Source organism: Onychomys torridus, chromosome 5 (genome assembly GCF_903995425.1).
Source record: "Onychomys torridus chromosome 5, mOncTor1.1, whole genome shotgun sequence".
NCBI lineage: Eukaryota > Metazoa > Chordata > Mammalia > Rodentia > Cricetidae > Onychomys > Onychomys torridus.
In genome coordinates, this window is record NC_050447.1 from 50565579 (window position 1) to 50684734 (window position 119156).

The window sequence follows — 119156 nt, forward strand, 5'->3', positions numbered from 1 at the left end:
ACACAAATGTCCCAGGGAGGTTGTTTCTAGACAGGCCAGAGAGGAGCTGTAACAGACGACCTCTGTCCAGCCTTCTATGGCCCTGAACTATTGCACTATCTCTAAAGAGCAACAGTAGCTGAGTGTCTCTCCCAGAGAGGGTGCAGGCCTTCCAATAGAGGTCAACACTGGAACAAAGTGAGCAAGAGACAGCGCTGCTGTTAGCTCTACCACATGCTCTCTAGGCTGGTGAGTGTTCTTGGCCTCTCCATGCCCCCACCGCACCCCGTCTCCTCAAGGTCTGGCTCCCCCATCCTGGCCCGTGGGGGCAGGGAACCACAGCATGGCCTCTTCGGGGCCTGATCAGAGCCAGGAGGGAAGGGACAGGCCTGTGTGCAGACTTGGTTACCCCAGCCACTCAGCCTTTTCCTGCCCACAGCTGGGTGTGGAGGCGGGGCCCCGTGCAGGGGTGGAACTGCTCACCAACTCAACCCCTTCCTCCTTTTCCGGAAGCTCCAGGAGGGGTTACAAAGAAAGGCCCGTCCCCACTCTGGAAGCCTCTCCTATCTCTTCATGACCTGGCTTTCTTCAGTCTGAGGGTGCCCAGGTGTCTCCCGGCCCCTGGGGAAGAAAAGTTACCTGCTTCTCAGGGAGGGGCAGAAAGTACACCCATGCTGGCCACAGTGAGGATAGCCTTCTTCTTGTGCCCCAGGGGCCCAGGTCAGGAGCAGAGATGAGAGATAAGAGCTTGGACATCCAGGCCCTAACTGCTGAATTGTGTCACTCCTGTCCTTACAGGTGACAATGACCAGTACTGACAGACCTCTCAGTGACCAATCTTTACGCTTACCTACTGTGCATCTGCACAGTAGCACCTCCGAGAGCACCCAGAGTGTTTCCCTCTGTCATACAGTCACCCGGATACCGTTTCTGAGCCCCTTAGCTGCCCCGATCACCACCATGTCTGGACATCTAAGGTGGATGAACCGTGTGTCAGCCCTGCCTCCTGGGTGTAACCATGATGACCATGGGTCTGAGAGCTCCTGGGCTATCTCAGTGACTTGGCATGCCCAGGGCCAACACAGAGAGTCACAAGTTCCGGGCCTTTGACACCACTGCCAATGCTAACTACCAACCGCAACCAGCAAGCTGCACACCTTGTATCCATAGGCAACAATGAGTTCTCACCAACCCCAACCTTAATCGTGCTCCTCCTAACCTGCTTTCTGCTGTAGTTCTTTGTTGGCAGGGAGTATAAGATGGTTGGAGCAGCCGGGCGGTGGTGGCTCACGCCTGTAATCCCAGCACTCGGGAGGCAGAGGCAGGCGGATCTCTGTGAGTTCGAGGCCAGCCTGGGCTACCAAGTGAGTTCCAGGAAAGGCACAAAGCTACACAGAGAAACCCTGTCAGGGGGGTGGGTGGTGGGTGGTGGTGGTGGTGGCTAGGACACACCTGTACCTACGTGCCCATTTAAATGGGGCATAGCTGCCCTTTGATAGCTATAGGTAAATACCCAAGTCCAGAATGGTGGCCAGCTCTTTAGAGCACCCTTAAGTGTGACTGAGTGAGTGCCCAGCTTCATGGAGATCGCCCAGCCAAGACCAGCCTCTAGGGCCCTGTCTGTCCTGCCTGGTCCTCCTCGCCTCTCGCACTGTTCCCTGAAGGAAGGACTGGCCTCAGAAGAATCCTTGCCAAAGCCTTTAGCTCCAGCTCTGCTTCCCTTGTGTTCCAGGTGAAGAGTCCCCAACCCTTGGCGTGGGTGTGGCTCAGTGGTAGAGTGTTTGCCTGCATGTGTGTAACCCTGGCTTCCATTGCTGTGTGTACACACTGCCCTGTCCCCTGACACAGTCCCTACTGTTAGGTGGCAAAGGAACCCAGAACAAGTCTCACTCTACCCGTGGCTTCTCTCAGCACTTCTCACCCCACCCCTACCCTAATCTCCCTCCTAGGGGCTGGCTCCCCCACTCCCCCAGGCTTCTGGTCCTATGTAACCTCAGCTATTTTGGTTACATGCTCTCTTGGTCTTCTTCTCTACCCTTTTCAGTCTGTGACACACACACACACACACACACACACACACACACACACACACACACACACCGCCATGGCCCAATTCCGCCTGCTATCCTGGTTCAGTCTGGACCCTTCCACATGCCTTTGGCTGTACTCTCCTCTTAGCTACAGTAAACCTCAACCATACCTAGGAGCAGGCCTGGCCTCATATTTTTTCATTCACCTCCTACAGCAGTTGTTGAGGAAGGTAAAAATAGACCTCAAAGCCAGGGTCCCTGCAGGTTCAACACCTCACTCCTGAACATAGCATTCCCCACGACAGCTATCTGTGGCTTCTCATTCTCCCTGAGGACCTCTCTCTCACCTCTGGATTCTTTGAGCCCTCCACTGAGCTGGTTTTTAATTATGGTGGGTTTGTTGCCCTCAGGGGAAAAGCAGGGCCATCAGTCAACAGGCCCAGCGCCTCTGGTAGCACCTGGCATGCTTCACTCCTGCTGGCTGTGAAGGTTTTCCTACTGAAGAAAGACAGGTTCAGTGAACACCCGTTACCGCAGCCCTGAGCTGGCCTTTAGACAGGTCACTGAGAGATAATGTTCCCTGCGGGCCTCCTTCATCACCTCCTTGTGCAGGGGCACATCTGAAGGCTGAACCAAGTCAAGGTGAAATGTAGATACCCTCTTGGAAACCTCTCAGGCACAGCTTGGTGCAGGAATGCTGAGAATCCCCTCCTAGATTCCAGGTCGGGGATGGATGGCCTGGAAGACCAGAATGTGCTCTCAGGGGTGGGGCCCACGACTGGCTCCTTCTGCCATCTGTCAGTTTATGTCCCTCCAGGGCCTGGGACCTTCCTCTTTCCCTCAAGTGTGTCTTTCTCTTCCTCCTTACCACAGACAAGACTTCATCAAAGGCCGCTAAAGGTCACAGGTCCAGCCCCATGACTTCAAAGCTCAAGTGCCCCAGCCTAGAAATTGTGCTGCTTTCCTAAATGCCTCACCTGTCACTGTGGCACATCACATTTGCCACCATAACTAACTGTGGGTGGGTTCTGTTCTTCAGCACGGCCCAAGAGGCAGGCCTACACAGGCTTATAGATCACCTACTGAGGCAAGTGGGTCAGCACTTTTTCTAAGAGGGGTTGAGTTTCTCGTGCAGGTCCTGTACATGCTGCGTCTGACCTCAGGTTTGTTTGGGGGTTTTTGTTTTGTTTTTTTGAGACAGGGTTCTTCTGTGTAGTCTTGGCTGTCTTGGAGTTTGCTCTGTAAACCAGGCTGGCCTCAAACTCAGAGATCCACCTGCCTCTGCCTTCAGAGTGCTGGGATTAAAGGCACGCATCACCAATGCCTGGCTTTTCCCCCCTTTGTTTTCGAGATAAGAGTTTCACACTGTAGCTCAAACTTGAGGCAATCTTCCTGTCTTAGCCTCCTGAGTGACTTTGTCTTAAATGCTATCCACCCGTGAAATAAATGCTGTGGGCTTTCCCAGATAATTATATTAGCTGCTCTCTAGCTCCCAGATCCATGCAGATTCCCCGCCAGAAACAGGAAATCAAGCATTTCCTATGGACTGGAATGTTCTAGGACCCAGGGGATCATGGGAGCTTTTTATAATGTAATAGACCTTAGACAGCCAGCCTCCCAGAGGCTGCAGATGCATGGGAGTTGGCTATTTAGGCTTGCTGGCACACTTAAAGCGGTACTCTAGAGAGGTGCTCTGTGAGCTCTTCTGGGCCTCCAGGAGCTTCTGCTCTTCCTCCAGGGACTAGGAAGGCCTGGGCAGAGGAGCAGCAGAGCAACAGCAGCCCCTGTTCCTGTTCCTGTTCCTGTTGGAAAGGGTGCAGGGGAAGGGACGTGGGGATGAGCCTGCTTGTCTCACTGTGCTCAGGCCCTGGCTTTCTCCTAGAAGCTCTGTCGTTTTGGGGGATATTGGAGGTAATGCCAGGGCTTTATTGAATTATTCAGACAGTTTCATGATTTTTAAATTTTTTTTTTATTTAAATTTTTTTTTCTTTCCTTTTACATACCAATCCCCGTTCCCTCTTCCTCCTCTTCTCCCGCTAACCCCCACCTCTCCCCATTCCATCCCCATCCCCTCCTCATAGAGGGTAAGACCTCCCTTGGGTAGTTAATACAGGCTGGCATACCAAGTTGGGGCCAGACCTAGCCCCTCCCCGCTGCATCAACGTTGAGTAAGGCATTGCACCATAGGGAATGGGCTCTAAAAAGCCAGTTCCCATACCCGGGATAATGCCTGGTCCCATTGCCAGGGGACCTACAAACACATCAAGCCATGCAACTGTCACCACATTCAGAGGTCCTAGTGCGGTCCCATGCTGAGACTGGTCCCCAGCTGTCAGTCCAGAGTCCATGAGCTCCCACTAGCTTGGGTCAGCTATCTCCGTGTTTTTTCCCATCATGATCCTGACCCCACCTTGCTCCCATAATCTTTTCTCCCTCTCTTCAGTCTGAACTCCAGGATCTTGGCCAAGTGCTTGGCTGTGGGTCTCTGCATCTGCTTCCATCAGTCACTGGATGTAGGTTCTATGATGACAATTAGGGTAGACACCAATCTCAGTATAGGGAAAGGCTAGTTCAAGCGCCCTCTCCACCATTGCTATGAGTCTTAGCTGGGGAGTTTCTGGGGTTCTTATAATTCAAAGATCCTTTGCCAAGAAGGAGAGGCTAAGGATGTGGTCATTGGTGGGCAGTGGTGGGGAGCAGGTGGATAGAAACAGTGGGGGACCTTAGCCCAGCTGACCAGTGATCCTAAAGCAGGGCACCTGCGCCCAGAGCCCTGAGGTCCAATTGCTGCACCAAGTATGTGACCTTCCACCAAACTTACCAGGCTCTGCAACCAGGGCCCTGTGGCATAGTTGGCCCTGTTAGCTGACTGTGCAGCTTGTTAGTGAGGATTCTGTGCCCATGAAACTTGTACAGCTCCATCTGTGGTCAGGGTGGCTTGCTGTCTAGGCTGCCACCGTAAGTCATTTCCTGCTGACAGAGTCTAGGCTAGGCTTATCACCATGCCCTACGTCCACCAAGCTTTACAGCGCCATCTGAAATAGGAGGTACAAGAGAGGAACTGAGTTCCAAGAGGTTCAGCACCCTGTCTAAAGCTATTCAACCAACAGAGATGGAGCTATGAACACAACCAGGATGATAATGGCAGGTGATGATGGTGGTCTGATGATGAGGATAGTAATGGCAGTGATGCTGGTGATGATAATCAAGATGATTTTGGTGGTCAATAATAAAGAAAAATGTCAAATGTCTCATTAAAAAATTCTATTATCCAGGTGTAATAGTGCATGACTTTAATCTTAGCACTTGGATGGCAGAGGCAGGCAGATCTCTTGTGAGTTCGAGGCCAGCCTGGACTACATAGTGAGTTCCAGGACAGCAAAGCCTACATAGTGAGACCCTCTCTCAAATATAAAATAAAATAAAGGTGTACACCTTTAATCCCAGCATTCTGGAGGCAGAGGCAGAAGCAGGTCGATCTGTGTGAGTTCAAGGCCAACCTGGTCTACACAGTGAGTTCCAGGACAGCCAGGGCTATGAAGAGACCATGTCTCAAACAAACAAAATAATAAATTATTTATTTATTTTGAGAGACATTTGAGGCATAACTGATACAACTTAATTACTATAAGTGTTGGGTTTTTGGTTTTTTTGTTTGTTTTGGAGCTGAAGATCGAACCCAGGGCCTTGCACTTGCTAGGCAAGCTCTCTACTACTGAGCTAAATCCCCAAGCCCCCTTGTTTTGTTTTTTAAGACAGGGTTTCTCTGTGTAGCTCTGGCTGTCCTAGAACTCACTCTGTACTTCAGGCTGGCCTCAAAACTCCGAGAGCCATGTGCCTCTGCTGGAACGAAAGGTATGCACTACCACCACCACCAGGCTATTACAGGTATTGCAACCTGGTGCTAGAGAGATGCCTTGGTTATGAATACTGATTACTCTTTCAGGGGACCCAGTTTAGATTTCCAGCACCCAAACGGCAGCTCCCAGCCACCATCTGTAATTAGAGTCCCAGGGGATCCAACATCTTCTGGCCTCCGCTGGCAATGCATGAATGTGGTACACAGACATACAAGCAGTGAAAGACCCATACAAAAGCAAAACCAAAACTGACAAAATGATTGCCACCTGATTCTTACTACTTTTTTGTAATGTACTAGGAAAACTTGAAACCACACAGCTCACACTGCATTTCTATTGGAGAGGGCCATGTTAGATGCCCACAAAAGGAATGCAATGGTTACTTGTCACCTTGACAGAATGCAGAGCCACCTGAGAGGCAGGCCACTAGGCATGCCTATGAAGAACAATCTTGATTACATTAATTGGAGTTAATTGGAAGACCCACCCACTATGGGTAGCGTCATTCCCTCGGCAGGGGATCCTAGGCTGCATAAGCAGGAGAAGCAAGCTGAGCAGTAGCATCCGTAATTCTTTGTTCTCTGTGCTTGACCCTGGATGTAATGGGATCAGCTCCCTCTCAAGCTCCCTACCGTTGTGACTTCCTCGTCGTGACAGGCTGAGATCTGAAGTCTTAAGCCGAATAAACCCTCTCTCTTCAGTTGCTTTGTGAGGGTATTTGGTCACAGCAATAGCAAGGGAACTAGAAGGGCAGAGTTAGCCCTCTCCCCATCTGATACGTCCTGAACCAAGTGTGAGAAGAGGGCTTTGTCAACAGCTCCTCCTCCCCCGGGTCCTGCAGGAACCTTGCCGTGAAGCAGCTTCCATCAGACCAGACGCCCTGGTGCTGCCTAGGAGACTGAATCTTGGAGGGAGAAGCAACTGCTGGTGTCGCTCAACCTGTGGCCAGCGGCAGCATCTTCTCCGTGGATCCTGCTCTAGCTCATCCAAAATGGATTCCAAGGTGGTCTGGCAGACAGGGAGCCAAGCACAGATCAATCCTGGCTAAGACCCAAGTGCCTTCATTGAAGGTGAAAGCTGCCTGCCTCTACGTGGCCTCAAACCTTGAGTTAAAAGCCAAGACCACAAAAAGCTCCTCCGTGGCTGCAGGTGACTCACAGATCCTCAGCAGGTCCCCGAGGGGTTCCACGTTGGACCAGCCATCTGTTACAGTTTCCTGTCTGGGAGTGTGAAGGAGAGCAGCAGATCAAGAGCTGGAAGAGGGAGGAGAGAAGGTCCGGTGCCCTGGCTCACCAGCCGTATGCCTGGAGCCTCGGCTTCTTCATCTGCACATCGGTATGACCTAGGGAAGCACTTTGAGTGAGTCAGAGAAGGCACGCCAACAACAGGAAGCAGGGCTGTCTTCAGCAAACCTGGACAGAAGCCATTCTCTTTCATGAAACAAAGTTGAAGCCAGTGCAATGGTGCGGCACGGTCACACTTTCTTGTCCCTGTTCCTCGTGGATGGCACTGGGATGTAACCCAAGAGCAGAGCTGCAGCTGTTTATTCTGTGCCTGTATTGAGGTTGGAGCTTGGCAAGGCTCAGGGAACCACAGTGGGTTCTAGGGAAGTTAGGCAAGGCCAGTGTTAGGATCTTGCCCTCACTCGCCCACACACGCAGCTTGGGGTCTTACATCTTACATCAGCAGCAGGTGCTGGCAACTCTGTACCTGCCTGAAAAAGCCGGACGTGGACCCCCACCCTCTCTGTGTGGTCTCTCTCTGTTCCCGCCATCTTTCCTTTCTCTCCAGGCCTGGCTCTCCTCCCTCCTATCCCCTACTTCTTCCTAATAAAGCTCTTTGTAACTCTGGTAGCTGTGGCCATGGCCCGTGACTTTTCCTCTGGTAACCAGCGCCACAACCAGCGCCATGTATCATAACCATCAGCCAGAACATGGCTATCATCAATACCGAGGACCTATGGCAACTCTAACCATCCTCAGGTGGTGAGAAAAAACAATGATGGTCTTGATGATGATGATGATGATGGTGAAAGTGGTGATGACTTACTTTCTCCGTTGTTGTAACAAAATACCCATCAAAAGCAACTTAACAGGATTGAGAATCACCATGGACACACACCTTTGGGTGTGTCTCTGAGCGTGTTTCCAAAAGGGTTTCACTGAGGAGGAAGGACCCAGCCTGAGTGTGGGGGGTCACCACTGTATGGACTAAATGAAAAGAAAACCGAGCATCAGTGTTCACTGCCCCTGACTCTGGCGCCCCGCACCCAGCCGCTTCTTGTTCCTGCCGTCATGCTTTCTCTGCCTTGACGAACTGTATCGTCACACCACAGGCTAGAAAACAAACTCTCCCCTCATCAAGTGGCTTTAATCAAGCCTCATGTGGATTGTTTTTGGTTTTTTTGTTTTAAAAAAAAAAGGGGGTGAGGGGGTCTCTCTATGCAGCTCTGGCTGACATGGAACCTGGTCTATGGAGCGAGTTCCAGGACAGCCATGGCTGTTGCACTCACTCCGTAGACCAGCTTCCATGTCAGCCAGAGCTGCATAGAGAGACCCCCTCCCCCGCTTTTAGAAAACAAGGGGGGGGGGTTTGGGGATTTAGCTCAGTGGTAGAGCCCTGGGTTCGATCCTCAGCTAAAATAAATAAATAAATAAATAAAAACAAGAGAGGAAGGAAGGTAGAAAGGAGGGAAGATCAATCCCTCATGGACATGCCCAGAGGCATGGTGACTCTAAATCCAGCCAAGCTGATGATGAAGAGTAACCCTCACAGTTCAGATGGTCGAGTGCTATTGCCTTGTATGTATAATGCCTTGGGTCCCATTCCTTATCACTGCAAAACCAAAACCAAGGGAACCTATTCCAAAACACCCGAGTTGCTGTGCCTGGAGTTACACCTGTTTGCTTGCTGTCTTACCTTGAGAGAGGCCACTAGCACACAGGGTGGTAGGTAGTTCCTATCCGCAGATCATTCTCTAATCCTAGGAGAACATTTGATTGGCTCAACCACGCATCACTTATCTAATCAGCTGTGGCCAGGAGGCAGCTGGCTTTGTCCTGTCACTGAGGCAAATCAAGACTTTCTGAGGGGCTCCAATGCTGAGTCATCCCAAAGACCTACTTTCCAGGGGTGGCCATACAAATGTAGAATGGTTACTATGGCTGTTCCTAAGCATCCAGAACGTTGGCTGTAAGGCTCCAGGGCATACCACATTCATACTGAACTCATGAGTTGAGAGCACCAAGTCTCGAAACTCTCGCTACTTCTAACTAAGTCCCGGCCCTTCATCCCACAGCAGCAGATGCATTTTAGACTGATGCTCTGGACTATACAAGCCCCCACCTCCTGGGAACTATCTTTCGGTCCTTACAGCTAACCAGGTCTCCCAGGTCCTGTTTCAGCGCTGTCCCCTCCCTTCATGCCCTCCCTCCTCCCTGGGAGCCACCTTTGCCTAAGACGGGCATGGCTATTCCCTCCAGGAGTGTTGGGAGCATTGGGTGGCGGTGACTTGAGGAAAACAGGTGATGAGGAAATCAGTCCTTCGGCGTAGCCTTCCTGATTTCCCATGCCTCCAGTCTGCTTCCTGCTCTGGAGCCCCTCCCAGAGCCGGCCTCTGCACTCCATAGCCCGGATGTAGCAAGAGACACGAGATACTTTTGGAGCCTGTTCGGCTGCATGAGCCGTCCAGGATAAATTCATCGCGCGCCTGGGACCAAATATTCAGCAGTTGCTTGTGACTCAGATCCAGCTACTTTACTGGTTTGCGAGACCAGGCTGTTATTCTGCAAACAGCAGCAGGAGTGTCTTCTTTCATCCGATCGCCTCTTTGCCTGGCTAGGAGCCACTGGCTCGTAGCCGCCCCATTTCGTGTTGCGAGAGACGTGGAGTTGAGACCCGTACGCGCCAGAGCCTAGCTAGCGTGCGTAAATGACGGATAGCGCATGTGCTAGGCCGCACGTCTGTGCGCCAGTGGTCAGGAGTCCAAGCTATTCCTGTCCACCCCCACCCCGGGCCGCTCCCTTTCGCGTTTGCTCAATCCAAAGGTGCGGCAGAGGTCCCGCGTGACGCGTGAGCGTCTTGGTGCAGACTAGTGCGCATGCTCTGGAGTATGCACATTTTCCCCCCTCCGAGAACTGCGCTTGATGGTACGACCTGGGCGGGGCGGGGCAGAAGCCGCGAAAACCGCGCGAAATCCGCGGGAACTCGCTTTTTGGCGCCATGGCGCAAAGTCGTGTTACGGATTTCTACGTGCGCCGTCGCCCGAGCCTTACTGCTCCGAGGGCCAAGTCGGCCTGTCTCACCCCGAGCCCCAGTGGGCTTGTGACCCCAGAGTTCACCCGGAGCAGCAGCCGCAAGCGTGCCCGTCCCTCCACCGAACCCAGGAGCGATCAGCCCGCGCCGCCCGCGCGCCGGAGGCTGCGGCTTCCTGGACTGGTGAGGCGCGCGTGGGCCCCCAGAGGACCCCTGGTTAGGAGAGGAAACCCTGGCTATCGGGCACTGAGGCAGGGGACTGGACGCCAGGACTGAAAGGAAGACCATCAGGCTGGCCACTCCTTTCTTTCCTCAGGGGAACCAGCAGCTGCTACAAGAGGGGTCCTGGGCTTGCTGGGAGGCTGCAGCAGGCAGGGGGTGGGGGTGGGTGTTCAGCAAAGAATTGGGCTGGAGTTTCTGAAATAGAAAGAAAACACGAGAGAGTCAGGCCTGGAAGCTGCTTCAAGGAGGAAGAGGCCCAACCAACCAGGTGGATCTTTCCTGTGTCATTAGACGCCTCAATTGACAGGCAATCCCCTAGAGCCTGGCTCCAGCCCTCGGGGTCCAGTGAACTGACAACCTGGTTCTGGCTGTGCAGGCCAGTGCTCTTCCTGCAGAGCAGGTACCCCACCACCATCACCTCACCCCCAGTGTATTATTGATCTGTGGCTTCTTAATTACCAGGACTCCTGCCCCGCTACCCCAGCTGATCCCAGCTCTCCAGATGACACTGGCTCCCCAGTAAGCCCATCTCCTGTCAAGAGAATAAAGATCACCACTGTTTCTGAAGGTCCAGGCCCCGCCACAGCTCAGAAGCAGGACAAGGTAAGGCTGGACTGAAGGTGGGCTGTGGGCAGGGTGATGGGTAACGAGTAGACCTGAGGGCACCTCTATCCCTAGGTCTCCTCGGAGGACTCTGTCTCTGAACTCCAGTCCTGTCTGAGGCGGGCACGAAAGTTGGGAGCCAGGGCTCGGGCCCTGAGGGCCAAAGTCCAGGAGAATGCTGTGGAGACTTGTACACCAGATGCCAAGGTGCCCACAGAGCAACCATGGTGAGTCCTAGTGGGCCACAAGACAAGATCCAGGGGAGGACAGGCTGTTAGGCACTGTAGGGCCTGAGTGGGTGGGTGGTCTGGGTGCTGTGACTTCAGGGGAGACAATTAGCGTGGCCACGAAGCTGGGAGCCAGATTGCCTAGACATATATACACCACATATCTACTCACCAGCACTGTGCCCTTCTCCCCCACCTGAAAAGGACATGGTCACTCCTGCCTTTGGCTCATTCTAAATACTATGGGCAGCTGTGGATGCTGTGCCTGTCCGTGTCTTTATCTGCTTCTCCAAGCTGAGGGTGCTGGGCAGGCGGGTGAGGCAGAGATGGTGTGTGGATACTGTCCTCACGGGCGGCAGCAGATCTACAAGGACTTTGCAAATGGGTAGTTAGTGTTGAGGCTTTGGTTGTAAAGGGCTCTGTTACCTTGTTGTCTGGTGGTGGTGGGGTCACATGGTGTGGTTTGGTGGTCTGATGAGATTGCTTCCCATTGACAGTGTCGAGAAAGTCCCTGCCTACCAGCGCTTCCATGCCCTGGCCCAGCCTGGTCCCCCTGGCCTTATCCTGCCCTACAAGTATCAAGTGCTGGCCGAGATGTTCCGTAGCATGGACACCATCGTGAGCATGCTTCACAATCGATCTGAGACTGTGACCTTTGCTAAAGTCAAGCAAGGCGTCCAGGACATGATGCGCAAGTGAGTGGCGAGGGAGTGTGGGTTTGGTTGCCCTGGGAGTCGGATGCCAGTCTGCATGGTCCTTCTGACCCAGCCCTGTCTTTCTTCTGTAGGCGCTTTGAAGAGCGCAATGTGGGCCAGATCAAAACCGTGTACCCCACATCATATTGCTTCCGCCAGGAAAGCAATGTCCCCACTTTCAAGGACAGCATCAAGAGATCTGATTACCAACTCACCATAGAGCCCTTGCTGGACCGGGGTGAGTCTTTGTCGAGGCCCTGGGTGTGCTCACTAACCTTGGTCTTGGGGGTGAGCATGAGGTGTTGGTATCAGGCCTAGTTTTTGGATTTCAGTTGCAGGTGGGCGGACCTGGGCTCACCATGTTTCCTTCTTACAGAGGCTGGTGGTGGTGCCACACAGCTCACAGCCACGAGCCTCTTACGGCGCAGGCACATCTTCCGACAGAACCTGGTGGAGCGAGTCAAGGAGCATCACAAAGTGAGTGCTGGGGTTTGTGGAGGCCATTGAGCAGGTTCAAGCCCTTCTGTAAGTGGACGGTGGCCTTCTAAGTGCCCTGCTCCCCTTCAGGCTGTCCTGACTTGGCTGCAAATACAAAGGTTTTTCTCTTACTCCCTTGCTGTGGATATCTTAAAATGTGAGGAGGGTTGATTCTGTTGCTGACACCTTCTGTGCTATAGGCTGGAGCTGGGGCAGAGCTGCCTGGAACCCAAAAGCTGGGGGGGGGTCAGGATTTCCTTGAGACCCTGAGAGGGTTCTCGTGTCACTGTCAACCATACCTATATGCTAGGAACACGCCTCTCTATACCTGGCTGTGTACCTAGACAGAGAAAGGCTAAGTTGTTCGTTCACCTGGGTTTTCTTTTTAGCTGGAATTGAGTAGCCCAACGCTCTCCCTTCCCCCCAGGCTTTCCTTGCTTCGTTGAATCCCCCCATGGCCGTGCCTGAAGACCAGCTGACACGCTGGCACCCACGCTTCAATGTGGATGAAGTGCCTGATATTGAACCAGCCGAATTGCCCCAGCCTCCTGTCACGGAGAAGCTCACCACTGCCCAGGAGGTGTTGTCCCGAGCCCGCAGCTTGATGTCACCCAAGGTGAGGCGCTCTAGCCTCTAGAGTTCATCCCTTTCTTCTCAGGGAGTATGGCAGCCTGACCCCAGTGGGTGGAGGTAACGGCTGAGTGCCTCTGGGTTTGTTACCTGATAACTTTCTCAGCTAAGGGCACAGAAATAAGATGTGCCCTGTGTCCTCTCACACTCATGCATACACACATACACACCCTCACCGCAACAGCTCAGCTGGCTGTGTGTATCTGCTGGGACTCCAAGACTAGGGAACTTGGCCTGGAGAGAAAGGGTCCCCTCACAAGGCTGGGGCAGTTAGTTACCATTTGTGACATCTGTCCTGTGCCTACTCTGCAGATGGAGAAGGCCTTGAGTAACCTGGTCCTGCGCTCAGCCGAGCCTAGTAGCCCTGGGTGCTCTAGTCCAGCACTCCCAGCCACCCCACCAGCCACCCCACCAGCAGCCTCTCCCAGTGCCTTGAAGGGTGTGTCCCAAGCCTTGCTGGAGCGCGTAAGTCCCGGGTAATGGGTAGGGGGCCTTGGTGACGAGGGAACCTTGGTAACCATTTGCTGCTGACCCACTTCATGCAGATAAGGGCCAAGGAGGTCCAGAAGCAGCTGGCACAGATGACGCGGTGCCCGGAGCAGGAGCTTCGGCTACGACGGTTAGAGCGCTTGCCAGAGCTGGCCCGTGTGTTGCGTGGTGTCTTTGTGTCTGAGCGCAAGCCAGCGCTCACTATGGAGGTGGTCTGTGCAAGGATGGTGGACAGTTGCAGAGCTGCCCTGAGCCCAGGTTTGTACAGAGCAAGAGAGAGGTGAGGGTGGGCATGGGCATGGTCAAGCAAGCTCACTGTGTCCTTGGCAAGAAGCTGGGGTCCATTTCTGACCAGGGGTAGTTTGCTTGCCCTGGACTTGTAATCCCAGTTCTGCCGCTTAAGGCCTAATCTCTGCTTTCAGGCCTGCTGACCAGGCTCGCAGTATGTGTGTCTTGCCCTTGCTGTTCATTCCCCTGGTGCTTGAGAGCAGTGCCCAGGGACCCCCAGGCCTCTGCTTGGCTCCACTGCACACAGCAGTGGTTAAGCCTTGAGAAAGGCCTGTTGGGGGCAGGGGTGGGAATGTAAGGCACCAGGCTGGCTAAGTGAGCTGAGCAAGTCATCCAGGCCCTGTGCTTAAACCCACAATGCACTTCTGCAGGGGAGATGGAGAAGCATGTGTTGCTCCTATCGGAGTTGCTGCCAGACTGGCTCAGCCTGCATCGCATTCGTACTGACACCTACATCAAGCTGGACAAAGCTGCTGACCTAGCTGGCCTCACCGCCAGGCTGACCCACCAGGTCCACACTGAGGGGCTGTGACCAAGATCTTCACCTGCTGGTCCGTTTCCTTTATCCGTACAACACATCTGAGCTTCCCTCTCTCCATGTCACAGGCCCCAAGGGCCTACTGCCAGTATGGGCAGCAATTGTGCCCATGGGCCTCATAAAGTGTGGGTGTTGGCTTTGGTACCCCAGGCCCAGCACTTGTGTGAGTGTTGGGGAAGTAGACTGGGAGAGCAGAGTATGTTGGACGTCCATCCCACAAACTACTCATCTAGTCAAGGCCCAGATGGAAGCCCTAGGCTAACCTAGCCTGCTCCTCCATATTCGTGATAGCTGTCTTACTTAGAGAGCTTGGACTTCTGGCTAGATTTCACAAGGACAGTGAGTTCTGAATGGCAGAGTGAAATTGGGCCTTCTGTATATAATAAAATCATGTAAATAAAAGTACTACTAAGATTAAACTGACAGGTCACCATAAAATCCCTTTAAATAATGCCCTGCTGTTGTGCCATGTTTTTTTTTATTTGTTTGTTTGTTTGTTTGTTTTTCAAGGAAGGGTTTCTGTAGCTTTGGAGCCTGTCCTGGAGTAGCTCTGTAGACCAGGCTGGCCTCGAACTCAGAGATTCCACTGCCTCTGCCAGGATTATAGGTGTGCGCCACTACCGCCCTGCCTGTGTTTTCTTTTATGACTAGCAAGACCAGGCCAGTAAAAATCCGGGTGAAAGCAATCTTGCTGGGGGTATGGATGAATGGCCGAGCGCTTGTCTGGCATGTGCAAGGCTAGTTCTGTCCTCACAACCTGCTATTGCTGCTCAACAAAACAGGATTTTAAGGTGGTGACTACAATGCCCTCAGGCCACCAAGGAATGGTCCAGAAAACTCACATCAAAGGGAGACTGCTTCCTAGGGGGCTGTGGCTTCTATGCAGAGTTGAGCACCATCTTCCCCCCAACCCCATCATGTCAGCTGTGGAATGGGATCCATGCAAGACAGTGAGCACCATGTGTAACAAAGCTGTTTATTGATCTTGCTGTGTCATAACCTACAATAGTACAGCTCTGCGTCAGGACTCAGCACATACAGAAAGTGCAAGGGCCCAGGTGGTCCATAGGCGTGGTGCCCACGGAAAGGGCAGCTGGTGGCTCACAAAGGTCACTTGGGTGCCAGGGCCGAGCCGCTGTCCAGTCATAGATGCTGGGGGCTGGGGTATAGCAGCTATTCCAGCCCCTGGTCATTCATACTGCAGAAGAGAGAAGAATGGCACAGTCCCTAGCTTCTCTCTGCCCTTCAGCGAGGTCAGCTCCACCAGGCTCACACACTCCACCACCTCGGCCCGCAGCTGGCCCAGCAGCTCGCAGGCCGCACGCATTGTTCCTGGGGGTGAAGGGACAAGGAAAAGAGAAGGTAGGATGGCTCTTGGCTGAGTCAGCACTCCAGATAAGGCTTGTCCCTTTGGAACCTTTTATGCCTTGGAGTGGCTCTTACCTCCAGTGGCCAGGAGATCATCTACAACAACCACTTTCTGCCCAGGTTCTAAGGCGTCTTTCTGGATTTCCAGTTCAGCCTGCAGACAGGAAGCGTTAAATCTAGGAGCTAACATGTAACCACCACCCCTAGCCTTTCCAGGTTTCCTGGTGGTATAAACCTAGCCCTGAGCTCCCACATTTACTATAGACAGCTACCCACTGCCCAACTGATTACCTTGCCATACTCCAGAGCATAGGAGACCGACACTGTAGGGCCCGGCAGCTTTCCGCGCTTCCGGATGAGCACACAGCCCAGCCCCAGCTCCTGAGCTAGGGAAGGGCCAAACAGGAAGCCCCTGGAGTCTAAGCCTGTTAAGGTGAGAGAATAGTATTGGCTGGGAATACTAGGCCTTACTAGCTACAGCTAGAAAGCTGAGGGCTATTGGGCAGCATCCTAGCATTGGGGGTATTATTTGTCTCCTGTACAGCTCAGGGGCACTTATGGTGGCTTTTGCCACCTCTCAAAAAAACATGTGCCCAGGAGCACTCTACAGTACTGGGGTACATGACTCCAGTCCTCTGGGGAGGCCGGAGCTGTAGTGGGGAGAAAGCATGCCCTAATTCCTGGAGCATGGTCAGAGGGTACCAATAAGAAGTGAAATGGGCATCAGTACTGTGGCCCCTGAGCTCTTGCCTGGGCTACCCTTTCTCTGGGGTTCTCACCCTCTGGGACACGTCCAACTTCCCTGGTGGACATTCAGCTACCCTAGGGTGTTTCTGAAGTCCAAGCATGGAGCCTGGTATACGACAGGTGTTGAGCACAAGATTGTGTTGGGGAAGGAGAGAGACTCTGGCAAAGGCCAGAAAGAAACAGCCCCTGAGGCTACCAGGCTCTAGGCCTGCCCAGGCACGCCCCTGTCTGTCCTGAGGCTACCGCATTTTTTAGCATCTAGCTCATTCTAGAAGCTGCCCCTAGCGAGGATGCCCATTTCCAGGTTCCAGGGCCTTCCTCAAAGTTCTCCTGAAACACACACATGCTCCTTACAGTCCTGCTGCCAGGCTGCTAGCCAGACTCATTTCCTAAGGGAGGAAAGGCTGGCCCTGAACAAGGACAGAGCAGAGTTTATCTTTAGTAGGAACAGGCACTGAGGGCGGAAGTCAGAGGACCTAGCAGGGGTAGGAGACGTAGTAGTCATCCAGGGTCAACACCGGACTGACAAGGAGGAAGAGGGTGCTAAAGGAGGGTCAGGGTGGGTGTGGGGTTGGCTGTGGGTGACACGAAGGGAAAAAGGGAGGGCCTAGATAGTGGGGGACCAGCAAGGCCTAGCATGGCCACTTGCCTGCGATGTAGTCGATCTTGCCGCCATGCGTGGACTTAAGGTGATTGGCCAGGAGGCGGATGGAAGCTCGGAAGGAGTCGGGGTCCTTCAGGAGGGGCGAGATATCCCTGGGAACAAGGACAGACTGGTGACCGGGGAAGGCGGGGAGGAGGCCCGGCAATATCCCCGAGACTGCCCAGGCGCCTGCGCCAAGAGCTGAGCGCTGGGCGCCAACGCCTCGCGGGCTCGTGACCGCACCTGAACAGCACGCCGGGGATGGGGAAGTCCGGGAAACTGCGGATGCGCTGCGCCACTAGCTGCAACTCAGGCTCCGCCATATCCGCGTGCACTCAAGAGAAAGGGCGGAGGGGTGTCAGCAGGCTAGGGTTAAACTAGTCCCTGGAACAAGGGCGGGGCATCCTTGGTGGGCGGGGTGTCCTTAGGGAGAGGTCCAGCAGGAGGGGCGGGACTAGGAGGGGGCGGGCCTCTGGGGGAGTAGGTTAGGGGGCTGGTGGCCTCTTGCAGGAAGTAGCAATTTTGCTCGAACCCTAGGTGACGTCAAACTGGAAATCTAGGGTTATTTCTGGTGGAAAAAGGATACGCGCCTTGGTACCCTTTTTGGGTTCTGGCTCCCGCACTTTTTCAGTCCCGCTTCTCCCAGGGCCAGCCTTCTGGACCTGGAGGGGCCGGTGCGGATGTTGCCACAGTCCCTTTGCTCTGACACACAGTGCGCAGAGCGAAGGGATTGAAATTCAGCCCCTGCTTTCCGGGAATTAGCCAGGAAGGGAGCTGGTGGATAGTTTCGAGTACAGAGGTGCGCGTGCATTGAGTATGGCCTGAAGTGGAGAGGGAAAGCAGGGTAGCACGTCGGGGTGGGGGTTCTTACCTCGAGGCCACAGACCCTCCTGGGCATCTGCAAGAAGATGTACCCTCTTCTTTTGGGGGAGAGGAACCGAAGATCTGGATAGCCAAGGACAGAGCGGGATCTACCTGCCCAGATACAAGACTGTCCTCCGAGTATAATAGCCATTATCATCTTCAGTGTGGTATAGTGAATAAATACCCCCCCAATAAAACTTATCTGGGGATCAGAGGACAGAGCTAGCCACTAGAGTACACACAGAGGCCAGACAGTGGTGGCACACACCCTTAATCCTAGCATTCCGGAGGCAAAGATCTGTCTGGATCTCTGTGAGTTCAAGGCCACACTGGGAACAGAGCCAGGCAGTGGTGGCACACACCTTTAATCCCAGCACTTGAGATCTCATGCCTTTGCTTGGGAAGCACATATGCCTTTAACCCAGGAAGTAATATGGCAGGACCCAGAAAGGTATATAAGGCATGAGGAAACAGGAACTTGCTCTCTTTCAGTGGAGGATTTTGTAGGGGTAAGAACTAGTGGCTTGCTCTCTGCCTCTCTGATCTTTCAGCTTTTACCCCAATATCTAGCTCTGGGTTTTTTATTAATAAGACCTTTTAAGATTCATGTTACAGTGTGGTTGTAATTACTCAAAAGAAATCCTACAGATTGGGCCTATGTCCTGTCAAAGGAGAGGGTGTAAGAAAGGTCTAATAGATTCCAACCATTCCTTTCCTCACCCCCCACCTCCCTGCCTGGGGCAATTCTTCTATCTGTGGTAGTCTCTGGAGATGCTAGAGTATCCGGGTGGAAGGTTAACTGAAGGGAGGCTCCACTATGCATCTATAGGGAAGTTGTCATCCATGCTGGGTTGAGACTTTTCAGTTAGGATGATGGAGCTGCTTTGGGGTCATCTGTGCTCCTGCAAGCAGTGAACTCATTAGATGCAACTGTTACTTTGGTCTGTCGTTGGTATTCTCTCTGAGACATATAGATGTTTATGTCTCTCCAGGGGAGGTTCATGCAACAGGTACATGGGACATCTAACATACAATGTCTCCCATCATCTCTATTTTAAAAACCAGGATAGGTGGGCATGGTGGCACAAGCTTTTAATCTCAGCACTCAGGAGGCAGAGGCAGACAGATTTCTGAGTTCAAGGCCAGCCTGGTCTACTGAGCGAGTTCCAGGACAGCCAAATCTACACCACAAAGAAACCCTTGGCTCAAAAAACCAAGAGAGAGAAAGAAAGAAAGAACAAAAGAAAGAAAGAAAGAAAGAAAGAGAGAAAGAAAGAGAATAATAGAGCTAACACACCTCCTATTTCCTTTATTGGTCTCTCAATCTCTCTTCGTTATCATTTTCCAACCTTTACAATTCAGCTTTGGCACTACAATCATTGCAGAGATGTGAAAACTTGTTCATGATGGACAGACAGCTCCCATGAGCTTTCTGGGAAGGGGTTTTGGAGATTATATCTTGTAGCCTGCATGTGACTGATGGCAGGTACTGCAGAAATGGACCCATAGTGTGCTGAGCCAGAGCCAGAAACTTAGGCTGTCGCCTTCCTGTCTTGATGGAGCAGTAACAACACCTTGGGCTTGGTGATGTGACATCTTTGTCTCTTGTTTGCAGCCAGTGGGAAAAGAGGGAGAGTAACCCAAGGGAGTTGACATGGGGGTAAGGACTGATGGCCAGGCACATGGTGGCTCCATGGCATAGCACTGAAATCTCCACCTCTGTCTAAAGCACCAGCATTGAAATATATGCAGAAACAGTGAGAAGGCAAAGTGACAGCCCTGCAGACCCTGGGCTGGAGCTCTGGGTCATGGTCAAGGGCAGCAGGGCAGTAAGAACTGCTTCTTTTTCAATAGCCAGTTGGGAAGATGGGCTGCAGTGCCAGAGTGGACTCCAGGGCCAGGTCTCCAGTATACAGTCTTGGAACCTTGCTACTGGTTGCAGAGGCCATCCAACCAGTGGTGGGTGAGCAGAGGGCAGCTGGTCTCTTTCGTCCATCAGTCCCAAGGCCAAAGCCTTCCGGACACTTGCAGGGCTGACTGGAGATTCTAGTCTTGGCTAATGGGGCCAGGAGCACTTCTCAGGGACAGATTCAGGAGGTGTCAGACACTTCCCTAACTTTTGACAGCCTGGGGGTGCCCAATTCTAGAAAATGAAATTTAAGGAAATAAACTGTAGTTATTCAGACTTGTCTGGGCACAATCAACAAGATGTGGACCTCCCGCCTCACCCACCCACTTGGCTGTAGTGCAGAGACACCGCTATCTGCATGCCTTCCAGAAGCTGGGAATGTGGAGCCCCAGGACCTTCTTCAAGCAGCAGCTCTGGCTCTGCAGAAAAGGAGGTTGGTGGGGCTGGCTGGAAAGCACGTAGTAAGGAAAGCGAGGCCCAGTAAGGGAAACCTCAGGGCAGAGCCACCCAACTGCTATATCTCAGGCAGCTTCCAAGTGCGGGAAGCCAGGAAAAGAGGCTGCTTTTCTACCGACTCCCTGGTAGACAGACAGGGAGAGGGGCCATGTCTGGGTGATATAGATGGTGAATTTCCACGATGGCCAGCTTCTTCCTCCCCCTCCTGCCTTGTCACAAAAGCCTGGCAGCTTAAGAATGAGCTTTGTAGACTTCTGTCCCCCACCAGCAGGCTCCCCACTTAGGGACTGGCTCAACCAGTTCAAGGCCTGCTCATGACACTCCACACATCAGTTCTGGGCCTATCACTCACCCACCCTAGTTTTCTTCAAACTGACCAACCCTAAACTAGGGGAGGAGAACCTTGCAGAGACTTTAAAACCCCAGCCCTCAGGAAGAGACTGGATTTTTTGCTTCACAGAGGGTTTGTTGTTCTCCATGTCTGCTACATGTGTGTGTTTCCTCACCCCCAATAAATGCCTTCCTTCAACCACTGATTCCGTGTGCTGCTTGATCTTCCTCGGATGCTACCTGCTGCATTCCAGACTTTTAATTATTTGATTGGCAGAGAAAATGAACTTGATCCAAACCCTAGACTGTGTCACAGCAGCTTGTTAGGAAAAGACCCAAATTCTCCCCTAAGGCCACTCACTGGACTAAGCCTATGCTACAGAGCAGCTGCAGACAGAATGGGAACAGCAATGCCCCACCATGAGGACACTCAAGCTCTTGAGGCCCCAGAAACCTGGTAGTCCTAAGGAACTCCTGAACTAGCACTATCATTTAGAGGTCAGAACACTAGCATGGTAGGGACTGTCTCCTGAGCCAGACTGCTGCCGTCCTCAGGAGTTTAGCTGGGCTTGCTTGCAAAACATCATGACAGCTTGGTTTGTTGACTACCGACTTTCCTTAAGGACCACCAGGAGAATCATGGGACTCTCACCTGAGTATCCAGCCACCCCTCCTAGTCAGTTGCATGCAATTCTGCCCTAATTGCAAGCAGCCTTAGGGGATTGGGGAGGGGCTAGAGTATACAGGGGAGCTCTAGCTACACAGCAATGGGGGAGTCATCTTTGCTGGGTATAGACCTTCCAGTATGGCTGCTTTAAGTAACCCACCTCCCCTTCCATGTTCCTGCCGGACCCAGCCCAGTCCTGAACAAGGATACTCACCCTCCAACAATCCTAAACATTAGTGGGATGTTGTGCCTTTCCCTCCTATACTGCCCAGAACAGTGATTTCTACTTTGGTGCCTGAGTACACCTTGCCAGGCTGAGCTGCATGTGTACAGGGAGCCAAGATGTCCCAACATTGGATGAGACCAGTGTCTGGCATGGGTAGCAGTAGCCAAGCACAAGCAAGCCCCAGCATGCACACACAGACCACTCACCATGACAGCCTGGTTACACACATTGAGCTGGGGCTGTCCAGGGACCAAGGACTTCTGGTGCTGCTGGACAACCTGGGTAATCCTGCTAAGGACATCCTGGTATTCATCACTGGCAAAGCTGGAGAGAAGGCGGCTCTGGTTACAATTGTGTCCAAGGACAATCATCTCCTGGCAGGCAGCTTAGGAGGTTCACAGACATTCTAGGACATGAAGTGGTCTAGCCTGGAAAGCCTGAGACCTTGAGCTGTCTCTAGAGGTGGGAAGAGCAAGGATGGCAGTCTGAAGTCAAAGTGGGCTGTGGGCTCCCATGTGGTGACCCTTGAGCCTCCCTAGAGGCTGTGTGTCTGTGAACTGCTCTCCTGTTGTCAGACTCTGCCAGAGGAAGGAAATGAGGGCCTAGGAAGCTGAGCCATGGCAGGGAGTCCTCCTCTGTCACTGCCAGCATGACCTGTGTGTGATGAGAACCCAGGGCTCTGGGTTGGAGACTGGGTCCTGAGGACTGGGGCCTCCCCCTGGGAACCGCCACAGCAGTTGCTACTGTTTTGAAACACATACACATATGATACGTGCTATTTCCTTAGAAAGTCCTGTCTTATGTTGAGAAGGGGTCAGGTACAGATGGAAAGAATGCAGCACACACAGCCCTGAAGTTCCAGCATAGACACCTTCAGAATTTGATTCATTTTTCACTAAGAAGACAGGTTAAAGGAAGCACCATGCAGATAGCACATAACCAACCTCTGGACCATCACCAGCTGGTACTAAAATGAAGCTGCAGGACGTCAATGGGGACCAAGTCTTTCTGCCATCTTACATCATGTTTGCTGTTGCCCACACCACGTGTCCTCAGGGAACTACAAACGAAAACCCATGAGCTGCTACATCCCACGGAACAAGTCTGTCCCTGGGCAGCATGGGGAGGCCATGAGGAGGCAAGGCCCCAGCCCTGGGAAGTGGCTGGTGGTTCCTTAAAGGTTAATGCTAAGAGGAGCATGGTGGCTCACACCTTTAAAGTCAACACTCAGGAGGCAGAGGCAGGCTGATCTCAGTGAGTTTAAGGCCAGCCTGGTCTACATAGTGAGTTCCAAGCCAGGGCTACATAGTAAGACCCTGCCTCAAATAAATAAAAATTGAATGCTAAATTCCCCTCCCAGACAAGACCAATGAAATATATTTTTCTTTTCTGGAGGTGCTAGGGATGGACACACTAGACAAGCACTCTCCATTGAGCTATATATCCAGTCTGTGTCCTGTCCTGTCCCATTCTGTACACTCCCCCTTCACCTGACCATTCCAACAAGGTCCAGCCATACCCCTGTACCACAGCATCTGCTGGACTGTCAGGGAGCCCTTAGCTGGGTGTGAAGCAAACCACAGCACACTGTGGGGTGCGTGGCTCAGCACAACACACACCACTGCTACGTCCCGGCAATGGAGTCAAGTGGGCAGACCCTGGGGCTGTGTACATGCAGGGGGCCAAGCTCAGGCTGCAGATGAATCTCAGATATCTGCAACTCAGGATCTAACAAGACATGGGCAGAGAGAATTCTGCACGTGAACTAAGTCCTCAGATTTCTTCATGTCTCAGGATGACTGGTAAGAAGATGACCACCTGGTCTGTACCCTGCAAGACCCCAACCATCACTGTGACCCCAAGGGAACTGAAGGCCTTCCGAGACTGTACTCCAACCTTGTGCTGGGTCTGGCTGGCCCAATGACAGTAGGGCCACTTCCAGCACAGCAGCCTCCTAGGAAGAGGATGAGGCTCCTGGGACTCAGGTATGGCCTAGTCCAGCTCCTGAAGACTTCAAGGTGGCTGCCAGCACCAGCGCTTTCTGTCCACATAGATGGAGTATCTTGAGACACACATGATGGGGCTGAACTCGTGTTGGTCTGTATCTTCAGAGGCTTGCCTATCCCCACACCCTCCAGCCCTCCCTATGCTATGCCCTCTGTACGCCCTTCTCCTTGTGTGCTGCTGTGTTCATGGCTTGTTAATTCCAAGGCAAGTCCTAGGCATCCCAAAATCCCTGCAGGTTCTGTGGCCAAATATAGCTGTTGTCCCATGGCCAGCTAGTGCTAAGGACTATGTCCCAAGGCTCCTAGTCTGTAACAGTCACCTTGCCATTCAAGAGGCTCAGTGCAGGAAAGCAGCAAGACAGGTGAAGCCCACAGAGTGCCTGCCATGGGGACATTGTCTCCAGAAATTCACCTCTGGCTTTCTTTATGCCCTATCTTGAGAGAGTCATGTCCTTGGGCTAGAAGGTGGCTTTGGGGCAGGGGCTGGGTAGCTGCTGCAGCAGTGGAATTGTGCAGTCTTTACTGAGTCTGGCAGGTGGAGCTCACCTTTAGGAATTGAACAGGCCTAAGGAAGAGGCATCTCAGGATAAGAAATTCCCCAAGGACCCAAACTGCTAGATGTGGATTGTAAATGAAGCAGGGACATCACTGTGACCTTTGAGTTGATCCTGAGGGCATGAGGTGGTGGCCAATCACCAATCACATAGGCATATATATATATATATCTATATATATCTATATATCTATATCTATATCTATCTATATCTATATATCTATATATATCTATATATCTATATCTATATATATATATATATATATATATATCTTGTAGGATAGCAAATCAATCCTGCAGCCCCACCGTCCCTCATTACCAGAGCTCCTATGGTTTGTGACATTTATGTCCTATGGGCCTTGAGGAAATGCCAGTCTCTGCCTGAGGGAAGGGAAAAGGGGGCTCCATACAGCCACAGTTTGGAGGCCAGAGGGTTGAAGTTGGGCACTGCAGGGCCACACTCCCTCTAGAGGACCTTAGAGGCACCTTTCTGCCTGGTCCAACCCCTTGGCTCAGCTTTGCCTTGTCCTTAAGCAGTCTTTCCTCCTTGATGTCTCTGGCCCCTCTTCTCTCAGAATAATGCCCCACCACTATCTAGGATGACCTTATTGTCATCTTGACCGTAACAATATCTACAAGACTGTGTTTCCAAAGTGTTGCCTGAAGACACACAGCTATTTACACGGGATGTGGGAGCAGCCTTAGGGACCTTTTCTGGTGTCTCAAAGTCCTGTTTTATAATCTATTAGCAAGTCAAGGCCTGTCACTCAGCCAGAGGCTATGCTTTTCAATCTGCAGAAATGCTGTAGGACACAGGACTTGTATTCCGGGACCCCAGGCACCAACCATCCTGCTAAGGGAGCAGTGTTAGCCTCCTGGGGAGAGCCGGAGTGAGTTGGGCCAAAGTCGGCTGAGGAGCTCTAGTAGATTTAGACTTTGGTGGATGTGATGCCAGTCACTGTGTGTGCAGTGACTTTCAAGTCTTACTGAGAAAGGGGAAGGCAGGAGGGGTGTCCTTGAACCCTGCAGTGGTCATTTAACTCACCAGGATTAGTCACTGTGGGTAGCCAGGAATAACGACTCTGGAGTTCAAGGACTCCTGCCTAGTGGGGACCACTAGGCAGCCCTCGGCTCCAGGATCCTGGCCGTCACCTGAAGCACTTTACTCCAGAGTCTAGGATCATATCCCTGGACAGCCTCTCTCTCAGTCTTTTCCTCCAGTCAGTCCCTGGGCTAGGCAGTGGGGATAGATGTATCCTAAGCCTGGATCCCTCACTCGTGCCCTTGGCCATCCCTGAAGGTAGCTCAGAGTATAGGACCCATTGCTGGGGGGTGTTAGTGGATGGAACCTAGAAGGGGCAGAGATGGGAAGCAACCAGGAAAGGGAAGCAGGAAGAGGGCTCCCAGAGAGCAAGACAGCCATGGTCCAAGGTGGAGACGTAGGTTTCTGGGAATTGATGGGTTCAACGTCGGCCTTGGATGAGTGCCAGGGGTTCTGGTTCCATCCCTCTGTGTGGTTCACATCCTCACAAAGGCATACATTCCCTCTGAGACCAGAGGAGTAACTCCATGGAAGACAGAGCACCCAGACATGGTTCTCACCTTTGGCCTGTCTGGCCATTGTCTCCTCTGGAGCATGGAGACCCTGCCCCTGCCTCACCTGAGTGGGAATCTCTCCCCTGGGTCACGTCCCAGGTGGAAGATCAGGGGTAGCTCCGTGTGTTCTTCCTGGGTATGGGTTGTGACTCCTGAGACATTCTGACCGGGACAGAAGTCAATGCCCTGCAACGACAGGTATAGAGCCCAACTGAAGACCCCAGGGCCGGAGCCCATGCTGAAAGAGATGCCCTACTGTCCTGTTCCTCACATCCACCATACCCTGTACCTTCTAGCACCAGAGCTTTCCACCCACATAGATGGAGTGCTGCAGTGTTCACTGATGAACAAACATGAGTCAGGTAGAGTATGGCCATCCAGCTGAAGGGAAAAGCTTCAGGAGGTAGAAGTAGGGCTATCATGAGTTTGTAGTCAGCCTGGGCTCATGAGACCCTACCTCAAAACAAAACGAAACAGTCTGGGCAGTCCCACATCTTGACTATGACCAGTGGCTCAGAAGAGAGCTCCTGAGCTCCATAAAGCCCTCTCTCAGTGTGTGGCCAGGGAGAACAGTGGACTTCTTAGAAGGGGATGGATGAGTCACTAGATCAGGAGAAAAAAAGAACCTTTTGCCTGAAAGCCAAGAGAACATGTAGATAGACAGACCCAGAGCTGAACGTGGAAGCTGAAGGAAAGGGACAAAACAGCCGTGACCGACAGACTCAAGAGAAGGCACAGACTGTAAATAACCACCATTTCTGCGTTCAGAAGCAGAGGGAAGGCTGACTGTGTACTCAGGTAGCATGGAGCATTTCTGTATTCAGAAGCAGAGGGAAGGCTGACTGTGTACTCAGGTAGCATGGAGCCAGCCTCTGAAGCTTCTTCTCAGGTAGCGTGGCTGCTGAAGCTCTCTCTCCTAGGTACGGCCTGATTCCACTATGAAGGTTCATGTGTGCAAGCTTGTCCTTTGTCTTTGACCCCCTCCCCTCCCAGATCGCTCTGGTTACTACTGATGGGGAATGTCCCCAATCAAGCCTCCAACAGTCCCAGACAGAACTGTGAGGCAGGAGCTCACACTAAGTACCATGATTCAGGTGCCCTTGTATCAGCCATGTTGCCAGTGGGAGACTACACTGTAGGGTTTGTTTACATTAGAAATGGTGGCTGGGCTGGAAAGTGCAATGCAGTGCATGCAGTTCACTAAGCAAATGTCTCTAAGACCCTGTGATGGTGCAGCAGTTTAGTCTTTAAAGCGGGGAGGCTGTAGACTATGAAGTTCCGTTTGCACTGAGCTGTAGAGACAAGGTGGGGGATGGAAGGACAGGCTACCTTCCAATTAACGTGGGTTCCAGAATCTGGACCTCCTGGAGCACCCTGCCAGGGGACAAACAAACAGTGCATGGCAGGGAACCACCACAGTTAGCGGGAAAATGTTAAGCAGTGGAGAAGTATCCAAGTCTAGATGGAACACATAAATTATAATTTGGATGCAAATCAAATAAGCTATTTAATTAAGAGCCCACTAATTGGTCTAGGATTTCTCTTACAGCTGGGGTTGTCTGAGCACCTCACCCTCAGGGCACTGGCAGGGAAGCCAGCCTGCTGTACATTATACTTTATCTTCCCCAAAGAGCTAGACTCTGGCCTGGCTCTGGATGCACAGGGGACAGGCAGACTGCTAGAAATCAAACACTGATTTTGGAGAGATGGTGAAGGGCACAAACCCTCTGGTTGACTCACTCTCCTGGGACAGTGAAAGTTCAGGTGTTGTAGCAGCCAAGGACTCCATTTTAGGTCTGAAGCTAGTTCAGTAAGCAACCTGAGGCTGTTAAGACACTGCCAGGAATTCCAGGAACAACAGACCTGGGATGTTCTCACACCTGCAGCTCACATCAGCAGGGACAGATGGTGACTTTTTGCCTTTAAAAACATCCCTCCCCTTTTAGCTGGGCTTCAGTTCTAAATCAGACCATGGGAACTCAGGACAGCTGCAGTTTAATTAAGTAAAAAAAAAAAAAAAGTCACCTGATTTAAAAAAAAAAAAAAAAAAAGGTCTGATGATGTGGTGGTAACACACACCTTTAATCCTAGCACTTGGGAGGGAAGCAGAGGCAGGCAGATCTCTGAGTTTGACCTGATCTCTGAGTTTGAGGTCACTGTGGTCACAGAGTGAGTTCTAGGACTGCTAGGGCTACACAGAGAAACCCTGTCTCAGAAAAACAAAAACAACAACACACACACACCCAAAAAACCCAAAAAACAAAAAAAAAACCCCGGCTCCTAATGAGTCTGGCATCCTTGTCCATTTCTGTATTTTCTCCTCACCTCCCACCAGGCCTGGCTGGTTTCTAGCACTGGGAAGGGATGTTAAGGCCTCCACCAAAGGGCAGGGCCTACTTGGTACTGCACTGAGGACCTGCCTATCAGTCTATATGGATAGTCATACTAAGAAATCCTGGGTTCCACTGGTCCTAGGCCCAGATAGGGAGTGGAACGGGCTAGCCTCTTAAGTGACCTGGAGTAGAGTATGCAGGCTATAATACCCTCAGGCCTGGCCTTTAGAATAAATGTGGGTCTAAGGTACAGAGTGACCGTAGTGAGACAGCTATGTAGCCTCTAGATAAATGTTCTCCCAATGTGTTTGCCATCAGGAGGGAACAGTGAGCAGATCCATGATTCCCAACCCTGGGACTTGTGATCTGTGCCCATGGGCAGCTCAGATGACATGAATTTGTCATCTTACGTGGGATTCCTCCTCAGCTTCAAAACAGCCTTGTGGAGACCCTAGCATTTGAAATAAGAGCAGCGTGTCCTCATACAAAGGGTATAGAGGAGCTTGTGAAGGCATGATGCCTCCACAGGCTGACCTGCAAAACCATGCAGGTGACGTAAGGCCAAGAAACCAGGACCCATGTCAGTGACACAGGGCCATGAGTGCTTGGGTCTATCAGGTAAACCCAAGGTGGATCTAGCTCTTCTGGGCCTGGCTGTGACTTTTAGCAGGTGACCCACTGTATAGACCTTGGGCCTTTAGGTAACATGGGCCTCTCAGGTTAAGATTAAGAGGGTGGGACTGATGGACATTGGAGTAGCCATGGTCTAGGCTGTCCCATCCAGGCTCCAGGATGACTTTCTTTTTAGACCAGATTCCAGTAAGAGACCAACTTTCAACTATCTAACCTTGAACCATGAGAAATGAGACCCTGAGACCTGAGCTCTTTGGAATCATTGTCTCACAATGGGGAGAGATTCTGTTAATAGCAAGGGCTATGCACATTTCAAATGTCACATGTTCTCAGAAGCTAAAAGATATGAAAACCTATGCCAACACAGGCTCCCTCACAGGAGACTCAGAACATGGAAGATGCGTGTTCCTTTCTGTTCTGGTGGAAGCGCCACCTCAACTCCCCTCCCCCATCTCTTTCCCCAAACCCGCCCCCTTAAAGCACCAAGCTCTCCATTGAACTCAGGCTATCTTGGCCCTCCCTTCTCCTTCTCCTTTTCCTCATTGCCCTTACCCACCTTCAGGCCACCCCACACTCTCCTACAGGTCTGAGCCCTTTAAGGCTCCTTTATGGAAGGCCCTTCCTCCTTAATCACCACCTCCCGGCCCATGCTCCACCACTGGCTGGGTACCTCCCCTACCTCTCCCTTCTGAGGTCCTGTCTTCCTTCACATGCTCACAGCTATCTCCCTACCTCCATGCCAAAAGACCCAACTGTCCCTGAGCCTGTCCCACTCTCTCCAGGGGACAGAGTACTCCTCAAACAGCTAGCTCCTAAGTCTCTTGAGCCCCAGTGGACAGGACTGTAATCTTCACCACCCCCTCAGCTGCCAAGCTCCTGGGATATCCATGCTGGTACCATCTCTCCAGGCTCAAGTGGGCACCTATTCAGGATAGATGGTCTGTCCAGCAGCTGGGACCCTCCACCCTCTGGTTTTCCAAGACGTCCCAGTGAAGGGCCATCTGCTCCTCTGCCCTGTGCACTCATCTTTGCAGTACAGCTAGGGCAGATGTTAATATATTTTTTCCTAGCAATTTGCCTTCTCTTGCTTCCTCAAGAAACAGATGCCTGAGGTATCCAGGATGACAATTAACTGGACGTTCCTTCACTCACACTTCCTGCTGAATGTGAGCCCATCAACTCCCGACTTCCCCTTCCCCACATTGCCCCATGCCCACAGAAAGTAGCCAGACTTGAACCTGCATCCCCATACCCAAAGAGCCTGGAATGTTCTGGTGGAAGATCCACCTCAACTCCCTTCCCCATCTCTTTCCCCAAACCCGCCCCTTCAAAGCCCACCAAACGTGGCTCCTCCCCCAGAGATGCTCAAGACCACTCCCATAGGGTATTTAAACTGCATCCCAGAAAAACAGACACGTGGTTCTCTCATCTTAGTCTCCTCTCTGGGAGGCCAGAGAATCACCTGGAACACTTTAAACCTGGGCTTTTCCTAATTTGGTCTGATTTGGTTGGATCTGGATTGCTGCATAGCCAGAGAGGTTTATCCGGGTGCAAAAACCTTCCACTTTCTCAGCCAAGGAGTTGGAGTGTGGGTCTCACTCCTCCTGCTAGAACACAGAGTAAGGCATTACTAGTGGCCCTGCAGGCTTTCCCTGATATCTTCTAGCCCCTTGTGAAAACATGTTCAAGTCAGGACCAACTCATATCCACCATGCCATGTAGATATGAATTCTGCCTGGAGAACCTTCCAGACATTCAAAGGTGCTGACAGGATTTGGTGTATGCCTTTTTGGATGGGGCTAGTCTGGTAGAAGCAAAGATGGGTTTCTCTGGACCCTGCCTTAAGGAGACCAAAGGGGCAGAGTAGCTACCTTATCCCCTGTGGCCCTGCAGGGGTCCACAGAGAGATCCACACAGGCATGAGAGGGAATTTCTTCCTTCTGACTTTTAAACTACCCAGACTCTCAAGGAGCCAACAATGGGTATCTCAGAAAAAACCCTGAGGAGAGTACAAGAGCATGTGTGATAACCCTACGCTCTATTCACTGTAGCCTCAGATCCCTTGAGGGAATTCCAAAGGCACTCCTGGGTTACAGGGACTAGAAATATCCATGAGCACCTGGGAGACAGGTCTCTAGGATACTGGCTGCTTGTGCTGGACAGTTTTGTCAGCTTGTTGGCACAAGCTAGTCATCTGAGAGGAGGGAATCTTAACTGAGAAGATGCTTCCATAAGATGTGATTAATGGAGGAGGGCTCAGACCACTGTGGGAGGTGCCATCCCTGGGCTGGTGGTCCTGGTTCTATAAGAAAGCAGGATGAGCAAGCCATGGGGAGCAAGCCAGTAAGCAATACCCCTCCATGGATTATGCATCAGCTCCTACCTCCAGGTTTCTGCCCTGTTTGAGTTCCTGCCCTGACTTCCTTCAATAATGGACTACAACGAGGAAGTGTAGGCCAAACAAACCTTTTCCTCCTCAGCTTGCTTTCTTGTTACATCACAGCAATAGAAACCCTATCTAGAAGAGTCTTTTTTTTTTGAGCTGAGGATTGAACCCAGGGCCTTGCACTTGCTAGGCAAGCGCTCTACCACTGAGCTAAATCCCCAACTAGAAGAGTCTTTGATGGCATGGCAGGCCAATGTTTAGGATGGCCCTCAGGCAGTGTGGGTCAGAAAGGGGATGGGTGAAACATGGGTTTTGGACACTGTCCTAGGCTGTCCCAAACTTCCAAACAAGGCACTGGGGAATTGTGCCTTTGAGTTATGTCCACCTGGGTATATGCTGTTCACCTGCCCACACATACCCAGCCCAGCCTGGCATGCTGCCCAGCTCCAAGTCCTGCCTAGCTGGAGCCTCCTGAGATGAGACATTGATAGTTTGCTTCCTAGTTGGTTCAGAATGTTCTAGTATTTGGGTTTTTCATTAAGTAATTTTCTTCCTTATTAAGGCACATTAGTAGGTTTTCATGTGTTTAAGAACCCTGTAGAGCCTGAGGGGATGTAAGAGGTAGGACCAGTACCTTGCAGGACACAAGACCTATGGCAGCCCCATGTGGGATGAAGGGCCAGCAGGAGCCTAGGTTATATGTGGTGTGGCACTTCACCTTCAGACCTTGAGCAGGCACCAGGATGTAGATACTGATGCCTCCATTTGTGGGCATTAGCATCTGGGCCTGGGCAGGCCACCATTGATGCTGCCTGCCTTGGAAGGAGCAAGAGAAGGGGTGTTAAGGAGAGGCTTGGTTAGGGGCATAGTAGATAGTGAGTCCTTCTGCCTGAACCTGGACCTTGTGCTCTCTGAAGACCTCCTGTGAAGGCAGGACACCCCAGGAGAGAGTATTTGTCCCCTACCTTCTTTCTCTGTTGGACACCACTCATGCCCCTAGCATTTTCCAGGAGCCCATATCACACAGGGGAGAGAGAAGTGTGCCCAGCCTTTACCTCTGGCCATCTGTACATGAAAACTGAGAATGGGCAGGGCCCACAGGGCCACATGAGGGAGGGAGGGAGGCTGCAGGGCCATGGTACCTCCCCTGATGGTAGCTTAGAAGTAGACACATCAGTTCTCCAGGGATCTTCCAGTGGTACCCCTTCCAGGGCTTGTACTCAAGGGCCTGTACCTGTCTGAATTCCTCCCAGGAGTTGGTCCAAGTCCAGAAGTGGGCCTTGTACTGGCCAAGAGTGACTGCCATCAGTGTGTTGCCACGGTAATAGAATATGGGCCTGTTGTGTTGAGGAGAGAAAGAATCATGATCAAGTCCATGTATTCACTTGTGGGGCTCCTGGAGTGGTGAGCTGCCCATGCCTCCAGGCAGATGTTGGCTAACACTTTAAAGATGTACTAAGGTCACATAGTACAAAAACTGGAGGGGATAGGGGTGTGTGGCTCAGTAGAATGCTTTCCTAGCATGCATGAGGTCTGGGGTCCCACTTGGCCCTGTGTGTATGGTAGCCAATAAGGCTATAGGGATTGGCCCAAGTCATTCCCTGCTTGTTCCTGGCCTTTGATGAGGCAAATCCAGGCCCTAGGAGGTTGGGCTGGCAAAGGAGTTGAGCTGGTGATAATGAGATCCCTCTTCTTGGAAATCAAATGGGACTGGGAGAAGCCTACACATGCTGGAAGGACACCTCCTACCCCTAAAGCCTTAAGTTTTCCTAAGAGTCAGGGCTTCCCAGTGACCCAGTGGGCCCAGGCTGGTCTCCTTCCCAGGTGCATACCCCAGGTCTAGCTACAAGTCCCCATACCACCTTGCCTCCCTCTGTTCCCGAATCTATACTCCTGCTTCCTTCCATATGGGTCACAGCTAGCCAATGAGGAAGTTATAGCCTGTGAGTAGCTCTGGGCCCCATCATGAGGAGCAGGGGCAAGGGAGGTAGGACTGGGGCTGAAACAGATATTGTCTAGCACCAACCTGTCCATGGTGTGGCCCTGAAGCATGTTGGGGAGTAGGTCAAGTCCATCGATTACCCTGTCACTGGGTGGCTTCAGGCCTGCAAGGGACAGGCTGGTGGTAAAGAGGTCCATGATGCTTCCCAGCTGGTGGCTCACCTGAAATGGATATAGTACTCCTTTGAGACATCCTGAGCAGATGGTGTTTGGGGGTTGGAGCCTGGGGTGATGAGCACCCAATTCTCTTCTGGGTCTGCAAATGTGCACATGTGCTCCAACATGTACATATCTGCCACATGCCATGGGTGGGAGGGTCACAGGCAAGGTTGAGTGGAGTCATAGGGATGGTAGGTGGCAGATGGGACTTAGACTGTATATCTGACCCCAGAGTCAGGCCACATTCATGCCCCACTTCTGCTACACATGGATCAGCTGTCATAGCTAGACCTAGAATGCTAGCATCTCTTCCTGGCTCTTTTCAGAGAGACACAAGGGTCCCTCCTTTCAAGGCTCAGCTGTCCCAAGAGAGTAGGCAATGTTCATTTTAACACTTGACACCTGAAAGCTACTATGAGCTTTGTACAGAGAAAAGGTCAGGAAAGTCCCAGAAGTAACAAGGAAGCCAGGGGAGAGGAGCCAAGGCAAATGGTGCTGCCTCCTGCCCCACCCAGTGAGAAGTTCCAAGAGAGGCAGGAGCACTTGCTGGGTCCACTACTGTTCATTTGTGGATGTTAGCCTTATGGGAAGCGTGCATGACTGTTTTCTGCTCATGTTCAAGGGCAGCCCCAGTCAGTAAGTGGCTGGGGGTCTTCTGTGGCTCTGCCTCTTTGGTAACATTGATCTCCTTCATGGGCTCACCCACCCCCAATACCCTCTAAGTGCTGCTGTGCTGGAGACAGGCAGTGTGCATGTCTTTTTCTTGACCTCTGTGGCTTGGGAAGGAAAGTGTACGATGAGCACAGTCTCTGGAAAAGGGAGTCTGTGGTCCTCTAGGAAGACATGACTCCACAGCAGCCAGTCAGACCTCAGCCAGAGTTCAGTTTAGCCAGCACTGCCCTTATCACTTCCTATGTGGCCCTCATTCAATTGCCAGCTGGAGACATTGTTTGAATAAACCTCGAACAAACTTGGCCAGACCCTGACCATGGAACCTCCTGTTCCCCTACGGCTTGCTGAAATCCTCTACCTCTATGTTGAAACTCCAGCCCCTTCCTGTATTGCCTGACTCGGTCACCTATCACCCACATCCTGATAGCTTGGGGGTGGGGGCAGTCTCTAAAGATAAAATGGCCTTGCCTGGACAAACAACCCAGGAGAGACCCTTGCAAGTGCATGCATTCTCTGCTGTAGCACCTAGTTCCTCATTCCCAAACCCCACAACCAGTGCCCCCGCCCCATGCAGACCCCTCCTTTCCCATAGGAACACGGCTGTCCTTCACTGCTTGAAATAAAAGTCCCATCTGTTGCGGTCACTCAGACCCTTGTCTCTTTCAGAAATCTGACAGACACGACTGTTACCATGCGACAGGGTCCCTGTCTGACATGGACACACTTCTATAGAGCCTGCTTGGGAACACTCTGACAGGTGCCAGGGTCTCCCTACCTATGGCGGCAGGGGAACAACAGAGGCCTTCTGAAGCCTTTGGAGGGAACAGAGCCTTCCGAGTGGCTCATGGTCCCTGCTAAGTATTTTCCTCCAAAAAAGAGGGAAGCAGGGGCTGGGGAGGGGGAATCCAGAAACTCATCATTAGGAAAAAAAATAAGGGAAGGGAGCATGTTCCACGGCTGAGGTGACTGAAAGGAGGAGCTCTGCCAGCTCTGCCAGCTCTGCCCGTGCCTACAGCTGAGCACACATGGGCTGCTTGTGATACTGGACTGGACAGCAGGAGGGCGCTGGCAGCTTCTTCAAGATGAAACTGGATCAAAGGTTGCAATTATACCACGGCTGCCAGGTGCAGCAACAGGAAGGCTGTGTCTGCTGCAGGGTAGATGAATGTCAGGGTGTTTTAAGTTATTGCAGAGCACAGCCTGAATCCCATGGGACTCCACTCCAGTTGGCTGTCTTGTGGGAAGCACAGTGAAAGAAAGCCTCAGCTCTGGAGCACTGCTATTTCTTTCCTCAGAAGGCAAGGCTGTGTGTCTTTGGCTCCAGTGTCGTGCCTCCAGAGGGCATCTGTCAGGAACAGATGTGGAAGCAGATGCTCTGAGCCCAGTGGCCATACCCACAGAGGTTAGGCATCCTGGGCCGCCGGCAGCTCCGACTCTCTCTCTAGTTATCCCTCTGAGCTGTGCCAGTGCCAGGTGGGGGCGGGGTTTCACCTAGGATTGGAAATGGCTCCTCATGGGGGAACAAAGGCCATGCCAACTGTCCCTTCCTAGGAAAACCTCATGTGTCTCCCATTTCCCATCCGATGACAACTGGCTCAGTCCTTCTACAACGACCCGAGAGCTGGGAGTGATGGCTTTAGGAAAGGAAGGGTTGGTGCAGCTGTGGGCTAGGTCCCTCTCCTGAGGGTCAGATGGTCACGGCCAGTCTGAGTGTCCATTAGTATCCCAGTAGCCATGTTTCTTCTACATATGATGTGTTTACTGCCGTGGGCACTCTGTCCTACAGAGGGAGCTGGCCAGATGACAGGCAGGCCTGTTCAACAAACTCTGAGATCCACCAACCTGTGAGGCTCTGGGATTAGTGTGACCTGGAAGTCCCTGTCAAGAGGCCCCGGGCAGAGGGTAGTGAGGGGCAGAGGGTAGTGAGGGGCAGAGGGTAGTGAGGGGCAGAGGGTAGTGAGGGGCAGAGGGTAGTGAGGGGCAGAGGGTAGTGAGGGCAGAGGCTCAGGCAGGTCTAGGTTTAGACGCTAGACATTGAGGGTAAGTCCCATGGCTGAATCCCTGGGGTTGTCACCAGGTCTGCCGAAGTAGCTGGCAGACTGGACAGGTGACCTCTCTGGGCCTCACTTTCCTAACATGTGCAAAGGAGAGAAGTGTAAAGACTGTGGCTGGCAGGATGGTAGCCACGAGGGACATCTGCATAGCAATCCCTGAACTCTGTGCTATATAGGACATCACACAGCAACAGGCAAATAAGACAATGGGTAGGATTAAGGATGTGCATCGTCTGGTCTCTAGCAGGAGACTGGCCTCTACTGTCCATGCAAGCCAGTATTTGCTAGAGTCAGCTATCCCGTCCACCCCTAAGAATATGGAGGCTCCCACTCCAGGGTGAACTGAGGAACCCAAAGGGAGGCACTGTCTCCAAGATCACTGGAGGAAGAGGTCAGCTGAGGAACAGTGACAAGAATGTTAATCTCAGCAGCAAGCACTTAGCATGGTGACTACAAGTTCCTCAGTGGATTCTTAGACAAGGGGTGGCGGGCGGTGGTGGTGCACGCCTTTAGTCCCAGCACTAGGGAGGCAGAGGCAGGTGGATCTCTGTGAGTTCGAGGCCAGCCTGGTCTACAGAGTGAGTTCCAGGACAGCCTCCAAAGCTACACAGAGAAACCAAAAAAAAAAAAAAAAAAAAAAAAAGAATTCCTTTGGGGTTGGGAATTTAGCTCAGTGGTAGAGTGCTTGCCTAGCAAGCACAAGGCCCTGGGTTCGATCCTCAGGTCCACCAAAAAAAAAAAAAAAAAAGGTGGCCTACCTGGGGCCAGAGCTGGAGGACGAGGGTGCTGACTGACAAGAAGGTGGCCAGACTGGGGCAATATACACACTCATCCACTTGAAGCCCCACCTCTGGTCTTTGCCACAAAGGCATCCGGGTCCCATGGAAGGCTGCAGCTGTCCCTTGTGGTAAGTCCACAGAACATGGGCAGTCAATTGACTACAGAAGCCTCTATATCATCTGGCACCAATGCCCCCAGAAACCTTGCAGGAGATAAAGCTTCAGTGTGGAATGCTGACTCACCTGGCCTGCAGCAATGTGCCCTGGCCACCAAGCGATTGCAGGTTCCCTCATCCCACCTTCAAATGTAGTCTGCTTCCCACACAGGAAGGGACCATTGCTGCCACCTGGGGATGAAAGTCACCACCTATCAGCCTCAAGATCTCAGGGCTCAGATCCTCTGGGGAATGAGGGACACACAGCACCCCTGCTGGCAAGTGGCTTATACTGACTTCTGAACTCCTGTTTAGGCACGTTTGAGTCCTGAGGTCATCACAGGGACAAAAGACCAGGAGGAGGTCAGGTTGCAGATACAAATCAGAAAACCTGGGTGGTTCTGACCCAGACAGCTAAGATGCTCCGTCTATAGCTTTCCAGAGAGAACAGAAAATTCTTGCCTCACTAGGAGCCCACTAGGAGTCACTGCTCAGAAATAGAAAGCAGTCACAGAAGCCCGTTCCTATCACAGCCATAGACACTGATGTTTTTCAGTTAGTGTTCTTAGATGCTAATATTCACAGGCATCATGTAATGGGTGGGTCTCTAGTAATATTAGAATCACCGGGTCAGAGATGGCCAGAGTTTTCATCAGTCTGTCCTGGAGTGTCTCTAGTAATATTAGAATCACAGGGTCAGTGATGGCCAGCATGCATACTCTGCAGTATTTTCTGCATACTGTGTCCAATTCAATATTATTGCCACTATAGTGGTGGACACCAGTTTTGGTCAACAGTGCATAGTATTCTATTTCCGATTTCCTCAAAGCTGGCCAGTTGTTGGCGAGGATAGCCAATTTCACTTTGCCTTGTCTGGTAATGTTCAGAGTCCACTTGTATCCCAGCATGCATTTTCCCACTTTTTATAACAAGTTGGAGCCTAGACTTGACAGACTCCAGGGACTTTCTTCACCTCCTTTATGGCCACCATCTTCTACCTTAGGTGCAAGAAGGTTCTTGCTCTCCAACCTTAAGCTGCCAAGATCTTAAGATACCATTTCCCTCTGCCTAGCACCTTCTATCCCTGAGAGTTGGCCAAATAGGTAGCAGCTGAGCTCTGGGTATCTGCTGGGAGGTGAGGCAGTCCTGCTCTTTTCTCTGAGATGTATGTGGAGAGCTTCGTGAGAACTAAGGTCATTGTGGACCACAGAGCAGGGCATCAAGAGCCTCCAGGTCAGCCAGGCTAGACTTGGTGGTCTTTTCTATTGCCAAACCAGCTTTTCTTTGGTTTATGATGGTTGTACTGGGCTTCTTCACCTGAAGCCAGGAAGCCCCCAGGACACTTGGTAGTAGGACTGCCTGAGCCACTTGAGGTATCAGAGCCCAAATTGCCTTGGGCAGTACAGGCTGAGGAGATTATTGGGCCCTCAGCCTTGACAGGTAGCCTCATATTAACAGGTGAGCCCCTGTGCACCAAGGGTAACTGCCCCAGGCTCACTCACTGGATGGCTCCCAAGACTGAGAATGTTTTCCTGCCACCTCTGTAGCAGCCAAAAAAGCTCTATCCCAGCACCACTAGGTATTCTGCCAAAGCCCTGGCTGCCAAAATCTCCTGTCGCCTGGGTCTGCTGGAAACTGGCTTCTTTCAGGTAAGGACTGTCCTGAGAGAGCATCTCCTCCTCCTGACACTTGCCTGTTCCTCTCTCTCAGAGGATTCAAATTCATGTGAACCCAGGCCAGGCCTGAGTCAGCAGGGTCAAGACTTTGCTGCTAGGTTCTCTATTTTGGGAGGCTTCTGTCTGTAAGCCACCTTCTAGTCATGACCTGGGGCCAGAGGACAGGAAGTAGAACTTGCCTTCTTTGGGAGCAGAAACGAGGGCTGCTCCATTATCAGATGTGAAGAAGACAAATGTGTTCTTACTGATGCCCAAGTTCTGTAGAAGGCTCAGGATTTTCCCAACACTGTCATCTATTTCCCGAACAGCATCACCATACCTGCAGGGGAAGATGACATTCTATCAGGCAGCCAAGGGCATTAGTGTGACCCAAACACTAATCCTATCACTTCAGAGATGACCAGTGGGGCAGCTGGCTGCTTCTCAGAGGGAAGTTCCAGCTCAGGTTCAAATGGTTCATTGCAAACAAAGCTGGATATAATCACCATGACTTTCTTTTTATCACTGATCCTGGACTGGAGGAGGTTAAAGATGGATGTTTTGTATCTTTCTTCCTTTTATGGTGCTGGGGATTGAACCCCCTGGGGTTCAATGGCCTCATGTATGCTAAGCAATTTTTACCACTGAAAAACATCCCAGCTGCTTTGGACTTCCCATAATGGCTCAGAGCACCCACCCAATGATACTGAGCATAAGTGAAGGCCCCAGTGGAGCTCATGACTCACCTCCCTCGAAGGCTGGTACCCAAGAAAGGTCTTGAGGCATAAACTGGTGCATGAGTGGCATCGATGGCCCAGTAGAGGAAGAAGGGGCTCTGCCTTGCATGCTGTGTCCTGATGAAGTCCAGAGCTTCCTGGGGGAAAGGCCTCCATTCTCTTCTGCTTCAGGTCAATTCATCCCCCTGCCTCCCCAGCTTCCTCCTGCCTTCTTGCCTTAACTGGCCCACTCAGCCTTACCTGTAAGTAGAGTTGGGTGAGGTTAGCTTCCCCGGTCTTCAGGTTAATTGGGAATTCTTCATAAAATCTGAAAACAAAAAACAAAAATCAGAATTTAGTCAAGAAAGCCCCTTCCTCAATTTCACTGCAAAGTCAGGAATGTTCCGTGTGAAGCTTGCCCAGATCTCAGGTGAAGATCCGGTCTGAGGCGACAAGGCTCTGAAGGCCCCAGATTGTAAAAGGAGTATAGAAAAGATGGGTGTGTGTGTTCTGTAGAGATCAGACAAGGCCCAAAGGTGTAGCTGAGGACATAGGCTTTAAAAATAAATGCATGTGTGTATAGGTACACATGTAAATGCAGGTGTGCACGCAGTGGGTACACACATATGTAGAGGAGGACAATCTCCTTTGAGATGGGTGTCTGTCTGTCTGTCTGTCTGTCTGTCTCTCTCTCTCTCTGTATCTTATTGCTGAATTTTTTTTTTTTTTTTTTTTTTTTTTTGAGACAGGGTCTTACTGTGTAGCTCTGGCTACACTATGTAGACCAGGCCACATTGGCCTTAAACTCATAGAGATCTGCCTGCTTTTGTGTCCCAAGTGCTAGGATTAAAGGGGTGCGCCACCATGCTGGACCAGAGTCTCTTATTGGTTTGAACTCACCAATTAGACTGGTGGGCTAGTGAGCCCCAGGGAGCCTCCTGTCTCAGCCTCCCCAGCACTGGGATTACAAAGGCATGCCATCCTGCCCAGCTTCCTACACTAGCACCAAGGACTGGACTAAGGTTCTCATGTTTGTGAGGCCAACACTTTATTGGCTGAGCCATCCTCCCAGTTCCAGAGGCTTCTTTTTGAGAGGTGAAGATGTTCTATAGCCTGTTGCAGGGATGACTGTCACTGAGTACACCAAGGGCCATGCAGATATAAAGCACTCATTTTTAAAAGGGAAATGTTTGGCTCAACCTTTGCTGATATAAGAACTTCCACCCAAGGAAAAAATGAGGAAGGAAAGAAAAATTAAGCAATCAAAATTCAAGAAAGATGAGTCAGGTCCTTGACACCGAGCTAGGCCTGATCCAGGTGGCCTCCCCTCCAGAGCAGACCTCTTCTGTGGTGACAATGGGCAGTCCCTGGAGTGACTCTCACACCAATTTAGCCCCACAGTCTCCTCTCCTGTGTGCAGTTAATAGGCCAACTAAGTGCCTGAAGATGACAGTTACCCCACCAAGAAGGTACATGGGTCCTACACACCCCCTCCCAAATATAAGCTATGAGCACACCTTGGAGGTAGGAGGACCTTTGAGTCATATGTCTGAAAGGAATCTATGACTCTGGAAAGGTTAGAGATGGCCTCAGGTGAGACTCATGAGGTCCTGGGCAAAACTCCCTAAGAAGCAGAGTTCTCACTCCCAGCACACAGGGTACCGGATGCCAGCTGGTAGTTCAAGAGCATCAGCCCTGTTCCTGGGCAAGCACTAGAGACAAAGAGCAGGGGTGAAGGGAGGCCACAGGGATGGGGCAGGAGGGAAGGGAAGGGGCTCTGTCTGTTACCTGCCGACCATCTCCCAGTCCCTGTACACAGGGATGTTGGGCTTGACCTTGTTGTCGTAAGGTCCAAAGTGACAGTTGGGGGATCCAAACCACTCATCAAATCCATGTTTCAGGGGGTGGAACTGGGGTCTGTGACCTAGATGCCTAGGAACAGGAACCAAGACACTCAGAGACTCCCTCACTGGGGACACTCCATGCTTTGATCAACAACAATCCATCACCATCACAATTGCTAACTTGCCAGGGTCTAGAGACACCAAAATACAAAAGGTCAAGACCTCACTTCAAGAGGGAGCACAGGAACCCATCTGTCCTCCCCAGATAATGCTAGCATCCAGAGCTCTAGGCATATCCAAGGGCATAACTGAGGACATTTTAGTGAGCAGAGAGTGTCCTGACAAAGCCAAGGGGTTCCAGGCACAGCTAAAAGTGTCCCAGCACAGCCAATGGCATCTGGGTACAATGAGACACAAAAGAGGGTTTAGGGGTCCTTCAGGATCTGGAAAGAAACCCTGAAGGATAGTGCATGGAGAGAAATCTCCCAAATGCCTTGAAAGCAGTTGGATACAAATGCCCATTTCAACTATCTCTAGACTCAGCAGCTTCCTCCTGCCTTTCTTTACCCTCAGGGACACTCCAAGGACTGTGTTTCTCCCTTGGGTTTTCAGTCAGGCAGGTCACTGCTCCATCTGTTAAGAAAACGTCAGAGTATTATCCCAGCCAAGGAAAAACACCAGGAAGGTGGCTGAGTGGGAAGATGATACAGTGCTTAGGACTGTCCCCTCATCCTCAGAGCCTAGGGCAGGAACTGATATTGGAGTGAACAAAAAAGAATATGGCAGTATGCCTGCTCTGGTGACAGTGCAAGCTATGTGGAGACCTAGAGATGAGAGGGGTCCACAGAGTAGAGCCTCACAGGGTAGGGGCCTTAGGCAAAGCTGCAGGATTCCTTTGTGAGCCGTGCTCCCTCAGTGCCAGGTGTGACCCCATGTTCTCTCATCTGGCCTCCTTTTCTTTCAGGGACACTTAATCACATTCCCTCCATCCACTAGTAACCACAGGAAGGCTGCTGAAAGGTACCACGATCCCAACTCCAACGCCAAGCATCAGTGGGTCAGCAGTCCTGAGGTATCCTGGAAGCAGAGCCTGTCCTTCCTATGGACTCCAGCTCCTACCTGCTCTTCAGAGCACATGTTAGACTACCACTAACTCCAAACCAAGCTATATGTGATGTTATCATCCAGCCTGGGACACAGACCTGTTTATCTGTGTTGTACACGCACACCTGCAGAAAGCCTTTTTCAGGTACAGCTTTAACACAGCATCCCTGAAGAGGAGTGTCCTTCTCCCAGCTGTACTGGGGATAGGCTATCTTCAGGGAGGCTCTGCCTTGACCTTTCACCCAGGTACAGAGTGTGCAGATCCAAGGTTACCATTCCATGGGTAGGGTTAAAGGGCACCAGAGAAGTCTTGGGGATAACTGGCTGGTCAACAACTATTCTACCTGCTCTTCAGAGAAGAGCATCTATCTAGAACCAGTTTCCTCACTTGCAGGGGAGATTGGCACAGCATGGTTGGCTCTGCAGTGCTTGGTGTGCCATTTAGAGCTTTTAGAGCTATCCTCAGACCTTTACACACTCAGTCCATAATTACCCCTTTAGGGACTAGTGCACCACTATGGTACAGTGACATCTCAGATCCTTAAGCCAGCCTGCACTACATCATCCATGTTGAACATGCTCTCAGGCCCACTACAAGATACTGGTCCTTTCTGAATATTGCAGGATAGATGGGAGGACCCTTGTATCCATGTCCAGCATTTTATAGTCTCTGTGTAGGAGAAGCATGACCAGTGCCCTGCCTGAACACAGCACTTGGTCCTAACAGTAGTTGGTACTAACCAGCAGGTGAACAGGACTAGAGAGTGGGCTGGCGGTCTCCTGAGATTTGTGTTCTAGCCTCATTCACCCACATTTGGCTGCTGGCAGATTATGCAGGAGTCTAGGCTCATGCAGGACTTGGTCAGGGAGATGAAATTTAGACCCTCAGTGCTGAGGTCTGCATAAAGGACACAGGTCAGTACTGGCTGTAGCTGATAGCACTGGACTAAACCCTGCTCATAAAGAGCAACTGAAGATCTGCCTCCAGCCTCTGAGAGCCTGGTCCCTCCAAGGTGCCTCTTTCAGAGTCTATCAGACCTGTTCCTCTTGGTCTTCTCTTTCCTATCAGAAGTCATCCAGAAAGATCAGTGGCAACTTGATTCCTGTTCAGCTCTGGCCCCTTCAGGCCTGACAGCAGGAAGCTGTGGACCTGGCAGAACTGTCAGGTAAGATGCAGGCATCTCTGGTTACTGTGGGGCCTCCAGCTCTTCCTTGCCTGCCTCTGCCATGGTTCCCTGGACTTCCCTGCTACCCACTTGGGGATTGTGCAGATGCAGGAGGGACCTGATGCTTGTCAGCTCTTCTCTGCCACCACCCCCTGGTTATGGCTAGGTTGCATTTTTGTGCTTGCAAAGTGACAAATGTTTCTTAGGCAGCTCTAGGTTGCCTAGATTTCCTAGTATCAGGTTTTCCACCCCTGTGACTAGTAACAGACTCAGAGAAACCATCCCCAAGGGGAGCCATGAGCGGGGCCATGAGCAGTGAAGATCTGAGAACAGAAAACTGGGGAAGGCTTTCTGAGGGAAGGGACCTGCTTGGCTTCAGGCTGGGGAGAGCTCTCTCGGGGGATCATGGGATGCTGCAGGAGTAAAAGAGATGGATGTCAGTGCTAGAAGCCAGCAACAGTGAAGCGACACAAGCAGCTATGGACGGATTGTTCCGACTCACACTAAGCCACCTGCTGCTCCCTGGCTCCTACCTAGCTCTTCTTTGTGACTTAGGATAACGTTTGTCACTAGACAGAAGCCCTCTGGTGACTAGCAAACTGCTTCATCTGTATGCGAGAATGTGGTTGGCTCACTTAGTGACATTTTACTGTGGCCACAGGCATGGGTGGGTCAGAGAAGGCAGAAAGTATGGTGGGAAGGGGGGAGGATGGGGAGGACTGAGTGCCTGCTCAGTATCATGCTGTGACAGCTTTGCTGGACGCTGGTGTCTTGACCTCCTGCTGGACTTAAGATTCCAATTTTTGTTTGTTTGTTTGTGTGTGTGTGTGTGTGTGTGTGTGTGTGTGTTTTTCCGAGACAGGGTTTTTCTGTAGCTTTGGAGCCTGTCCTGGACTAGCTCGGTAGACCAGGCTGACCTCTAACTCACAGAGATCCACCTGCCTCTGCCTCTTGAGTGCTGGGATTACAGGCTTGCACCACCACCACCTGGCAAGATTCCGACTTTTTAATTTAATTTTGAGACAGGGTCTCACTTTGACTATCCTGGAGCTTGCTCTGTAGACTAGGCTGACCTAAACTCACAGAGATTTGACTGTCTCTGCCTTCACCACTACACTCAAGTTCCTGACTTTAAACACCAAGTTCTTTTTTTTTATATTTAAAAAAGATGTATTTATTTTTATTTTATGTTCATGGGTGTTTTCTCTGCATGTGTGTCTGTGTACTATGTGTGTGCCTGAAACACCAAGTTCTTAAAAGCTCCCTGCAGATGCAGGGTGGTGGTGGAGCATGCCTTTAATCCCAGCACTCAGGAAGGCAGAGGCAGGTGCGGGGAAAAAAGCCCCCTGCAAAGATTATAGATGGCACACAGCTGAGGCAATGGATCATGAAACCTCACTGTTGGCATTCTGGCCCTCCCCTTGGGGACCCACCCTGCAGTCCCCCACTTCTCTCTGTTCCCATGAGTTGTGTACCCCTCCCCCCCATCTCTTTCTTTTCCACTCTTTCCCTCCCCCCTTCTTCCCCCCACCAAATAAAACTCTTCGCTGAGCACTGCTTCCAATGGAGTCTCTGTCTCTCACCCACTGTGGAGCACCTTGGCCCAGCCCCCCCCCCCCAGGCTGTGTCATTATATTGATGCTGTGTGACTTGGCTGGTTTCCCCTGGCGTTTGCTCTTATACACAGGCAATTGGAGAAACACTGGGACCCTGTACCGTCTAACACCATCACTTTTCCAACTTCCAACTGGAGGACCCCTGGGACTCTTCACCCTATTGGTAAGACTCCCCCTTTCCTTCTGGCCATTTTCCACGAGTGAGGATTCACTGTCTTCTCAACCATGGGTTCTCGCCTCTTGGCCCTGTTCAAGACCTGGTACCAGGCACCACGCTTCTCAGGCTTTCAGCCCTCCAGCCCGTTTCTATGCGACAGCATAAGGCGACAGCTTATGCCCACTCACTCCACGGCCCACAGCCTTTGGATGACAGTCCACCGGCTATTTTGAGCCACCACTGGTCCTTGCTGACCCTCAGGGACACTGGAGGGCAGTCTGTTGGACCTTGTACCTCACTCTGGAAAATGTGCCTACTCTCTCCTGTCCCAGCTCCTTCCTTCTCGCCCGCTCCCTCATGCTCCTCCATGCTCCTCCATGAGTTACATCACCTGTCACCAGGTCCCTCTCCATGGCATATGCACCCTTTAAAACTGCCCCTCATCCCTCTCCTCTGTAATTTCACCCCCAGCCTCTTTGCTCTCTCTTGCTTAACTCTGTTGCCGGGGTCTCACCCACCTGACCCCGCAGACCCTGGCACCACCATTTCCTGCAGCTGCCTGGTCCCTCACCCTCATGCTTCTGCTCTCAAACTGTCTCCTGCTGTCTGTCTCTGTCCCTGTTTCCCACTCTTCTCCCTCCTCCTGCCACCACCACCAGGGACAAGCCCCTCCCCCTCCTCCCCTACTACCAAGGCTCGGGAGGTGGCCACATAAATATGTTTCTGGCTGACTTTTTGTTGTTGTTGTTGTTTTCGAGACAGGGTTTCTCTGGGTAGTTTTGGTGTCTGTCCTGGATCTCACTATGTAGACCAGGCTAGCCTCACAGAGATCCACCTGCCTCTGCCTCCCAAGTGCTGGGATTAAAGGCGTGTGCCACCACTGCCCAGCTCTAACTGACTTTTAAATGCTTCAATTTATCTGTTCCTTATCTGTTCAGTCTTGGGGAAAAACAAAAGAAAGAAAACCCATGTGAACACGTGGTCAGGTGTCAGAGGGTGGTCACATGGGCAGGCAGACACACTTGACTAAGGTCAAAGACAGACATGCTCTGTCGCCATATTTGATAAGGGCAATCACATGGTCATATAGGCACTATCTTGGCTAAGGTCATATGACCTCACCACCATCTTTACTAAGGGCAGCAAAAAGTCATTTTCTGTCAGTGGCTCAAGCATTGGCAGGGTGCCCAGCACTCGAGCCATTTGTAGGGGGGTGGTAAAAACAAAAACAAAAACAAACAAACAAAAATCCCTCCACCTCTAGTACGCCCCACAGGTCCAGTCCCAGCCTGGCTTTCCTTCTTCTATGGACACCCTATGGGGCTCTTGGGCATCAGTGGAGTTGCATGCTGGCGATATGGCCAACTTGTCAACTCATTTTATAGATTAAAAAAAAAATCAAGCCTTACTTTCCCTAAAGCTACTAGGTCTCTCAACATAAATAAATGATTTGAATGCTTCAGATTATTTTCCCCTTCTATATATTAAGATTTTAAAATTTCAGATTTTAACATTAATAGAGTTCTGATGCAGTTTGGGTCACAAACTCAGGATTTGGGATATTCTTGGTTGTCTTCCAAATATAAACTCATAGGTATGAGTCTACTGCTGTTTTTCAGATTCCTGCTCCAGATAAAGGAGTTTCCCTCATCTGTCTATTCCCGAGGATGGTATTTTTCTTTCTCCTGGTCTCCCTTTCATAATTACTAAGATCATGGGCCTAAAGGCTCCAATTCAGTTCATAAATTTTAACTTTTGTCTCTAGTCTATCTGCTTCAGCAGGTTTCCACTTGGCTGGCAGACACATCCAAGCGTCAATGGCTGACTGCAATCTGCCCCAAAGGACCGTGAGCTCTGACTTGCTGAAGGCTGATATGATGTGGACCAGTCCAGCCAAACATAATTGTTTCATCTCTACAGCCAGGTCAGATGACCACATACTTCCGATAAAGAGCCCATTGCCTGGGCTCCCTCCTTATCTTTGACTGGCCTTTCAGCCTCCCTGGGCTCTGACCATCTACGCCCTGTTTCAGCTTGAAGCAGCTATAGAAGAGCATCATCCCTGTCCCCACCCCCAAGCCCCCCCAAAAAAACAGGTTAAAGGGCTAAGTCAAAGAAAAACCCCTGGCATAGGGGAAAAATTGGCTACCTAATGCCCATCGATATACCAGGAAACTAGACCAAATATTGTCAATTGATAGATTTATTAACTAAAATAATTCTGCACTGGGATAAAACACTTGACCCTCTTTATGCAGAACCAAAATGGTATTATATGACCTTAAGAAATAATTATTTCTATATAAATCATTCAGGAATATAATCTGGCTGTACTCAAAGATCAGAACTACAGGGCCTTAAAAATGGTAATAGAAGGCTGGAGAGATGGCTCAGAGGTTAAGAGCACTGGCTGTTCTTCCTGAGGTCCTGAGTTCAATTCCCAGCAACCACATGGTGGCTCACAACTATCTGTAATGAGATCTGGTGCCCTCTTCTGGCCTGCAAGCATGCATGTAGGCAGAACACTGTATACATAATAAATAAATAAATCTTGAAAAAAAAATGGTAATAGATGCAGACATCGCTGCCAATGGCTTAAAAAATGTCTCTCCTTACTCAAGGTCTATTCAGGCTTAGAAATGTAAGCCTCCTTGTCCTTACTAAATTTATCTGTTTAGATTAACAAAAGCTAACTTAGAGATTTATACCTCTAGAGAATTTAAATAAATGATGGCATATGTTTGATAAATAAGATATTTGATAGGCAAGATGTATATCCTGTGATGGAGATTCTGGTCCCCGAGAGAGTCCCTTTCTTGGTGTTGGGCCACACCCTGACTCACAAACCCCTTTTGTCCTGTTACCATTTGGCTCTGGGATCTTTCTCCTGTCTCTCTTCTTTGCCTTGTCAGGAGAAAGCAAGTCCTAGCCTTGTGGAAGCTGCTAAGATATTGGAGCCTTGGGGAATACTAGCTGATAGTCAGACATTCATACCTAATAGTTAGGCAGTCCTCAAATGCTCAGAGATCTGCAGAATATGGCATTTAAAATGTTGATCAAAAAGCTTATTATATTAGACAGAGACTCCCAAATCCTAACAGTGACCCAAGGTCTCCAAAGAAGATTATGAGACACCATGATGTCTCCACATGGATTATGGCAACGCTGACCTCTGGGCAAGATGCCCTAATGTGACACCTGCCACTAGGACCCAGCCCAGACTGTGGACAAGCAGCAGGACATCAGAGAATTGATGGCACCCCTTTTGCCTAGACAAAGTTAGATCAGTCTTCCCTATGTCCCTCTTCCACAGGAAAAACTTCCACCTTATGGGCCTGGTGGCCAAAGATTGATGCTGTTCTGATACTTCCGCCTCCAATGGTGGAGACCTGGATATGGCTGACTGGGTAAGGACTGGTCCCTGTCATTTTTTAAATAGATTCAAAAGCTGCTTGGTCTGCACTCAGATATGATTTATCCTTCTCAGATCTCTGATTCCATTTGATGACCAGGCTTCGCTTCAGCTGCCTTCTCAGTTCTCTATGTAAAATGCACAGGTCTCCTAGGGCTACTACTAGGTCCAGACACAATTTACCTTGTTACCAGATCAGAAAAACTCACAGAACAAATTTCAATATAACCTTTTTTTTTTTTTTTTTGAGCTGAGAATCGAACCCAGGGCCTTGCATTTGCTAGGCAAACGCTCTACCACTGAGCTAAATCCCCAACCCTCAATGTAACTTTTTAACTATTGACTGCTCTCAGTATATCCTGGTTTGTTTATATGAAGATAGGAAAGCTGTCTGATGATGTTTAGGGAAGCCTCCCTCCTCCTTCACTCACTCAAACACTTCCATCCAGTAAATTTCCTCTGGTTACAGATGTAAGAATGTGTTTCATTGGACTGAAACCAGGCCTTAAAAATGTTCATAGCTTTTAGCCCAAAGCCATAGCCTTTTGCTATGACATCAAGGTGTAAATCTGTTCCAGTTGTTTTACACACTTACAGGTTCCTGCATGGGTCCACCCTCCTACCAGATTTATGCCAAGACCAACCTTCAGGGGCTCTCCAGATACACCGGCCTTGGCACCAGTTCTGAGGATGCCAACCACCAACTGAGGACAGCAACGGGGATGGATACACCCCCACCTCAAGAGAACAACAGACGTGATGGCTCCTGTACTCCTAAAGAACACGCCATCCCTCAGTTCACTGCTGGTACCACCTCTCCAGGCTCAAGCAAGCACCTACCCGACAATGACAACAATCTATTTTTTTCTCTTAGCAACCTGCCTTCTCAGCTCCCTCAAGGAACAGATGCCTGAGATCTCCACAATGACAGCCAACTAAATGCTTCTTCACTCACACCTCTTGCCTTGTGTGACCCTGACTCCCACTTCACTCTAAAATCAGCAGGAAGCAGTTTCAAGAATTCAGCACCTTCACTCCCCGACTTGCTATCCACAACTTGCCTTTTTAGATTAATCAGAACAGAAGAATGTTGGCATTCTGGCCCACCCCTTGGGGATTCACTCCGATTGTCTTGATGTAAAGCCTACTTTAAGAGAAAACTCCTCCTTCCCCACCTCTATTCCCACGAGGGGTGCACCCCTCCCCCTCTCTCTCCCTCTCCCTCTCTCTTTCCCCCCACCAAGTAAAACTCTTCACTGAGCGCTGCCTGCATGGCATCTCTGTCTCTCACCCGCTGTGGGGCATCTTGGCCCAAAGGCCCCTGTGCACTGTATCATTACACTTACCACTTGCCCACAATCTTGTTGGTATAACCTGCCTTCTTCAAGAGCTCAGGCAGGAGGTGCTCCGAGTTAGGGATGCCACCCATGATCTCCTGCGGTGTGTAAGCTGGAAGAACAATACTGCATTAGAAATATCACATCTCTGGAATGGATACACACACTACCCCATCAAGGTGGACAGGCAGAACTGTGGTCAGGCTAGAGACACTCCCCACGTTATTCCCAGGTACTCTCCAAGTTAGTATCAACATGGTGGGGATGGTGTAATGCTGCCCCTCATCCCCACCTGTCTGGTTTGGCATTTGATATCATGTTGTTCCCTGTAGGCTATGATCCTGGCTCTTCCCATACTCCTTTTCTTCAAAGCCACTTGAAATTCTATCTCATTTGGGACCCTATCCTTAGAGAAACCATCCAAGCTCTTGAGCTTGTTTCTAGAACATTCCCTGCTCTGACCTGAAACCTCAAGGCTTTCCCAGTGGAATGGGAGCCATGCCAGGCAGTGCCCCAGGAGCAGGCCAAGGGTGGTGGGCAAATGCTGTGTGGTGTACCTGAGGTGCCTCAGTCCCAGCTTGGTTCTCACTGGGCCAATTCAAGGAGGAAGCTTGTGACATGGGGCTGCACTGTGGTAGTCAGCTCTGCCTTAGGTTGCCTTTATTTACTGTTCCAGACCCTAAACCTCTCATACTAAGGCCTAGGACACCAGCTTTCTCTAGTCTAGATTGAGGTACCTGCAGGGTTATGGGGGTGGGGGTTTGGGGGGCATACCATTCCTTGCATGTGCGTTGGATGTGTAGAAGCCATTGCGAATGGGCAGCCGTCCTGTGAGCAGGGCTGCCCTGGCTACATAGAAGGATAAAAACAGACACCATGACACAAATCCAGGTAGGACCTTCAGCCAGCTCTGCAGTGCCTCCCATGTTCACAGTTCCTGGGAGGTGTCTGTCATGAATGCATCAGGCTGACACTGAACTGTCGTGTTTCAATCCCCTCCAGCCTCTGTGTTGCAGAAGTTAGGCACTGAGAGATGGCTCACCAGCCTGTTGACGGATGGAGGTTTATATAGCAGGCTCTGCTACTCAGCTCTGTTATTGTGCTCAGTCTCCAGACTCTGGGACAGCCACCAGACTGTAGGTCCATATGGCCTGCCTCCTACTGACCCCTTGCCCCATCTACTGTTCTTACTTAAGGTCAGCACTTCTGTAAACACCAATGTAGTAGGAGTGACATTCTTTGGGATGAGGACATGGCCTCACTGCCTCTCCACTACACCCATGTCTTGTGACCAGGAAGTACAGACAGTACTCTGAGGGCAGTGTGGCAGTTCTGGGAGATAGACATGGTCTCACTGCCTTTCCACTACATCCATGTCTTGTGACCAGGAAGTACAGACAGTACTCTGAGGGCAATGTGGCAGTTCTGGGAGACAGACAGCAGCCCTCCCCTGGTGCAGAGTGACCCCTGCCTGCTGGGAGGCAGATAGCAATATCGAGGGCACGCTATTGCCCTTGAAGGGTTCTAATAAGCTCCAAACTTATGGTGACTCAGGGCTCGGATTCAGGGGCCAGCACGATAGCAATAAAGTACTCATTCCACCTGCAGCCTTCCTGACACCTGAGAAAAGGCTGTTTACCTAGATTAGGGTGGGAGGGGCAGATGTGGCGGACTCTGCTGGCTAGCTGGGTCCAGGGCTGAGGGCAGCAGCAACTTACATGGTGAGCACAAAGGGTTGGCAGAATAGAAGTTTGGGAAAAGCATCCCTTCTACAGCCATCCGGTCCAAATTTGGGGTCTCTCTGGAAGGCTCTCCATATACACCCAGGTCACCCCAGCCCATCTGCAGGGAAGATCAAAGAGATGAGGAATGAACCCTTTCAACAAGTGGTTCTTTTGTTACAAGGAAGAGCCACAGAGTTTACCCAAACCCTGGAAGCTTCTGTGAGTTGCTCCAGGACTTACAAGAAATTTGCTGGCTTTCACCTCTATATCAGTTTGACCACCACCAGGAAGATATCTGTGTTTGCCTTCCTCCTCAGCTGAGATCAACCCCTGTATACTCCTAGAGTCTTGGTGTCTAAGAATACACATCTATTTTCAGCATAAAGCTGTTATGCAAATTTAGATTTCAAAAGCAAGTGGTGAGGTTCCTCAGAAAGCCAAGCCTAGAGTCACCACATGGCCTGGCGGCCTGGCTCAGTGTACCTCACAGAACTGAAAACCCACGCTCCAAGACTACATGAGTGTCCATGGCAGTCTGATCCCAACCATCAAGGGCTATACCCAGTCCAAGTGGCCACCAGATGATAGATGAACGAGTTGTAGGCTATACTGTCTGGGTAGAATTGTATTTCTCCAAATTCATGACCATCTGAAGCTCATGAGTATGACCTTAATTCACTTCCACATTGGAATGTTATTCAAGGAAACCTGAACCCATGTTTCTAGGCCGTGATCACTCAGATTTGGTTCAGAATAAACTCTCACTCCCTTTGAGATGTAAACTGTGCTTTGGGTCAACTATGGCAAACTCTCATTGGAGGGAGGACATGCAGTCAACTCCCAGCTATGGTTCATCACAGTGAAGGGATGGCAAGCAGTAAAACAAGCAAGGGTGGGGATGCACAGGGTGGTGTTGGGAGGTCTAGACCAGGCAGCTTCCGGTGTCCTGCCTCCATGGCTGTATGCTACAAGCCTGCTTCCCCCAAGGTCAACTTGTGATAGCACAGGTGAGTGGAATCAACTTGAGAACTTGTGAGAGGTTTAGATCTAGAGTTCTCTCTTTGGGCTGGTCATGAAGGCACCCTGTACTTTACACACACCAAGATGACAGATGCACAGGGGTATTAGATAACTAATTAGATATTAGCAGGCTTGGAAGTTATCGGGATGGATCCTTAACAATCAGCTCGCAAAACCAAGACCTGAAATTGTGGGACTGATACTGGTTCATAGGATGTGACTAGAGTTGTATTTATAACCCTGGGTGGAGTTATGACATTAATGATGGGCATGTACAATTTTTGTCTTTGTGATATATTGTTATCTTCTACAAAGTTCATGTTTGAGAACTGCAATCAGTCACAAAAAAAAAATCACAAAAATATGTTTTAAGTAAGTTTATGATTCTTGTGTTGGGCCAAATTTATGGCTATCCTTGCTGTATGTGGCTGCAGGTTGGACATACCTAGAAGAGTTGGAGGTCTATCTTTCCTTCTTCCTTCCTTCCTTTTTTCTTTCTTTCTTTCTTTCCTTCTTTCCTTCTTTTTTTGAGACAGGGTTTCTCTGTGTAGTCCTGGGTATCTTGACACTCACTCTGTAGACTAGGCTGGCCTTGAACTCAGAGATCCACCTGCTTCTCCCTCTCGAGTGCTGGGACTAACATGTGTCACCTCTGCCTGGCTTGGACCAAAGCTTATTTTAACTTGGGTTGTGCATGTCCTTCTCTGTTCAACTCAGCTCCCCATGTTAGGAAGGGTTATGTGGAAAGCCACCCCAGAACTAGGCTCATGAAGCTGCCCCTACTTCCAGCCCACACCTACCTCCAATGACCTTGAGTATTTTGCTCTGCAATGGTCCTTTTTTGGTCCTTGTCCACTCTCATTCTTTGACTGTGCTCTGCTCTACAATGGTCCTTGTGACCATTATCTGCTCTCACACACACTCTACTTATGCTGTCCTTTACACAAACCAGCCTCTTATGCTGGCTGTAACCCTTAGGACAGGAGTGGGTATGGAGTCTTTTGCAAGTCAATGTGACTGGCAGGTGAGTAGGTCTTTTGTATGGTTCACTATGCTAGTTCTGGAAAGCCATCCTCTGTTCTATAATGGCAGCCTCACAGGGAAAGGGGCTTATCTAGAACATGCCCTCTGGACACTCGTAATATGACCAGGGCAGGACAGGACCATGATAAACCAGTCCAAAGTCAGTGGCAATCCTTAAAGAATTTAAACTAGACAGTTAGACAGTCAGACAGTGCCAAGCCTGGAGCTGGGAGCCATGTTATCCTAGGAAAGCCAGACACACATAAGCACATGGTGCAGATTCAGACATGATCAGCCTGGCAAAGGCAGCTCTAGAGAGCAAAGGGAGGGGTTTGCGGAAGAGGAGACTAGCATGGAGGCTCCTGTGCTGCTGAGCCTGTCTTTATCTGCCATGCAGGGGCCACCTCAGGACTTTTCTCCCCTTCTGGCATTCTTGCCTCTTCCGGCACAGGCACCCTGCCCTGGAATAGGTCAAGTATGAACCAAGGAGGCCTCCCCACCCAGGGTGTCCTTTCCAGAGGTGGGCTCAGCTTTCCTGGAGCACAGTCCAGCATATTCTTCTCACCTTATGCTTGGGTCAGGAGTCGATTTGAGTCAGCAAAAGCCATTGTCCCACTGGGACTGCTGACAGTAGGGTAGGTGAGCTGGGAGTTGCCTAGGGCTGTCATGAGGCTGTCACGGGGCCACCAGGGGCCAGCTTACAGACAGCTGCCTTATGAAAGGGGAAGCCTGAAGCCTACTTGCTTTAAGCCAGAGTGATCTTTGGTAAAGCCAGGGATTCCCAGTTTTAATGACATTAACTGAGTTCATTTTCAGTTATATATGTATCAAAACTGTCTACATGACAAGACCCAAGTTTTGCAGAATGTTCTTGGACAGCCCCAGGGTATTCAGAAGGTAGGTGGTGGAGGTTCCTAATCAACCACCTTCAGGTAGACTGATCTGGTGCTAGCCACATGCCATTAGCCAAAACCCCTGTACTCATCTGCAGCTGCCCAATGGAGATGCACTCTGAACTTTACAAGTAACTTTATATTTTTTAGTCACCACATTAGAAAAGCAATTAGGTTACTAGATGTTGTGGTTCATGCTTGTAATCTTAGCACTGGGGAGACTAAGGCAGGATGATTGCCTTCAGTGTGAGGCCAGCTCGGGCTACAGAGTGAGTTTCAGGCCAGGCAAAACAACATAGCAAGACCATGTCTAAAAAAACAAACAAAAAACAAAACAAAACAAAACAAAAACCAACTAACTAAGCAAATAAACAAAACTAAAAATAAAAGTAAGTAGTCACGATGAAGGCTAACAGTACATTCACTTAACTCAATTATCCATAGTCTATCATTTCAACACTCTTTAGTAGTCTAATAGAGTGTTAGAGAGGACCTTTCACTTCTCACAGGCTGTCATTTGGAAAGGAGAGAACAGAAAACTGACAGACAAGCACCTGTATAGTCAGTACTTCTGATCAAACAAACCAACAAAACAACAAACCAAGCCAGTGTGACTTAGCTCTAAAAGGACCTAGCCCGGAAAGGCGCTATATATGTATGTCATATATATCTTCAATACTGCTTAGTACTGTGCAAAGCCTGCTACCGGTCACCAGGACAGGCGCTGGAGGAGCCGGGCACCCAGAGTAGAATTAGTCATCATCCACATAGAATGGGAAGCTGGAAAGAAGCATTCAAGGTTTCCTGCAGTGGATTCTGGGTAGTGGAATTATATACAGGATTTTTCAGGTATATATTTTTCTTCATAATAAAGAACCACTAACCTAATGATGATCAAGTGGGATGTTTACTTTTTCTCCTACTGAGTCTCTAAAATCCAACTAATTTTACATACATGGCACCTCTCTATTATGATGGGCACCACTTTGAGGAGGTAAGTATGGGTCAGCACAGGTCTGAAGGCTCTGTGGGGAGGGCTGGGTTGGCTATCAGCTTCTGGGGTGCTCAGGACTGTTCCGAATCAACCTGAACTGGATGTGACTCTGGTTCAAATAACAGCTGACAGGTGCCACTCTGTAGTGTGTGTCTGGGGTGGGGGCTGGTGGGCTAAGGCTCAGAGGAAGAGAGGGTCCAGCCCAGTTTGGATAGGTCACTCTGACCCAGTGCTGATTTCTAAGCTTTCATGTCACTTCAGGGAGACGGCAGATTAGCCCCGGGGCTCAGTTCATAGATGGCTGTCTGCGGCACACCTGCCCCCTCAGGTGACCTTCTTACCTTTCAGCTCTTCCATGCCCGACTAGGGTCAGAATTCCCCAGAGGCCCAGGCTAGAGGTGGGCACCGAGGGCAGGACCACCTTATGAGGGGAGGGGACGCTAGGGAGGAAGGGAGAGAAGAGCCTCCCTGAATACCGACCCCCGCTGCGGAAACAGTAAGAGAGAGAGGTGACGTCGGCGTCTGAGCCTCCCTCGGGTCACCCCTCCACCGCAGTGTGGCAACCCTGTACCTTCCGTGTCCCCCCGCCGCGCGGCCCCACTCACATCATCCATGAGCATCAGCACGATGTTGGGGGGCTGTGGAGCACCTGAGGCCAAGAGTCCTAAGGCGCACAGAACCGGCAGCAGCTGCGGGCCTCTGGTCCTTGCGGCAGATGCCGCCATGGCAACCGAGCACCAGCCGCGGAGCTAAGACCCCCGTCCCGATTTCGCGGCGTTTCCTTTTGGACCGCAGGGCGGGCCCTCGAGGCTGAGTGACAGGAGAGGCGGGGCCTAGGTCGCCTGACTGACAAGGAGAGTGGGCTCGGCCCGACCGGGAAGGGCGTTGGGTTTGCGACGCCGCAGGACAGGATAGGCTAGCAGAGAAGCCGGGACCCCCACCAAGCTGAAGCGTGAGAGCCGGGCCTGCCAGGCTGAGTGACACGGTAGGTGGGGCCTGCCAGGAAAAGTGGGACGGAGCGACAGAAGCAGGGGCACTGCCAGCGTCCGAACAGGAGAGGTGGACCTCGTGCCTGACAGGAGAGGGGTCGGAATCAAGGTCTGACCTGAAAAGCAGGGAAAGAGCCACGGTAGAGAAGGGCGGGGTCTGAGCCATAGCGGGGTGGGGTTGGGCGGAGGGATGGGCGGGGCCTGACTCCCGTCGGGTCACATGACGCGGCGCACGGCCTGCCAATATGGCGGTGTGCATCGCGGTGATCGCCAAGGAGGTGCGTGTGGAGCTGCGGGCGGCGGGCGGCGGGCGGCGGGCCTCCTTCCAGCCATGCCCTCGATCTTCTCAGCTCTAGGCTCCCAAGCCTCCTCCAAGCCCTGTGATCAGGATCCCTTCTGCCCTCTCTCGCTGTCAGCCGCCCGCCTGCCGCCACCTTGCAGGCTGCGGCCTCCCGGTTTTGAGACCCACCGGGAAGCTTGGCTGCCTCTGCAGCTCTCCACCCTTCGCGCTACGCGTTCTTCTTTTCACGGCCTCAGCCTCCTTCCGCGTCCGGTCTTTCTGTCCCGCCTTCCCGACCGTCCCCTGGCTGCCCCGTCCCCGGTGCTATTTAAATACAAACCAGGCGCGTCGCGAGTCAACCTAGAATTCAAATTCTTTTCTTTGCTTTAGGATAGTCCCCTTCATGCCATTTGCATCCTTCTACTCCAGTCGCTGTGAAGGCCTGCAAACCTCTTGACGGTTTCCCTCACCCCTTTATCTTCTCCCAACTCTCATCTTGCTGGCCACCATATATATTCATTTCCTCTGGAAAGCTGTTTATGAATGCTAAGACAGCATCAGAGGTCCACAAGATCCTGTTGCATGGAGCCTGTATCCTACCAGGTCTTCCCTGAGACCTGCCATTAGGGATTGGGCTGCTGTGAAGCTGTCAGTATGAATGAGAGAGTTACGCCCCCATAAGCCCACCAAAATCAAAACTCAATTTAAAATGCAGCTGCTGTTTTGATAAACTCATGATGAAGTCCATTATCAATGCTGAGGTGTCCTGATTTGGAGACTCATAACTACGGTAGACCAGATGATTTCTGCATGAAATAGTTGAACAATGGATGTGGGAGGCCAGGAGTGAAGCTTTTGACTGTGAGCTTAGGATGGTCAGATGTGTCGAGGTGGAGATTTGAACTGAGTTTTGAAGGGCTGAGCAACAGACCACTGCCCTTGTGTGGCACATTAAGAAACAGCCAGTGTGCCTGGTGGGTATGTTGTTAGACTGTGCTCGTTGGCATTCCTGGGCCATCTCATTTCTGCTCACCTTCCTGCCCCTGTGCAGTCCTCTTCTGCTGCCATCTTCTCGTCCTGCTCCTCCTCCTTTCTGGTTGAACTAGGGCCTAATGCTGCTACTCAAGTGCTCTACCATTGAGCTACATACCTAGTCCAATATTTTTTTTTTTCCTTTTTAGTACTGGGAATTGAAGTTAGGGCCCTGTGCATATTAGGCAAGTGCTGTATCACTGAGTTATTATCTGTAGTCCCTCTCTGCATATGGCATACAGTCCTCCTTAGGTCAGGTTATGCCCCTGAAGGCAATGTCTGCCACAGTGAATTTTAGAGCATGTGAATGGTTGACAGGCTGAGAGCCCACCTTAGGACTGCTTTGACATTCTCTTTGGAGCTGGGACTCACTAGGTGGATCACCATCCCTTCTTGCAGAATTACCCTCTGTACATCCGAAGCACTCCCACTGAGAATGAGCTCAAGTTCCACTACATGGTGCACACGTCCCTGGATGTGGTGGATGAAAAGATCTCTGCCATGGGAAAAGCACTGGTGGACCAGAGGGAGCTGTACCTGGGCCTGCTCTACCCAACTGAGGACTACAAGGTGTATCCGTCAGTGCTCAGCACTGTTCCTGCTCTTGCAGAGTGGGGTATGGGAGGAAACATAAGAAAGGAAAAATTGTAAGGGGTTCCAGCTGGTCAGCTTGGTGGCCCAAAGCTAACCAAGGCCTCCTAACATTTTTTCTCCTTTTAATGGGAGGAGTCACTGGAAAAGCAAGGCTGAACTTCCAGGGATCTGGGCTTCTCTGTGCTTGTTGGAGGCCACCAACTTTGAATCAAGGGTGATTGTTCCATGAAACTATTGTTAGCCTCAGCCTCATGTGGCACTGTAAACTCTTGGCCATTCCTTTGGATAAATCTTTAAAACCACAGAATCCAAGAACATTCCCATGGGGACTAACTGTAGCCTATCCACAAGGACATTGGCGTTACTGTGTTAACACGGTGATGGCAAAAGTTTGATTTTGCAGCTGCCATCCCAGACCTTGCATCAGTTCAAAAGGAGGCTGAGCTGTTCCCAATTCAGGTGCACAGCTGCATAGTTGCTGCGTAGCCTCCCCAGCCTGGGCACTTCGTGTGATTCAAGGTTGTCGGGCTTCTCTCAAGTGAGGGTTCACAAAGTTCTCCGGGCTTGCATGCTCTTGACTGCCATATGAAGTCATACAGCCCCTGTGCCAAAGCGTGTTCCTTAACAGCCGTGCAGATATGGCTACGTGACCAATTCCAAGGTGAAATTTGTCATGGTGGTGGATTCCTCCAATACAGCCCTTCGAGACAATGAGATCCGCAGTGTAAGTGCAGGGGGTTGAGGTGGGTGTCTGCTGCTTCCCTTTCCTCACTGAGAATGTAAAAGTCTGCAACAGCCCTGTGCATGCACTCTTTTAAACTACTTTCTGCTTTTTTCAGATGTTCCGGAAGCTGCATAACTCCTATACGGATGTGATGTGCAACCCCTTCTACAACCCCGGAGACCGCATCCAGTCAAGGTGGGGCCTTGCGTGTGTGTGTCTCAATGTGAGATTTGCTTTGTGATAGCATGGTCACTGGGAAAATTAGGGAGCCATGAGTACTGTCCTAAGGCCACTATTTCAAAGCAGCCAGCCCTGTTTTTCTATATTAGTGCCGATACAGACCTTTAGTGTGCATAGGCAGATTGAGCCAAGGTTCACCCATGTGGTCTCCTAGGTGTGTTTGTGGGTAACTGAGGACCTCCAGAGGGCTCAGCAAGCTCACAGCTCATGCTGTGACCGTAGCTTTTATGGAGGCCATGCCTTCCTGTTGTAGCCTGGTGTGCCTTTTGTGTTGGGCTTAGTTGTCTCCTCTCCAGCTGGATGGACCTCATGCAGGTGCTTCATCAGGAGGCATGGCCTTCCTATGCTGGCATTGCTCCCAGATTCTTTTTCTGGGACTATTCCCAAGGGACTCCTTGCAATTGACAGGTGGCCCAAGCTAGGCGGCACCTTCCTTTGGCTGAGATATCAAGAGTACTGCATCCACCTAGATCCTAGGAGAGAGCACACTGGTGTCCCTAAGCTGTGCAGGGCAAAGGTAGCACTGCCTGTTCATGGGGCTCAGTGCTTACTCCTGCCTGCACCCTGTGTGCCTTACCCTGGGAGGGATGCTGAGGAAGTCTATGATGTAGTAGGCCTGTGGGGGCTGTGCAGGGATTGTTGAGTCAGATGCCCAGTCTGTCACTGCCCAGTATGGTGGGTATGCTCCTGAGGACCCGGCGCAGCAGTGCCAGTCTCTACCAGCAGAGGGCAGGGACCTAGCCTGCCCTCCTCTAAATCTGGGTTCTTTTCCCAGGGCCTTTGATAACATGGTAACTTCGATGATGATCCAGGTCTGCTGAGCTGGACCTCTGCCCCAGTCACCTGGAAGAGAAGCCTGTATTCACCCCTGTTTGATGATTATTTATTCCCTTTCCTCTCCCTGAATGTAACCTGTGGGCAGGGCTGTGTGCTCTGTACCTTTCTACTAAAGGCCTCACACGACAAGATCTGCTTTGTCCTGTGTCAGCAGAGAGGGTCAGCTGAGGACCTGCTAACTGGTCTCAGAGACTGTGGAGCCATGTAGGAGCTGTGACCATAACCAGGTGGAGTGAGGGAGAACACTGAGTACAGAAGGCTGTGGGCCTCCATTATCTGAGTAGGTGGGTGGTCCAGAAGGGTGCAGGGGATGGGGAGCCCAGAGCCAGCTCCAGAGGATGGAGGCAATGTAAGGCAAAGAGCCACATACATTTCTTCTTGGGCAAGGGCTCTCAATGTTCTGGACCCACCATTCATTTAGCCCAGCCCTTGTGCTCAACCCCAGCCTAGGAGGTGGTGAAATCTGAAAAGCTTCATGGAACATAGCATTAAAGCAGCTGCTGCTTCCCATGTGCCAACTGAGCGACTCCAGGAGCCTTTCCTGGCTGTCAGTGAGCGTGGAGGTCAACAGGGTCCCCAACGATGCTCCTAGGCCACACGTCCCCAAGGACAAACCAGGCTCTCCCCAGATAAAAATTCTGTGGCTGTGTGGAGGTGGTGACTGGAGCTGGCTCCTCTGTGCCACTGGACAGTGTGGTGTCCTGGGAGATGGCAAGGCCTGGAGGACCTACCCCAGGTTTGAGTCCCTTTCAGATGTTGCCACTCCATGCTGCCTTCAGAGTCTCTCTCTGGCTTCCCCAAGTCCTCAGCCAAGGACCTCCCCCTTCTCTGTAGAGTTTCTCATGCCTGGGCCCAGCAGGCTGTGACTTGTCCACATGAGCTGGTTGGAGTCGCAGAGGAGACAGCCCATCTCCATTGTATCAGGGCTTTGCTCCAGTGAGCACAGGGTTATTAAAAAGTGGAGGAGAAGCCCGACCTTCCCGTCGACGTAAGTAGCCGTGGACTGAGAACTCCAACAAGCAGCTGACTGACAAAGACAGAGCCCGGAGGTGCTTGGGTTAAAGGCTGTAGCAGGAGGTTGGGCTTGGCAAGAGAAGGCAGGCACATCAGTGAGGTGGGATCTTGAGTATTTAAGGAGGTCACCCTACCTGAGTATTGGCTACGCTGGGAATTGCATCTTGTTCCCCTTCCCTCCTTACAGACAGAACCTCTAATTTACTGGAGGCACTTGGCTAAATGCCATTTGTTTCCCTCCCCTTCATGCCAGGGCAGGTGGTTAAGGCATGTAGAGGGTGGTATTGGGAGCGACCTACAGGACACATTCTTGAAAAATAGTTTCAGCTGATGTTTAGACTTTCTGCTTTTCTCTTGCCTGGAACTTGAGTGTCATAGTGGGAGCTTAGGCAGCCCTCTTAAGAGCATGAACATAGGAGGATATGCAGACGTGAGGACGGAGCAGAAAGGAGCCCGGTCTGGGCTAATGGGCTTGCCCTGGACTGTTCGCATGTGAGACAATAAACTGTAGGTTCTCTCCTGTCTAAGCCGCTGCTGTTTGGGTTTTCTGACCGGTATAGTCAGATTGTGTGTAAGTGTACTGTGTGTGTGTGTGCACTATGTGTGTGCACTAGGGAGTCTTCTCACTATCAAGCTCTAGCAAACAAAGCTTATAATGTCATCTGCTTGCCTTGATGTGGCCGTCAGACTTGCAGGTGAGTTTGATCCTGAGGCTGGCCTTGGAGACCACGGTTGCTGCCTGTCTATTACGAGGCAGGCTTTCCACCCTGGGGCCAAGATGGCAGCTCTGGTTAGCTTGTGACTTGCTGCAGGTACTCTGTGAGGCCATCGGCTGCTTACCTTCCTTTCTGGTACTGTCATGCAGACCTGGGGCCAGGGCAGCCTGGCCACCCCACCCTACACTAGGAGAGAAAGCCGTGGACTGATACTGGCCATGCACACGGCAGGGGGCTGTGGTGCTGGTGGGGTCCTCACTACTATGCAGATGCCATGCTGAGGGGTGTTTGTACCTCAGTCTTCTGTCCTTGGTTCAGACAGACCTGAGTCTATCAGAAAGGAAGGTCTCCTGGGCCCTCCCAAGAAGAGAACTTACTGTATCTATAAGAAGAGGACCAGGAACCACTGAGCTGAGGTGACAGCAACATGTCAAGACCAAAGCCATCCCCTTGGTGGGAGATGCCCAAGGTTCAGGGAAAGCAGGGCAAATACCCTGCCAGGAGACCAGGGCCAGGGCCTTGACAGTTCTGAAGCTGGAATGTGATGAGGCGCAGGCTTCACCCTTGGCGAAGCCCTGCCAGGCCACTTTGATACTGGGGAGTCCCCCCCCTCCCCCCTGCAAGGCTGCCGTAAGGCAGATTTTCTGCTCACCATTTGCCCACTGGGTGGCATTCACCCCTGGCTGGTCAGGACAGAACCAGTCACTTCCAGAGGTGAATAAGGCTGCTCGGGCTCCTGGGGCTACCCTAGAGGTGCCACAACAGACTTGGCTATTAACACAGTGGCTGGAGGCAGGGCTGCTTCCGGCAGGCCCCAAGAGTGGCTACTTCAGGCCTTAGCCAGCTCCTGGAGCTGCAGCAACTCATTGCAGGCCTCATCTCAGGCTTTGCCTTTCTTCTTTGCTGTGGCCTCTTTGTCTCATGCCTCACCCACAGTTGGGTTTGTGGTCCACTGGCAGTCTGGGATTTTTTTTTTAATTTTACTTATTTATTTATTTTAATTAATTAATTAATTTATTTATTTTTGAGATGAGGTCTTACTGTGTAGCTCTGGTTGTCTTGGAATTCACTATGTAGACCAGGCTGGCCTTGAACTCACAGAGATCTGCCTGCCTCTGCCTCCCAAATGCTGGGATTAAAGGCATGCCCCAGTATGCCTGGCTTTGAAGTTAATTCTTATGTCTTCAGAGACCCTTTTTCAAATAAGGTCACAGGCTGCCTTCAGACTTCGGAGAGGAAGATGAGCTTGCATTTTCGGGGGCCCTGTCCACTCCACTAAGGACAAGGGATGTGTGACAGTAGCTTGGAGAGGTCAAGCATTGATGGAGTCTAGAAAAGGGCAGCAACCTGTCCCCAGACCAGTCTCCTGGTGCTGGGGGTCGTTTACTTGGCAGCTCTGCTGGAGCTTAAGGAATGAAGGAAGTGAGCATAAGGCAAGGAATGGTGGTGGGTACACACAGTGTCTGAACTGGACAAACCTGGGCCTGACCAGCTCTCTTCCTGCTGAGTACAGTGGTGGTGCAGGGTAGCGCCTCTCTCTCTCTCTCTCTCTCTCTCTCTCTCTCTCACACACACACACACACACACACACACACACACACACACACACACACACACACACAGAGTTTAGAACAGAGGCTCCACCTCTGCTTCCTGAATTGACCAGTTCAGACACCTTCCAGGGCAGGATGGAGGTGAAATCCAGGTATGTCTAGAGAGCCAACTTGGGGCATAGAGGCAAAGTTATGGGGTGGAATTCTGCTCACCATCTATTGAATCATAAGCAGAGCCAGAGCCCCATTTTCTGGACTCAAGGTCATATCCCATTACTACCCTCTCTGTGGAGCTCCATGGAGAAAGTTGCAATGTAAAACTGTGTCTGAGGGAGGATCAAGCAATGAGACTTGTTACATGCTCTTAAAATATTCAAGTTTAATAATTTATGCTTTACTATTAACACACATGCCTATTTTTCTTTAAAAGAACTTGAGTATGCCGATCCCAGCTTCCCTGGGCTTTCCCTTCCTCTCCTGCCCTCTGCATCTCCCTGCCCTGTGCCTTCCCACTGTGACCTAGGGGTCTAGGCCACCTTCAAGGGCCCTTGTGGGCTGCCAGGCTTGAAGACCAGTTTGGAGTAAGTGAGAAGACCGCTGTTTACTCCTGACCCAGCTTCTGGCCCCACGTTCAAAACTGGGCCATCTTTTCAATATGGTGAGAACCATGGTGAGACGCATCCACGGCCCCTGCAGAGAGGGAGGGAGACAAGGGTAGCTGAGTTGCCTTCAGAGGGATAGGCCTGGAGGACACCTGGGCAGGGAGCCTGCGAAGCTGCTTAGGGACTATGGGAGGCACCTTCTCAGGCTCCCTGCTCTCTTGAGGGAGTGGTTCCAGCGGAGGAGGGAGGTCTGGGGCTAGAATTTGCCACACGTGGCCAATGGGCTCAGCTACAGCCTTACTTGTACTTCAGGCCAGAGGAGCCTGCTGTGAATCCTACCCTCTATGGCCTATCACCTACAGAGTCCTAGTGACCAGGAAGGAGTATCCCTACTAGGTCGGGAGGTTGCACAGAGGCTGTCCAGGCTTGTAGAAACCATGAGCTCTGACTCAGCCCCTTCCCAAGTGCCCTAGCCAGTTAAGGTTCATATGAGGGGACAACAGTCCTCTCTTAGCATGATGCTGTGCAGACTGACTATAGTCAGTATCTGGGTCAGGCTCCAGGAATCCTGTTGCTCAGATCTCCAGATTCAGACTCACACTTGGGCCCACTTACCGGCTTTGTCCATGGGGTCTGGACCGAGATCTTCGATGGAGGCTACTGTGCAGGAAGGGCTGAGCCCTGCTGCCCAAGTGTGTCCGCAGCCCACCACGATCTGTGGAGCTGATTCCTGGGAAGTTCGTCCTTTTGGGAAGTACCTGGATGGAACCCATGCCATTGTCCAAGACATTGTTCTGTACCCTTCTTGCCAGGGTGGCCTGAAGCCAGAGTCCAGACTAAGACCAAGGCTTTGGGTTCCTGACCTAGAGGTACCATTTAGGCTGAAACTATCCATCCACCTTCACTTGGATGCAGCTGTGATCACATGGCATGCCTGGTCATGGCCAGCATCCTCTGGCAGAGGAGTCTGGCTCATCTCTCCAAGCCATACCCACACCATGCTCTACCTTGGGTCTGAGGGTTTCCATCATGCCCTAACTTGAGCAATGCCCACCCAGCTAAGATACCCAAAGGGTCAGGCTGGGTAGTTATGTGTTCTGGGGCAGGTACTCTAACCTCTCTGAGCCTGAAGAATGTGAGTTAATGTGCAAGCAAGGCGCAGTGGTGACTCACAGGTGCATGGAGACACCTGGGGAAACATACCTTGATGATCCGACCTCGGAAGGTGCTCTCATCCAGATCCACAGCAGCTTGGACAGAGCTCTGGGCAGCAAACTCTATATAGGCATAGCTGGGGGACGACAAGGGTGGAGAACAATGGGGAAGGAGTGAGAGGCCAGCCCCACCCTCCCTGCCCCTGCTATAGCCCCACACTCACCCCTTTGGGTGTCCAGAGAACTTGTCGCACAGGATGGTGACCCGGTGAATCTCCCCACAGGGGCTGAAGTAGGCCTCCAGCTCAGCAGCCGAGCCTCCATAATCCACCTGCTCTCAGAAAGGGCACCTGCTGTAAGTGCTGGGCTCTCTCTGTCTACCTCCTTCTGAGGCAGTTGTGGCAGAAAGGGGTAGAGGGACCCCCAAGGTTGGTTGGCCCCTGGCTGGAAATGGGCTGAGGCTTTACCCACTCTTGCCCAAGGCTGAGAGCCAGTCAAGGGCTTCCTATGTGGGCAGCTGGTCGTATCCCAGGTATTGGCTCATGCCAGGTATGTGGACCAATAAATCTCAAGGAACTTCACATTTCAGAGTGTGTTGAGAAACCAGAATTCTTGACCTTAGCTTCAGCTGAATGGTCAAGGACTGGCCATTATGTGCCTCCATGGGTTTTGCCCAAGAGCTACAACCCACCCTTTCCTCTGCTGCAACTAGCATCAGATCTGCCCCTTCAGTCTAGCCTTGGAGACACTTGAGTTTACAACCCTATAGCCTCCTACTTCAACCTCCTAGCCAGCCCCATCCAGGGCAGACATTGACGTGTCTACCCAGCTGAATGCCCTAATTGGAGCCAGATGCCACGAGAGGGCTATGACCTCCCCTATCTGCTACTCACGTTGCCCACATAGACAGATCTGTGGTCAGCCTCCACCTTTTCCTTGGGGGTCCCAGGGAAGAAGTAGCCTGTAGAGAGAGAACCTCAGGACCATCAGGAGGACCTCATTGAGGAGCCCATTTCTCATGCCCCCAGGGAAGGTCACCCAGGCTTCCAAGATCACAGTGTGGTTTTGCAAGGCCTGAAACTGTGGGGTGATACAGAATGCTCCCTCAATAGTCCTCATGTAGAGTCCATGCTGAGCACTTCTCCATTGAGAGCAGTGGGGTTTAGAGCCTTAGCTGAGTGGTCAAGGACCTGGGACAGTTGTCCATCTGCCGTATGGGGACAGGGTCAACAAGGGTCCCAGGTTCCTACCTATGGTCTCAGGGCTCAGCAGCTGTCTGACCTCAGCCCCCTCTTCCTCTGTGACCTTTCTCTGTACAGAGGATGGCTCCAGCCAGGTCTCAGCATGCTCCATGGCCCACAGCTTCAGCTTGATGGCCTCCAACTCCTGCCGGCCCATCCCACAGTAAGCTTGGGGTAAGTGGCCTGCAGGCCCCTCTAGAATGGAGGGCAGGTGTGACCAGCCCGCCCTGGAAGAGTCATGGCTACTAAGGAATGAACTAGGTCATCCTGTTCTTCCTGTAGCCATAGTCCAGACTAGGGGCTCGGCCCAGAAGCCCGACACCCCCACCCCAGGACACCTCCCCCCTAGTCAGAAAGGCCCCTGTAGACCACAGCATTGGGTCTTCCACCTCCTAGTCGTGCCCCTCACCCTCATGCCCATGCCAGGCCTTGCCTCCATGGGTCATGACGCGGTGCTACCTGGTTGTAAACTGGAGACTTGGCCAGGTTTTCTTGCTTCAGCATGGACAGCAGGAAGCCTGCATCTCCATTTTCCTCAGCTTCCTCATCACTCTCTACTCTCCTCCCAGCTCTTGGCCCCAAAGAAGTCTTTTCAGCCCTGCCCCAGGCCCCCCAACCTTGGGCCTCAGGATCTGAGGAGACCTTCTGGAGCCAGGCTTCAGTAGGGGGCGGGAATAGATCATTGCTCAGGAAGGGCCACATGATATGCAGAAACAGCGGGCTGGGCGAACCTTGGCTCTTCGGGTCTGCTCACCTCCCTTCATCTGCCTTCAGCTGCATCTGCCTTCTGGTCTCCCTTTTAAGTCTTCATCCTGACCAGCTGCTTCCACTAAAGCACATAGGAAGGCCTCCCAGCTTGGGCGAGTACATGAGTCCAGAGTGGGTAGGGCAGGGCGTTACTTACATGAGTTACATCCCCTCAAACTCAGAAGAGTAGTTGAGTCCAGAGTGGGTAGGGCAGGGCGTTACTTACTTGAGCTTGGTTCATTCTCCTTTTGTGTGTGCAACATGCCATAACCACGCCTCTGACAATAGGCCCGGATCAGTAATCAGATCTTGGCCAAGTTACCTAATTGTAGTCATGAAAAGGACTGATTTCAGGGAGAGGTGGTACTGTGGGTGTCTGGATACGTTAGGTCAGTTTGAGCAAGGGCCCCTGGAGAGCTAAGACATCAGGCCTGGCCTCATCCATATTCTGCCCTAACCATGAGTTCCTTCAAGACTCTTCCCTCCCCACCTCTATGCAGAGCACCTTTAGGTGGGAGCCTATTAAACTCTGGCACTATTTAGATGATTCCTTTTGCCATAAGGGAGGCTCAGGCTGAACTGTACAAATTGGATGATGGGTACTTGGCGGATGCAGGCAGGTACAGTGGTTTCAACCCTGTTTATCTGCTGTTGCCCCTGTGCCCTCACCCTACAGGATTGTTGCCAGCCTGCATCCATTGATGCTTCCTGGGGCTTCCAGAAGAGGGGCGGACCTACTAGCATATTGTTGGTGTTTAGCTAGACATAGACACTGATGTTTCCTGAGTTTACTCTGCTGAGTCTCATGCTGTGCATGTTATTGTGGCGCTGAGGTTTCCACAGGGACCTTCAGGTGACTCCACGTCCACAGATCACACTTCTGTGACCTTGCCCTCAGGCTAGCCAATGGGGTCTTTCTTAGAACCTGGGCTGGGGTAGGAGATAGGTTTAGTGAGCTACACTTTATATGTGGAGTTTGGTGACTGACACCTTCCACAACCTGGGGTGGGTGGAGGGGTTGAGAGGCAGAGGTGGGGGTAGCTGTGGCTGTTGAAGCCCCAGGAAACTGGGCTTCTGACCCCTAACCTGACTTCTCATGTGCTCATTCTGTTCTTCAGAGTGGCTGAAAACTATCATGCCTCATGCAATGGCTCATACTTATACTCAGCACTTGGGCCTCTCGGGTAGGAAGATCACAAGTTCAAGGCCAAACTGGGCTCCAGAGTGAGGCCCTGTCATAAACAACTCAACAATAATAAGAGCTGTTGTGACCTCCATGCCTCGTAAGGGAAGGACTGTGGGACAGTCACATGACGTGAGATAAAGTAGTCCTGACCAGAGACTGAGTGGCCACTGGCCTCTCCCCAGTCCTGCTTCAGTTACTTCCCTGGGTCTTTTCTGGCAGACCAGGGCTACTCAGAAAACAAGCTGGCCACACAGGACGATCTGGACAGGGATAGACAAGGAGCCGTTGCTATCCTCCTCCTCTCTGTGTGAAGTTCTGCTGGGATCCTGTCTGGGTCCTTCCTCTACCTCCACGGAGGAGGTAGGACATGGCAGGCTGTGTCCAAGCCAAGACCATCTGGATGGAGCCCAGTCCCTGGCCAGTCTCCCCTCTGAGCTCAGTGTCTGCAGTGGAAAAACCTTGTCACTCTCCTCCCCCTCGTGCTATCCTGAGATTGCTGACACACCAGGCCCAGTGGGGCTCCAGCCAGGCGCCTGGCCTAGGGACAGCTAGCTTACCCCCATGATGGCCTTCCCCACAATGCTTTCAAAAATACACCGTGTCCCAAGTTGGGACAGTATTAATGACAGTCACTTTCTCCAGGCAGCTCCCAGTGCACCCTGAAGTAGCTGGTTCTAGAGGGATTCCTTTAGCCAGGACACAGCTGCCACAGAGCAGACTGAGATGGGTCTTTCTGCTGTGCCACTCTTAGGCCCCGAGTTTCCCCTCAGGTCTTAAGTACCCCTTTAGGGTTCTCTCAGATCCAGTGTTCCCTTCCTTTGTCCACCCCAAGTCTTCTGTGGTACAAGTGAACACCACATCCACCCTTGTCTATACATAGGCCTTTCAACATGGTGATCGTGTGTGCGCAATGGTCTGGAGGAGCAGCAAGCCATCATAGCAAACACTCACTTTATTACACAGATGTAATTAACCTGATCATGTCCATGGCCCACAGGGCAAACATACAGGACAGCAGAAGATAGCGGCGGGTGGTATGGCACACCACCCCACATGGAGGGCCGTGGACCATAGCTTTTCATGAAGAAAACATCCAGTACCCTCCTCTCAGCTCATGAAGGAGGAAAAGCAACAGTTCCCACAGCAGGCTAGGTAAGCCTATACTCTGGGCCCGACCCTTGGCCCACTCCAGATATGGTGTGAGCTGAGGGATGCTGAGCCTTGTCTGGGTGGGAGCAGGGGCTGTTCCTTTGAGGATGTGGTGAGTAGGCCACACTTTGAGTCAGATGCCACATTCTTGTTTCCCAGCCTGGGTTGCTACTCTTAAGGGAATTGGAAGAAAAGGAATAGAAAATAAGATAGAGTTTTCTAGAATTTGGGGACGTGTGCAAGTTGTTGACAGACTGTCCTGAGCTTTGTCTGTGAGCTGTCTACAGGAGTGGATGGTTCCACTGAACCCAGCTCAACTTTCTCTATTTTCTTTTCCTCTTGCCAAGGACCCAAGGGTCTCCCCCACGGCTCATTTCAGAAACTTTTCTACATGGTAGGAGCTTCAGGAAGAACGAGTTATCAGGGGAGCCTGTGGATGGCCCCAAACACCTAGCAAATCCCCCCTACCATCAGTGCATTCAGTAGGGGCAGACTGGATAGGTTCGACTCTGAGCTCCTTGGGATCCTAACTGAGAAGATGGGAATGGTACCCAAGTGTCTTGAGGAACAGGACCCTAAGAGTGCTACTGTCTCAAGGGAGGCAAGCATTGGCTTGCTCTCTTCAGAGATCCCTCTTCTGAGCAGAATCCTGGTATCAAGGACTGCCCCTACTTTCAGGGAATGTGGTTGCCTAACAGCGTTCCAGAGCTCCCGAGCAGGTGTGTAGACCTTCTCCCAGCACACATTCTTGGCCCCTTCTCTCTCTAAGTAGATCCAGATGTGTCACAGCTGCTGTAAGAACTTGTCCAATCTGTCCACAAAGCCTGCAGTTGGAACTCATATTTCTGGAGGTGTCTAAAGCAGGCCATGGTGGGTCAGAGCACTGAAGGGCTGTTGACTCATGGGTGGGTATTCTTAGGGCACCCCTGGCCAGTTCAGGGCATGCAGAATGGAGGGCATGGGAGGACCTAGTGTCTTTGGTTCACTGAGGGAGCTGATACTACTCTGAGTACAGTGGGTAGAGAGGATAAGAAAGATGGATGTAGGCATGGTTGTGTGGGTATAACTGGAAGACATACAGACACAAAGATGGTAAGTTGGAACGGTAGGGTGAAGAGTTTGGATGGTATGGACAGGTAGGGTTGGACAGATGGATGAGCAGGTGGAAGGATGACAGATGAAGAGGTAGGTGGGTCAAGGTGGATAATGGGGGTAGTTAGATGGAAGGAAAAGTGAAGGAAGATGAATGGGTGGAGAGGTGTATGGGTTCATGGAAAGATATCTGGGTAAGTTAGAACAGTGAACTCAGGAAAGTGTAAATCTATCAGTGTGGTTAGGCTGAGGAGCACAGTAATGGACAGACAAGTGCCAGACATGATACTTTGGTGTTAGCCTAATGATTTATTTGAAGAAACTAAAAGAGAACTTTGGGGCCCATCCTGATTCCTGTCCAATGTGGCCTCGAGATAGCACTGCCATGGTCCCGGGTCCTATTCTGTCCCTCTCTACCATCAATGACCTGAGGTCTTCTGACAGATGTCCCTGTTGACTGAATCCTTCTGGGGGCTAGCTCTTCTCACCTTGGCACCTGTCAGGCAGTAGGACCTAAGCTGTATCCAGCCTTCTCCTATACATCTGTGACCACATGTGGAATGACAGCCAATGGCTGCCATTCCTGCACAGGTCTGCGGATGGAGCTGGAAAGACTACTTAGGCAGCAGACTGGAGAAAGGCCAGTCCGAGTCAGGGGCAGGGCTGGGCAAGGAGATGAGGAGGGGGTGGGAGAGGAGGAAGGACACATGACAAGAAGTCCTAAGGTCATGAGACAGGATCTGGGATAGGCCTTGGGGGTCGATCGGAGAGTTCTTCCTGCCAGCTGCCCTCCCCACTCAGCCTTCCTGGTTTAGCTTTGGCCTCAGAACAGGAAGTACAGTTGCATTTTGATTTGGGGTTTTGGGGAGCAAGGTTCTGTAAGAGCCACATCCCGTAGGGGTTTGGTTTGTGTTTGGCTGTGGTTACCAGGAGGCAGGTCCTGGCAGCTGTTCTTGGGTCCATGGTTTGTGAGCTGGAGAAGGTAGCAGGAGGGGATCTCAGCAGGAGTCAGGGATGGGGTATCACCCTCCCCTAGCTCTGAGTAGAGCCCCAGGCAGACTTTAGGTTGAAGTCAAGGGTATGCCGTGGTTATGGCCACCCAGGGTATACCCCCCAACAAAGAACACCCAAGCACCCTGTTCTTTGCAAAGCTTTGAGGTTGTTTGGTTCTGCTGTGACGTCTTTTGGTGGCTGAAGCCTGAGCACAGCACCCACAGCTTTTCCAGGGCCTTAGCACCTGGTTTAGGACCCCACCAGCCTCCCCTCCTTGCCTCAGATGGCACTGCTGACATCCAGCTAGAACTTGGCAATGTGCCTGGGTTCCCTCCTTCTGTTTCCAGTCCCAGTTCACTCACCCAGCCCTCCCCCCCCCCACCCTACTGCCGCCCTGATTCTGCAGTTGCCTTGACTGCTGAGCTCTTCTATCAGCTAGCCAGCCCCTCAGCCTGGGTGTCTGTAGTTGCTGGCCAGATCTCATGCACAAGGGACTCACTGTGGTTGACTGGCATCTGACAGTTGCCTTGGGCTACCCCAACAGCTAGGGGCTCTGCTGAACCCGAAATATGTAACCTGGTTCATGGGGGCCAACTGGGCTGGGCAGCATTTTGTTGTCCCTGGTGGGCCTTCGTGTTCTTAAAAGGTAGATGAGGGCCGGGCAGTGGTGGCGCACGCCTGTAATCCCAGCACTCAGGAGGCAGAGGCAGGCGGATCTCTGTGAGTTCGAGGCCAGCCTGGTCTACAGAGCTAGTCCAGGACAGCCTCCAAAGCTACAGAAAAACCCTGTCTCAAAAAACCAAAACCAAAACCAAAACCAAAAAAGGTAGATGAGGGTGGTACAGGTAGGGCAGGGTGTAAGTGAAGCTAAAGCGAACTGGGTCTTCAGGTAAGGGACCCTCTGTGAGCTCCCTCAGAATGGCTGGACCACATAGGAGCAGGCACTCTCAAGTCCTGACACCAGGGACGTGGGTCATCAGGGAAGCCACCTCAGGATTCCTGGCCCAGACCTCTAGAGACTACAGCTCTTAAGCACAACCCAAGGGCCTAGCTTTATTTTCATCCCACAGACATGGTGCTCACCACCTCCTGCCACCCAGAGCTTTTTCCTATGAATGGCCACTGGCCTGCCCTCCTGGAAGGGCCAAGGATGCTGCATGCCACGGGATAACAGAGACAAGAAAGCACCGTGTGAGGTGCATCTAGGAATGGAATCCAGTGATGCTTCCTGTCATGGGAGGCAGGTCTCCACCAGCACACAAACTCTGTTCACAGGCAGACGCTCAGGGCAACTGGTCCTCTAGAAGGAAGGGCAGGAGGCCGCCATGTGTCCTGGCTTCTCTGAAACCCACAAAAATACATCTCTGTGGGGTTGGAGGGCTGTGGCCTCAGGAACCTTCCAGAGGATGAACTCTAACTTGGCCTTCAGAGCGAGGGTTGCTGTCAGGCTCCATTCGGGGTAGCACCAGGTTGATAGTGCCTAACAGGATCCTTCCATATAATGTTCTCTTAAAGAATGAATTTTACAGTTGTGAAGAAATACCAGCCACCAAACAAGCCCATAGGACCATAGCTCAGATTCTTTCCAAAATGCTTCCTAAATTTCACATACTTCTGTGGGTTGTCTTAATTTCTTTTTATTTGGCAAACATCTCCTCGGTACTGATGCCGTGGTTGGGACCTCTGTGGAGACTATTTACATTCACATTAACACACGCTGCACACCTTGCTCTGGGCAGGGCCCCCTGGGCCCAGGGTTCAGGAGCAATTCCCCCATATTGCACGCTAGGCCTGCAGCTTACTGCAGCCACACACATAGGTGCAGACCCGGACTGTGTCTGCTGTCTTTCTGTTTGGTACAGGCATGAGCCTCCTTCCTTCATTTCCTCCTTGAATCCTTGAAGGAGTCGAGTGGGTAGAGGGCAGGGTGGGCAAGGGCTGGAGTGCAGGTGGGCAAGCATCACCATCACTCCCAGGGCTGGAGACGAACACTGGGGTTGCAACACAGAGATATGTACAGCTGGGCTTGAGTCTTCAGGTGAGGTGAGAGTGGCTGCTGGCTTGTATGTGGTTTTTTTTTTTCCTTTTCTTTTCTGTAAAAGTTTGAAAGAAATGACGGTAGCCACAGCAAGACACTGGGGATGGGGTGGTAGGGCTGAGATGGAGGTGGGTGGGAATGGGAGCGTAGAGAGGTAGAGGAGGAAAAACCAAGAAAGCGTGATTCGCTGTCACCTTATGCTTTCAAAAGCAGTCAAGAATCAAACCGAAAGATTGTCACAGTTTCATTTAGGAATTGTGCTCTCTCTGGGAAGAACACTTTAGCACTTTTTTTTTTCACAAGTGGAAAATGAGTCATGAGAAGTCACAGAAGGTGTGAGGACAGATGGAGGTGTCTCCCTTGCACATAGGGACACACGGACATGGCCCTAGGGCACATAACGCTCAGGTTCATGCTGACTGGGGCTTCTGGATATGGTGTTGAGGGTCATGTGGCCTTGCCGCTGACCCCTTTGCGCAGCAAGGATGCTGCCCACTAGTCAAAAGGAACAAAGGGTTTCTTCTTGGCCCAACCCACCAAATCCCAGTGACCAAACACCCCCCAATAAAATCAAAACCGAAATAAACGACCAACATCCAAACAAACCCAGGAATGGAAAGACAATGAAAAAATACTTTGGCAGTGATAAAAATAAATTTTGGATTTTGATTTCTTGAGTTTGCTTTTTGGATTTCCTTTGGAGCGAGGTGTGTCTGGCATCCTTGGCTGGCTAGCTGGCAAGGTAGTTTATAGGTATGTTTCCTTTGCTTAAAAAAAAAAAAAAAAAAAACTTTTTGGATTTTTTTTTTCACTTAAAGCCAAAGAGTTTGACATTAAAGAAAAAATAAAATAAAACCTGAAACCAAAAAATGCTTCTTGAGTTGGAAATCGGAATTGTTCTCAGCATCTCTGCTGTGTGCGCCGATCCCCTGGGGTTGGCTGGGTGAGGCAGCAACTCGTTTAGGAAATCACAGTCTCTTCCCTTTCTAACAAGGAATGGGGAGAACCCCACAGTTCTTTGTCCATTTCTAAGTAGCTTGTTTGCCAACAAAACAAAATCTCCAAAAGTTCTTCACTGAAAAGAAAAGCCACCGATTCGGTTTCTCTGATTCCAGAGAAAGCATGTGGACTTTACAAAGACAAGAGAGGGTCAGAGACACAGGGAGAGTCGGGGCAGGGGAACAGGGGGAGACCAAGACATCGAGAAACACAGAGGCAGACACAGAAAGAGAGACAGGAACAGAGAGACAGACACAGGGGGCAGACAGTGGCAGAGCCGGCCATACTCTGCTGGTGCCACTGTCTGCAGCTCCGCAGTGATTTCTGAGGATGCTTGTGAAGAGAGGCTGTAGGAGGTCCTGGCAAGACCTTGTCAGGTAGCTGAGGCTGCATGGATGCAGTTTCGTTGGATCTGTGTTTTCTTTTGGAGAGAAGCAGTAGCAGCAGTGACTCCACCTGGCCAGCTCCAGGCAGCTGGTGGGCCAAGGTGGGGCCAGGAGGTTGGCAGGGCATGGCGTCCATGGGCTGGGCGTCAGATCTGGAGGTCAGCGGGGCACAGCAGCATCCAGTGGGCCTGGTGGGCCCGGAGAGCAGGGGCGAGAAGGCCCTGCTGAGCCGGCTTCACTGGGGCTGGCAGTGGCATCAGGCTGTCCAGGCAGTGGGTCAGCCACTGCTGCTGCGGGGCCCTGCAGACTCTGGCCGCAAACATGATGGTGCTTCTCCCAGTCCTTATGCTGACAGAAGGACCCGCAGTAGCGTGCTGCATTGCAACCACTACAAGTCTCACTGGCCTTGCGCCCGCAGTTCCAGCAGCTCTGGATGTGGAGGAGGGCAAAGGTCAGAATGGGACAGAATGCACATGCCCAGATAACCTGCCCACTGCTGAAAAGGAGTGTGTGTGTGTGTGTGTGTGTGTGTGTGTGTGTGTGTGTGTGTGTGTTTTGCAGGGGAGAGCTGTGCATCCACACCTAGCTGCTAAAACCCAGTTAGGGTTTCACCCAGGAAGAAGAAAGAACTCTAGAGCCCCTGGAGGCAACTGAGCTGTCAAACGCTCACTGAGCTCTTGGGAGGAAAGGTACTCATCGACCAGGATTCCCTTTTCTGACTGTATTTCCCTCAGGGGATGGCTGGAGATTCCTGTAAGGTGGCTGAGCTGTGGGACTGGGAGGCTGCCCCTGCTTCAGGAATCAAAGCCTACTTCTTGTCTCTATTTGGCTTCTAAAATCTCTGGCCTCACCCCTGCCTGCTGTTCCTCAGTGTATGCTGCTCCACCCAGGAGGGCCTTGCTGGACTCTTGGTCAGGATGGCTCTGATACTTGATGGCTCCCCTTCCCCAGATCTGCTTGGATGTCACATCTAGTGATGTACTTCCCAAACTATCCCCACCTCCAAATACCCAACACTCTAGTTGGCTCTTTGCCTGTCTCATGACAGCTCTGAGATGCTGTGTGCATATGCATGTGTGCATGACCACATGAGTGTGTGGGTACATATATATGTGTGTGTATGGAGGCCTGAGGACAATCTCTGCTATTATTTCTGAATCCTGTCCACATTATTTTAAGATAGGGTCTCTCATTGGCTAAGAGCAGTGGTTCTCAACCTGTGGGTCTTGACTCCTTTGGGGGTTAAATGACCCTTTCACAGGGGTTGCCTAAAACCATGGGAAAACACATATTTACATATGATTCATAACAGTAGCAAAATTACAGTTATGAAGTAACAATGAAAATAATTTCATGGTTGGGGGTCACCACAGCATGAGGAACTGTATTAAAGGGTCTCAGCACAAGGAAGGTTGAGAGCCACTGACTTAGAGCTCACCAGTTAGGCTAAGATGGTGGCCCAGTGAGCCCCAGGATCCTCCTGGCTTTGTCTCTCCAGTGTTGGAGATCTGGCCCTTCCTAAGGGGCAGCCCATGAATGACTTTCCCAGAAGGGCTTTTCCTCTCTTCCTGATGTCCTGCCAACCAAACTCGTGGAGCAGAGCAAACAGTCTTCAGAAAGTCTTCCTGTGCCCACCCTGCTGGATGCAGCACAGTGCCCAGACATCCAGGCACACAAGGTCATAGCTCTCATGGATTTCTCCTTCCTGTTCCTTGAGCTGCCAGAAGCTGAGGGAGGCCCCAGGGTCCTGAAAAGTCTCCTTAAACCTCTTGCTTTCACAAGTTAAAGAGCAGAGGGTTTGATATCGACAGGCTTCAATGGAATATGGGCCCTAACATGTGCCAGGCCCCCCAGACAAGCCATTACTCTCCGGACCTTCAATTACTGCTACTTGCAGGTTGGGAAGGCCCGAGAGACACCCCACCAGTCCTCATGGGTCTCTGTATTTACTGACAAGCAGTGCTGAACAGACTGCATGGTTGCTTATGCCACCAGTGACAGCAAAGAGCTCATTGGCCTAGAGGTTGCACAGGTGTGGTGTTCTAACGGGGTCTGGTCAGCCCTCAGAACACGGTGCACCTGGAGGCAGCAGTGGGGTGTAGAGGTGGCCAGTGGCCCTACCTCGCTGGAGTCCTCTTGCTGGTTGATGACAGTGAGGGCATCCTCTGAGGCCTGCCGCTTGGCCTCAGCCAGGGCTCGCTCCATCTTGGCACGCTCTGTGGTGATGAGTTCATGGGCTTTGCGCTCTGCATCAGACACAGCTTTCTGTAGCTCTGACATTGCCTGGCGCTTCACCTCATTCACGGCTTCTTCTGTAAAGCACAGAGGTGGGCTGGTGGTCACCCTGGCCAGTAATCACCCAGGCTAGCTTACCTAGGGTTCTGGACCCTCCATACTCACAACTTGGGTAGGAGCCTAAATACAGTTGTATGCATACATGCCTACCATACACTGCATGTGTGCACACAAAGGCACATGCCAAGGATCCCATACCTTTGCTGACAGGTTTGTGGATGAAGTGTTTAATTATTCTTTATCAATAAAAAATCGGGAATCATGTATCAGAGTAAGAACCTGATTGACCAGAGAAGTGGTGAAGTGACCAGTGACCTCCTCTTTCTCTTCTTCCTCGATCCAAAAAGCTCAGCATCTTCCTAAGCCCCTCTGTGTCTCTTTATACGTCCTGGGTCCTCCAAAACCTCTATGGCTAATTTTGGTCAGCTGGTAGCTAGCTCTACCCTCTGACTTAAGGTAAACTTTATTGGCAGTCTCAGGAGTGTCAGAGTATGATCAAAACATCCCACATGTGGATGAATATGTAAGTCCTGGGCACACGTGTGCAACCCTGGTCAAGAGGAATAGAGTCATGAGTAAACTTTCTGAAGCTCAACCTCCACCTGCAAGTGTCAATGGTCCTCACTCTGGTGTGCATCTTCAGGGGGTAAGGTCTAGTCCCCGCCCCACAGTATGATCCAGCAGGTTCTGGGGAGTGCCCAGGATTCTGTTCTAACAGACTTCAGGCAAGTGACTGCCTTAAGGACAACAAGTCTGCTCCTTGGCTTTGCTTAGGCCTATCCAAGGGAGTCAGAAGGGACTATGTGAACTCTGGCTGTAATTCTGGCTGTAATTTATGTATATTCTCATTCTCTCTCTTCTCTCTTCTCTCTCTCTCTCTCTCTGTTTATGCATTTTGTGCACACTCCTGTGTGTGGCCCAATGTGTAAATCCTCAAACTTGCTGCACGTGGAGACACTTTTTTTTTTTTGTTTGTTTTTTGAGACAGGGTTTCTCTGTGTAGCTTTGCACCTTTCCTGGAACTCGCTTTGGAGACCAGGCTGGCCTAGAACTCACAGAGATCCGACTGTCTCTGCCTCCTGAGTGCTGGGATTAAAGGCGTGTACCACCACTGGCCAGTGACACTTCTTATAGTTGTCCCCAGGGTCTGTCCCTATAGCCTTACTCACCAGCCTTCCTCCAGATCTCCTCAGGCATATAGCCAGAGAGGGTCCTGGGCATGAAATCCCGGTGAACATCTGAAACAAAGGGATGGGGGTACAGTGTCATACACAAGCTGGGGTCATCAGTTGCCTTTTTCCACACTGGGTTCCCTTCCACTCTGGCCAGGGCTCAAAGGCAAGGAATATTTTTTCCTGGGACATAGGACATCACATGCCACCAGGGAGTCAGGGGGATTGGGGCAGCATGCTCTATAGCCAGTGGATATGGATTCAGGCAGGGAGCTGGGCATGTCCTAGGCCTCCCCTAGTTTCTGTGGTCACCACTGTGGTGGATGGGTAAATAGAAGCCTCTAAGTGCCACCTCCTAAGCTTGGCCTGTATCTACTGGGTCCTGGGAGATCCAAGCTTCCCAGGTGCATACTTCTGCAAGTGAAAAGGGCCCCCTTTTCTAAGTGACGCTCTCTGTTTAAGTAAGGCCTGACTATTGGCTAGCTTTCTGGGGAATTAGTGGCATCCTACAGAGACTGTGTAGGGCTAGCAACCCCTCACTACAGGTCTTCTGTGTTCTTCCTTGGTACACACCTAGTTGAGACCCCTCAGGGCCACTGCAGCTGTTGAGGGGCCGGGCAGAGGTGGGGGTAGGGCCCTTCTTTCCTTCCTCAGAATCACTGTAGCACCGGATCCAGTGGTTGAGTTCTTCACGGTCAGCCTCCTGGCACCGCCGCAGAACAGTGAGGGATCGCCGTGTTTTCTCCACCATATCCATGATGCAGTTCAGGAGCTGCAGGTGGGTGGCAGGGCCTTCAGTACGTTGGAACCGGGGTTGTGGCCAGATCTGGCCATCCAACATGGAGGGGGTGGTCAGGGAGCCAGCACATCATCCCTGAAGGCAGGGCACAGAAATCTACCTTGGCTCCCCACAAACAAGTGAAACGGTTCCCAGTGCCTATGGGCACCCAACTTGAATGGGAACTTCTTTGGATTCAGGGTACAGGCTTAGGATCTTTCCTTTGAAACTCAGAGCAATCTGCCTTGGGAACATTCCCAAGAAAGAAGCAGGTAAGGGACCCACACTTCAGAGTGCATGGTGGTGAGAGGAACAGAGCTCCTAGGAACATCAGAACATGGTCAGTGGCCTGACCAGAGGCTCAGGCACCTACCACAAAGATAGACAACACCACAGGGGCTCTACTCTGCAAGAGCGTCTGACCACTAGGCAGTGGTGGAGCACGCCTTTAACCTCAGCACTTGGGAGGCAGAGCTAGGAGGATCTCTGTGAGTCTGAGGCCAGCCTGGTCTACAGGATAGGCTCCAAAGCTACACAGAGAAACCCTGTCTTTAAAAGAGTCTGTGAGCAGGAAATAGTGGAGGAAGAAGGGCCTGTCTGCGTGGTTCAGCATCCTTGTCTCTCTCACAGAGTCCTGATAGGTCAACAATAGACAATGATGTTTACATAAAGGGACAGGCAGACAGTAGGCCCTCAGCTAGGTCCTGCCAGGAGATGCTGAACCTAGAGCAGCCCAAACTCAGTGTTGCTCCCCACCCCAGCCTGAGGCTCCAGAGTCGTGCAGACATGCTGGGAGTCACAGAGGCCCAAACTCCACCTGCACACTCACACTGTTGAGGTGTCTCCACTCTTCTGCCCACTCACGTTCTGTGAGCCTGTGGTCAATCACTTCTTCTTGTCGAGACCCAGGCATGGCTGCACAAAGGGCAATGCACATTTAGGCCCCCATGCGTATGCCAAACCCCACCCTTGCCCATAACTAAGCCCTGACTTGGATCTACTCCTAGGCGCCTCCTACTTCCTAAGGACCATTCCTACCTCAGGGGTTAAACTCTCGTCATCCCTGGTTCTGCCTTGGCCACTCATCCCTCCCTACCAGCCTTCCAATCCAGCTCCTCTTGCTTTTCTCTGCCCATTTCTGATAGGCAGCTCCAGATCCACTTTAAGGGTCTGTCTTATCATGGTCCAGAAACCTCAGGGCCTCTGTGCAGCTGCTCATCTTATGTGTGTTTATGACTTCCTCTCAAATAGCTGTACTCCTATGCATTCCTCAAAGTCCAGGCCACAGGGCCCCTCTACAGCTGCAGAGTCTTTGGAATTCTTCAGGCCATGTGTCTCTTGTCTCTAGGTACATGACTTCCCTGTTTATTCTCTACCCCCAGACTGTCAGCTCCATGGAGAAAGATGGTGTGTTGTGTTTACCTCTGTGTCCCCAGGCTGAACTCTGCCCTGGGTGTTTACCAGCCCTGAGTGTGGTCTTGGGATCAGATCTACTGGCAGCAGGGTCAGACAAAGTAGCAAGCCAGGATGGCTCATTCCACATGGGATCCTGGGGCCCTTATCTTGCCACTCCCTGCCTCAGTTTCCTGATCCTGCCTAGTTCTTAACATAGTGAGAAGTAAGAAAGAAGATCCCAAGCTGACCTGGTAAGCCTGAGGAGGTATCCTCAAGCAGGGCTTGGTGCTAAGCACTGTGCCCTTCTTTCTGCCCTGACCTTGGAGGGAAGGTCTCTTTCCCATGTAACAGATGAGCATACTGAGGCTGGTGAGGATCATGTCTGTCCACAGTGTATGGGGGAGGCAGTGTATGATGTAAGGCCAGCCTGCATCCCTGACGTCGGGGATGGCCAAATGGGGTGGGGCAGGGTGTGGGGTGCCACTGGACGTGAGGGACATGATGGTCCTCTCTTGGTTTTCCTGCAATGTCAAATACTTCCAGTGTGGTAACTGAGGCTGTGCAGTGAGCTGGTGTCAACGCAGGCTTCCTGGGGGCAAAGCTTCTCTTTAAAGCTGCCATCAGTGCCTAAGGACCTCTTAGTACCCTAACCTGACATGCCTTCCTTGAGTTGCAGAAGGGCAGGGAGTGGCCACAGCCGTCATCCAGCACTCTCTCTGGCTGCCCACAAGGGGCCTGTGCCAACGCCCCAACTAAAATAGAGGCTGAGATCCGTGCGACAGCTGGCGTTTATTTTTGCATTAGCAAAAGCGAGTGGGAATTAGCACCTGCCTGACCCGGCTGTGGTGAGCCAGACACTGTCACCTGCTGCCTAGGTCCAGGCCCTGGAAGCTTCCACAGTATGTGGGGGGTAGGGAGAGGCCTCTGCTGACCCTGGTCTGGGACCCTATAGGTGTCCTGCATGACCCTGGACGGTCATCTCTAGCATTCCTTTCCAACACACTGGGGTGTAGCGGGGTTGGGCTAGGCAGGTGTTGCTGTGACCATCCATGGCTGTCCCACTTGTATTCTTTGAGCCTCAGTTTCCTTTGAGGTGTGGGGTACAGGCTGAGAAATGCCAGAGTGCGTGTGCTCTGTGTCAGCTGCTGTCCCTGTCATCAGCAACTGGGCTTTGGAGGGCACTGTGTGCCAGGTGCTCTAGCAATGTCCCTGTCCTCACACAACTGTTCTGACAGAGAAAGAAACTGAGGCAGAGAGGTCACATGGCCCACTTCTGGATTCAAGGAAAGCCAGGCAGACCTGCTGGTAGCCTTGCCTTCAGCTACTCTGGCTTTAGGCTGCCCAGCCCAGGAGGGTGGTAAAGGCTGCTTCCTAGGATAGGGCCCTCTGCCCTAGTGCTATTCTGTGTGTGAGAAGGGGCAAGTCAGGCTACCTGGGCACTGGGGTGGCCACTGACTCCTTATACCTGTTTCTTTACTGGATGGATACGGTAGTGATTACAGCTGCAGTGCCTTCCACTGGAGCATAGGTGCAAGCAGCTGCTGACTGAACCCTAAAAAAATGCATGTAAACCCTCTCCAATACAAGCACATGCAGGCTTATACACGTGTGCAGGCGTGCAGACACATGGGTTCACTCACTCTCTGTGTCCATACCTCAAGGAATCGATGGCACTCTCACACCGCTTACCAAGGGGCCGATGGCGCTCCCGCAGCTCTCGGGGATCAGGATGTTGGTATGAATCCCGGAAGTGGTGGGCCATGGCCATGTCCTCGAGGCGATAGTGTGGTGGCGGGGGCGGTGTAGGGTGGGGCAACCCATTGCTGGGACTGCAGCGCTGGGCTGGGCTCAGGGTGCAGGACCGCTTACTGAGGTGGTCGGGGTGCAGAGGGTCCCGGTCTGACCCATTCTCTTTGGTCCTGACCAAGAAAACAGGTGGCCAATGGATAGCAGCCCCAGTCTTGGACAGAGGGTAATAACAGAGGTGAGGAGAGATGGGGTAGAGGCAGAAACTCAGAGGAGCTCCCCTGGGTTCTGGTCCCCCACTCTGACCTCCTCAGGGACTCCTGGTGGGGAATGGAGGGAGGGAGACATCCAGGGTCCCATGGCCAGGTGTGGTCCCTACTGTGGTACAGTGGTAGGACCAGTACCTCTGTGGCCAGTCAAGGGGTCCAGTCCAACCCAGCCACCAAGGGCTCTAGGCTCCAGGTCACTCAGGGTCTTCAAACGGCACAAAGACAAATGAGTTCTGGTGGATAGACCCCCTTCCTGAGCTGCTGTTCTCCAGGGATCCCAGAGACCCCAGGTCCGTCGCTCAATAGGGCAGCGTATGCTGCAGAACCCAATGTCGCCAGCCCACCAGCTGGCAGTATTAGCAGCTCTTGATCAGTCCTGCTGTAGACAACAGACTGGAGCAGCTGTCTGGCAGAGGCAGATGGGCGGGAAGAGGCCGCCTTGGGTCAGCCCTGTCCTGGGAATCTGTGAAAGGCTGTTACCTATCAGGTGCCCTCCTCTTGCCGTTCTCATTGACTTCCAGCAGGAGCTCAGAAGAGTCGACAGGGGAGGTGGCACTGGCATCCAGCAGGAGTTGCTCATGCTGGGCCAGGTACTGGGCAGGCGTCTGCTTGGCCAGGCGGGCACAGTGCAGGAGCTCTCGCTGCAGCAGTGGAAGGTTGGCCTGTAGGCAGGACAGGGGCTTTAGGCACAGTTCCCTGTCAGCTGGTATGCAAGCCCACATAACCTGTTGAGACCAGTAGACAGCCCAGGGCTGCCTGTGTGTGACTCAGGACTCCGGGTCCCTCAGGTTCCTTTCCTTCCCATAGCACTGTGGGAAGTGATCCTGCTGGTCACAGAGCATTATATGGCCTTTCTACATCACCGTGCTTCCTCCCAGAGTCTGCAGCCAAGATTCCCTACCTGCATCCTGCCTAAGCAGGCACCATACCGTCCTTTGCACAGAAAAGGAAAGCAAGGTTCAGAGAGAGCAGGCAAGCAAACACACACACACACACACACACACACACACACACACACACACACACACACACACACACACACACACATGGGGTGGTGGTAAACAGAGATGTTGCCAAGAGAACCCGACACTGATGCAGAGTCCCTGCTCTGGCCCCCAAAATGCACTGGCCAGGATCCCCACAGAAGTATCTCTTCTCTTCCCACTGCCTCCCACTCTCCAGCCTCAGCCCAGAACAAAGCTTACAGCAGGACCTCAGACATCAGTGTATGCTTTCTGCAGCTACGCAGCTCTGAGCACATGGGGAATATGACCTGCATGAACCCCAGTCTCAGTCATGACATCACAGCTCGAGTCTACATTCGCAGATGAGGCCACCAGAGGTCACAGACTCCACCTCTAAACCTATGAACTTCACCCTAGTGCTGGACCAGGGTCTCCAGGAACTGCTGGTGGTCAGCCTTTCCAGAGCTGCTGTGGGTAGGGTGGCAGGCTGGCCCTGAGCATGCTGGAGGGGGGCCCAGTGGCAGGCTCTTGGGAGAGCCAGCAGTTCTAAGTATTTGTAAATCAACACAATCTACAACTTTCCCATGCGTTTCAAAGCTGCCAGGGCAGCCTTCTCCAGCCTTGCCTCCTCAGCCCCTGTTGGCGCATCCACCCAGCCCGTCAGGCAGCCGATGCATTTTTGTTGCGCTGTATCGCTGCCAAGCCTGTTTTTCTGTTTGGATAGCTGAACGGGGGCCAGCTCACCATCTGCCGACCACGTCAGAAGCATGAGCTGGGATGAGGTCCTGGGAGGTCTCAGTAGCCCAGAGTCTCCTCCCTCACCAGTCCCCCACCTACCCTGTCCTCTCCTTGGCCAGCATGATGGGGCGGGGGCTAGGCATGAGCACCATCTGGTTGCTGTTAGGGTGGGGAAACATCTGGGGTCCTGGCCAGCTGGGGCCAGCTGGGAGCTGGAGTCTCGGGTGGGGCAGCTTCTGAAAAGCCCCACTGTCCAGCTACATGAAGGCGGGAGCAGAACAGAGTGGAGGAGACCCTAGGTATCAGGTAGTCTAGCTGTACCATTCAGATACACAGCAGTCCTTGGCTAGGGGTACAGGACCACTGCTCACCCAGAAAGAACAAGTCCCCATTTTTCTTCAGAAGTCCCAGGCATCATTCAGAGGACAGACTAAGCTGGTCACAGGGCACCCTGGGCCCCAACTTCATTTGGCATAGAGATTTTGATGTCCAGAAAATCTAAACCATCTTTCTCAATGGGCCTCTGGCAGAGGATACATAGTGCACATACAGCCACCATGGTGACGGCTAAGCCATGAGTCTTTTTTATGCCTGGTTCTGCAGAGCCCACCCACCACAGGTCGTCCAATCAAAGACTTGGCGGACCACTCACCCTGGTTGGCCTACTGAGGAGATGTGTGACCTTGGGACGACACACAGCTGCCTCCTGCCTCATCTGTAAACCAGAGCTCTGGAAGCCCTGACGCGATAGGCTCCAGTGAGCCCCACGTGAATTAATTCAGTTCTTCCTATCACCTGTGTGGCAGGCAGTTCTATCTTGCCTAGGAAAGGACCCAAGGGGGCCCTGCAGTGGGAGCCAAGTTCTGCCCAGCCACACCTTCAGAACGGTTTCTTCTCAGAATGGCATGCCCAGAAGGTCCATGACTATTCAGGAAGGTGCTATGCTGATTCTCTGACCACCCAGAGGGGACCCTATCCAGCAAGGGCAGTGAGGCACCTGGAGCTGCCTGAGCTCTTCCTCAGGCTGCCTTGTTTCTAGACAACGGGGGCTGGCCTGCTACCATGCTGTACCAGCAAAGTAGTTATGCCCTTTGATTGGGCAGAGGGGGCCAGTGCTCTTGTCTTGCCAACAAGGTTAGAAAGACTGGCTGTAACCTCGTATTTTTAGGTTTTATCTTTGGCTCTTACTGCCCCTCCATCCCAGGAGCCCTGTATCATGGAGACAGATGTACCACCAATGTTCTTAACAGTGAGACACAGAGGTCCTGGGTGAGCTATGAGGTGGGCAGAGAGAAATGGAAATGGAGAGGGTCCCTTGACAAAGCAGTTCTGGGCAAGGTGTTCCACCCAGTGCTTGCTTTGGGTGATGCCAACTAGGTTAGGTAGGAAGAGTACTGAGGATAGAGACTATGGGCAGTGGAAGCTGGGATATTTCAGGCATAAACAGGGTGGCCAATGCTACCAAGCATCTGCTGCAAACATTGGCTCTGACAAAATAAGCAGGCGCATGGCATCCCAAAGACAGGCGGTGGCAGAGTCAGCAGTATGTGGAGGGTGAGGAGCATGAGGGCCTCCAACGCACTGCCAATGACTGCCAGGTGGGCCCACGTGCTGGCACCCATGGCTGCTCTGTTGCTACCAGCTCCAGTGTGAGCCCAGCAAGGTGTGGGTGGGAGGGAGGAGGGGAATGGATGTGGGGTGTCATGTGGGGTCCCCCTGGGAGATGCCAAAGGAATGAGGCTGGTAGGACACATACTATGGATTCTGTGGGGACCTTGACCTTTATAGACCCAAGCACAAATACAGGCTTGGGTCTGTACCAGCAGGAAAAGTGAGGGCTTCTGTTTCCCTGCTTCCTAACTTGACAGTGTCAGGGCCTATGTGTCCCCCTCCAGGGGTTCAAGAGGGCATCTAGGCAGAGATCTTAAAATCTGTTCTTGGTCTAAATTAGGCAATTAAAAACCTTACTGATGTAGCTGCCCTGAGACAAGGGAGGACTCCAGCTACAGAGGCTGAGTACATAGGAGTGGGCAGCCCAGTAACTGCTAGGTAGCTTGGTGGGGGATCCTATCTTAGAGCTTACTGCTTCTATGGTCTGACCTCGAACTTTGACTAAACAGCATGGCCGGCCGGGAGATGGTGGCTCCTGCCTTTAATCCCAGCACTCTAGATGCAGAGACAGGCGGATCTCTGTGAGTTTGAGGCCAGCCTGGTCTACAGAGTGAGTTTCAGGAAAGCCAGGGCTACTCAGAGAAACCCTGTCTCAAAAACAAACAAACAAACAACAACAAAGAAGAGCACAGACATGCAGGGAGCATAGCCTGGGATCCCAGCTGTAAGTGGAGGTGGGTGCCCTAAGGTGTGGGCATGCCAGCATCTCCCTGAGAGGTCTAAGCAGAAAGAGATCATATGGCCGATGGAAGCATGCCATCCTCACTCCTCTCAGAGTGAAGGGCTGCAGTGAGTCACAGGTTACAGGCCCTGCATGAGGACCTGTGTGTGTGTGTGTGTGTGTGTGTGTGTGTGTGTGTGTGGTGTGTGGTGTGTGTGTGTGTGTGTGTGTGTGTGTGTGTGTGGTGTGTGTGTGTGGTGTGTGTGTGTGTGGTATGTGGTGTGTGGTGTGTGGTGTGTGTGTGTGTGTGTGTGTGTGTGTGTGTGTGGTGTGTGTGTGTGGTGTGTGTGTGTGTGGTGTGTATGTGTGTGGTGTGTGGTGTGTGGTGTGTGGTGTGTGTGTGTGTGTGTGTGTGTGTGTGGTGTGTGTGTGTGTGTGTGTGTGTGTGTGTGTGTGGTGTGTGTGTGTGTGGTGTGTGGTGTGTGGTGTGTGGTGTGTGGTGTGTGTGTGTGTGTGTGTGTGTGTGTGTGTGTAGAGGACCAGATTTTAAAATCCAGGTCTTGCCAGGTGGCAATGGCACATGCCTTTAATCCCAGCACTCGGGAGGCAGAGTCAGGAGGATCTCTGTAAGTTCGAGGCCAGCCTGGTCTACAGAGCGAGATCCAGGACAGGCACCAAAACTACACAGAGAAACCCTGTCTTGAAAAAAAAATCTGGCATCTCACTAAGCCTGGTAGTGCACACCTGCAATCCCAACTACTGGATGCTGAGGCAGGAGGATAAAGAGTTCAAGGCCAGCCTAGGAAACTTAGTGAGACCCTGTCTCAAAGTTAGAAAGGACTAGAACTATAGCTCAGCAGTAGAACACTTGCATGTACAAGACTCTGTTCATCTCCAGCACTGAAAACAACATGACCCCCAAACCCAACCAAACAAAAACCAACCCACCCCACCCCAAAACAAATGCAGCTTCTCATCTGAGGGTCCAGGCTGGGGTGAGGAATCTGCCTTGCTAGGAGCCTCTGGTTACTCTGCCAAAGGGACCCAGTGCGGTGTCACCACCCATTCGTGTGGCCCCAGTCCCAAGCTTGTGTCGGCGTTTAGCATAGCATCCTCCATCTGACTGCCCCGTCGCCCTGCTGTCCAATCACATGCCTACCTGTCCGTCATCACCCGGTCACTGCCCTCTGCACACCTGTCCCTGCACTTTGTTCCAGCCACATGGACAGTCGCTTTCCCTCCTTCCCCAGGGCCTTTGGATAGACCATCCCCGTTTCTTGGAGGGTGCTGCCCAAGCCTTCTCCAGCCGTCTCAGTCACCATGAAATACTCATCCTTGAGAGATCTGGGAATGTTTCCTTACTGTATGCATTTCCAAATTCTACACCTGATCGATGATAGCACTCTCTTCCCACAAAGTTATTACTTTAGGGTATTTTGCCTGCCTGTTCATGCTATCCTCTGAGCCTCAGCACAGCCCCTGGCATGGAGTGGGCAACTCAAAAATCTGCTGAGGGATAAGAATACACTGGTTTTTGTGCATTCTGACTCATGAGGTCTAGCAACTAGTTTCCAGCCCTAACTAGCCGGATCTGGTGGTCAGCACCATTTCCCTGGGCATCTGAGAATGACACTTGGTAGGGAGGGGGCTGGGGATAGGGGTCTCTTAGAGAGGCCCCAGCTAGGAAGGGTTTGGTTACCTTCAGAAAGGGGATGACGAATGGCCGCAATGGGAAGTTGGTGGCTTCTTGGAGCTTGGAATGAAATTCTTCGATCGTCAGAGTTGAGTTCTGCAGGAGAGACCACCCCATTTAAAGGTTCCCATGGACTGTCTGAACTAGCTGCCCCACTCCCACCCTGGGAAGGAGGAGGCTCTGGGTCTGGCCTGAGGGATGAGCAGAGCATAATGGAGTGGTGGACATCATGATGGAGCAGGTGGCAGAGTGGCTGTCGTGGGGAACACGGGTGCCTGATAACCTGGAGACTCACCACCAGCCCCAGCACCAGTGTGTGAACACGCTCCCCAATCTCAGGCGAGATGTCACTGCCAAACTGCTGCAGGGTGGTGAGGAAACGTTTGAGCTTGCTGAGCTGCCGTGCCCCACATGCTGGGGGCAGGTGTTGTGTGGACAGCGAGGCAGTAGATGAGGTGGCTGGGCCATTGCTGAAGCCATTGGGTGTAGACGGCGCACCATGGATGGCCGTAGGTGAGTGGCTGCTGCCGTTCATCACTGTAGGAGAAGGGGGAGCGTGAGGGCAAGGCATAACAATATACTTTATGATTGTAGGTACATATGATAGCAGTGACAGCAATGACCCAGATGACAATGGTGATGACAATGGAGTCCAGAGCAGCTGTGCCCAGTATCCTACACAGCTGCCATTCTGTCCTTGCAACCATTCTGTGCTCATGGGTGTTACACTCTTACTGATATGCAAACTGCTACTGAGGAGGTGACTCCCTTCACCCCAGACACCCCAGCCAGGAGGATGGTAGGGATCACACCCTGGAAGTAGCTGCAGAGACAGATGTTTGTGGGGCTGGCTTACACTGTCCCTGGGGGCTTACCTTGGACCTGAGGTCAAGACCTTCATACCAGCCGATATTCTAGGTCCTCCACATGCAGCAGATGCCCAGTCCACCCTACCAGACTGGCTCAGGTTTCCACTGTGAGCGAGCATGGGGGCCTCTTTACCCACGGTACGGGAAATGAGAAGTCACCCCCATTAACCCAAGAAAAGGCCAACAACTCTGCCTCTGCTGTAACAGCCTCAAGCAACACCCTCTACCCAATCTCTTTCCCACCTCTGAGCAATGCCCCAACTCTCCTTAGCTCTGAGCACTGTCCTGGGAGCCTCCCAATACTCGAGGACCCCAAACCTTTCTAAGCCTGAGTAACACCATTGCTGGCAAGTAGCCCAGTGCTTGAGCAGATGGGACTCAAGATCAGGCAGAGCAACTGAGACCCCCCAGGAGGAGTTGGTTGGGTTCTTCAGGGGATTTTGACACAGCTGATAAGCATGCTACAGGATCAAGGCTGCCAATCACTGAGCCATGGCTGACTGGATGGCCCTGCCATCAACTCAGAGTACCAGAGCCAAGGCCAGGGGCTGCCACAGAATCCTTGTCTCTCAGCCCTGAGTGACAAAGGTATGATTAGCAGACTCTGCAGACAGGTCAGAGTTCACAGGTCATGAATGCTACCTCTAGGTATGGACACATGTTCATACACCTCTGGCTCACTCAACTGTTGTTTTTGTCCATGTCTTATGCCCCCTGACCTTAGGGATGCACCACTGTCTCCTGCCTTGACCGAGTGTGCAGAAGCTAGGTTCTCAGGGCTGTGCTGACAGCGTAGGTCTGGGGTGCCCTCAAGACCACAGCTCCCAAAGCTCCTGTTACCTCATTGCACCTGTGGTGAGGCCCAGTGGGGCTGTAAGGGCCAAGGGAGAGAGGCAGCCCATTTTTCTAGACTAAAGATCTGTCCGTCCAGGCTTGCCCAGTGCAGAGACTCCAGCTGAGTGCCCCTGGGGTATCTGCTTGCTTTGGGCAATGGGTACCTTAGCAAGGCACTCTAGACTACACCTGCCTGGACATCTTGACCCAAGCCCTAGGAGAGGCCTACGGGCTGGGCATGGAAAGGTGAGGTGGGGCCTTTACCTAAGTCCCTCCTTCCTTCCCTCAAATCTCTGTGGCTGCTGTGCCTCTTGCAGGATCCTGTCACATCTCTGCTCACACACTACAGGATGGGGACCTAATCTTACTCCACCAGTCCTGGAGTTTCTGACCCCTCTGTGGGCCCCACATAGCCCTCTCTTGCTAGCTAGTGCAGTGACCAGCTCTATCTTGCCCAGAAACTGCCTGAGGCTCCAGCTCAGATAAACCGCCTGGGGCCAGGGCTGGTGGCTCCATACAAGCATGTTCTAGATCCACAAAGCAGACAGGGCCACTAAGGCCCTGGGATAAATAGTTCATGGACAGAGCCAGCTGGTGGCCCCCAACTGTCTGCTCCTAGGGCTGACCCCTACCTTCTATGTGAGTGTAAGGCAGGACCCAGCCCAGAGCTGTTATGGTGTCATGTGGGTGCGGCTGCTGCTACAGTCCCCTTGGAGAACACCCTTCCCCATTCCTCTATCCTCACCTACAGTCTGACAGTCAGTCACCTGATCCAAGGACTCTCGCAGGTCCTCAGACACCCCCATATCATAAACCCTTGAGGGTTGGGGAAGCAATGCCGGTCCAGATGTACAATGCAGGCCAGACCTAGGTCTATCTGCCAATGGTCCCAAGCCACTCAGAAGTTCTGAGGTGGGCTCCAGGATCAGAGCATAGTCATCTTCCTTGTTTCCCAAGCCATGGGCTTATGGAGCCTGCCGTATGCCACCAACTGATCTGGGAGCTCATGAGATCACAACCCTGACAGACTCTACATGTTGAGTGTTATGTGAGGTACCCCTTGACAGCTGACCCTAAGGAACAGACATTTCTGCATGTGGGGAGAGGCCCGCGCGCTCACATGCTAGCTTGGTGTTTTGAGGAGGCCACCAATCATAGAACACTCCACACACAGTTCTAAGCAGCTCCTCTGTCCTAGTAGGGGTATGCACATGGAAGCTGAAGCCTGCCCATTTGTTTCCCCAAATGATTTCAAGAGTCCATCCCAGGGCCTAGGATACACAGTCAGTTCTAGAATGGCTGTGTGTTAGTAGAAGCAGCCAGTGTAAGTCTGTGTGGGGGAGCACCCTTCTTGCTCTGGGGTGGTCAGTGATGTCTGCACACAGCATACCAACATCTCTGGGTTCTCAGCCTCTCTAACACCATCTCCAGAGGACCCCACTGGATGGACTTCCCTCTCACTAGTAAGCTCTGACAGCTACCGACGCACATGCCCCAGTCAAACCTAATGACAGCCACTTGCTGTCACCTCAACCCAACCAGGAGATGGTTTGTTGCCACGGAGACCTCACTAATAGAGGTGGACTTGTGTCCTAAGACCCAAGCATTTTATCACCAGGGCTCTTGGCCTTTTAGTAGTTTCTAAGACATGCCAATGTCCACATTATCTAGCCACCCACCACAACCAGCCTGACCTGGTCCTGTCCTCGCTGAGGCCCGCTTACCAGCCTTGCTCTGAGCGCCTGGGTCCCCCGTGGCCTGTTCGCCTCACTGCCTGTCTGTCTTCCCTCCCGCGGCTGCCGGGCAGTCTCAGCAGCTAAAGAGACGCCAAAAATAGCCCCCAGCACAAGTGTTTTCATTACCACAACAGGTGTGTTACTAAGTTAGACAGCACACGTGTCCTCGGCTGATGTTTGGGGGCACAAACTAGCACCCCATAGCTCCCCTAGCCTTGATGCTTGGGTGGGAATTGGCCTGGGGCTCACGGACCCTATTAACAGTTCTTCCAGTCCTTCTCCCTGACAAGGAGAACACCATTATCACCACAACAAGAATCAGTCAACAGTAGAGGGCCAGTCAGGCTGTGTGCCAGGCCCTAGTGTGTGGCCAAGCATGGCCCAGGATGATGGCAGCAAGAAGGACAACATAGAACATAAATAACACATGTAACCTCTTCTTCTTCTTCGAGCCCAGAAATTCCATGGCAGCTGCACACACCTGGGAGATGCAGCTAATTGGCCTAGTTAAGACTGCTGAGGCACAGTAACACCTGATGATGGGAACAAGTATTCTGAGTATCACCGGGAGCTTTGGTGGCATCATCCACCAGTGACTGATGCCCACAGGGCTTGTGATGTGGGTCAGACATGGCAATAAGGCTTTGCAGGCATGGAGCATGAATCACCTTCAGCACTCTAGACTGTGGCAGCATCTCTTTACAGGTGGGTAAGCTGAGGCACAGGCAACCATACCTGCCCATTGTTACCCTGTCAACAGTGAGAGCCAGAGTCTCTTGAAACAGTGGAGCTTGACTTGTCATTAACACATGTCCCCACTGTCTCCTCATAGTCCTGGCATCTGTTCCAGTCAGCCTGTTTGGCTGTTGGGGGGGGGGGGGATGAAGCTCAATAGGCATTCACATGCAAAGGTCCCACAGTTCCAGTACAATGGTCTTAAGGTCTGGGTCTCTAGCCCTTAGAGGGCTTGTCTCTTAAGGTGGCTCTTGTCTTTAAGGTGGCTTGAGATCCAACAAAGGGGGTGTAGAGGCAGCAAGAAGGACCCAGGAGGCCTCCTTAAAGCCCATAGTTCTTGTTATTTTACTTACAGAGACAGACCATGGACCACTTTAAGCAGCCGTGGAAACGGCCATGGGGCAGAGACGTCGCAGGTCCATCCTCGCCATCTGTAAGCAAAATAAGAAGAACACGCTGTCAGGAGGGCGCCTCAGCGGCCCGTTCCCTCCGCTGCTTAGTGGAAGTCCCAGAGACCATGCTGTTGCCACTGGGGGCCAGTCCATTCCTCTGGGCCTCAGTTTCCTCCTCTGCAAAATAACGGTTGTACTGGGTATCTGTCAGCATGAGCAGCACCTACCTCCTAAAAGCTATCCCCCCAGAAAGTGCCTGGTCACTCCCTCAACACTGTCCTTTAGCGACTTGGGGCCCAAGTTGTGTGTTTTCAGTTACTGAGATTCATTTCTGAGTTAATTTAGGTGAGGCTGTCAGTGGAGACAGGCAGCAGCTCCAGGGGTAGTGAGCCCCTGTCTCAGAAGTGCGCAAGGGCAGATGGGAGCTCAACCCATCTAGGGGTTCCCTGCCTGAGAGGAGTATTGTCTGGATCAATGCTTCTTGCACTGTCCTAGGTCTCCACACTCAGCCTCTGGCCCATCTCCCCAGCCAGAGACCAGGCTGTGCCCAGGGTGGTCACTGGGCCAGGAAAACCACAGCCCTCAAGTGGAGGTTCAAGGTCAGTCTCTTCATTTGGCTTGGAGCACTGGGTAGGAATCTGCAGCTGGCTGCAGAGGCTTTACCAGGACTGCCACCAGCCAGGTGCAGGGGTGTGGTTAGCCATGTGGATTAGGAACAAACCTGAGGTGACCTCAGGAGGCCTGAGCCTCAGACTTATGCACCAACTAGCCCCAGAGGTCTGAAGCCCCACAGACTGGAATGAAGGCTTTGTACTCTACAGACACAGCTTTGACCCCCAGGGCGGGACTGAGGGGCAGAGGGGATACAGCTCCTCCCCATGCACCACACATGCACTGGCCACCCTCACATCTGTTTACAGGCCCCATGAAAGTAAAGCCCTGAAGGGCCCAGCTGATCCCATCCTCCCTCCTAACCAGGAACATCTGGTGTCCAGGCCAGCTTTCGGGATAAGAATTGGTCCACAGGGAAATGCAGACTGGGGGAGGCGCACCCTCACGGTCGGTGACAGCTTAGAGTCCAAGATCAGCCTGTCAGCCGCTCTGTTCTTCCTTCCTGCTTGGGGTCCCCAAACATCTGGAGGACCATTGTTTCAGGAAGTGTGTCATGGCCTCTCTGCCGGGAGAGGGGGCACAGCAGCCCCGCAACAAACAATTCCTGTCCCTAGGTTAAGGCATTGGCTGGTGACATCGGCACAGTCCCACAGAGTCCCCTCTCACCCACTGGATGAGCTTTGAAGCTGCCCAGCAGCCAGAGTCTACCTGCAGTTCAGCCCAGAGGGAAGGACGGTTAGGGAAGGAGGGAAAGGTGACTATGTGCCAGCCATGTCACTATGGGAGGTAGAATGTGAGAACAGGCACAGGTACCTCTGGCCTGGAGGAGCATCTGTCCTCTGAGAACAGCAGGCTGCTAGGGGTAGAGTCCCAGCTACAAGAGGTAGAGCTAGGAGTCCCCACTCTGGTCTCACCAATCACTGGGCCCCAAGTTAATCCTGTACGAACTGGGAGCCAGACCCTCCCAAGAGACTGGAAGGTGTATATGGGCATTCAGCCATGAGACAACCTGCCATGTGCTGGGCACATTCTCAGACAGTCCTGGCTCCATGCCCCTGTACCTGGAAGCAGATGATATTAACCCCCACAGCAGGAACCTGACACCCTGTCAACAGGACAAGGCTGGCCTCAGGTTGAGCTGCTTGCTCCTCATCTCAGCCTTTCTCTAGACAGCAGGGCTTTGTTCAGAGACCTATCTTTGAAGGGCAGAGTCAGTGCTCCATGTCCACGGATGGAGAGACCAGAGGAAGCACCCATGCCCTGGAAACGAGGTGACATCAGGCTGAGGTGCTGAGACCCCTCCCTTGGAGAGGGGTATTGCTCCAGATTGAGAACTGGGGTAGGGTCCTTCAAGTACGTGTCTTTGAAGATCGCTGTGGGGGTGCCGCCAGAACACTTAGGATACACTCCCAAGCCTTTATCTTGGGGAGGGACACAAGGCATTGTTCCCTTTAGTGGCCCAACCCTAGGGGTTTCTGTCTTCCCAACTGTGCAGCACTTGCGAGTCTAAGTCACAATCTTTCAAAGGAAAGAGGCAACGATGGCAGAGAGGTACCACGACTGCTCCAGGCTCCCTGGAATCCCCTCTAAGAGTGCTGTGCTCCGGCCTCTGCCTAAGTACCCGGGGCCTTCAGACATCAGTGCTTGTAGGCTGGTACTAATGTCTGTTGACCTAGTTCATTTTCACAGCGGCTGTCAGACAGGAACCACAGCAGGCTCCCACTCTATAAATGAGGAAGCCAGGCCAGAGAGGTTAAGTCGCCAAGGCAAAGTTGCACAGTAAGTTGGAGGAGCTGGGATCTGAGCCTAAGTTAGGCTGCCAATGGGCCACAGGGCCACATTATGTTAAATGTAGAGTACAGAATTTCAAATGGCTCCACCTACTCCACACTCCCTGCTCCGGTGTGCTGCGACAGTATGGGGTGGGGGTGGGGACGACTCACGTGTGTGGGGTGTGAAGGAGGGTGGTCGTGTAGCTCCCTGGGATGCGGTGGGAGGTGGGGGTGGCATGCTGGGGGGTGTGGACCGGGGCTGTGTCTTCACTTCAGCCGGAGAGTCTGGCATTGCTGCAACCTTCTCCTTCCTGTCAGCTAAGGAAAAAGAAAGAGAAAGATGACGCAGCTGAGGGCAGAGCTGGCGAGCCAGCACCTGGGCAGGGGCCTGCGGGCTTCCACTGGCCAGGTGGGCTCCTGACTCCACCCATCCAGTGGGAGTCCCAAGTGTTCTCACAGGTGCCTAGCATCCACGCACAGGTGGAGCGCAGAGCCAGGCCAAAGGTGGGCTCGTCAGGACTAGTGTCTGTGGGGGAGCCCACCATGCAGGTTTCCAGGCCCCATCTCAATTCTCCTGACTTCTCCTGAGTATCTGCATTTGTAAGATACATGGGGAGTGATGGTCCCAGCTTTCCAGAGCTGAGATTCTCCTCTAGGACCTGTGGGGTGTGTGTGTGTCGGGGGTGGGGTGGGGGGAGTGAACTGGCTTCATGGTGTGAAACCATCTTTTTAACCATCCCCTGCTCTTATGGTCCTTGTGACACCTATTTGGGGGCTTGTGGATGTCAGGGTGCTTAGGGCTTGGTCCCTCAAATGTGACCCACAGGCTCAGGACATCCAGACAACTCTCGTCAAGGTGCTCAGCTCAGGGTCAGACGGGTAGGAAGAAGGTAAGATGGTTACCATGGGCAGGGTGAACTGAGTATCAGGTGGATTGGGATATCCAAGGGTTCCAGAACAGGACCATGAAGCGAAGCCCAAGGGGCAGCCTTGTTTGGGCCATTCTTTGCAGGGGACAGTGAGTCCTGGGGCTTCCATCTTAACGTGTGGTCAGACAGGATAAGTGGACCTCCGCAAGTTGCTTCTTCGTCATGTGGCCAGCTCTCCAGAGCCAGCAAGGGGAGAGAGACTCCTGCCTGCTATGAGCAGAAGGCAGACCTCTGCCCCAGTGACTGCCTGCTGGCCCACAGATCTTCCATGGGCAGGGGCGTCGAAGACTGAGGAGACTGAGTCACACAGTTCAGAACCCCTTGTCTCTTGGCCATCATCATGGCAACTATGGGCATCCCCCCTCAGCCCTTCCCATCCTGCACCCCATTTCAGGGTCCCATCATTGGCAGACACATGAATCTAGGTGGCCCAGCCTCTGTGGCTGGTGATCAGTAAATGACATCGACCAGGTGGCAGACCAGAAACAGTGAAGCCCTCACCTAACCCCCTTCCTGGCTGCACAAGGGAGAGAAGTCCAGAGACACTTTCAACAAGACCAGTGGCCCATGATGGCTTGTGTGTGGGTCTGCAAGGAAGAGGCAAGAAGCCCCCATCTTCCTGGACCCACGAGGAGGGGCAGAAGGAGCAGATGGCACACAGCAGCCACCCAGGCTGCGGCACCTGCTGTCCCCCAGCTGTGGCCTCTGCCCCCCCCCCTGCCGCCGGCACTCAGCCCCTCCCCTCCCTGAACTGTCCAAAGGCTGATGGCTGGGCACACGTGTGGCCGCAGCTGTGGGGACCTATCAACGCCATGGCTGGCTGTGGGGCGGATGGCCAGTCTCCAGTGACAACAACCAAAGAAGGCAACCATGGCTGGCTGCTTCGGCATGGAGCAGCCCGTCCTCAGCAGCCCTTCACCTGTCCAGTCTGCCCTTGGGCCCTCGGGCACATAGGGCTGCTTCGGATGGTATTGCCAGGGCCAAATGTCTCAAGTGCCAGGCTGGCTCTAGTCACAGGCCCAGGACACTAGGGACACTCTGTGTCTCTGAAGCCTTTCACAGAGAAGTGGCTTCACCTGAGCGTCAAGTACCAAACGAAGTAGAGCCAATTGAATGCAGCACAGGCAGCTGGGCTAGACACTAGCTGTCACCTCTCAGCATATTTGTCCAATGCTGGACCATTGGTAGACGCATGGGTGCCACGGGCCATGGTACCATGTTGCAGTGGCCACCACCTGCACGACCATGATATCCACGGCACCCTGCTGGTGCCTAGTGACCCGCAGACACTTAATTTTCTTTCTTTTTAATAGGACCGGAATCATAGAGGCCAGAGGTCATCTATCTGCCTCAGAGCCTCAAATGCTCATTGCACGCAGACTCTGTTCCCAGCACTTCCTGGATCTCATTTGTCCTTATAGAGACCTTATGGTTCCGATTTCACTCAAAGTCCACTTCAAAGAGAGGACCAGGTACGCAGAGGTGCCGTGATCTGCCCCAAATCACACATGGATAGTGGGATCTAAAGCCAGTGAGTGTGGGGACTTAGAGTCACCCAGTCTTTGCTTTGAACTGGTCTGCAGTCTCCCAGATCTGGAGCTGCGTCTCTGCCTTTACCCTTCCCTGCCTTTCCTCCAGCAACTGAAGGGTGTCCACCTCCCAGCATGCCCACTTGTTTCCCTCTCCAGCTCACCCCCTCCTGGCAGTTCCTCTGGACCGTCACCCCATTGCAGACACCTTGCTCCCTGGCTGACCCATCTGCAACGTTTCTTCATGGGCTCGCAGTCTCCTAAAGGTAATGACTCAGGGTAGAGATCACTGTGGCAGCCCCCAGGAGGAAGTCTTTCTCTGGAGTACCTTGCCAGGAGCCTCAGGAAAATGGTCTAGGGAGCGTGGAGAGCAGTGCCCAGGGGCCAGCTGATAGTTGGTCTAGGTCAGGGGGGAGGGGCTGACTGCTGAGAGAGGCTGTCCCCAGGGGCCTGAGTCACCATCTCACCTCCAAAGCACGTAAACTGTCCACTTCCACTTCCCTGAGGTGTGTCTGTGTGGTGGTGTCAAAGGAGGTGGGGAATGTCATTCACAGAACCTGTACCACAGCTGTTTGCCTAGAGATTTACGGTGTAGCCAAAGATGGCCTTGAACTTCTGATACTTCGGCCTCCACTTCTGAATGCTGAGATTACAAGTATGTGCCACCATGCCCAGTTTATGAGTGCTGGGGATGGAACCCAGGGCTTTGTGCAGGCCACAGAAGTGCTCTACCAACGGAGCTCCATCTCTAGACCCAGCAGTTAATTTTCCTTAATTTTTCTCCTCTCACGGTAGTGGCTGGGAAGGCCTTCTGGACCCCCACAGGCTCAGAAATGCCAATGGCAGGAACTAGGCCAGTAGTCTTGTCCTGTCCTTCCCAGGCTGCCTCAGGACCCTCCAGGCACATACCAGAAACAGCTTGGGCAGGGACTGGCCAGGTATGAGGCCCCACTATTGGATGTTCTGGGAAGCCACTGAGAGGCAGTTCCTGCTTCCCAGCAAGGGCTAGTGGAAGGGCTGGGCCCTCCAGAGTAGATCCTGGAGAGGTCCAGGCAACCCTGAAATCTGCGCTGCTTGGAGCTATCTCTTTTCGTAGTGTCCCACCAGGGCCAACCCCATGGCCTCAGCCACGTTCCTGCTGGATCTTCAGCCCTCACAGTCTCCTGGAGGTACTGTTCCAGCACCATCTCATGAAGGGGAAACTGAGACCCAAGGAGTGATTTCTTCAATGCCACTTAGCTGTGTAGTACAGATTTGGATCTTGTCCATCAGTCCCAAGCCACACAGTCCTTTCTATATCAAACTGCCCAGGCCTGTGTCCCCAGGTTCTGAGTTGTGTTTCCAGGCAGCTGGACTGAGGTTCTTTTGCTACTTAGCTGGATCAGGTGGGAGTAAAAAATCACAGCTGTCCCGGGGGCAGCGCTGTTGACTATGTGTTCCAGGTGACAGCTACTGACTTCAGAGCCCCTCCAGGCTCCCACCAAGGTTCCTGGCTCGTAGGTGGGGCAGCCAGGATTGGAACTGTGCATGTGAACTCTTTAGTACAGGCAACAGGCATGGTGGCTGTCTGCAGTCACAGTGGGAACCATTTGGAAGAAGCATGGAGATGCCAAGGGAGCCAGATACATGCCCATGCTTCTAGGGTCAACTTGCACACCAGCAGGAAGGGCACAGGGTTGTGTGGTCATCCAATCTGGAGTGGTCGCTATGGAAATTCTGTCACCCGCTTGATAGCGCTGAACTGTCTCCTGTTTGCTGTTCGGCTTAGGACCATACTGTAGTTCTTGTGCTGTGGCAGGTGGGTGCGGGATGCTGTGGGAGTGCCCACCTCCCTCATCCCAAGAAAATGAGGTAAGGGGCCCATGGCATCATGCAGCCCAACAAGCAGCTTTCTTCTGTGTGGTAAGGAACATCTGCTTTATGAAGGCCTCAGCAGCCCTCATCTATACAGTCCTACTCCACCTTACAGGTGGGGAAACCAAGGCAGAGTGGTCTGGTGACTTGTCCTGGATACCCTGCTGAGATGCTGGCAATAAAGCTAGATCTGGATAGCTTGGTCCTGCTGGTTTCGGGTGACCCTGGCCAGCCTCAAAGGTCTCTAAAGCATGTCTGTTTCATGCTATTTTTTCTTTCTTTTCTTTTTTTCTTTTTTTTTTTGGAAGGGGGGGCTGATAGTATCTTCCTCCCAGTCTTCCCCAGAAAAGAGTTTATGGGCTCCCTATCCTGAATCCTAGAAACTGCATATAGGGCCTGGCAGAGGTTTGGAGATCTCCTGAGGGACTTGAATGAGTAGGGAACTCCGAGACGGCGGTGCCCATATACTATCCCATAGTGTCTGAAGCTGGTAGTCTAGGATGATCTCTGGGAAGAAAGAGAGTGAGGGAGGCCTGGCTCCCTCCCCCATCCCATCCCAGTCTCTGCCACTTCCCTGTTCCCACCCTCCAGAAAATTCCCAGGCCCCACGGCTGCTTGTGGGCCCAGGGGAGCCCCTGTGTCCTCCATGACATTACCCAGTTCCCAGCTGAATGCTGCTGAGTATCCCCAGAGGAAGCAGCTCTCTAAGGCCAGGCGGAGCCTGTGGGAAAGAACACGGAATGTGCCGGAACAGGCCACTCCATCCATCACTGTCCCCATCGGCTGTGGTTCCCAGCCCGCCCTCCTAGCTGGGAACTGGCCTAGGCCCAGCATGGAGCTGCCCATCTTTCTGGCTGGGTCACTTCAGACCTTTATATCCCTAGAAAATTCAGAGCCTGGTTTGCCCAGCATAGCCAGACTGACCTCTGCAGTGACCTAGGTCACTGTGCATCAACAGGTCTCAGAGGTAATAGTGTGATCACAAAGTCAGGCCTGAGACTCTGGCCCTGACCTGAGTGCTCTGTGTTCTTCACCTCCTGCTGTACCTACTATAAATCCATGAGGTCAGCAGATAAGGAAACTGAGCCATGGCAAGGTAGGGAGATGGGCCTCCACTCCAGAAGGTCAAATGTGAGGTTTCTTCTCAATGGAGTCCTGGAACACACTTGCATGTGGAGACTGGACAGGGCCGCTGAAGGGGCCAGGCTGCCTCTCTCTTTCTGGGCTGACCATAGTCAGGTAGAGTCTCAAAGACACATGCATGTCAGGGAGGGGGCCTGAAAGGTACCAAAGCCCCCCCAGGTCTAGGCATCTCCTCTGCAAGTGCAGCCAACCCTTCACATACTCGGGGGACCCAGTGTCCCCCAAAGCAGCAAGTCCTCAATCAAAATAGAACAAAGGGCACTTGGAGATGGGCTCAGACTCAGGACACTGACCCAGGTGGGCGGGCATCTGTTTCCACATCTGTAATTTGGGGATCACAGTGGAAGTCAAAGGTGTAGGGCATGTCATCGAATGAGAGATGAATGCTGGCAATGGCTATTTTCTCCTTCCATCATGAAACTACTGTGTTCTAGGGCTGAGGATATGGATAAGCTGGTGCTGGGGATCAAACATATGATCAGAGTTCAACCCCCAGCACCCATGTAAAAAACTGGGCATGGAGGCATATTCTTGTAACTCCAGCACTGAAGAGGTGGAAGACAGGGTTTCTGGGGCTTACTGGCCAGCCAGAAGAGTCTACTCAGCAAGTTTCAGGCTAATGAAGACCCTGTTTCAAAAAAAAAAAAGGGTGAAAGGAAGGTACCTGATATGGTACTCAAGGCTGTCCTTTAGCCTCCACAAGTATGTGCATGTGAACCCCTTCCCTATACCCATCCATAGCCACAAACAAAAGGAAGAGAGAGACAGAGAGAAACTATATCATTCTGTAGGAAATGTGAGATGGACAGAAAGAAGTCGCCCTGTGAGGCTGAGATCACCCACTGCATCCTCATAACCTGGTCAGACTGTCCCCATACTCAAGATCACTTGAGGTCACTGCAATGCCACACAGTGGGTAAGGAGCACAGAGCCTTTATCTCTGGATTCCAGCCTCTACATTTGGCTGGGCAGTGGTCCAACACTATGCCACCAAGGCCAAGGTAAACCCACATGAGTGGATTTCCTCATATTCAGCAGGGTCGGCTAACCTTCCAGGACATGTTCCCTGTCTGCCACTTAAAGCTGACTGTCCCCTCTGCCCTCACTGTCCAGTCTCACTCCCTAGCCTCAGATGCTCCTGCCCCAGGGCCTTTGCACTGGCTAGTGTGCCTCTGTGGAAATGCTACCTTCTCCAGGCCTTCACTGTCAGCCTCATCCCTCATATCTTTGTCACACTGCGGTTTTGTTTTGTTTTAAAGAATCTGCTCCCCAGAGGTTCCTGGAAGTTGGGCAACACCATTCTCATGGGAAAGATGGGAAAACTGAGAGGTAGGGGTTCACATGGCTGTCAGAGGCCATAGATTGTGAGGCTCTTTGGAATGCTTCAGCATTTTGATGCTTCCACATAGACTACAGGAGTGTCTCCGGCAGAATTTACATCCATCATCCATCCACCCACCCACCCATCACCCATCTGTCTATCATCCACCCATACATCATCCATCCACCTACCCATCCCTACTATCCACTTTTCCATCCACTCACCCCTCATTTACCTACTCAGCACCCATCCATTAATCTATGCACACATCACGCATACTCTATTCATCCATCTATCTATCATCCATCGACTCACTCACTCATCCATCCACTTAGAGATCTCTATTTAAAATGGCGTTGCAGGGCTGGCAAGATGGCTTAGTGGGTAAAGGTGCTTGCCACCAAACCTGACAACCTGAGTTCTACTGAATCCCAGAACCCACATGGTGGATAAGTTGTCCTCTGACCTTCACACACATATCCTGGAATGTGTCCCCACACACGTACACTACATAAATAAATGTAATAAAAAATGAAATGTCTTTCAACCCTATAAGACCAACAGTCCCATCTAATAACAAGCTAAACAAAAAAATCAGGCATCTCTCATCCTCCATCCATCCATCACCTGAGACAGGGTTTCTCCGTGTAGCCCTGGCCATTCTGGGACTCACGATGTAGACCAGGCTGGCCTTGAACTCAGAGATCCACCTGCCTCTGCCCCCAACATCTCTCATCCTTTGCACACACCAGCAAAGCAGTGAATAGTGAGTCCAGATCAGTGTGAAAATGACATGGAGTAAAGCCACATAGCAGGAGCCTCAGAGGACCATCATGATGATGTGATGAGAGATGTGGAGATCCCCATGACCACCTCTGAGCATAGGCCAGGGACAAAAGGGGGCCACTAGAGAACCACAGCTCCATGTTGACAGGGTTGCCTTCCTTGAATGCTCAGAGCCATGGAGTAGGTATGCATTATGGATATGTCCTAGCTATTCTGGTCCTGAGGGTTTTCCAGCTGCCTAACATTCAGATGGGCCCTTTAAAATGAGAGGGGTTGGTTGATGGGCAGCACAGCCATGGGGGGCAGCTGTGGAGGGTAAATAGCCATGGGGGGTATGTACAAGTCATTTGAGGCCACTGATATAGCAGGCATTGGCCTGTCCTTCCCATCCCCCATCCTCTGCCAGGGCCTGGTCTTAGTGGGGGCTCCTGTCCTGCACATCGAGGCCTAGCTGCAGCATCTGGAGTCACTAGAGGGATCATGTAAGACTGCCATATTTTCAACCCAGGACAAACTTCCAGGGGATATGGCCCTCTTCTGGAGCTCCTCTGTGGTACACACAGAGGGAATTTTGGCCCTGATCTCCAGCAAAGGGCTGGGTTACACATGGGCTCCCAGGCCCAAGGCATAGCAAAGGGTTGAGGGCTTCCTCTGTGTGATTCTATGTCTAGGGAGGCACTCTGACCTGGGGGCGGAGCTCCATCCTGTCCTGTCCAAGGCTAGGATCAGAGGCACTCAGCTTTGATCCCTCAGGCAGGGAACTTGGGAAGTGGGTGGGATGCAGCCCTAATGAGTCCCAGGTGTCTGCTCCAATGGCTTCCCACATCTGGTCTCCATCAGCCTCCACCGCCATGAATAAGTAATAATACAAAAATACAGGGATTAGTGTTTCCTGCTCTATGCTCCATTGGCCAGGCAGCACTCTGCCCCAGTGGTGACAGGACCCTGAGTCAAGCAGGGTTGGTCCTGCTTGGCCCTGCCTTCTTCTCGGACGTCTGAATCAGGGATGTGTCTCTGGTTTGAACTCTGCCTGCTACTGCCCCTCCTGCAGTCCAGCACTGGGTCACCTCAAGAAGAACCCAAGAACCCCATGATCCCTGGTCCATGGTGACAATGAAAGGCAGAAGGTTGCCATGGCAACAGCAGAGGGCTGGAAGGCAGAAGACCTGGTTCCTACTCCAGCTGTGAAAACTAGGGAATTTCTTAAATGACTCTGAACCTTAGTGCCCACCACCAAAATGGGAGCACCTTTTGGGGTGGGACTAGTTGAGACAGCAAATGCAACAGAGTTTCATGGACCGAGTCTTCTATGGTTCCTGCAGTAGGAGGCTGGGTCTGGGTCTCTTCCCTGTCTTTAGTCCTGGAGGGCAAGAAGCAGACAGGGAATGGACAGCTCTGGCTCCAGCTTATGGTGGGAACACTGTTGGCCTTACTACAAAATGGGGAGGATTGCAAGTTTTAGGCCAGCCTGGACAACTTAGCAACAAGACCCTGTCTCAAGAGCAAGAGGTACAGAGATGACCCGGGAGGCAGCTCAGTGGAAGAGCATTTGCCTAGAATGTGCAAGGCCCTGGGTGCAGTCACCACTGGAAGGGCAGAAAAGGAGGAGAAGCATCTAGAATAAGTACCTAAGACATGTGAGCAAGACACATGGTTCTACATGTGGGCCCATGAGGGCGGAGTGGGGGCCACAGAGGAAGGCTGTTCTCAGCATGCATCAGCAACCTGCCCTGTCAGGCTGGCTCGCCTTTGCAGAGAGCCACTGTGCTAACCTGGCTTTGGAATGACTCCCTTCCCCATTTCACATGATAAAGCTGTGGGTGTCAGAACTCCATTTACATATGGGGAAACTGAGGCACAGAGCTATGATATCACCTGCTCTGGTCACTCCATATCATACCACATCCTTCCTTTGCCACCTTTACATGTGCAGGACACCCCCACCCCAGCTGTCTCCTCACTGGTCAGAGTGGGCTCAAAGCCCGCCCCATCACTTCACTTCCTCCCTTACCATATGTACCTCTTAGTATACAAACTATCATGGATGCCAGTCCTTATGTTAAGGGCCTCTCCCATCCCTGAGCAGAGCCCAGCATACAGCCTGACACTGAGTGACTGGCTTACTACATGTCCCCACCCCCACCCCTCCTCTGCTGCCCCGCACCAGCTCACTGGCTCAGCTGACTGGGGAACCTGTCTCTCCACTGGGTAAGCTCAGCAAGCTGCCTCTCTCATGCTTGCAGTAGGGAACAGAATCCCTCCTCATGACCACTGAATTGGTCCTCTGTCTGGAACTCAATGTGTGCCAGAACTGGTCACTGCAGATTCTCCTGCAAGGGGGGGGGGGGTGTGCTATATCAGCCCCACCTTCCACATCCCCATCCTCCTTCCACCCCCACCCCAGCTCATTCAGGAGAGGTGAGTCCACTAGCTGTCCTAGCCCCAGACCTGCTAGCCAATAGGATGCAGTGAAAGCGGACGTGAGACAGTACAGCTTGGTGTCACCTGTCGCCAGCCCCACCTGCTCCCTAACGGGACAGTGTGTGAACAGGCTCAGGCCACTTGGGGGCACGACACACACTGTTCCAGCAGACACAGTCACCAGAATGCCTCGCACTCAACAGAGCTGCAGCCCTTGCCAGGCCAAGCATAGAGCCGAGGGCAAGGACTACTGTTGTACTACCCTCTGGGCAAAACAGCCGCCATCTTCACCAGATCAGCTGTGCCTGATTTGCCAGAGTCCATCATGATCTGGCCTGGGGACTATTGACATTTCCTCAGAGAAGGAAGGGGTGGGAGGGTCATGGCCCCTCATCTGCTATTCTAGTCACTCCTCCCAGCCACCTGTATGCCGTACTGCCCCAGGGTCCAGGATGGGTGCTAGAGTACATAGGCTGGGAAGACTAGAGAAAGGGCCTTTGATCTAGGTAGCTGCAGGGAGTTCTCATCCATGCCGGATGCAGACATTCCACTGCAGCTGTTGTGGTACAGCTGTGCCTCTGCCTGCAACTCTCACGCAGACTCTGTAAGCCCAACAGATTCAATGGCTCATTTTCCCCAGGAGAAAATCCCACACTAGCAGCTGAGGGCAGATGAGCTGTCCATGGAGCTCACCTGAGGTGCCCCCTGCTGGAGGTCAGTGGTGGCTCCATAGTACTCAGTCTGGGGTAGTTTGTTACACACTTATCACTGACTGGGACATTTATTTACATTGGAAACCCACGGATCAGCATCCGCCAATCTTAACATGGTGGTGTATGCCTTTAATCCCAGCACTCGGGAGGCAGAGGCAGGCAGATCTCCGTGTGTTTGAGGCCAGCCTGGGCTACAGAGTGAGTTCCAGGACAGTCAGGACTACACAGAGAAACCCTGTCTTGAAAAAAAATGTGGGGGGCTGGAGAGATGGCTCAGAGGTTAAGAGCATTGACTGCTGTACCAGAGGTCCTGAGTTCAATTCCCAGCAACCACATGGTGGCTCACAACCATCTGTAATGAGATCTGGTGCCCTCTTCTGGCCTGTAGTCATACATGCTGTATACATAGTAAATAAATAAATCTTAAAAAAAAAAAAAAAAAAGAAAAGAAAAAAAAATGTGTTATATCCACACAGCAAAAATAACCCAGAAAACTTCACAATGAGAAAGGGACATACAACGAAGCATGGCATGGTTCCATCTCAGAAACACAGCTGAGCGAAGAAACCAGGCTCGAAGAACACACCCTGAGCGGCCCTGTGTATGAAGTGTGCCAACAGCCTAGTATGGTGTTCAAAGTCAGGAAGGTACTTTCCCAGGACAGGAGGGAACCATCAGGTAATATCTGTGGATTATGTGGGTACACTGAGTTGACTTTAGACTGTGTTTTTCTCTGTGTGACTATACCCCAAGTTCTTTACTTACCAACCCACCACAAGTGCCATTCACTGATATAGAGAAGAGGGCCATGAGTGAGAACTCATCCAGATGATAGTGTGTACCTCCACTGCAGACAAAAACATGTGGAGAAAACAGAGCACAGGCAACATGCAGTGACACTCCTGGGCAGGAGGCCGTGATGTAATGCTTCCAGAACAAGAATCCCAGGTCAGAATCTTCAAAAGAAGATGCCAGAGCCCTCGGCCCAGCCTATGAGAGCACCCAGAACCTGGGCATGCTCAGTTCTCACAGCACCCTGGGCCAAACAGAGTTAAAGGCAGGGAGGATGGGGAACACTGGAATTAAAGCCTTCCATGCTGTCCTCCGGGCTGCAAATGGGATCCAGATGTCCAGGCCCGCTCACCCTGCGGCTGGCTTGCAAAGGAAACACATTCCTCTCCCAGCTGCTGGAGCTGCGCAGCCAACAACTCCCAGAGAGCCGTGGGGGAGGTGCCCCACCATCTGGGCTGCCCATTGCCAGGGGAGGCTGCCAGGCTAAGAGAAGGACAGGGGGAAGGGACCCCTCAACTCTGCATGGGTCCTGGCATGCAAAGGGGAATGGATGGATCTGAACCCCCCCCCCCACCACCACCCGTGACACCAAGAAGTCACCATTGCAGCCTGGCACAGTTTATTAGGTACAAATGGCAATGATAATGGAGGCTGGGTTATGACTACCTGGGTACTTCACACCTGCCTCACTGGCAGAGACAGCCCCCTGGCTAGGGTGTCATTGAGTATTAGGGAGTGTGCCTCACCATGTCCCTAAAAGAGATCAGGACCAAGCCGTTCATCAGGAGGACATACAAAAAGCCATCTGTCAAGGGGAGATGGCTCACTGAGTCAGGTGCTTGATGTACAAGCATGAGAATCTGAGTTCAGATCCAGAAGTGGTAACACGTTCTTCCATCTTGGTGTTCCTATGGTAAGATGGTAAGATGGGGGCAAGATAACCTCAGAAGCTTGTGGACAGCTAGCCTGATGATATCCTGTGTCAGACAAGAGACCCAGTCTCAAGCAAAGTGGAAGGAAGCTTAGGACCGCTGACACCTGAGATTGTTCTCTTACATCTACATGCACACTGTAGCACGTGTGTACGCACACTCACGAGTGTGAGTGTATGAATGCATCTGTGCATACATGGTGTTTCTGTGTGTGTGTGTGTGTGTGTGTGTGTGTGTGTGTGTGTGTGAGAGAGAGAGAGAGAGAGAGAGAGAGAGAGAGAGAGAGAGAGAGAGAGAATGCTTGCACTGGTTGTGGGGGCTGGTGTGTATGTGTACATCTTCTCTAGTGAAGGGCACGTGACCGAGGGAGAAGGTACAACACTTTGGCTACAAGGTGACCTCATGTATACATGTGATGTTTCTGCAAGGAAGGAGAAGCTGCTTCTGAAAAGTACAGGTGAGAAGGGCGCCTCCTTCTCTCTGCCTCCAGGCTGTCCTTGATCTGTATTAAATCAAGTCCTGGACTTACTGTTACAGTTCACACAGTTCACCAGCAGTGCCAAGCCTGGGTCACCTCTGGGCTAGAGGCAGCAGGGAGACAGTGACAATAAAGAACAGATAACTACAAGTCACCACAAGAGCCACTAAACGGGCTGAACGATGGCTCAGATAGAAGACGGCTTAAGGGAACATACTTCTTTTGCAGGGGACCCGAGTTCGATTCCCACCCATGTCAAGTGGCTCAGAACAGCCCATAACTCCAGTTCCAGGAGGCTCAGACATCTCTGTCCTTTGTAGGTGCCTGTAATCACATTCACACCCCCTCCTCTATGTAATTAAACATCATAAATCTTAAAAATGAAATAAACATTTTTAAATCACTAAACAGGTACAGCACTGGAAGCTGAGCCTGGCACTGCAGTCTTGCAACCCCAGTCACCTGGACATCTGGGTTGGAATAATGCAAGCAAGCTCAAAGCCAGCCTGGGCAACTTAGTGAGACCCTGTCAAAAAAACAGAAAGTTAAAGAAAAAAAAAAGAGCCAGCAGGCTGGAGAGACTAGACGACTCAGAGGAAAGAACACTTGCAGTTTCCAGCACCCACATCGGACAGTTCACAGCCACCTCCAGAGGACCTGATGTTCCCTCTGGCTTCTTTGGGCACCTACATGCATATGGCACTCACACGCCTCTCTCTCTCTCTCTGTCTCTCTCTCCTCTCTGTCTGTCTCTTACTCGCTCTTTCTCTGTCTCTGTCTCTCTTTCTCTCTCTCACACACACACACAATAAATAAATATTTAAAAAAACCCAACACAGGCCAGGTGTGGTGGTACACACCTCTCATCCCAGCACTCAGACGACAGAGGCAGGAAGATCTCCGGAATTCACTGCCCGCCTAGTTTACACAGTGAGTTTCAGGCCAGTCAGAGCTACACAGTGAAGGCGTGTCTCAGATAAATGATAAGTAAGTAGCTAAGGCTCAGTGGTAGAGTACAAGCATGCACAGGCTCTGAGTTCAACTGCCAGAACTTCAAAACAAAGAAATAAACAATAACAAAACCACAACCAAGGACAAACCAGAAACATGACTGCAGAGCCTTTAAAGGAAAACCAAATGGGGAGCTGACAAACCTCAGAAACTCCCTTGCCATCGCTGAGCTGGGAATCGGTCCCACCTGGCTTCAGTAGTGACACCCAGCCCTGTGATAGCCCAGGGCAGGGCAGTACCTGAGCCCCGAGAAAAGGCTCGCAAAGAGGCTGAAACACAAGCCGGCAGCAGAACTTCCCTGTGCTAGCAGAGCAAGGAGCCCTGGGTCCCGTAGATTCCCAGGGTTCTCACACCACCTCGAACCCACGGAGGCATGCTGCAAAGTGAAAACCACAACACTACTCACCTGGATGCTAAACAATAACCAGGGACCAGTGGCTGCACATGAGGGTCCCATGGAGAATGTTCTTCCTTATGCACTCCAGTGATACCATGATGGACAGGCTATAGGCATGGAAGACAGGGCTTTAGAGTCCACGGAGGGAGACCTCAGGCTTCCACCCTCAACGGAGGAGGTATGTGATTCACCTGGTCTCAGGATAAGTAACAAATGCCCTGGGAGGGTGGGGTGGGCAGAGGAGGGTGGACAGGGCATCTCACTTCTAGGGCTTCTCTGCCTTCTCCTCTGGTGCACAGGTGTCCTGTGAGCTGCTGTGGATGGTGCAGAGTCAGCCCCATATGGTACCAACCTGATGCCCACTGTGGGAAGCCCAGCAGGTCCTCAGAATCTGAAAGGGAGAGGCCTATGGCTTTCTCTCTCCTATCTTGCCCAGGTGAGAGCATACCCAGTTCCTTCTGGATCATTCTGTTCTTCCATACGTAGGGCACAGGGCTGCCCCGAGAAGGCCCAGCAAGGCCCAGGCCTAAGACCTGGGTCTGAGCCCACATCAAAGGGAACTTGTGATTCTTCTGCCTTGCAGAGGAGGCTGCAGGCTGTCAGAAGACTCCAGGGAAGCCATGTGGGTCTAGGCCTTTGCTGGGGGCTTGTCAGGACACTACTGCTGAGGTCAGGGCTTATAGCCTTGGGCAGGCCCTAGCCATGTACTCTGAAAGTTTGGCATTCTTCTGAGGCCACTCAGCTACCGGCCCAGAACCCCCCTCCCCCCAGGCTGTTGTCCACTGTGCTGTCCTCTGGATGACCTAAAAATATCTATGGCTGTGGGCTGGTGAGATGTCCCAGTAGATAAAAACACTTTGCTCCCATGTCTTACGTTCTGAGTTCCAACTCCAGAACTAGTAGGAGAGGCTTGACTCCCAAACGCTGTCTTCTGACTTCCACACTCATGACCCCACACCCCCAACAAGCAAACAACACATAAAAGCTGTGGCTGGCTTTCCAGGTAAGCCTTAGTCCATGAAGCCTGGAGTCAAGGTGACCGAGGGAGGAAGGACCACACCCTCTGCCATCCTAAGCTAGAGCTCTGGGGCACTTTCCCTGATTAAAGCCTTCATGCCTGATGGATTCTAGAACATTCTATCCTCTACTCTGCCCTAAGAACTGTCCCCAAGGATCTGCAAAATCCCAATCGAAGGTCTCCAAAAGCCCAGATTCTCCACCAGCTCGCTTTGGGAGCTTCAGGGCCTCTCTGCCCTTGACATCTGTGAAGAGACCATTTTGAGGATTTGCTGCCTGCATGGGCTTGGGTAAATGTGTCACCTCAAGACACTGCCTCTGAGTCTTGTCATTGATCTGCTTTTCTGGTGAAGAAGCATGAGGAAGCAAGCGAGTGAGCTGGGCACGTGACTCCAGGGTTGGTGTTTTGATACAAGGACAGCATCCCAGTCCATTCCACCAGTCTCTGCTCAGCAAACAGTTCCTGCACCCTCCTGGGGTGTTTCTGGTATTTCTAGCTAAGTGCAATTTCAGTCATGTATACTCTTTTTTTGTGGGGGGTTTGTTTTGGTTTTTGGTTTTTGGAGATAGGGTTTCTCCGTGTAGTTTTGGTGCCTGCCCTGGATCTCGCTCTGTAGCCCAGTCTGGCCTTGAACTCACAGAGATCATCCTGGCATTACCTCCTGAGTACTGGGATTAAAGGCGAGTGCCGCCCGGATAGCTAGGACTACATAGTGAGAACTTGTCTCAAACAAAACAAACTCAACCAAACTCCCTAAACCAAGTGTCTCCAAGTCAACTGCTCTAGCACAGGTATTTCTCCATCCAACCAAGCCAAGGTGTTTTCCCGTGTAGACATGGAGCTCAGAACCCAGCCCTGCACTACAATGGGATCATCCTACCCCTTCCAAGAATTACCACGGGGACACCATATAGAATTAGAGAAATTACCATGTCACAAAGTGAAAAGCAGGCCAGACATACAGTAAGTACTTCATCTGTGTCACTGGAATCAGGCAACTTCTGGAGTGCAGGTTTTCTCATGTGCCAGCTCTCTGTGCCCTCCCCAGCAGTGCCACTGAGTCCTCATGCTCTAAGTCCTTGTGATGGAGGAATGTACATTACAGTGCCCAAGCGCCCTTGTTGCCAGTGCGGATTTGACAGGTGGCTATGAAAGGGGAACTGAATTTAAAATTGTTATTTCACTCTAAATTTCAGTCACCACACGAGAAGCAGGGCAGCCCATTACACAGACTCGTGGACAACAGTGTCACTGACAGTGCAAGCCCAGGGGGTTAGCTAGATCCGTCTGGACCTCGCTTTGCCAGGCCTCCCGACGACCACAGTGGCCTGGACAGCTGTCGCCCTAAGCAGGCTCCCACAACCTAGGAACAACACATCCTTTCTCAGAATTTAAGGAAACAGCCTTCGCTGGAAGCAACCGGCAAACAGATGTTTCCTCCTGGCAGGCCGGAGCCGCCCGCCCTCCACTGCAGGACTCCCACTCTTACTGTGAGGCCAGGGCTGCACAGGGGAGACCCAGTGGTTTCGATTCTTCTTTTTAGGCAGGGGGAGGAAAAATTTTTTTAAAATGTGTTTTACAAGCCTGCCTTTGCCATTGTTTATGTAAACAGGTAAATTGTTTCCTGCCTCAATTAAAAACATCTGCCACATAAATGAATACCAATTAACTCATCCTGTTTTTAATTACTCTGTTAATTACACACAGGCAGCAGCAAGGATGGCATGGAGCAGGGGGGCTGGGTGCACCCCTCCCTTGGCACCCCTCCCCCCTGCCTGGCAAGGATCCGAAATATGTCTGGCTGGTGACGGATCAGGGTGGCAGGGAGGTGGTGGCATCTTGCCAGCCGGGATTTCCTGATCCAAAGCTGCCAAGCAGGCGCCTTTTCTCAGAGTCTCTTGGGTGGGGGGGTCTGTTGCCCTGGGACTCTGCTGTCAGGTCCCATTGATACCAGGCCATTCGGGACAGAGTGCTGTCCACACACAGCTTCCCAGATCCCATGGGAAGGCAAAAGCTGGAGAGCAGGAGAACAGGATCTCACCTAGCCAGTCATGCTTTGTTCTACTGCTGGGGTCAGGGAGTCCCCTGGGAGGGATGGGCACTGGCACTGTGTACTGAGCACATGAGTGCTGGGTGTCTTGGCCCTCACAATTTAAATATACCCCACTACACCTAAGATGGGTGCCCACTGCTCCAGATCTACTCATCTGGTCCTTCTGCCTGTCCAACCTCACCACCACACAAACATCATCCGTTTGCTTGTTTTCAAGGAAGGAGGAAGCTTTGCCTGCCTCCTCTGGGGAGCATCACTGCTAGCCATCATGACCTCCAAGCTGGGCTGCCAAGTACAGAGACCCATCCAAGGTCAAATTCCCAGGAGTGGTCAGTGCTGGAGGGGAGACCACATTCTGGCAGAACAGCTTATGCCCCAGGCAAGAAGTCAGCTTATCTAACCCTCCCAGCCTGTGCTTGGTAGATGATAAGGATGAGAAAGGAAAGGGTTTTCCAATCTCCATTTCATAGACAGGGCAATAGAAACCCAGAGAGGATGAGACTGCCTGTGCACACAGCAAAGAGGGCCAACCTACTCCACACAGGCTCTCAACCCTCACTACATGGCTGCCTGGCTCCAACACAGGGCCCACTGAATTTCCCACACCTTCCCTATTTGGCAAGACTGGAGGCTTGAGATGGACCACAGAGCAGGAAGGTGAGGGAGGGCACAGCTTTAGAGTTGAAGTCAGTGTCTACTTTGTGGAGTTGGGTGGGAGGTGGGGTTCCTTGGTATTCTTACTGGGAAATGGGAGTGCCTGAAGCATGGACATACAGGCCTTTCTTCCCTTGCTCCGGGCCAGCCTCTCCTAGGCAGTGGCTGCTGAGTTCCCAGTTGCAGGGGTCCAGGCCAGCTTCCTGCTGCAGGATCACACAGCAGCTGCAGCTGGAGTGCCTTCTGCAATGTCTATAACCCACACTTCCTACAAACACCAACCTGTTGGTGTGAGGGTCTGAACTCCAATTGGTCTGAGCAAATAAGGCACATACATAGCCTACACAGAAGCCAAAACTGCAGCCATGCTGAGGAGGAGCAGAAGCTTGTTCTCACTCTGTGCATCACAGTAAGTGGAGCTGCATCTTCTGGACACAGCTAAGCATGTCACTTCTGATCTCAGCACATTTTGCAGTGCCTATCAGGTGGGAAAGAGCCCTGACATATAAGGTCCCGTGTTAGAACATGGATACTGGGTTCCCTAAAGTCCACCATGGACATTCTTTGAGGACACTGTCCCAGGACAACCAAAGGAAGGAATCCTAACCCAGCCCATTATCCAGGCCTGTTCTGGGAATTAGGACACACCTAGGAGGCAGAGGAATTCACACATGGGTCAGCTTTTCTCTGTTCATTTGCCTGTTCATTTGAGACAAGGTCTCAAGGTCCAAGTCTAGCCTGGAACTCACTCGGTAGCTCAGGTTGGCCTCAACCTCCAGGGCCTCAGCCTCTTGGGTTCTGGGATTTCAGGTGTGCATCACCATATTGATGTCAAATTTTGCTTTCTGAGAGAGGGTCTCATTCAGTAGCTCAGGCTGGTCTGAAGCCCAGCATCTAGGTCAAGAAAGAGAGAGATTGTTTTGCTTTCTAAAACATCACCAAATTCCAGCTTGCACCCCACCCTGGTAATAATCAATGGGACCACCTGCCTTGACGCCGTTTCAGCACCCCAGCTCTGTGGCTTCTCTGCCCCTGTTCCTTGGCCTTAAGTGGGCACTTGGTTGAGATAAGGAGGGTGGTGACCACCTGGCCACTCACAGACCTTCTCTGGGATTGTTTTTACTAACAGGAAGGGAAAGCATGCCTCTGGTTCTACATGGGAGCTTGCCCAGGGCCATCTGCTGGGACACAGAGCAGAATGGACAGGGGAGGACAGAGGGTAAAGACAGACAGCCTCATGTCACAGATGTGCTTGACTGACTCCCTGGAGCTGACTTCTGTCACTTGTAGTAGCCCCAGAATCTTGAAAGACCCACACCTGGCTGTCTTCCTACTGCACACTCAGAACTGAGTGGCTCCTGTAACCCAGGACTGGCTGGGATGGGAACAGTCTTGCTGGGAGCACATAGAAGCCACCACAGCTCATCCATCAAGCCCAGGCAGCCGATGATCTCCCGACCCACAGTGTCTGCTGCTGACAGGCCGTTTGTTATCACCGGAGCCAGGCCTGGTGGTGGGAGCTTCTCTCTCCATCCATCTCCACATGGGAGATGTGTGACATGGGGAGGCTGGTGCTGTCCCCTCCAGCTCCAGATAAGGGCCAGCTCCTGAGCTGCCTCCTCCACACTCCTCCCAGCTCCAGTTCCATAGACACTCTATCTAGAACATTTTGCAGGCATACATTCTCAGTGCAGGTCCTGCTAAGCCTCAACAAATCCCATGGGAAATCTTCCTCTGTCCCATCCCCATGATCATAGATCTGTGATTCTCCTTGGTTCAAAGTAGGCCCCCAGCATCTGAACTTGTGGCTTCCTGCACCCACTGGATGCTGAGGTACAAGATGTCAGGACTCCATAAACACTGAGACTCTTCAAGGATGGTGCCATTGAACAAAAATGATGGAATAAATAACCATTCATGGATCCAGCCTGGCCTGATCTATCTGTCAATCATGTCCCCACCTTCTCAGGCAATGACAGAAGAGAGAAGAACACTGTTAACTGGTGGCTATGCCCAGGTTGGGGGAGTCACTTCCTATGTTCCCCTTAGTGCTTGATCTGTATCCCCCAAACCCCAGTGAGTACACAGACTAATCCAGGACTCCCAGCCATGGGTCCAGAGAAAAGGGAGCAGGTCACAGGCACTGCCCTTCATCCAAGGAGAGGAGTTAAGGGTGTTCATCACAGAGTGAAGAGTCCTCAGAGTTCCCCAGCCAGTTCACTGACTTTGTGCATAAGGAAACTGATCCTTGGAGAGGGAAAGGCTCTGGGGGGGGGGTTGCACCTCAGACTTCTAAGCTCTCCAGGCCACAGTCTGCTCCACCCAACTCCCCTGCCCTTCAGTCTTATGAGGCCATGTCTTCTGTAGGCCAGAAACGCATGTGGCCAGAGTAGCCAGGAGCCTCTGTAGGGTTGTTGAGTCAAATGACTCAATATGCTCAGGGAAACGCTGTCCAAAGGGGTATGGGAGCTGCCCCACCTGCCTATCCTTGCCTTCCCAGGGTGCTTTGCAGCTGAGATGATCATATGCCTGGTTGTGGAGCTAGAGCTGGGTCTCTAGGGTATTGTTTGAGAATAAAGGGTCAAGACATAATGGCAGAAGACCACACATCCCTCTCTTGATCTGCCTGGGTCCCCCCCACCCCCATATCAATGGTGGAGGGCAGAAAAGACCAAAAGCAAGGCTGAGGCTCTGGGCATCACCATGCTGGTCACCATATGGGAGGGCGCACTACACTGTGTGGGGTTTCTTTCGTTTGGTGTCCTTCTTGGAGTTTCTAAGTGTGCTGCGGACAAGGCCAGTGGCAGAGAGCTGATGAAAGGCACTCTGTAGAGAGTGATCATGGGCCTGCAGAGCTGGCCCTCACTCCTAGGCTACTCACCGGATGTGCTGCAGGCCTGGAAATGTGTCTGGTGGGCACCACACATCTGAGGGGTGGGGGAGGGAAGCAGGGAGCTGTGAAGGAGCTGGGGGCTCTTGGACTCAACAGTTTTAGGCCGTGTGACCATCCAGGGACAAGGCACCTGTCACTGCTTTTCAAGGCCCAGGACCGTAATTTCTGTCTATTGAAGTTGTAATTTACCGCTGGGAAAATAAACATTTGCGTTTGTTTGGCTGACGACATCCCATGAATGTTAATCCAAAACCTTGGGTTTTGCGGAGGGGCTGACTTCCCTCCCTTGCCTGGCCTGGGCTCAGTCCAGCCTCTGCAGCTGCTCAGGGAATCCCATTTTCTCTACAGCCTCAGTTTCCTTAGTGTGCTAAGGGTTCCAGAGGGTTGGGTCAGTCCAAGGAAGGGTACCTCCATCCTGGCCAGAGCTGGCTGTTGTACCTTCTTCCTATGTTGCAAGAGAAGCTGTCTGTGGGTCTGGTAAAATTTGGGGTCCCATCTGGGGTTGTATGGCCACTGCCCGTATGGGCTGGTGTCAGTTGGCAGGTGAGCATATGGAGAATAGGATTAGGAAAGCCAGAAGCTGGGGAGGAGAGGACTGTCCTAGTCCCACCCAGGTGTGGTTAACACCTGGAATTCCCCCTCTGTGCCATGTCTAGCATTTTAGGATGAAGGTCTGTTTCTGAGTACTGAGCTGCATGGTACCATTAGCTTACAACACATGTGTAAGATAAACGTTGAAGTGACATGACCATTTCTAGGTGTCTCTCACAGAAACCTTCTACCCCAGAATCTAATACCCTACCTCTAAAGACCCCATCCTGCCACCAACTTCAATGTCCCCAGCCACAATGTGTGCATGAGAGGAACATTAGCATTCACCTTTGTTTCCTGGTTGCCCGTGCAGTGTGACCAGATGCCTCACGCCTCTTGTCTCCATGACTTCTTTCCATCATGGGCGGTCCCCTCAGACTGAGACAAAACAAACCCTTCCTCCCTTGAGCTGCTTTGTCAGGTGTGTTGTCACAGCAGTGGAGAAAGCAAGTGACAGACCCTGCAACTCACTGTGTATTCCAGCTAGCCTGGAACTTGTGGCCATCCTCCTGCCTCTGCACCTCAGTGCTGGCATTTACCACCATATCCAAGTTCACCCTAGCCTGGGACATACAACACATAACCATGGCCCAAATCTGAGGCCTGGAACGCCCGTGTCAACCTGGAATAGAGGTCTGTCAGAGCTCTGACGCCCCAGTGGGGGTGTCCAAGGCCAGCTGCCCATCAACACTCCTGGAGGACCCTCAACAGGTGCTAGCCTTTCTCCTACAGAGTTTTCAAGCTGCAGGTCTGGAGACCCAGGAGTGTCCTTGGAGGAGGATCCTAGTCAGAACTACTCCAGAACCTCCTCCACTCCCTATTTCTCACTGCCCCAGGGTGACACCATAGATTTTCAGGGCTGACCCAGCCACATTCACAACCATTAAGTTACAGAGTGTAAACTGGGTCAGAGCTTGTGTAGGGACAACAATGCCCTTCCAAGTCCAGGGCAGCGAAGGTAAAAGTGACCAGCCATATCACAATGTTACCTCCTACCACATCACATCCTCACACTGCCATGACCACTGCCCTCATTACACGTACCAGGTAAACAAAGACTTACTGAGTTGGGGATTTAGCTCAGTGGTAGAGCGCTCGCCTAGCAAGCGCAAGGCCCGGGTTTCAGATCCTCAGTTAAAAAAAAAAAAAGAAAAAAAAAGACTTACTGAGGAGGACATGCAGCCTGTAGGTAATGGGGCTGGGTTCTCCTCAGACCAAGAGTAAAGTGCAGACAAACTGAAAAAGAGGCATAGTCCACAGGATTGAATGCTAGTCATCTGTAACGGAATGAAACACTGATACACTACACACAGGTGACCCTGAAAACATGGCACCAACTGGGAAGTGGGAAGTAGGGGCCTGGATGACATATGATCTCTTTGATAAGAGATGTCCAGAACAGGAAAATCCAACAGAGACAGAGAACCGGTTAGTGGCGGCCAGGGAGTAACGATCATGGGGACAGGGCTTCTTCTAGGGAGCTGCAAATGATAGCAGAGCAGATGGGCAGAGGTGTGAACCGCACTGACTATACCCTGGTATGGCAACTGAGGCCTAGAGTGAGAAACAGCTGGGTGATACCACTTTAGTAAAAGTGCAGCTACAGGAAGCGTCTTAGGGCCACTGGCTCTCCACTCACTCGAGGGTGATCAGGAGGTGCAGCCTCCTCAAGGCACAGTGGCCTGTCTGAGGGGGGTCTCTGGGTGTGGCTGGGATCTAAAATAACTGCAGGGCCTGAAACTGACTGCTGGGGAGAAGCTGAGGGCAGTGTGGCTGCCAGAGAACTGTTCCAGGAAGGGAAGGAGAAGTTGTCGAAGGGTGTGTGTGTGTGTGTGTGTGTGTGTGTGTGTGTGTGTGTGTGACTGTGGTAGAGCCTGGTGGTGGACAGAGACAAGGTGGAGGGAATAAATAGACCTTCCAGTTCTGGCACTTGTCAGTTTCTGGGTGTCGCTGTAGTAGACTCCAAGGGTGGAGAGGCATTGCTCCACAGCTCAGACAGGATACTGAGTAAGGGTTTCGTGCTGGGCACTGACACTCAGGACCACGGCTCTGGTGAACAGGTGCTGAGTGGACCATAAACGGCCTACAAGGAGGGCCAAACAGTGTAGACAGAATGGACCCCTGTTGTGAGGCGTAAGTAGAAGTCTCTACCTAAGCCAACCTTTGTCTTCTGTCCTTCTTTCTGTCTCTCCCTGCTGGAACACAGATACAAAGCCCGGAGGTGGGACGGACACTTGGTGTCTAGGAATCTT

At 52.0% G+C, this 119156-nt stretch overlaps 6 protein-coding genes across 11 annotated transcripts; 2 read left to right on the plus strand and 4 right to left on the minus strand.

The window, feature by feature from the left end:
* Window positions 1–9513: 9513 nt before the first annotated feature.
* On the plus strand, window positions 9514–14719 carry Cdt1 (chromatin licensing and DNA replication factor 1). The gene is made up of 10 exons (XM_036188281.1): window positions 9514–10306; window positions 10808–10948; window positions 11024–11175; window positions 11673–11870; window positions 11963–12108; window positions 12247–12347; window positions 12775–12963; window positions 13290–13442; window positions 13523–13724; window positions 14126–14719. Exons 1-10 carry the CDS (start codon window positions 10091–10093, stop codon window positions 14284–14286), a joined length of 1659 nt encoding a protein of 552 aa, XP_036044174.1. The 5' UTR covers window positions 9514–10090; the 3' UTR covers window positions 14287–14719.
* A 533-nt stretch (window positions 14720–15252) lies between these two features.
* Aprt (adenine phosphoribosyltransferase) lies at window positions 15253–18113 on the minus strand. The gene is made up of 5 exons (XM_036188068.1): window positions 17294–18113; window positions 17057–17163; window positions 15952–16085; window positions 15736–15814; window positions 15253–15624 (listed from the first exon to the last, which is right to left on the minus strand). The coding sequence occupies exons 1-5, from the start codon at window positions 17371–17373 to the stop codon at window positions 15482–15484; spliced, it is 543 nt and encodes a 180-aa protein (XP_036043961.1). The 5' UTR covers window positions 17374–18113; the 3' UTR covers window positions 15253–15481.
* A 1058-nt stretch (window positions 18114–19171) lies between these two features.
* On the minus strand, window positions 19172–56622 carry Galns (galactosamine (N-acetyl)-6-sulfatase). Of its 3 annotated transcripts, XM_036187019.1 has the most exons (14): window positions 56096–56621; window positions 51555–51678; window positions 50611–50685; window positions 49846–49948; window positions 40989–41132; window positions 39462–39528; window positions 39231–39358; window positions 38685–38824; window positions 36918–37021; window positions 33036–33172; window positions 32244–32346; window positions 25722–25843; window positions 21709–21826; window positions 19172–20057 (listed from the first exon to the last, which is right to left on the minus strand). In XM_036187019.1, the coding sequence occupies exons 1-14, from the start codon at window positions 56213–56215 to the stop codon at window positions 19971–19973; spliced, it is 1572 nt and encodes a 523-aa protein (XP_036042912.1). In that variant the 5' UTR covers window positions 56216–56621; the 3' UTR covers window positions 19172–19970. The 3 variants fall into 3 exon arrangements, 2 of the variants coding, with proteins under 2 accessions (XP_036042912.1, XP_036042913.1); XM_036187020.1 differs by lacking the exon at window positions 56096–56621 and having other exon boundaries at window positions 50611–50882; window positions 51555–51614; XR_004944970.1 differs by lacking the exon at window positions 19172–20057 and having other exon boundaries at window positions 21768–21826; window positions 25664–25843; window positions 56096–56622.
* On the plus strand, window positions 56332–61727 carry Trappc2l (trafficking protein particle complex 2 like). 2 transcript variants are annotated; one of them, XM_036187022.1, is made up of 5 exons: window positions 56332–56475; window positions 58191–58363; window positions 59022–59109; window positions 59225–59304; window positions 60125–61727. In XM_036187022.1, the coding sequence occupies exons 2-5, from the start codon at window positions 58248–58250 to the stop codon at window positions 60168–60170; spliced, it is 330 nt and encodes a 109-aa protein (XP_036042915.1). In that variant the 5' UTR covers window positions 56332–56475; window positions 58191–58247; the 3' UTR covers window positions 60171–61727. The 2 variants fall into 2 exon arrangements, with proteins under 2 accessions (XP_036042915.1, XP_036042914.1); XM_036187021.1 differs by lacking the exon at window positions 56332–56475 and adding an exon at window positions 56676–56757.
* Window positions 61728–64647: 2920 nt separating this feature from the next.
* Window positions 64648–67270, minus strand: Pabpn1l (PABPN1 like, cytoplasmic). Its single transcript, XM_036188582.1, has 6 exons — window positions 66926–67270; window positions 66476–66611; window positions 66119–66186; window positions 65450–65556; window positions 65275–65362; window positions 64648–64829 (listed from the first exon to the last, which is right to left on the minus strand). Exons 1-6 carry the CDS (start codon window positions 67166–67168, stop codon window positions 64683–64685), a joined length of 789 nt encoding a protein of 262 aa, XP_036044475.1. The 5' UTR covers window positions 67169–67270; the 3' UTR covers window positions 64648–64682.
* A 7232-nt stretch (window positions 67271–74502) lies between these two features.
* On the minus strand, window positions 74503–95833 carry Cbfa2t3 (CBFA2/RUNX1 partner transcriptional co-repressor 3). 3 transcript variants are annotated; one of them, XM_036188522.1, is made up of 11 exons: window positions 95561–95833; window positions 92967–93044; window positions 88735–88976; window positions 88446–88535; window positions 83192–83373; window positions 82386–82615; window positions 80131–80216; window positions 79097–79295; window positions 78521–78589; window positions 77178–77368; window positions 74503–75485 (listed from the first exon to the last, which is right to left on the minus strand). In XM_036188522.1, the coding sequence occupies exons 1-11, from the start codon at window positions 95679–95681 to the stop codon at window positions 75216–75218; spliced, it is 1758 nt and encodes a 585-aa protein (XP_036044415.1). In that variant the 5' UTR covers window positions 95682–95833; the 3' UTR covers window positions 74503–75215. The 3 variants fall into 3 exon arrangements, with proteins under 3 accessions (XP_036044415.1, XP_036044414.1, XP_036044416.1); XM_036188521.1 differs by lacking the exon at window positions 95561–95833 and adding an exon at window positions 94058–94227; XM_036188523.1 differs by lacking the exon at window positions 92967–93044.
* Between the last annotated feature and the right edge of the window lie 23323 nt (window positions 95834–119156).

Excerpts from the sequence above, each read along its gene's own strand:
- Cdt1 (XM_036188281.1), top strand. The coding sequence starts at position 10,091 with ATGGCGCAAAGTCGTGTTACGGATTTCTACGTGCGCCGTCGCCCGAGC. Across the intron at positions 10,949-11,023 it reads CAGCTCAGAAGCAGGACAAG|GTCTCCTCGGAGGACTCTGT; the intron begins GTAAGGCTGGAC and ends CTCTATCCCTAG. Across the intron at positions 12,109-12,246 it reads AGAGCCCTTGCTGGACCGGG|AGGCTGGTGGTGGTGCCACA; the intron begins GTGAGTCTTTGT and ends TCCTTCTTACAG.
- Cbfa2t3 (XM_036188522.1), bottom strand. The coding sequence starts at position 95,681 with ATGCCAGACTCTCCGGCTGAAGTGAAGACACAGCCCCGGTCCACACCC. Across the intron at positions 83,374-88,445 it reads TCGTCATCCCCTTTCTGAAG|GCCAACCTTCCACTGCTGCA; the intron begins GTAACCAAACCC and ends TCCTGCCTACAG. Across the intron at positions 79,296-80,130 it reads AGTGGAGACACCTCAACAGT|CTCCTGAACTGCATCATGGA; the intron begins GTGAGTGTGCAG and ends ACCCACCTGCAG.
- Aprt (XM_036188068.1), bottom strand. The coding sequence starts at position 17,373 with ATGGCGGAGCCTGAGTTGCAGCTAGTGGCGCAGCGCATCCGCAGTTTC. Across the intron at positions 16,086-17,056 it reads CAAGATCGACTACATCGCAG|GCTTAGACTCCAGGGGCTTC; the intron begins GCAAGTGGCCAT and ends TCACCTTAACAG. Across the intron at positions 15,625-15,735 it reads TGATCTCCTGGCCACTGGAG|GAACAATGCGTGCGGCCTGC; the intron begins GTAAGAGCCACT and ends CTTCACCCCCAG.
- Galns (XM_036187019.1), bottom strand. The coding sequence starts at position 56,215 with ATGGCGGCATCTGCCGCAAGGACCAGAGGCCCGCAGCTGCTGCCGGTT. Across the intron at positions 41,133-49,845 it reads AACAAGATTGTGGGCAAGTG|GCATCTAGGTCACAGACCCC; the intron begins GTAAGTGTAATG and ends TCCTGTTCCTAG. Across the intron at positions 33,173-36,917 it reads GGCACATTGCTGCAGGCCAG|GTGAGCCACCAGCTGGGAAG; the intron begins GTGAGTCAGCAT and ends TATCCATTTCAG.
- Trappc2l (XM_036187021.1), top strand. The coding sequence starts at position 56,725 with ATGGCGGTGTGCATCGCGGTGATCGCCAAGGAG. Across the intron at positions 56,758-58,190 it reads TCGCGGTGATCGCCAAGGAG|AATTACCCTCTGTACATCCG; the intron begins GTGCGTGTGGAG and ends CCCTTCTTGCAG. Across the intron at positions 59,305-60,124 it reads GGAGACCGCATCCAGTCAAG|GGCCTTTGATAACATGGTAA; the intron begins GTGGGGCCTTGC and ends TTCTTTTCCCAG.
- Pabpn1l (XM_036188582.1), bottom strand. The coding sequence starts at position 67,168 with ATGTGGCCCTTCCTGAGCAATGATCTATTCCCGCCCCCTACTGAAGCC. Across the intron at positions 66,187-66,475 it reads GCTGAGCCCTGAGACCATAG|GCTACTTCTTCCCTGGGACC; the intron begins GTAGGAACCTGG and ends CTCTCTCTACAG. Across the intron at positions 64,830-65,274 it reads TCCGAGGTCGGATCATCAAG|GTACTTCCCAAAAGGACGAA; the intron begins GTATGTTTCCCC and ends GGTTCCATCCAG.